This window comes from Athene noctua, chromosome 2 (genome assembly GCF_965140245.1).
Source record: "Athene noctua chromosome 2, bAthNoc1.hap1.1, whole genome shotgun sequence".
Classification (NCBI taxonomy): Eukaryota; Metazoa; Chordata; class Aves; order Strigiformes; family Strigidae; genus Athene; species Athene noctua.
The window spans coordinates 137,170,755-137,314,933 of NC_134038.1; the positions used below are offsets into that span (position 1 = coordinate 137,170,755).

The 144,179-nt window shown below is 39.7% G+C and overlaps 2 protein-coding genes across 8 annotated transcripts; both read left to right on the forward strand.

The window, feature by feature from the left end:
* The first annotated feature begins 5,230 nt into the window (after positions 1-5,230).
* ITGB8 (integrin subunit beta 8) lies at positions 5,231-55,389 on the forward strand. Of its 6 annotated transcripts, none has more exons than XM_074900395.1 (15): positions 5,898-5,946; positions 20,800-20,885; positions 22,762-22,936; positions 25,644-25,890; positions 27,655-27,820; positions 30,528-30,686; positions 35,702-35,797; positions 35,893-35,982; positions 38,574-38,708; positions 41,674-42,079; positions 44,323-44,548; positions 46,175-46,278; positions 47,386-47,549; positions 54,928-55,053; positions 55,294-55,389. In XM_074900395.1, the coding sequence occupies exons 3-15, from the start codon at positions 22,768-22,770 to the stop codon at positions 55,345-55,347; spliced, it is 2,142 nt and encodes a 713-aa protein (XP_074756496.1). In that variant the 5' UTR covers positions 5,898-5,946; positions 20,800-20,885; positions 22,762-22,767; the 3' UTR covers positions 55,348-55,389. The 6 variants fall into 6 exon arrangements, with proteins under 6 accessions (XP_074756495.1, XP_074756496.1, XP_074756491.1 ...); XM_074900390.1 differs by lacking the exon at positions 5,898-5,946 and adding an exon at positions 6,340-6,524; XM_074900394.1 differs by lacking the exon at positions 5,898-5,946 and adding an exon at positions 5,231-5,249 and having other exon boundaries at positions 54,928-55,348.
* Positions 55,390-101,565: 46,176 nt separating this feature from the next.
* On the forward strand, positions 101,566-136,323 carry ABCB5 (ATP binding cassette subfamily B member 5). Of its 2 annotated transcripts, none has more exons than XM_074898050.1 (28): positions 101,566-101,614; positions 102,651-102,738; positions 102,860-102,908; positions 103,949-104,102; positions 104,554-104,620; positions 104,847-105,038; positions 106,242-106,413; positions 107,442-107,566; positions 109,601-109,775; positions 110,737-110,850; positions 111,698-111,808; positions 114,184-114,309; positions 115,573-115,776; positions 117,016-117,186; positions 119,733-119,894; positions 120,371-120,610; positions 122,618-122,764; positions 123,187-123,291; positions 124,060-124,137; positions 125,242-125,325; positions 127,270-127,473; positions 128,320-128,420; positions 129,738-129,878; positions 130,361-130,517; positions 132,811-133,008; positions 133,922-134,128; positions 135,076-135,222; positions 135,729-136,323. In XM_074898050.1, the coding sequence occupies exons 1-28, from the start codon at positions 101,566-101,568 to the stop codon at positions 135,924-135,926; spliced, it is 3,966 nt and encodes a 1,321-aa protein (XP_074754151.1). In that variant the 3' UTR covers positions 135,927-136,323. The 2 variants fall into 2 exon arrangements, with proteins under 2 accessions (XP_074754151.1, XP_074754153.1); XM_074898052.1 differs by having other exon boundaries at positions 104,563-104,620.
* Positions 136,324-144,179: the final 7,856 nt, after the last annotated feature.

Here is a 144,179-nt window from a genome sequence, read left to right on the forward strand (position 1 = left end):
ATACCTTTTTCAAGTACCAGAGAGGAAGGTAGGAGACCGACAACAAGAACAAAAGGAAATAGGTGGAGGAAAAAGAAAGAAAATCACATGGAGTGCCAGTGTATTGTGGATAGTTTCAGCTTGCAATAATACAAAAATTGCCTGATAAAAGTGTGTGACTGTTGCTGAACTTCACAGTAGCTATTGCCCCTCTATAGAAATGAAAATGCTATTTGTTTGTCACAAACCGTCCTCTGAAATGTGTTTTTTTCAGAGGAGTTCAACAGCCTTAGTGTCTGTGGGTCTATAGCTACATCTATCAAGAGGAAAACGGCCTTCACCCATCCTCTGTGGAGCTGGAAAACCATACAATCAGCATCAAAATTGTAATGACTGTTTTGGGGTGGGCTTCAGTCCTTTGTGAATATAAAACTAAGTAAAACAATATGCTCTTCATTCTCTCTTAGTGAAGGAAAGCAGGAAAATGGCACAAAGATTAGTAACATGGGGTCTGGTCTTCAGGCAAAAGTCCCACTGAAATAAGGTTAATGCAGTAACTTAACTGGTTTACTGTCCCTCTGTCCTATTCCTCCCTGAAATCAAGACACACTGCCTGTAAATCTATGATGTAATATCTGGAAAATATTAATGACAGCATTTAGAACCCCAGGTAAATATTATACTTTAAAGACAGGCCACAAGGGAGCTCTTCTGTCTGAAGTCAGAAAGGCTCTCAAAGCACACCCACATGTTTGTTTGACAAAGGGAAGAAAACACTTCTATCTGAAATACCAGTTCCGTCACATAAAAAAGCATAGTGGAAGTACTGAAAAATCTTAGTGTAACAGTGTTCTTTAAAACTCTGCATGTGACAACAATTAAAATGTTCTTCTTTCAGAATACATCTGTTCAACTGAATGTACTGCTGGGGTTTTTTCAGTAAATACTTCCAGAAAGAGATTATTAGAGCATTTCAATAAACAACCCTAAGATTTGACTACTTGTTACAATACATGGTTTGATGCTTTTGAGCATTATAGTTGGACTATATTGATAATCTCTTCTGCTTGCTCATTTCTAGAAAAATCATCCCACTCTTTCTTAAACAGAGGTTGAGGGCATCTTCACTGCGGCCCCCCTCAATGCTAATTTACAAGTCAGCTGTCTGTACTACAGATGTCCTAGGACAGGAGTGTCTGTACAGAGTTTAAAGCACTGGTTTTGACCTAGTAACCCCTAAACACACTGATACCTTCTCACCCAAGAAGCCAGCTGCTGTCTCCATCTCAAACAGTGTAAGATGAGGATCACAACTGCTGGATGACCATTTTGGTTGAGAATCCATCTGAATCACTTTTTTCTCACAATGGTATGAAATATCTCGGGCTTATTGTCTTATAATGCAAAGTTCTTCAGTGGGCTTCTGGCAAGCACTGAAGCACACAAGGTCAAGATCTGGGATTTCTAGAGGACTGCCTACTCTATTTTTAATATACAAATTTTAGAATTCAATTGGTTATGTAAGAAAGGAAGAGAAGTGTACCACTGGAGTTTTGCAAGTAATTATCTACAGAAAAGCAGAAAGGAGGGAATATTGCTGGCACTTAGACCACAAAAAAAAAAAAAAAAAATCACCTTATAGTTAAACCCATACAAATAAATGATGAATAAGAGCAACAGTTAAGACATAGTGCACAAGTCATCAAGCTGAATGTATTGAAAATAGAGGTGTTATTCCACCTGTCTCTGCATAACATCGATCAAACTGTTAGGATCAAGAAGATAATGCAAAAAGATAATGCTTCAGATGTTGCCAGATTGTTTCATGCAGGCCTGCTGAAGCAACTGAAGTTGCAAACCCAACCAAGTTTTGTAAACCAGCATGAAATGCCCATGTGCAATCAATGGAAGCCTTCATGAAAAATGAATAGAGTATCAGTAACTTTGGATTATTGCTTTTCCTTAAAATGCACCATTTTCTCTTTGTTCCACACACATCACAAAGTTCAGTAGCATGGACGGGTAATTAAGGTAGGCATTAATGAAAAAAATAATGAGAAATATCATTTTAGAGAGTAAATACTCTATTTTAAAAAGTTGACATGAGAAGCAATGTGCATTGTTTTAATATATGATATGGAAATGCATCACAACTTTGTCAAAATGACAAAATTACATTTTGTTAAAAATTCTGTGTATTGCACGGGGCAGTTGAATTTTATATAGAACTTTATTGGATATAAAAAACAGCATAGGTGGATTGTTCGTAGTCTGCACTGCTGAGGGAAAGGCCTGTGATTCCTTGGCAATCTGCTTCTTGGGAACAGCTATTGAATTTGAACTGTTCCATCATTTTAAATTGATGGGTTATGAAAGATTTGCAAAATACACTGACTCCTTTATATGAAACAGATGCAGTTTAGATTCAAATGTTGTGTAAAAAAAAGAACCCAAGCTATACCAAATGCAACTGTATCTGATAGACAAGCATGTGATCCTTTCATTTAGTTACACAGCAAAGAAATACAATTTGCATGTCAGTGGGACCAAGTGAACCCACCAAATCCAAAACAACTACTGTACTCCAGCAAGATTTTTAAATTATTAAAATGGGCAAGTTGGAGGAACTGAAATTAATTTAAGTATACCAAAATGCTTTCTATGGGGATTTTAATCGTGTCTAAGATGCCATGATAATGTAAGAAATCACATGACAGGCTAATGAACACATAATGCATTTATCATTTTTAAAAAGTTTTGATATTAGAAGTTGTAAAACACCATCACTCTTCCCTCTGCAATCTTGGTTTGGACTCTCCCCCATGAAATGGCACATCAAAGATGGTTGGAAATAATTCAACCAAAAAAGGAACGTGGGTTTTGTAAGAAATGCTTTGGGTTTTTTGACCAGCTCTAGTGAACATTTTTAAAACTGTTTCCTGAAAAGAGAGGGTATTTGCCAGCTCTGTGATAGACAATTATATTTTGTTTTCAATAAAGCAAATGTAAATGTTGGAAAGAAAGTACAGTTGTAACACATCAAGGAACTGGGTATACATGTAATAGAAGAACACACTTTCCACCATAAAAATACGTAGAACAACTTAGGTTGGAAAAAGTCCCCGGAGGCCCAACTAGCCCTCTGCTCAGAACAGGTCCAATTGGATGTGGCTGCTCAGGGACTTGTTCAGCTGAGTTTCAAATATCTCCAAGGACAGAGATCCCACAACTACACGACTTCAAGCATTCATGGCCCTGTAGCTAGTACAACAGATTGACAAATTCAGTTCCAGTGGTTTTAAACTCCTTGTTAAAAAGTCTCTTATGTGACCGTAGATTATTCAGTTTCTTAATTTGTGAAACTAGAATTATTATTCAGATCTTCTGCATAATGTTCTTTGAGATATGGCTTACTGCATTGTAAACACTGTCTAAACAACAATATATTCAAAGACGCCATCTCTGAAAAGTAAGTATCTTTAAGTCTTTGGCTGTCACCATAGGAGGAATGAAGCTAAATAGGGAGAAGCTGCATGTTACATAAACCAGCAGAATACTTTGAACAGTTACAGCGGCCTCAACTGATGAGTCCTCAACTATTGGCACCTTCAGCTCTTGGCTTCTTTGTTACTGCTGATACCAGTGACTTTTACTATTCAGAGTGCATAGTTCTCACCCAATATTGAAATACTTTTCCTCAGTGTTTAAAATAATAAATAGAGTATGTTCATTTTGGTTACCTTATTCTTAGATTTTATATTCAAAATTATCAATTTTTTGTTCCATGTTAGACTGTGCGTATTGTCTTTCTGCCCAGAATGCCAAATCCTTGGATGTCATTCTTATCATGAGTAGTGCACGTAAGGACTCTGTTTCCTATTTGTATGGTGAACAGCCTATGCTTCGAAATTCACAAGATAAATCATGCTGTTGAGGACAAAGCCGTTTTCTTTACCATGCTTACGAGAATTTAAGTTTTGATCTGATAAAGAGATTCATACAGAATACATGCATATGGTATTAGCTGTATTGTTCCTCCCATCAGCACTACTTAAGACTATGCAGGTGACAATCCCAAAGTAGAGAGAACTCACTTTCAGTGACTTTTGCTTCTGCTGGGATTTTTTTTAAAGATGTTTGCTTGAAATTCTTTATGCCTCACCCTGGACCCCTTTTTCCAGATACATTTGGATCTCCCTGAATTTGCAGCATCATGCCCCAGGGGTTAGACATTGTAGTGTCGAATAGGACTAAACTGAGTTCACCTGTCACAAGTGCATCTCATTTCGAAGAACAGCACCAACTGAGCTCTCATGGGACATACGCCTCAACACCTACATAGTTTGAAATTGTGACCTCTGAAATCACAGAGCTTTTAGGTCAAGAATGTCACAATATGTGAAGTCACGTAGATGCTAACCCTTTATGTTACCATCACTGCATATGGCTTTCTCACATCCCATATCCCCATTTGGGCCATGCTGCTTGAGGAATGACACTCAATGTCTGAAACTGGGGATTTCTCCAAAGATGAAGCAGAAAGCTGATACGGCGTTTAAAAACACCCAAGACGGCTCCATCCCCGTCTCTTCCTCAGCGACCTTGAACAAACCCAAGTGTGCGTTCAATTTCTGACCTTTGACGTGCAGATGATAAACCATCCTTATCTCAGCTTCGGGAGGCTTAGCACAGGATCGGAACATGCTTCGGCAGCCTTTTCATTTGCCAAGACTGTGAAACAGCACAGTATTTACACTGCTTGCATTTGCATGATTTATTAACGTTGTACCCTGCACAGGCAGACTTGGACGCCGCGTCGAGATACTACTTCGGGATCGTGCACGCACTGACATCTGTTCGGTAGGAACAGAAATGAGGCGATGACACACAGCGATGGCCATGGCTGGCGCAGTGTTCAGCCCAGAGGCCCCCAGGCCGGCGGCCGGCTCCCCTACCCCCGCGGCGGGGCCCGGGACCCGGCGGTGCCACCCACCGCCTCCGCCGGGAGCGGGGCCCTCGCCGGGAAGGCTGGAAGATGAGCGCCGGGAGAGCCGGGGCGCGGGGCTGGGCCGGGCGGGGCGGGCGGGCCGGAGGGCGCACCTAGGCCCGGCGGGGCTTTCCGAGCCCGCACGGCGAGGTACTTTCCGCCCGGCCCAGGGCACGGTTAACCTTTGCGTTTACTCCCACTTCGCCCGAAGGGGTGGAAACTCCGAGCAGAAATTACTCGGGGAGGGCGATAGGAGCGATAAAAGGAGGGGAGGTACTTTGAGGTAACGTGCAGTTACCGGCGGAGGGGGGGCGGGGAAGCGGTTTGCTGGCCCGTACGAGGGCCCGGGCGCGCTCCTGGCTGGGGGCGGAGGGACGCCCCGGGAGGGGAAGGGGGCACGACACCGGAGGCGCTTCTGAGGTCCGGGCGCAGCGACGGGGGCTGCGGACGCGGGGGTGAGGGTCGCCCGAGCGCCCGGTTGCGGCGGCCGGCTTCGCGGGGCGAGAGGCCCGAAGCGGCGCGGGGCGAGGGGCGGGCGGCGCAGTTCAGCGCCGGGCCGGGCCGGGCCGTGCCCGCGGCCTTCGCCCGCCTCCCCGCGGCGGCCGTTGGCGCGGCCGGGGCGCAGTGGCGGAGGGAACAATGGGCGCCGGCAGCCGCCGCCGAACAAAGAGGCGCGGGCGGGCGCAAGTGACTTCACCGCCGAGCCCGGCCCCGCCCCCGCCGGCGCAACCGGCCTCGCTGCCGTCTCCTAGCAACCGCGGGGACCCGCCGGCCCGGCGCGCACGGACCGCGGCGGGGCCCGACGGCTCCGCGGGAGGCCCGGGCGGCGGCGGCGGCGGCGCAGCGCCGCGCTCCCCTGCCCGCCCCCCCCCCCCCCCCGCCAAACCGTGGCCCCGCGGCGCGGAGAAGCGGCCCCGGCGGCGGCTCGGGACAGCGGCGGGCAGCGCCCACCTGGCAGCGGCGGCGGCGCCCCGGCGGGGGTGCGCGGCGGGGGCGGCGGGCGGAGGGGGCGGGGACAGCCGCCGGGCGGTCGTTTCCCTGAGGGAGGTGCGGGGCCGCCGCCGCTCCCCGCGCGGTGCGAAGTGCTTCCCCGCGGCCGGGCGCCCCTCGCGCGCCGGGCTGGAGGCGGATGGAGGGAGCCGCTCCTCGCGCTCAGCCGGGGCCGCGCCGCCGCCGCTGCCGGGGGGCCGCCCCTCGCGGGGCGCGGGGGCGCGGCGGGCGCTGCCCCTGAGATGCGGCGGCCCCCGCCCGCCCCGCCGCCGCCGCGTGCCCTACCTGTGCCGGGCCCGCCGCCGCCCCTCCCCCGCCGCCGCCGCCGCCGCCGCCCCCGCGGGGGCCGGGACTGAGCGCGCCGCGGCGCCGAGACGCGGCCCCGAGGAGAGGGCGAGGGAGCGGGAGCGGGAGCGGGAGCGGTGCCGGCCGCGGCGCATGATGTGGGTGCCGCTGCTGGCGTGCCTCACCGCGGGGATCGTCTCCGTGCCCAAGTGCCAGCGCGGCCCCGGCCCCCTCCTGGGGGCGGCCCGGCTGCTGGCGGCCGTGCCGGGACTCTGCCAGCGCCGTAAGTTGCCGAGACCCTCGGGCTGCTCGCCGCGCCCTTGCCGGGCCGGGGCCGGGGTCGGGGTCGGGGGTTTTGGCGCGGGGGCCGGGCGGCGGCGGCGGGGGGCCGGCCCGGGATCGGCGGCTGCCCGCGGGGCACAGCCCTGGCAGCTGGGGCCGCCCGGCGCCGCGGGCACACGGGCGGGGGATACCCGCGGGGGGTGGCGGGCTGGGGCGCCTGGCCCCTGCCCCCGCTTCACCCCGCCGGAGAGCGGCCCGCGGTTTCATCGCCCGTCCCGGGGGCGCCCAGCCTTTTGGGAGCCGTGGCAGCTCCCCGGCAGCGTGGGGAGCCGGCGGGCAGCGGCGCGCCCCGGCGGGCAGCTGGTCCTGCTTTGCCCCGGCGCCCTCCGCAAGCCTCCGGGGAGCGGCACACAGACCCCCCGGGGCTCACGGAGCGCGGACGGACAGTTCTCGGGAGTGGAAACACTCGTTTTCTCATCGTTTACATGGCATTCGGTGGCAGGGTTTAAAACGGATAGTTACGGGCAGACCGCCTTCTCTTTGCCTTGGGGGGAGCGGGTATGCTGACAGTTCCCCGGGAGCTACGGTCCCGGCGGTGGCAGAGGCTCTGGTAAATGTGGGTAACCCCTCGTATTGTGGAAGGGCTTCCCGAAACCCCGGGACAAATCGGTTTTGAGGCATGCAGGCTGAGAGGAGCTTGTGAAGATCTACCTTAGATCATATAGCCGTTGATCAGACAGAGCTATCAGGTTAGTCAGGTATTTCATAAAGGATCTAACTTGGTGGTCAGAAAAGCAGATCGAGTTGTCAGTCACCTCTCCTGATTTTATTTTTTTTTTTCCCCTTGTGGAATAATTGCATATTCCAAGTTAAGGCCTGGAGTTAATTTAAAACTTGAACAAATTTAAAACTAAAAATAAGATTTACAATGGGTTTCTTAAAAATAAGTAACAATGTATTAGTCTTAGGTTCTTTATTGCATATGTGACAAATTCATGCCTAATTCAGTGGGATTTGCCCAGTGCTATTAAAAACAATGGAATAATTTGTTAACTTTCATAGGATAATTTATTTTGCTTTTTTGGCTTCATATTTTGAATTCAAACCCAAACTAAATGTCAATAGGAAAAATAAAATATAATATTATTAAATCTCTTATGAAACATGACATCTTGTGTTTAGTATCCCAGATTCTTTTTTATGCAGTGTAACTGAGTTGAAAGGCTAATTGAAACTTTATGGAGAGGATAGTTCTGTGCCTGAGTGCAGTGCTGTGCTTGCTCATGAGTGCAGCTCCTGGGTACACGCTAGTGCAAATAATCTTTTGGAACAGAATGCCATAGGGGAGGATCGTGCACAGGGCTTTTGCACCAAAGGGCACTTGCTCTCTTTGTTGTGCTTGATAGTGAAAATATACATGGGTGATACGTCATGGGTTACGTGCTTATTGTGACAACAGCTCCCAGACTGGGCAGACTGTAACTCAGATAGACCTTGTTTTTTCCTCTTCATTTGAAACCTCTGCTAATACATGAAAGCTGAAAGTCACACTGAATTCTTTCCTTCATACATAATCACTTTACAGGCTAGAGCCGCAGTTGAAGCTAGAAGAGTGTTTTGGTTTGTTTCTCTGTGAATGAACACATTAATTTTTTTCATTATGATTATTATTGTTATTGTGTGCCTCTTGCTTTTGGTTGATAGCGCTGTCAGCCAGTGCGGCACCACCTGGATTCTTTGAACTTCTGCAGTCTGCTCTGAGAGAGACTGGGCAGCAGCTCCGCGTACAGCTATTTGGCAGCACAGCTTTATTGAAGCAGCCACTCCTCTTTGCTTCTTCCTTGACAGGGCTGGGCATGGAGAAGAGCATTGTGCCAATCCTGTGCCATAAGCAAGTTCAGTTTATTTATGTACAGAGTTGGCAGAAACTGCATATCTGTTGCATAGAACCTCCATTTCTAAAAGAGAATTAATATGAAATGTACGTGGAACTCAAGTTTATTCATTCTTGTTGGAGCATTTGTGGCTCTTCTAGTTGAAAAATGGATGGTTTGACGCTACCTGAGGTATTTGTTCTGCAGACTGCAGTTTGAGATGCAAGTTACCACTTGGGGATAAGTAGAAGGTAGAATTTGGCCCTGGGTTTGGAGTTGCAAGGAGCGCGAAAGGAAGTCTCGCAATGCTGTAAAGTTTCAAGTCCCAAATTAAAGGTTCTGTGAGCTCAGATAAAAAGGTTAGTGTTGCTGCCTTCTACAAAGGGTCCCTTGTTCATTAAGTCTCACCAAAGGAACTTTGCAGTTCACAAAGCCAACTAAAACAAATACCTGACATAAGAATGAAGCTAGTTGCATAGTGGTTTCTACAGATCCCAAGGTTATATTTGAACACTAAAATCTGACAGACTCCTGCAGTTGTAAACCAGTAAACTGAATAAAAGCTGAATTCTGCAGCGAGAGCATGTGTATGCATTGTGTTAACCAGTTGTGTAAGTGCTCCCTTCAGTGGAGACAGTCCCCTTTCCTTGTTCAGAAACCCTTTGGTTTTTATCTGCTGTATAAGCATATGGAATTTGTACATTTAAATACTGAGGAATGACTGATTGGTCAAGGTTAACAGAGGACATTGGTTCAAATCTCAGCAGTGTCTCAAAACCAGTTTTTACATATATTAAAATTTGAAACTAAGGTGTTTGGTGCTCTTAGAAATATCTAGGTAGTCATTCCTTTATGAAGCTGAAGTAAACATGATGCACAGGAATGGGATGGCATGAAAATCTTTATCCCTGATTTAGGAGTTGGAGAACAGTCACACAATTCTGTTACGTAGTCATGGTTGACAAATCTCCTGACCCTTTAAAAGTTGGTATTTTAAGTCTTCTTTAGTGTGTCATTTGGAAAGATGTTAGGGGGGTTGGGAAAGTAGAAGATCTGTGATCATGGCAGGGACAACTGTTAATTGATTTATCCCAATAGCATAACTTCTCATGCCAAACAGATTCAGTAGTGTTCCCTCATCTGGGTCTTTGATGTTTTGCCAGTCTTGTCATGTCAGATTCTCATGTGTGTTCCCTCTAGTTAGAAAGTTTCATAAGTCATTACTGGTTTACTTCTCAAAGGAATAGGAAGAGTCATTCAAACCACCCATGGAAGAACTGTTTTTGAAGAGAGGTGGTCAGGAAATGTCCCTGCACACAAAAAAAGGTCTGAAATAAATGAAACATCATGATAGTTTTAACTGGTGTTTGTCTGTTGATTTCTCTTCTGTGCTGGCCCCGTTTGGGACTCAGTGGAAGAAGCTGTGTTGTATGAGATACTCAGCACTGAGACAACTCTGCTTTTCCTAAGGCTTAAAACAATCCAAGAAGAAGAGAAAACCCATTTTTAATTTCCTGAGTCTGCGTGGGTGATCTGCTCCCTAGGGGTATTGGACCATCTTTGTGAAAGCCAACCTGGGTGTCTGAGAGGGCTCTAAATTGCAGTTCCGAGGAATAGCGAGGGGGAGGTTTGCTTGTCTGCACATTGCCCAAGGAGCATATTATGCCAATGGTATGCATAAATTTGCTTTGCAGATGGTACACTTCTCATAATCTGTTGCAATTTCATGTCTCTTCAGGGGTTTTATGTGGTGGGATTTTTTATTTTATGGGGTTTGCAAGTTGAATGATACTGGTGGTAGCATTTATAGTTATTCACACTGTTTCCATGCTACAGATATTTGGGATGGGGTGAGACTGGGAAACGAGGAGATGGGCAGTTTGCCAACAAGAAGAGCAATAACCATACTCCTGGTGCTCTGGGAAGGTTGTCTCTTTGTCATTTAGGACATGCTGCTCCTGAAGGAAACCATGAAGTCAGCCTGAAGATTGCACGAAGCAGGAATACTCTGCATAGCAGTTTGAAGAGGCAGTAGCTTCTTTTCTGGTCCTTAAACTTTCAGGGGTTGAAACTGCAACAACTGAGCGAACAGGAATTATACCCCATTAGTCAAGAGACCTGAATAAATAAACTTGATTTTGCATTAAAGTACAATCTGAGCATCAGAAAGATGTCAGATTGTGAGCTTTATAGAAGCTTAAGAAAATCTTCATCAAATAAGACCTCATCTGGTTATATATTCAACAACAGGACATTAAAACATCAGATTATAATCTCCCTTATACTCCACAAAATGCATAAATGCTGGTAATATTTTTCAAGTCCCTAGAAGAAACTCCTGATGACATGTCCATGTTAATTGTGTCTTGAACTTGGGACAATTTGTATTAGTTATCTACAGTAGGAGGTATGAGAAGAGAACCATAAGATAGTATATTTACAGATTGTGTAAATTGACTATGGGCTGCTGGTAATTTATCCAGGCTGTTTGAGAAAGTCAGATTCCTCATTATTTTTGGGAGGAAGTCCTTAGAAGCTAGGGATCTCACTTCTTTAGAATAGGCCTGATGTAAGAAACATTAGCCGTATTGTACAAATAAAATCTATACTATATACATGTATTATTTGATTTCTCATCAATGTACATTTTTAAAACTGCATATAGCAATACCATACTTTTTTGGTATTGGTATAGGTGTATCTTGGGCAGTGACTGGGATTTAATGAGTTCTGTCAGAGGTAAGAGAGACAAGCAGAATGTTTTCATGTCCTGAGGTTTAAAGTGTGCTCGGTGTTCTTAAAATACATTAATGACACTAAAATCATATGTTATATTTTCAAGAATCATATATGCGAACTATCCTGTGCTTTTACTGCAATCAGTAGTACAGACATCTTGATATAAATCTGGCTTCTCAAGTTGAATGTACTGAAAACAAAATTCTGGAGAAGAATATTGATTCCTCTCTGTTAATAAAGGTTTTGGGGTTTTTAAATTAAATTCTTCAAGCCTCAGTGTTTCTGTTTCTACTTATGTCCCCATTTCCAGCAAAATCTGTCTTCAGAGCTCCTGTATGTGTCCATTACTAATTGCTGACTTCTGTCTAACCAGAGGAAAGATGTAATACTTCTTTCTGATCAGCTTAAATAGGCGTAATTTATGGTGGACCAAGTAGGATATGGTCTGTTATTCTTCTCTAAGCACTTGAATTTTATTAAAAGATTCGTTTTTTGTTTTTATTTTGGCAGTTTACATAAATGGACTTGGGCTATTTAGTTTAGCTTTTGGGAAGGAAGTGGGGCTCTAATGAATTAGTTCACTGTCCACTGTAATGGAACCTTTCTTCAAGAAGAAAAGAAAACTTCTTGCCAGCCATTCAGGATTCCCCCTTGTTCTGGTGGCAGAACAAGAATAACCCCTTGAGCAAAATGTAAGTGTTTCAGGATGATTGGAATTTACAGCATTAGAAAGCTGCCAAAAAGGCAACTTCTAGCTGAGGCTATATTTGCGTAAATTCAGAAGTTTGCAAAGCTCATAATTGACTTTTTTCTTCATATGTTTCTGTGCTTCCCATGACTTCATTGCCATATGCCTGCAGCGATTTCTGCCTGCTATTACCCATGGTGACAGTAATGAGTCTGAAGTATTTATAATTAGCAAAAGATACTAAGACAGAGATTTTAACTGCAATTATTGGAGGAGGAAAATTCTGTAGCTTCAGACAGGCGGACTGATGTTCCTGGATATTGGATTTTTATTTTTCCTTCAGGCCCCTTCTCTGCCGACTGACATGGGAGTTAACAAGCAAGTTGTTATCAGCAATATTTCCTTGGGTTCAATTCTTGAAAACTCAAGTATTTTTGGTATTTTGCTGTTGTTGTAGCAGTGTTATGAATACAGCTGCATGATGTGTGGTGGCATCACTAAAGTAGTCCAAGTCTGATTAAACCAGCAACTGTCCTTTCCAAAATAAATTCTGTTCCTTCTTGGTGTTCAGGGGAATTAGGCTAAGTGAATTCCGCTTGTTCTACTGTACTTAAGAGGACAATTTATTTCCATTTCATGTCTGCAGGGTGACAGGGGTTAGTACTGTCCTGAGGACAACTTACTTCTCTGAGATGAGAGCTTCTTGCTGGAAAGCTGAACTGAGGTCCCATCTTCTTGCACAAACAAGACTCCCAAGGAATAAGGAAACTTGAGACAAATTATACTCTGGCATAAATGATGCAAAATTACCTAAATAAAACTGATGACATCACCAAGCATGTTCTTCCAACCTAAGCAAAACTGTTGGACTGCATTTTGCTGTCAAAAATGTGGCATTACTTCAGAACATTAAATAAACCACTACCTGTTTAAAATCTAGAATTTGCGTGTTTGAAGGCTGTCCCTTACAGAGCATTTAAACTGCAGCTGCAAACCATACGCATATGTAGATACTTGCAGAAGCACAAGCAGGAGCTTGTATTTAAACAGTGTATATGCACCAATAGTTACAGTTCGTATGCAAGTCTGCATATTTTATAGCCTGTAGTCATATTTTGTGTAGTCTTTGCCTCCAGATTATAAAAACCTAACAGGCTTATATAAACTTAAAAAGGACGTTGGCCAGTGACAGGTGGGATTGGGTTTTGGGGTTGGGTTTTTTTTAGAATGTTTGTGAACAATGCATGTATCTCCTTTTTGAGGAAACTAATTTCTCACTATTCCCTTAGGAGATCTTTGCGTTCATCCATTTTTGATGAAAGCACTGTAGTTTAACTCACCTTTGAAGAACTTGTAATTCAGCTGTTAATCATCAAGTGGGATCTTAAGAGTTTTCTGTGCTGTTATCACACAGTTAATTAAAATATGACATCTAACTGTTTCTGCGTTCGAAGAGCATAAAAGTAACCAAAACAATTTAGAAGAAACTTCCAGACAGTTTTTACCATATTCCATTTATCTTGGGGCCAGTAACCATGTTTGAAGATTGAAGACTTAATTTAAAAGAAAAGTACTGAAAATAACAAACACAGACACTTTGTAGTCCAGAACGCAATAGCATTTCAAAAATAGCCCTGATTAATAAATGCTTCTCCCAAACTTGTGGACTACATACTACAAGTCCTTAAGGGGACTGGTGGTTGTCCTCTCTGATACCAGTCTTAGCTTCTATTTCATTTTTTTGAGGTTTCCTCATTGTGAGTGTAAACTAAGTATTATGCGTTCAGTGTCTTGCTTTAACCCTGACATGTCATCCTAATATACACAGGTGCACAGTGTTTGGTTTGGGGCTTTTGGTTTGTTTCAGGAAAAACTTCTGTAGAAGCACAACTTGGTTACCATTTTGTGTTCAGAATTGAGAGACGGGTTCCATTAGGTTTTCAGCTTTGAGAGTTACAGTCTGGAATGTAGAGTAAGTTTGTTCCAACTCACAGTGTATGCAGATAAAAGTGAAGTGAGCTGTTTGCATTGCTGTGGACTAAGAACCCATGGATCGGGTAGTCTGTGGTGACACTCCTTGGGAAGAAATAGCTCTGAGCTGTTGCCCATCCTCTGCACTGTGTCTGGGCTTGTGAATGAAAGCACAGTGCCAGGAAGAAGTAGTTCTTTTATGGGGCAGAAAGCAGCAATCTGAAGACTAGATATACAATAGAAAGGTAGATTAGGGAGGCGATTGGAGGTTGAGGGTCTGGTTTAAGGAGGTTGAGCTATAGAAAATGGTGGGAGATGCAGCTTGGGCTCATCTTTTATTCAAGGTCGAAACAGCCAAAAAATAGTCATTTGTGTCTATGTTTATATTCATCATGACCTCATATTTAGGTAAAGACTTTGTAGTATACACAGGAATATACTGACCATTCTAGGTTCTTGATGTGCTACTTGCTAACAGTGCTTACTAATACACAATAAATTAAATTAGCAATGAAATATGGCAGTAGCCGTTCCAGGCTTCACTCGAACAGCATGACTGTGTCCAAGCTGGCCAACTCCAAGGGAGATTTAGCAGCTGAAATGACTAGCGTGTAATGATTCCTATGCACATGTTCTGTCCTAGGAAACAGGGGAATTAACACAGCTCCACACATCCTGAAGTTCCCTTTAAATCGATGGATTTAATAAAAAAATATTTAAGCTCTCTGATTCCATATGCTTTCATTTTTATTGGTGCAAAGCTGTGCAAACAGGACAATCAAACCTCTGCCATAAAAGCAAATGGCTGTGGGAAATTAGTCTCTTCTAATTATATAATCAGAGTAAATTGTCCTCTGTGTTTATTTGCAAGAGACAGAATAGGTTGATTTCAGAAGCCAAATAGTGTTTGACTCATTGTTTGCAGGCATAGATTGCATCAACAAAATTTAACCATCTCCCGTAAAAGCAGGAAGTTCCATGGAAAGGAGAGGCTACAAACAAAGTTGGCCAAGATACAAAAATTGTGTGTTGTGAAAAATTTCAAGGTTACATTGCTTGTTTTCATTCTGTATTGTGGCTTGGGAACTAAGTCTGGAGTAGTCAGTAGCTCTGTCTCCCACAGTCAAGGTCATGTTTGAGGCAGTGGTTTGAATGTTGTGTTTGTGAGTCCTATGTGTAACCAGTAGCTATTTTGGGTAGTACCTTTTCCAAAATGCTGCTGTATTCATCTTTCGGACAAAATAAAAAAATCCTCTAAACCGATGTGCATACATGAAAAACTTGAGTTTATATGCATCTGTGTGAGGCTTCTGTTCTCCAAGTTCTCCTCTTGAATGATGTGCAACATTTATATGTAATTAAACTTTTCCGAGAGGTGAGGCTAACACGTGTAGGCTCAGAGAGGTATCAGGAGTACCTCCTTGAAGCCTAATGTCTATATTATACTCTAATTATTGAAGTCCGTGCACTGCTTGGGAACTCCATCTCCATGTGCCATTACACAGCAGACTTCTGATACATTTGCTGTCCTCCAGCATCAGCTACGACTGTCCTTTTCTGCCAGAGCTTTTCTAATGCTGTGTTGGCAGAGTTCTCCCCCTTTTCCTCCTCCCCCTTTGCCTTTGCCTTGTTCAGCTGATATCCAGCATGAGTTCTCTTGAGTGACATCACTCAGATCTTGCACAATCTGCAAAAAGGGAAGATCTTGGTTATTTTACTGCATAGCTTGCAAAGACATGATGAACTCTTGTACGATGAGGCATACTACTGCGTTACTTTGCATTTTGATGGCACTTTATTTGTGTCATTCATGTTGCTCTCAGTAATGCCGCTCATGTTCATAGGGTACTGTGTTCATATGGCAATGCAGATTAATTGGGGAATCCCCAAAGTATCAGGGAGGTATTGGCAGAGTTAGGAATGGGAGCCTGTATCAGTCAACAGGACTTGTCCACTAGTGACAGTTTTCACTGCATTTATCCAGATGTATACTTCTATATACTACCAGGTATACTTCTTATTTATGTCTCATTTATATCTCTTCTCTATAACCACATTACGGTTTATCTCTTCCAGTATACTCCAGTTTGTCTTTTTAGGAACACCATAACACTTGATTTATTTTTTTTTTTTTAATGACTAGTAGAAAAACAAAGTCTAGGGTGTTTTTTGGTTTGTTTTTTTTTGTTTGCTTTAATGCAAAGGTGGCTTTACTCACTTGACATGTTTACAGAAGTATTTTTGCTTTTACTCACTTGCCAGATTTACAGAAGTATTTTTCCAGAGTTTAGGATTTAACAGTGCCAGTCATGTTTTGCACCATTCCTTTACACATCTTATTTTCTTAGCAAGCACACTTGTCTCTTACAAGTTTTAGTTTAATGCTGCTTCTCTTGCTGGTAAAGGATATTTTCAAATCAGTGTGCAGTTTAGGTCCTGTCTGAATAGTGAAACTAAAGTGGACAACCATTAATAGAGAAGTGAAACCAATTAACAAATCCAGTATATAGTAGAAGAAAGGGAGAGGGAAGAAAAGTTTTCTGGTGTTTTTGCTCAGGTAATCTTGGGAATTTTTTATAAAGCATAATAGATATACAGTTTTCAAGTTGAAATCTTTTCTGGGCAAGGGTGAGGACCTCTTAAAGCTGATTTTGAGGCGTACCTTCTAACCCTCTTGGTGGTGACAAAGCATGTTCTTAAAGCATTGGCATTGTGCATGAAGGGTAGAGAGGATTATTGCTTGTTTGGAAAAGGGGGGTAAAAAACCCCAATTCCAGGATTAGGTTTTAGGATCGGCAGTTAAAGCATAGGCACTCATTTTTTCCTTGTAATCTGAGCAAGTGTCAGACACAATAATAATGGAAAAAATCTCCCCCCCCCCATCACTTTTACAATGCTTTTCATTGTATCTGCACATTCAGCCATAGTGAATTGAGAAGCTGTGTGTTGGCTGGGACAGTTACTGCCTGTTCCCTTTGCAGGAGTCATGTTTAGCTCCTGAAGAAAGACAAAAAGGTGAAGATAACTGCAGTATACTGCATAAAAGCTACATTTTTTCTCCAAAGTGATGCTACATTATTGAAGGCCACATTGTCAGTGGAGAGGCCGATTGCTGCCCTAGAACAAGACTGGATGCAGAATTTAAGGAAAAAAAGCTCTATAGAGGCTAAATAATTCCGTATCTTCTTTGCCTTAACTAGTGTTCAACAGTCTGTGAACCACTATCCGGGAGTATAAACTGATAGTTATATTTTGGCGTTCTCTTTTAAGAAAGCAAATGGTACACCCTCTGAAAACAGCACAAACGTGTACCAACAGTGAAGTTGATATCAATCCGAATTCTTGGCTGTACTTGAACAAAGTGCTCTCTGTTTGAAAACCTGTTTAACATCCCCTCTCAAACACCAGTGTGCATTATTTCATCTCTGAGATAAATACCCTGATCATGATAAAGTTATTTTCATAATAGGGAGGCAGGATATGATTAGAACATATATGATATTTGTCTTGCCTTGATCCTTCTTGTTGCTGAGAGTTTAGGCTTGCCACACCTGTGATCACTGTAAATAGCTGCAGTCGGAGACTGGAAAAGTGCAGTTTAACCTGCTGCACTCACTTTTTATTATATGCATATGCCTATGTTCCCAGCACAAAATTTGGCCCTTGTTGAAAATACCTTTTGGCATACATTAGTTATAACCAAGCCAGTAGAAACTTGCCCATAGCTTTGGCTAAACTGTAACTCAGTCTTGTCTGGACTCTGTTTTTGGTGAAGTGGCAGGAAAAATCTGTTCTTTTTTGAGCCAACTCATAAAAAAAAAAAAAAATTTCTTGCTTTAGCATATGACTTTTAAAAGAAACTGAGAAGTTTATACTAAATCAGTTATGGTTTTAGAGTAGGCTTATAACTGAATAATAAATATTTGATGAATGAAAGCATGTCCATAAATGTTACAGCTATAAGGGACTATGTACTTGGGAACTATGGTAGTGATGTAGCCAGCATGTCTCTTGGGCATTAATAAACCTTTTTCAAGTTTCTCTTTATTCCAAAAAAATCAACTTTTTGAGCCAATTGTACCAAGCTTGTCAGTTGCCAATCTGTGACTTCATGTTGCGAAAATGGAGCTCTTGAGTGTGGAGAATTATCAGCAAAGAGATTTGCATCCAGCAATACTGTGTATCTCATTTGTTAAAGGATTTCATCTGCCATGATCACATTGAGAACACAAACTGGGGTTTATGATCTTTTTTTCTGCCTTAGCAGTTTAGAAGGACACTCCCCCCTATATTTTATGAGGCAGACTGTATTAATAAACCAAGCTTCAATAGATTCAGTAAATTAACCATACAGAAAAAAAAAAAAAAAAATTGGGAGAATTATTTTTCAGTCACTTTTCCAGTGCATCTGGAAATATGGTACAGTTGTTCCAGCCATAGACACATACTATTTTATTTTAGCAAGTGCATATTACAATAAGATAGTAATATTTTGTTACATCGTCAATGGTATTTAATTTTGGAAAATGTGTGTTATGCAGATATACCTATATGTTTTAAGAAAGGAGTCTCAGACATTACTGTGGGAAATTAATTGGGCCAGACTCATTATTTGGTTTACTTCGGTTTACTGATTACGATGACCAGGAATTAATTTGCCTTATTCCTTATCTGTATAGCTAGAAACACAGGTCTCTCATTTCTTCCTGTCAACTATTTATTCTTATCAGAACAGCTCTATCTCTTACAGTGGATGTTAACTTGATTTCATGTCATCTCCTCCCTATTTTGCCCCATGGTGGTCTTTAGCCACTCTTATGTTGCAGATTAGCAATTCATATCTTTCCTTGTCCTTTGACACTTTTACTGAATCCATCACTTTACTCTCTTTTTCTTGCAATGCCTTTCATCTCTGTTGTTTCTGGTAACCAGTTGAAGATGGGAGTGATGTTTCTGTGCCAAGAACAACTGCATTCTTTTTACTCCTTCAACTTTTCATCCTGTGTCTTTGCGCTTTACCAATACTGTCTAGAAGGGAAACTGTGGCAAGTTCTACAACTCTGTGCATGTCGGTACCTACCTGGAATCCTCATCCTCATTCTCCTCTCCTGCAGTTTGTGGTAACCTTTTCTGTGACCTCCAGGTCTGCTCTTTTGGACGGCAGAATATGAAGTGCTGTTGCCATCTTCTTATAAATGCAAAGAAGTTTTATTGTGCCAGTGCAGAATGTGCTTGCTCTCATTGCACATCCAAGTCAAACTTGCTGTGTTTGTTTTTTATAACAAACAAACAAAAACCTTTTGGATTTTGTCTTGTTCTTTTCTCTCTCCTTAGCAACTCCTCCTTTGCTTATTCCTGTCCACCTCTCCCACCCTTTAGTCAGTTTTCTGTCTGTTCCAGCATCTTCCTGGGCTGCTTTTCAGCTTATTGTTTCTATCATATCTGTAAGAGTTTCTCTCCCTTTCATACACATTTCTTTTCTCACATTGCCTGCATGGCAAAAATTGTCAACAGCCGTTTATACAAAATAGAAATATAGGTCTCAGTTTTGAAATTAATTAAATTGCCACTAACCTGTATGTCATCAGTATAATGCTGCAGTTGTGCTGTACTAGGCTTTTCTATCTTGTTAGAACTGATAATGGTATATGTGTTGTTGATGCTAATAATTCGCAAGCTGTGATTAGTTCCTTGGATCATCAGTTATTCAGAGTGACCCACTGAGGACTAGAGTTCATATGATACAGGATCTCATCTTTGAATCCATAGCTGAAAACAGTTAAATAAAGATTAAAAAGATATTTTAGTACATGTTTTCCTAATACAGCTTTTCACTGTAATAAATTACTCGCATTACTCTAAAAAGAGTGATGGTTTGCATTATTGCAGATTGGGAAGAAATAATCTGAGAGACAGTCCATGTAGCCAAAACTTTGGATGAAAAGCAAACCTTTCTCCAAACTGTTTTGATATGATAATATGCACATTATCATGAGGGACCAATTAACAGATGTAGCCTTTCCAGTATGCCGTAATTAACTTTATTTTGTTTCCAGTGATTTTTACAACATGCCATGCTGGATATGCCACAAAGCAGTGTTGTTAAACAGCACTGCTACTGTGCTGTGCACCGAAGAGTCGTATTATGTGCCTTCCTCATAGCTCTTGGCAGGCAAATTCTGTCTCATGTAGAGGCACACTGGTCTGCAAGGGAGTTGTGCTGAACGTGCTGAAAGGATATTCTAGTGCTGACATTCAAGTTAAGCTGACCAAGTTCCTTGAAAATGCTATCTCTTCTCAATTCTGACTGCCAAAGTTTTGTAGCAAAGAGTAGTAACTTAAGTAATGACCTATAAAACAAAGCTGTGGAAAGGGTATAAAGGGCTTGCTGATAGACCCGTTATTAGGCACAATTTTTGCAGTTGTTAGTACAGAATGTGTCTTCAATCTGTCTCACACGTAATGTTGGATAAATTTGTATTCACTTCTGAAAAAAAAAAAAAAAAAAATCTGCATCTTCTGGGAAACTATTCATTCCAGAAAATGCAGAGAGGGAATATTTATAGAAGGTGAGAAAATATTTTGGGTTCCATGCAAAGAGAATAATGAATAACTCAATCAAGTGTAAATGACTTAGAAGGAAAATGTCTATTAAGAGAAAAGCTACCTAGTAAATTTTTTCACTTACGCAGTAAATCAACAGGGTATATGCCGAAGACAAACTTTCACTTCAAAATTATTCTAAATCAGGATCTTAAAAATTTGGCCTTGGGAATGGATTTTATTCAATCTGTACATACAGTTCTAAACTGTAGATCAAAAAAAAAATACAGCAAGATTCCCTCGCTGAGGTGCCTTTGTTCTGTTTTACTTCTGTTTGGATACGTTGTCAGCACTCTTAATCCGGTGAAGTAATTTTGGAAATCTTGGTTTAAAATTAGGTATTTTACAATTCCCACATATCATCATAAATCATGAATGTTTGGTTTTATATTTCATTGTAGCGGAAAACAGATGTGCCACTTCAAATGCAGGAACATGCACAAAGTGTCTTGCGTTGGGTCCGGAGTGTGGATGGTGTGCTCAAGAGGTATGGCATTTTGCTTATTTACTTTTTCCTTTATATTTTAGCTGCTTCTGATCTTTATAAAGATAAAAGACTTTGAAACCATGAACATTATAGTGAGAAATAGCAGGAAAATCTTTAAATGACCTCTGGAGACAGAACCTGAGAAATCATGTGAAATATATTTTGTTTCCAAAGGATAAAATACAATCTTTTATTTGGAAAATTGCGGTAATTTTAAATAAAGTGAGAACTTTTTAATGCGTTCCATCTGCTTTGTAGACAGCTTTGGCAGACTTGTAGTAACTTTGAGAGTTCAACATTTTTTGGCTTCAAAAGCAAAATTACTTATCAGTAATTTATATTAAGTCCTCATTATATATCAGAGCAAGTCTATACATATATGCCTATTTCATTTAACAAAAGGTTTTACTAGCAGTGGAGTTAACTTTGACATCACCATATATTACGACCCTGTCACAAATGGAAAAAATTATACTCTTCTTATTTCGACACTTGAAGCTATCAGTTCTCAGACTTACCACAGAAGATAGATCTTAGGTAGCAAGAATTGTTCTGAAATTGTTACTGATTTGTGAACTGTAAGAATATGGAATTTCTGGTTTTGTTTGGCAGAAAAACCAGTTAATTACATGATTTCGAGTAAGCGGCTTCAGAAAATGCTACACATCTATCAGTCGTTAGTGATAACAATGAGAGTAGCAAAGTTCTTTATAGTTCAAAGTCTACCTGTTTGAAATGTATATACATCAAAAAGGGTATATAAATAGAAGTAACTTTAAAAAGTTATCTCAGTTGTCTACATTGAAGAAGGATATGGAAAAAATATATCAGACTACAAAAATGAGTTGGAACTTGGAAAACGAGTTAAATGACTGTTGAGTCTCGTTCTTCAGGGGCTTTCTCTGTTTTGTTCAGGGTCTGGATGACTACTCTTTAATACACATCTGGCTGTATGCACTTTTTGATTGTTTATTTTCCCCATCCGCCTCTGAAATATCAGAGATTGTCCATTGTTTGGTCTCCAGCTGTGGCTAGGATGGACCAATGCTCTGAAAGAATACAAAGGATCTTGTCTTTTTTCTTTGCATGATCAAGATCCTGTTAATCATCAGTTTTGTGGTCAGGAAGGAATTTTGCAGTGGATCACATTAGCACAATTTTGGCGACTTTGCCCTTTCACTGCAACAAAGGAAGTGCTGCTTCTGAGATCATCCTACTACTAATCACTTTCCTGTTGTCATAGTGGCCTTTTTTTTTGGTGGTGGCATCTTAAGCTGTCCAGCCTTGCACTATGTAGTCTCCTCCTTCTGGGGATTGAAGTGATATAGTCCAGCTGGTCTTTAGATTTGGTGTAGGGTGTGGGGTAAAACTTAAACATCTGTGATAGACAAATTCAGGTTAGATAAATCTAAAGCTGGCTTCTGCTGCTACTTTTAAATATTAGCCTAAGTAACATTACCAGTGGATTCCTCTGGAAACTAACCTGTTTCAATGTCATGTGAATGACACTTTCTTGGTATAACTAACTCATAGCAGGGCAGAGCTTTTTTTAGTGACATAGTGACAGTACATAGTTTCCTTTTTCTCCAAAGTAATTTTTTTCTGATTGTGCAAGATCCTCTTTCTCATACAAAAGTTTTGTTTTGTAGAAGAAAGTCATTGTAGCAATTATGTTTAACTTCTAATTTAAATATTCTGTCATTGCCCTTATTAAAAACATCTGACTTCCATGAACTCATTCTACAGTTTATGCAATTATAGTAGCACATTTTGTGGCTTCAAAGACTATTATTTTGTTTTTCTCTTTCCTTTGAAGATATTACAGTTGTTTTTTTCAGCTCAGATTGTTTTGTACTTTTTGTCTCTTATAAAACAGAATTTCATGGCCGACGCAACACAGAAGGGACGCTGTGACACTGTTTTCAACTTAATGAAAAGAGGCTGCCAATCAGATTTTGTAGAAAATCCCACAGTTCATGTCACAATACCCAGTGACCATGAAACAAATACACAAGTGACACCAGGAAAAGTTTCGGTCCAACTGCGTCCAGGTTGGGTTGTCTCTTAACACATTGATATTATAATCAATTTAAACTAAATACAATACTACTAGGTACAGATATTTTGTGAAGAAGCGTCTGGGATAATTATTTTGAAGAATGATGGCATAACATTATATTGCAGGACTATGATGGTGTTGCTCCCATATTCAACTGCCGTCTTCAGCAAGAAGTGTTTCTGTCAAACACAGCTGAAGGTTAGAATAATACCAGTAATAAGTGGAAAAGGGATTTTAGGTAGTCTTCTGTTTTCTGTTATGGTTTCTTGATTCTTTAGCTACTTACACTAGAATAGTTTTCCCTTACATGAATATAAACTGTACTCCTTATTGAAAGTAAATTGGGCTAGAATTCCTAAATTCATCATTCACCATTTGATAAGCTTCTTGATAATTTGGTTACTTTTAAGTCCATTGACTAGACAACTGTGAAGACACCAAAGCCAGTATATAAGAAAGGGCTGGATTCCTGCTAAAGGAGACTTAGATATTCACTGCCTAACATTTCATTTATAAAATGTGATATGCCTGCCCCTAATAAAATCTACAAGCTCTTTTATGGATATGAGATTTTTCTGGTATACCTTTATTTGCCATGTTCTCTAAAATAGCTGTAGCCAACAGCAGAAGTGGAAGGTGATGTAAAGGGATGCAGGGTATGTTTCATATGATAAAATTTAATTTATTTCTTTCTTTTGTAAACTATATTTGGGGAAAGAAATATGTCATTTAAGAGGGATCAGTCTTTGGTAGAAAAAGATTACATGAATAGGAAAGGTATCTTGCTGATCTTCACTGTATAAAAAGATAATTTTCTGTCAGTCACAAGGGAAAAAGGAAGGACCTGCATGAGCGTAAAGCACAAAGCAACTCTGGTTTTCCATCTTTATAATAACAAACTGAAAAAGTAACATCAGCACTTCCTCTCTTTTCCCCGCTCTCCTTCCAGAGAAATGATGGATACTCTGCTTTGTACTGGAAACGAGCTAGCTCTAGAAGTGTCTGTAATTACATTTACTTCCAAAGGCATACTGGATTCATAGAAAAAATTTAGCTTTCTAAACTTTGGTTTAATGAAACTTTTTTGCCAGTAAATAGTGTAATTAAGTTTGGGGTTCTGTATGCTTTGTGGAAGTTCTTGCATCAGAGAGGCAGAAGGCTGAAATTCTGAGTGCTCTAGAAGAGTAACTTTTGATATATAGACATCTTGCCTGTATTTTATTCCCCAGGGAAATACACATATACATCTATAGTTGTGCCTCAAAACAGAAATTTGATACAGTATAATCATGCAGACAAAGATGGTTTTGTTTTGATACTGGGTTTTTTGGTCATTGTTTACATATACCCAACTGTCAGGATTTACATGGGAAAAAATAAAAGCTGCACTCAACAGCTTGCTCTATGCAAACTGGAGACCTGCAAAGTTCACTTACAAAAAGTAGTTTGATTTACAGTGGCAAAGAGGAAACAGTTAAGTTCCGGCACATTAAAATTCTGTTTTCTTCATGCAAGATCTGATACAGAAAAATCATGGTATTTCCAGGTTTTTATGTTCAAAGACCATTGGAAGAAAGTTTAACTCTCCTGGTTGAGATCTTTGTTACATGTACCTTAATTATGCTATCTGTCATATGTGCTAGTACATGTCATGAACAGATAAGTCATATTTCAGGTGGGGTTTTTTAGTGAGTTTTTTTCTAAATGTGTTCAGATAGCTTTTATTGAAAACCTGCATAATTCTTCCATAATGTCTCCCTTCCTCCTGTCCTTTGCTGTATCTTCATTGTGTAATGCTGAATTGCATTCTGCACTCATCACAAGAATATCCTACTCCCTCATTTCTTCTGTGAGCTCACACTTTTGGTGACAAAATAATGAACCATTTGAAGTCAGGCATTAGTGTACCTGTGCTGCCCATACTCCAGTCACTTTGCTGACAATACAGAATATTAGGCAAGCAAAAATGTGTTAACTATTTCTAGTGGCTTCCCAAACATTAACAGTTTTATTACATGCAAGAACGTGATGTGGTTCTGCAGGAGAGGCAGACATTTGTCATCCTGAAATAAGAGTTCTGTTTGTATACACCAAAAGATGGATTTTTTTTCATAGTAAAACCTCTTTTTTAAAGTATTTTGATCTTACTGAGTTTTCTTATAGAATCTTTGGAAGTAGATTGGTATAAACTTGAAACATAATTTGAGTTTTTCAGCCTGTGCTGTGTTTATGGTACACATATTGGTTTAGATTCATATGACAAACTATTTGCAGGATACACTTACATACTTAGAAGTGTCAACCTTGAAGTGACTGACCACAATTTATATGCAGATCTGTGTCCTGTGTGAGTCATAACTGCTTTTTGATATAAAGCCAAAGGGATTGCATAACCAGGAGTTTAAAAGAAAATGGGGAGAGGTCTGATTTTTACAATAAATTGCACAGTGCTCCTACAAATTAAAAAAACAAAAAAACAAAAAAAACCCCAGAAAATCCCAAAATGTCTACAAAAAGCCCCTTTATGGCTTATTTTTGAACGATGCTTCAAGGTTTCATTTGAGAGGTTTTCTTGTTTGTTTGTTTTTCTGTTTGCTGACACAAACAACTTTGTGCTGAGGTTGCTGCAAAAATAAATGTATTTTTAAGAGTCTCCATTCAAAAATAGTAAATAAACTTATTTGTTTCCTTTGAATCAGGAAGTGAAGCAAACTTTATGTTAAAAGTTCATCCTCTAGAGAAATACCCTGTGGATCTTTATTATTTAGTTGATGTCTCAGCCTCTATGCACAACAATATAGAAAAACTAAATTCCGTTGGATTTGCTTTATCTAAAAAGATGGCAAATATTTCTCTTGATTTTCGACTTGGATTTGGATCCTATGTGGATAAAACTGTGTCACCCTATATTAGCATTCATCCAGGTAGAATCCATAACCAATGCAGGTATGTAGTCTTTATATATTTACTGTACCACTGAGAAATTACTTAATTACACAAATATGCGTTATGCATATTTATTTTTAAAGCTCTTCAGAATCTGTCTTTGTTTCATTTATATCTTGGTTCTCCAGCAAAGTTCCTAAGAAAATGCTGTAATTCTTATACAGTGATTACTTATGAAATATCTGGTGAATGATTTCGGAAAAAATGTGCTGTATTTTCTTTAGCAAAACAAGCCAAACAACATGCTGCTTTGGTATATTTGAATATGTTTTGTATTTAACTTTATAGTCAGCTCTTGTGTTCTTAGTTATTTTGGATATATGTTGCCTACATTCATCACAAAGTTTTGTACTTTCCGACCTAAGATTTCTCTTCTCGTGTATGGTCATGTATTCATTAACTCTTTTCTTAAAACTCTACTTTTGTCAATGTGATGCAGCTTCTTTCAGCTCATTTAATGAACATGGCTGTAATATGAATGAACTCCCATTTTAAATAAGAAAGGTGTTGTGGCTTGCATTTCTTTTTCATGCCATGTCTTTTATACCTTGCTTTCAACAGTTTATATAAAGTGAGGGATCACTTCCAAAATGCTCTGGAGAACAAGATTATTCACAACAAATTCAAATCTGTATAAACCATAATTTTGGAAAAGTGAATATTAACTGTTCATAACTTCTTGCTCATTATTGTCTTTCCTGGGAAGGCAGTCCAAATTTCTGTGAAGTCCATAAGTATCTTTTTTTTTTATTTCAGTGGTTTTTGAATTGGGCACTAGCAGTGGAATTCATTAGATAGATACAAATGTCTATGTATAAAGCAGTTATCTAGACTGTCTATGTAGTGAGTGGAATCAATTAGCACTTCTAGGACATGATTCATTTTGCTAAAAGTAGACTTTTGCAGATGTATTAATACTTAACAGTGCCAGTTTCTCTTCAGTGACTGTAAATTGAGTTGGGAGTGAGCAGGTTATAGTCTGGATGCCTACACTGTATGCAACAGAAGTTAAGTGAGTTGAAACCTGCTCAGCATCTCTGAATCAGATGAGCACTTCAGCTTGTGCCATAAATTCCACTGCCGTAAATAGGTTGCAGACCAATGACCTGTGTAAGTGCTGTGGCATTAGCTTACTTATGTCAAACTTCATACTTTCTCCCTTATACATAATTTCAAAAATTATAATTTACAACTGTTACTGAAAATGGAATTTCCCATCCCTTTAATGAGGTAACTGTCACTAATCTCAACATTAATTTTATGTACATTTGCTTACTACTAGTGGATGTAGGAACTTAGATTTTATTTTAGTTTTGATCCAGTGGCCTGCGTATCAAGCTATTAAAGGATCTTAATGTTGCAATGTGATAGTCTTTTCTCAGGATAATGAAAAGCAAAGCTGTATCACTCCACAGACGTTCCAAAAGGGATCATACACTCTCTGAGATCACACCATTGCTCACATTGTGTTTCTTTTTGTTCTCTGCAGAAACATTACATATGTACTGTTACCATATTAACTAAGTTATATGATATACATTTCCATAAAATAAAAAAAAAACAAAAAACGTTTTTCATTGTAAGGTAGAAATGATTCTCACTCAATATCACGTTGAGTTATTTTTCTTTCTTTAGGTGTTTCTTCTACTGTGCCAAAATCTTCATTAGTAACAGGATTTTATGAGTTAATGGGGATGCAGTATTTACATATTCTTCAAATGGAAAATACAGAATGTGTTAGACTTTTGTTTTGTTTTTCTACAGTGATTATAATTTAGATTGTATGCCTCCTCATGGTTATATTCATGTGCTGTCGCTGACTGACAATATAGCAGAATTCAGAAATGCAGTGAATAAACAAAAAATTTCTGGGAATATTGATACACCTGAAGGGGGTTTTGATGCGATGCTCCAAGCAGCTGTGTGCCAGGTAAGGAGATTATTAACAAAAGACTAAATGGTAGTTCAAACATGGAGAGATATATATGCCATTACAACAGTGTTCAGTGTTCCTGAATTCAAAATGTCAGTTCTAGGCCTGATAATAGTAAGATTTCTTCCTCCTTTTCCATTATTTTTCCCTTAGCTATACATTTCTCTTTGTTGTTGAAACTGAAAAAGGAGGACATAAGGAAATATTTTTCAGTACTGATTAATGATGTTCTTCAAATTCTGGCTTTAACAAGCCTAACCAGTATAGGATGGATGATGGAAGCAACTGCTTCTTACTTGAATAGGCACATGTATTAATTTCAGTCAATTACAAAATTAGTTTCAAAAATCATTAAAGCCCTCCTTGTGTTCTTAAGTGAAAACATACTGTTTGACATTTCTTCTACTTAAGAATGAATGTATTTGAAAACTGAAGGATAAGTTACATATCTGCTTTTGTGGGTAAGGAAAACAAGTTCACTTCAGTGTTACCTTGGTTTTTAAAGAATTTATATTTAAAAACAACGCAAATCAACTAAAAATTAACTTTTGTATATTGATAAAATTTCGTATCTGCATCAGTAGTTCCCAAGCTAGAAGCATATTAAATAATAAGAATTTGTTTGCTCTAAAGGGCCATTTTGCATGTTGTTTTTCTTCTTTTCATAATACTGCAATAGAAATTTTGAAAATTGGCTGATTCATGGGTTTGCTAATGCTCTGTAAGATACTTTTTCTAGTCCTCTTAAAGAAAATTATTTGGCTTCTGTCCAAATCAAAGACCTGGTGGGTTATCTCTTGGGATGATGTCAGGACAATTCTTTTATCTCATCCATCTTCGCATTCTTTTTGAAGCAGTAGAATGAGCCAAGGACAGAAAGTAATCCAAACTATGCTAAAAATTAATAGTTTGGCCCCTTTTATTTTCAGATTTTGATGAACTTTAAAACAGGTCAACAAAAGCCACTTTTCGTAGACATTGTGATCATAGCTGTCATAAAAAATTATTCAGGAGCTTTGGAAAAATTCCTTAAAATTCAGTGTTTCTCACTGGACACATTCCACACTTACGACATGAGCTCTAGAAGAATATGCACTTCCAAAAACAATAGAATGGAAACATTCATGAGAATGGGGCGGCTTTCCTGCTAACTGAATTATGATATGAACCAAAGTGGATGAGAACAATATGCAGTTCATAATGACCATCATGAACTATAATTTATATTAATGTGCACTCGTTTTGCCTACAGTAGAACTTTATAACTTGCTCCATCTTGCTTTAACCAATACATTCCTGTTGCAAGCAGTAGCAGGTTAGAACATGAAGCTACTTTAAAATTTTGGTTGCTGTGACGTATGTAGGTATAAGAGCCTTGAGGTGACAAAGTGAAATGATGGAGTCTTGGGAGCAACAAGTTTCTACAGGGTGGGATGAGAATTTGGGATTATTTAAAATATAACCTGTTTATACATAAAACTTAAAATACCCCTTCTTTAGGGGAATGCTGTTTAGGACTGACTGAGGGAGGCTGATGCTTAACATGTAAGCTGGAAAAGGCATCACATCCTTGTGTACTTATTAACCGTACTGTTACAAGATACTTAATACCCATTCAGAGCTAGCAGGGAATGAAACTGAGAAGGGAGATAAATCCCTCTCTGCAAAGCAAAGACGGGAAGGTGGAGAATAAGTCATGAAGCGTGGCTGAGTGCATGGACTGTATTGCAGATGCACGTTTCACTTGAGATGCAGGATATCTGGCAGTGTTAAGAGAAATGGCAGAGATGAAACGGTGTGGTAGGAAGGAGGAGCAGAAGAAGGAAAAAGGAGGAAATGTGAAATTAGTGAAGAAGAAGATGGAATAGTTGGGAGGGGAAATAATGAAAAAGAATATGAGGTGATTCATGTGTGCCTGTAAAGTTTGATTTAAGGCAGCTGTTTATTCCTTGTAGGGAAATAAATGTTGTGAAAACACAAATTGGCACCCAACCCAGTCTAGATATAAGTTTGTCCTTCTACTTCCTTCACATCACTAAATTCCTAAAACACATTAAATTCACCCTTGCGGATGCCAGTTTGCTATTGGTTACTTAAGATGGTGGATAGATGTAATATTTTGCTCCATAATGAGAAGTTTCTCAGTTTGCAGGTGCATGAAGACACTCATACTTTAGTTTATTGATTTGTTGGTCATATGCTAATATCCTTTCTGGAAAGCTGTGTAGGAAAAGGAAATTACAGAATTATGAGAATATAAGTAAATATAAAGCAAAAATAGAAGAGAGTACCAAATACTAATATGAATTAATGCATATTTATTGCTTGTAATGCTTTTTGGATCTCAGAGAACTTTACAAATGCTGTGCATTTGCATTTGTATGTAATAGCGACACACACGATGTGGCAGCTGTTACCCAAACCTACTATATAATGCATAGCTTCTATATATTTTGAGAGGTCTTTCTTTAAAAAGCTAATAAAGTGGTAAGTGGATCTCTGATTCACAGTGTTAGTTTTCAGACATAGGACATGATATATATTTCCACATGAAATGCTTTAAATAGCTTTGTATAACTCAGTATTGCTAAGCAATGTGATATCTGAAAGTAGATTTTTACATTCATTTTTTCATTTTTTTATTTATTATTTTAGAAAATAGGTAGTTACTGCTTTCTTATGCTTAATTTTGTTTTCATTTTAGAGCCATATTGGATGGCGTAAAGAAGCAAAGCGACTGCTTCTTGTGATGACAGATCAAACTTCCCATCTGGCCCTTGATAGTAAATTAGCAGGGATTGTAATTCCCCATGATGGAAACTGTCATTTGAAAGATAATGTGTACATCAAAGCTACGAGTATGGTAAGGTATATGTCATAAATTCTGCATTCAGAGAAGCAGTTTAAAACTGTGTTAAAGAGGTTTTTAAATTGTTGTCAGAGCATTGCTTTTATTTCAGTTATTAGACTAGTATTTTTCCAGTTAGGCCAGTTATGAAATGAAGAACCAATCACCTGGAAATACCGACATTGTTTGTGTCTGGGATAAAGTACTTTGGAGCCTGAGACAACAGTACACAACAGAGGAGGATATGTTACTGGTTTGGGCGTGGTTTTTAATTACCACCTCATAAAAATCACACACATTTTGTATAAAATATAAGTAGGAAGCGTCTGGTGTGATATTTTGCACAAGAAGCAGCTGGTAATACGTAAGAATTGCATAATCCTGCTAATAAGATGAAGGTAGTAGTCATGGTTTATGGTCAGAAGACACATAGTTGCACTGATTGAAGTGGCTTGGTAAGAATAAAGCAGAAGATGTGCAACAGCAGTGAGCTAATTCAACCATGATGGACTAGAAAATATTCTTGGGCCACAGAGCTTTGCTGTAGTAATGTAGCATTTGAATCTCACAGTATAAAGCCAATGTGTGGTAATACCTACCTGTGCAAAAAGTGCATCAGATCCACAATAGCAAAATAATACACCTTCAGCAGATATTTTTAGCTTTCAAAATAATTTCAGGAGTGTATAACTTAGTCATGAGTGACTGAAGAAAGGAATTTTTTTTCTACGATTTTTAGTTTCTAATTGCTTTGGCTATTTTCTTAAATAAATATGAATCATTTATTTAAGAAGCATGAATCACTACTTAATTACCATGTAATCACCAGAAAGCAGAAATCTGAACTGTGATATCATTGGAGCACATTACAGCTTTATTCTCAGTGCTAGCTGCACTTAGTTAAAGTATATAAACTGTGTTCAGCCCAAACCAGCAATGTGTAGTGAAGTCAGTCAGGGCTACATGTAAGTTTGGCCAAACCTGAATTTAATCTCAGCAACTAGTGTTTACAAGGATGGTGAGGCAGCAGGAAGAGGCCACCATATGGTGTGTGATCATGAAATACGGGAGGTTTCTGGGAATCAGTGGGTGTTCGGGACCTTGCTGAGCGGAGGAGGGAGCTGAGAGTGTGCTAACAGGAAGGTTGTTTGGATTTCTGATTATCTGATGTTCTTGCATTCATATACTTACTCCCTCTGTCACCTCTTGGATATTCCCTCACAGATGTCAGGATTATTTATTTCCCTCTAGCTAGTCTGTTCAGTTTCAGTATTTCTACAGTGTCCCTTGGATAAAAACAACCTCTTCCTTTATTCTACTTAAAGCAAATAATCTCGAAACTCTCCTTTCCCAAAGCAGAGCATACTTACAGGTTATGGTGTCCCTATCTCTATTTTAGTTTTTCTTTTTTTTTTTTCCCCCCCTAGTTGCAGTGCTATAAGTGAGGGGAATTTTGCTCAGTTTATTAAACAATTCCTGAAGGTACAATTTTTTTTTCTGGTGTTCAGTGTTCCTTTGTTAATAAAGATATTGTCTGTTTCACAAAAAAACCCCAAACAACCTATATTTATTTTCTGTCCAACTTGAGAAATTAACTTCTGTTGCAGTTGGAAAATCTCACCAATATAAAATACAGAAATTAATGAATCTCTAAGCAACTATGATAGATTGACAGCTGACTGAAGAAAGTGTTTTATTAACTGATACTCCAGATTCTGGTCTGAAAGATCATGTTTTTACTGTCCCATGTAGAATAAAAAATCTCCATCGATATTGTTATTGATGCCTTTCATGAAATGAGGTAGTCTTTTTATCCATCCAAATGAAATGACCTTGAAAGATGCTTAGATCTGTGGAGGCACACTTTGGCCCCCATATTTTTTTTCAGCCAGGACTAATTCTTGCATGCCCACATGTAACAACAGTAGGCATACTCTTAGGAATAGAAAAGGGGTAGATGGGAAATCTTTCTCAGTATTAGATATTTTCTGGAGTAGATTTGACATGATAACACAATAGTGTCTGTAAGGGTAGGTGTACTGGTTTCCTGCTTTTTCTTCTTCTCAGTGGTATATATCATTACTTCAGTCATGGAGATCCATAAAGAAGCTTCAGATGAACAAGAAAAATCAGGGAGGAAAAAAAGACTTTTTGATATTTAAATGAAATGTCATGAAAGGCTGTCAGCTTTTTAAAAAATACATCATATGAAACATATTTTTCCTCTTTTTTTCCTATCAATGCAGTTTTGTTGTGCTATGCTAAATTAAAGAGCCATCTGTAATCACATTGTTTTCCTACTTTGATTCTTAGCTTCTGGTAGTCTTGAGAAGCTTTCATTTTAGCATATTTTTATTTCCTCCTTGTGCCAGTTAAGAGGACTTTGCTTTATTTATTTGCATAAGCTTAGCCTTTACATCAGAAATGTTTCCAGTTAATCACTTTTCTGCCTATTTCTTTCTAACTTTTGCTAAGCAGTCACACAGAGGTCATCAAAAAAGTGTAAGACAGGAAAGAAATCTAAGTCCATTTTAATTAGATCTGTGCCTGGTTGACTCCCTTTGTGAAATACTTAACATCTGTATTAGTTATCTTCTCAGTTTAACAGAGTAGGTTAAAATAATAAAATGAGTGATGTAATTGGAACAAGAAAGATGATCTAAAATGAAAGTATATTTGCCGGAGCAGTAGTGGGAAGAGATAAGATAAAATACCTAAGTACAGCAAGGTTTTCATGGCAAGCAACATGAAGCTGCATGAGTGACCAACAGTTCCTTACATCATCTCTTTGCATGTTTAGAATGAAAGAGACAGTGTGGGTCTGTTAGTGCTTTTTTTTTTTTTTTTAACTCTTCTAAGAAAAGGAAAAAATTTCTTTCTAATCTGAAGCGAGACCTTAATGTACTACTAACCAAGCTCTAGTGAATTAGAGCTGACAAGTAGATGAAAGTTCAGCTTTACTTGTAAGCAGGCTAGGTAGGTGGTTCGGGGATCCAGTCCCTGTAACCCTTGCACATCTATGCATGTCATCTCTTGTCTTCAGTAAGCTCCATCTGAATAAGTTTTTATTTCATGAGGGCTTGGGAAACCCATTTCTGATACCACTGATCCCAGTGCTATTAGTTGCAGAGGTGTTGAGGGGACACTGCTGTAATTTGGCCATGTCTAGTGTCAACGTGTTAAGCAGGAAGACTGACTTATTTGACCACCATCTCATGATCCCTCAATACCGCCCCTGTCGTTCACACATTTAGAGTGCAGGAAGTATTTGCAGAACATCTGGCTTCACTTGCCCTGGGACCACTTGCTGTGTCTGTGATCTGCCAAATAGTTGCATGTGGCCTGTAGGGTTGTACAGCACAATGGAGGCCCCACCGCTGTGCTCTGTGGTCATGGAGGAGGAAGGAGGGTTTAGTACAGTGTTGTAGGTTACTGAAAATGGCAACAAAGCCACTGCTGCTGCAGTTCACCCACAACTGTTGTGTAGTGGCAATGCATGCTCATGGACCCTTGGGTATGGCACACTCCCCAGCTGGAGCTGTAAGAAAGCCTGTTTATTGCTCTGTTACGTATCTTTCATCACCTATCTTAAGGTATATAATTTCTTACTGAAGGGCAGAAAAGTTCGGAGAGGTGTGGACCCTGGCTAAGATCAAACTGCAAGCAAGAAACTCCTTTTGTTCTTTCTATACAAGGCTCTTTATAATGGTGCAATATGATAGAAAACGGATTTTGCCCCCTTGCATAACTTTGTCTCAGCTGTCTTGGGATTCAGATTACTGTTAGGAGAGCAACTGACTTGCAGGGTTTCTTGAGTAACAAGTGGCACTCTGAGAAGAAATGAATTGTGCAGAGAAACAGAGCGTGTGTGCAAGAGAGAGACAATATGGTGCAGATAGTAAAAAATACCAGGAAGAGGAAGGCAGCAGAAGTATCTGGGGGAAAGAGGTTGAAGGACCTGACGTAAGTGGGGGTGACCAGGTGAAATCTCTGTAAGGGGAAACACAGGCCAAGGTCTCAGTCACTTCTCTATGTTTAGGCATGAATTTTAAAGGTTGAATTTACTTCTTGAGAAGTATTCACAGATACATAGTAAATAAGCAGTATCTTTCAGATACAGTTTGGTTTAGAGTACTGGAGCTGGAGGGATCTCACATAGCCCAGATGTACAAAGCCCACTGGCACCACACAGACACTTGTGCTTCCACAGATCTTGGATAAAGGATTAGCAACTCACCTCTTGCTCTCGAATCCATGTCAGATTTCTCAGTGAGAAGTGTAGAAGGTCAGGTCACTGGCACAGGACCTGTCTTAGGTACTTCACCAAATAAAGCAATGTCATACTGGGGAGAGATGTGAAACTCATGCTACCTTCTTCACACACAAGCGTGGTTAAGAAAATGTAGCAGGTCGTCGTAGTGAGGACTAGAGGCATCATTCCTAAGACAGGTCTTGGACATATAGAGAAGAAGAAAGCTGTCAGCCGTAAGTAGGATATGTACAGAATGTTGACATTGCAAGAATGTCACAGTGGCTGCATTTAGCTGATGTGTCTGATCCCGGATGCCAAAATACATTTCTGAGAAACAAACTTTTTAACTACTCACCTTGCTGTTCTCAAAAGCACACCTCATCTCAGTGCCTTCATGTTGTACTTTTTCTCCCTGACTTGTCATTCTCAGGAATCTTGTTATTCTTCAAGATGGACCATGGACAACATCATACCCATATTTCTTAAACATCAGACTCAGACTAACAAAATAGTACTGTATGAGTTAGTCCTCCCACTGTGCAGCACCTCTGCTGCAACAGATAAGCCTGTCATAGTCTGGCTCATGCCCTGATGATTTTTTTTTGTCATGATCTGTTTATTTGGTTGGTGCCACCTTCTTTTGGATGTAGGCATAGCATTTCTCTGTACATTTAGAAATAAGGATTAGAGTGGTTTTGGAATCCTGTATTGTGTCCTATGTGAAATATAAGGCTTTTCCTTACTAATCTGCAGTCTTCTTTTCTGTTGTATTTTGCAGGAGCATCCATCTCTTGGGCAGCTTTCTGAAAAATTGATTGACAATAACATCAACGTTATTTTTGCAGTTCAAGGAAGCCAGTTCCATTGGTATAAAGTAGGTTAGAAACCTGATTTCTTTTGCCAATTTTGAAAGCACAATATTTCCCTTAAAAATTAAAAATGTGCATAAATAATTGTGTTTTTCTGTAGGATCTGTTACCTCTGTTGCCTGGTACTGTTGCAAGACAGATAGAATCACAAGCAGCAAATCTCAATGATTTGGTGGTAGAAGCGTATCAGGTATGATGAGAGTGACAATGTTGTATGCTGTATTTGTACTGGGATTTTTTACCTTTCATAGCCTAAAGCTGGAATTTCCAGGATCCTGGCTTCTATCTGAATTCCACAAGGATAAGTTCTGTACTTTTCTGAATGTCCGGGTTGGTGGGTGACACTATCCCACAATAGCTTTCATATTCCCAGGCTGTCGGGGTCTTAAAGCCAAGAGCTAGCACTTTTCCTTTCTAAGGATGCTTCTAAATATGCTGTTTGTTTCTCTGCACCTGTTACCATCTAACTTCAAAAGAAATGTCTGACATTTGAATTTTGGCCTCTAAGATCTTTAGTTGCAGACCAGACACCACTGTCTAGGTACCATATAAATTCAGAGCAAAAAGAATAGTGCAATATCTAGAGAGTTTTCCAGCATAATGCTTAGAAAATAAACAACAGATGAGAATTTACAAGGAGTTAGTTTGGCAGCAGTGGATATTGTGGAAAGCAGGATTTACACTGTACAAAACAGGGTAAAGATTCAGAGTTTTGAGGCATGGCAGTGAGGAAGAGTTTTGATAGGAGAGAACTGTTTTTGTGAACTCTTGTCTGGAGTTCTCAACTGAAAGTAGTAGTATGGGAAAGAGATAGTATGGGAAAGAGCATAAAGTTGTTTTCCACAAATGACTGAGAGGGAATGGCAGGTTGAAAGTGGAAATTGGCATCTTGATAGTGAATGAAAGATAGCCTGGTAAGAGGGGGCATAAATGGCTTTGAAAATGAAACCATGTATATACATTTGATATACTGGAGCACAGGGAGCCCATAGAGCAGTATCAGAATGAACGTGATGAGTTTGATGGTTGAATGCTGCTAAAGTCTGCAAGTTACACAAACACTCAAGTTCCGAAAGTTGAAAAATAAGTTGCAAAGCTGTATGCAAGGTATCAACATGTATGACATTATTTTTAATCAGTTGGACATGGGAGGCTGAAATTATCCATTGTACTAGGTTAACCATCTAAATCAGGCTATTTGCTTTCAGCAAATTGGCTATAATGAAGAGCCAAGACCCATGTCTGTTCCTGGTCAATAGAGTTGGTTTGTGCACATTTTTCTCACTGGCATGTTGAAAACATTGTGCAGAATGCAAAGACATTCAAAAGCAGAGGAGGTTAGGTGTAATCAAGTTGCCGAGTTCTCACTGATATTGTACTTTCTTTTATCAAGATACGGATTTTGGATATAGAGTTTTGCAGGAAATTGCTGGCAAAAAGTGCAAAGATTGTAGTCCTTTTGTATGACACTTTTACACTGTCCATCCTAAATTGTATCCTTATTTTTAGAGCACAGTGCAGGGCAAACATTCAAGGAAAGGAAACGAAAATTTACTAAATAGTGATTTAGTTCAAGACTCTGTGGGACTTTCCTGCTCCAGCCACCCCCAGTTTGCTCTTGCCCTGTTTTCATTTTTCAGACAGTATCTTCCTTCCCATCCTAAACTTCATTAGATTTGATACTTTGAGATTTTTATCATAGTTTTAGGGGCTTGTAATATACAAACACACGGTGAACAGGGCATGAATGTTTTGCTTTCTTAAAAGCAAAAGTACTCAGATAAGAAAATAAATTCAGTGTTGATGTTCGATGACAGTGGGCCTCTTGCACTCTTGTTCTAGGCAGGGAAACCTTAGGCTTACTTGTGGAAAACCCTAGCTGAAAATCCCTGGCTAAAAAACCAAAGATGAGTCACTAATTTTCAAAAAGTTACTAAGATAAACATGTGTTCAGATTCATGTAACTACATTTCCATTTGTAGCAGTAAAAATATCCCACTAAACTAATTTTTTATATAGTAATATGCCAGGAATTTTAGTAATCTCTTTGTGCAATTTTCAGCTCATAGGTTCGTGCAGAGATTTAATAAATTTTTTAAAAGTCAAGAAGCAATATTCCTTCTTGGAAGAAAGTAGGATTTTAGAGCATGCAGTAAATACAAATTTCAAAATAGCTAGCTTTTTCATTATTTTGTATTCCAAAAAGCCCTAATGGGAATCAACCAGTTGTTGACATATATAGTCCTAGCTGACCCGATAAATCAGTAAGAATAATCCCAATAGCCTTTAGGTCTCCCTAAAGTTTGTTCAGAGAAAACTTTTCCAAGACAGATGCAAAGTATCAGAAGTTTATAAAGTGTCAAGTCAATTAGGAACCTTTTCTGCTGGATCACAATAGTTGTATGTATGTTTACTGTTTTATTTTAAATGTGTGGCTAAAAGGCTGTGTAGTCTCTCAAACAGTAAGCAGGTTTTGTTGTGCACAGTTGTTAGATTTTCAAATTGTGAAAAATACAGTCTCAAAACCATTTTAGAAAAGCTGAAAACGTTTTTATCAGGAAAACGTAATCCTCTTTATCAGAATTACCAGTTCACTCCTTGTGTATATTTGGAATGTAATCGGGTCTTTATATGGGAAACAACGCTTTAATTCATTCCTTTATTCACACAGACAAGCTTTCTTCATTTTTAGTCAGACATAGTAGCCGTACTTGGTGTTAGCCACTAACGGACATTATATGTTGAGATACAATGCAACTAAAACTTGTGTTCTGGTTACAGAAACTAATCTCTGAAGTGAAAATTCAAGTGGATAACCAGATCCAAGGTCTTCATTTCAATATCACTGCAATCTGTCCTGATGGAAGTAAAAAAACTGGCATGGAAGGATGTAAAAATGTGGGATATAATGAAGAAGTATGTTGATAGTTCTTGTTCCTCAAGGAACTGGAATACTTAATTTTCTTTTTGGTTGTGTTTCAATGATGTGAAATCTTCTAAGGGTTTATGTTAATTGAAAACTGATTTTATGTGATTAGTGGTCACAGACTCTTTATTATTCTCTGGTTTTATTTTGCCTGAATCTTATTTTAATTCTCACTAATCTCATGGAACTAAGGCTCAAAGCTTTTCCTGAAAGCTAATGTCCATTTACCTCTCCTCCTTTGTCCTCCACTGGACACAATGGCCATGTTCATTGTGATGAAATCTGTATGAAAAGAGGTTGAAAGGTGATCACCCGGTGGAAAAAAAATCACTGGAATTAGTGTTCCTTGGGTCTGTGCTGGATGCCATCTTTCCTTCTCCTTGCTCTGGTAGTCTTCATGCACAATCAAGATTGTGGATAATGAGTTTATTTTATAAAACAAATTAATAAAATTATTTATCCCCATTTGGATCTGTGCTACCTACTGAATGAAACGGATTGTAAAACTGGAGCATCATGCACAATGAAAATGCAGGGGAAGGTGTCTGGCTAATATAAAGAACATGCTTTTCTTCCCAGAACAACTTCTCTGTGCCTTGATATATTTATTTAATCGCTTGGACTAGTAGAGTAATTCATTTAGCTTGCCAGGAAGAGGTCTGTGTTTCTGGAGAGCAGGGTCAAGGAGTTCTTTCCTTCTTGACATGTACATACATCTCAGCTGGTGTGATTTTACTTGTGTCTGTGTGTAGAAATAGCAAAACAAATGTAGATTAAATGTGTGAATTTTAAATACATTCATTTAGATGTATTTTATGCTCTTCTGAATTTTGTCTGCATGACTTGCTGCTGATTAGCTTCTACGTTTTAAGGAAGATTTGCTGTGTTTTTCTTCTTAACTCATCTTTTCTCCAGTGTTGTTCCCTGTGCATGTCATAAGAAATAGGGCTGGAATTTGTTCTGTTTAATGAAAAGAAAAATATTTATATCTGTTTCTTTTTAATAAAAAACCAAGCCAGTTGATTGTAAAAGATTGCATGTGGTCCTAAACCTCTACTGCTGTTGAAAATGAGCCATCCTCAAGAGATTAATTTATTTTAACCATAAATCCTCCTTTCAGCATTTGTTTACAAGCAAAATGCTTTCCCTTAATTCTCACATTCCTTTCATTGTCTAATGCTTCTTCCTTCCTTTTCTTAACAAAACACAAAATGTATTATATTCTGTAAGAATCCTACGACCTCTTCAGAGTGCAAAACTAACTTTGGCTGTTAGCAAGTGTCAGTGTTCGTGGTGTTGTAATTATTTAGGCGCAATATGTTTAATCTTTCTGCTGCTGTGTTCAGACCCATCAAATTTCATGACTCATATGCAAGACATGATTTGCCCTTCTCTCCTATATCCCTGCCATTTCTCCAGTACTGTGTTGTACATTGTTTTTTCTAGCAGAACTCTCTATTGAATAAAAGCACAGTCTCTAGCTGCAGCCTGTCGTCCCTGCATGATACACACCTGTCATATGAATTAATTACTGCATAGCCACGCTTTTACCGCATAACTGAAGGGAAGAAGTCTCATACACGGATGGAGAGTGTAGGCAACTGAAGGGTTATGTGGGTAGTGGCGCATTTGAGAAACAAGAAGAAGAAAAGCAAAGGGCAAGACAAAGCCTGTGCGCGCTCTCGATATGACATTAAGCGCATGCTTCTGCACAACATTCTTCTCCTGTTGTCCGTGTAGGCAGCTACAGCCCCGCTTGCCACAAAGCCACCATTGTCCCCAAGGGCTCGTCTGTTCTTGTGTGGGGGCGCAGTGGGAGGGGGAGACAGTGATGAGAAATGAATGGCCTTAGTCTTTGCGGGTAGTTTCAACCTCATATGTAATCAGTTTCTTAGGTTTTGTCTTTTTTTTATTTGGAAATCTTTGTTCTTTGGTGGTAAAGAGTAAAGGTGTTTGCTTCTCTTGGGTTCTTTTCTCACCTTTTCCTTTTGGTTATATTTTCTCAGTGAGGAGGTGAGGGAGAGTTGTTTTCTGTCAGCAGGCTAAATAGAGAATACCCTGTCAGAAGCCTACTGGTCAAAAAAAAACCCCAAACCAATAATGAAATACAAGATTGCTGTCCAGTTCACAGTTGTCAGGGCTATCAAAGAGTTTTTGTAATGATCCATGCAAACTCTGTGGCAGTCACCTAATCACCAAAATGATCCAGGGTCCTGTGCCAGGACTCTGGAAAGCCACGGGGGCTACTGCTGCAGTGGGCACTACTGTGGTGAGGACCTGGGTTGTGGTGGTGATGGCCATGACATGGCCAGGAGCTAGGCACTGGCTCCACTCTGAAGCAGCACTTGGTCTGCCCAGGACCATGGTAACAGCAGCAAGACTCTCTTGCTCCATCCCCATTGTAGGAATTGGGAAAAATAAGCTGCTACTAAGGTGTGAGCCATTTCTGTATTTTAGTAGGAATAGACAGGGCCATCCAAAAAACCTGTGTGTTTCTATTTGCACAGACCATTTCTGCAGCAAGAACATTCTTTATAGGTTCTTTTTATGAAGAGTATCTCTGTTCCTGATTGTGTATTGTCCTGCTCAATCTAGTCCCAATTCTCATCTGAGTATTTATATAATACAACAGAATGTGTATATTAAATAACAGAAGGATTTTGATGGTAATTCTATTACTATTTAACTTGTATTAAACTTGTATTTTGCAACTATGCTTTCTTAACATGAAAAGTAGACTGCTGACAATCTTCTATTGTTAGGATTTTAACTGTATTTGTGATGCCTGTCATTATCAGTATATCATATTTGACAAATGGCTACTGTTTATTTTCTTACTGTTAGCTAGTGCACATTCATGTACAGTGTAAGAATCTGCTTTATTTATGTGTTAAAAATTGTAAGCAATTTATAGGAAATAATAGTGACATAAAATCTGTCTTTTTTTCTTCTTAGGTACTTTTCAATGTATCAGTTACAATGAAGGGATGTGATACAACTGGAGGAAGAAAATATGCAATACTTAAGCCTATTGGTTTCAATGAAACCGTCATTGTTAACGTGCGGAAAAGCTGTGCCTGTCAGTATGGAGACAGTGCAAGGCACAAAAGAGTATGGGCTGATGAAACTTTTTCTGATGGCAAACAGTCCCATTGCAGTGACAATAATTGTAGCTCTAACAGAGATACGTTTTCTTCTGAGAGGTGCAGACGACACCGGGACCAGCCCATCTGCAGTGGTCAAGGAAATTGCATAGATGGAAAATGTTTCTGCTACAAAAACAAGCTAGGCACGGTGTATGGGAAGTACTGTGAAATGGATGATTTTTCCTGCCCATATCACCAGGGCAACTTATGTTCTGGTAAGCTGCAGAGTTTATGTCTGTATTTTGGTTTTTGTTTTGTTTTCTGAAGCTGATATAAATGGTGCAGCTGAAAACAATTCTATAAGGCTGTCAAGTACAAGAATTCCACGTGCAGAATTAGTCTCTGAAATGTCCTGAACAGCCTGGTAGGAATTCATGCTCCTGGCCTTTCTTCAACACAAAGGTATACATTGTCTTCTGAACTTCTTCAGTGCCTTTTAGGGCTTCTATTGTGTTTTTCTAAGTTCAGCTATTTTAAGATTTAAATCTCAAACTTTTTCAGAAGGAATGATACTATAATATCTCAGATAAAACAGTAACATTATTCCAGAAAGTAAGTCGACACATTTCAGTCTAATAGGATTATGAAATACTAAGAGAACAGGAGGAATTATATCTTCCAGATGAGGTTCTGGCTTTCTAACACCCTGAGTCAGCCTTGTGAGAGATACAGTGACATTGATTTCAAATAGTGATATATATGTACTAATGCTGTTTGGAACACCTGCTCCAAAAACAAGAGTGTATTTGAAATGTAAACAGGGAGAGTTGTTAGAAATGCTTACTCTTTTTGTGGCCTACTTTATGTTTTTTAAAGAAAGCATGCAAATGAAAATTGCATATGAAAAAAATACAAAACATGTACTTTTAACTTAGTGTTATTAAGGAAAAATGGGACTGAATCAGTATTATTACTGTATCTCTACCAGAATTTTTCTTTTCCCCTCAGAAGTAATTAAATAATTTAAAATTCATACTACCATCCTGCATCCTTCCATTGCACTGTATACTGACCAATGAGTGAATTGAGGACTGATTTTTTTTACCTCAGTTGGATAAATTAAGAATAATACTATGGATTTAGTAAAGTTATTTTAGTTTTGCTCTGCTGGTGACTGTGAACTTTACCTAAAATGAAGATAACTAATGTTACCTAATCCTTTAAATACATTTCAACACAAAGAATTATGGTTCATCTTCTCACTCTTCTTCCCAACCCACTTTGAAAATTTACTATTTCTTAACCATAAGCAGACCTTTCAAACTTAAAGGCTCCTAAAGCCGGAGATGTGGTGTCCTTGTCGGCAGCGGAGACAGGTCTTTGTCTAAGAGGTGTTAGAGACTGTCGCTGTGATGGAGTCCTGCCCTGGGGTACCACAAGGGGAACCTGCCATCCAGGGCCGTGGCTGAGCAATGTGCCTCTTTGTGGGGTGTTTTCCAGTGCAGAGCCTTGCTCTGATATGTCCTGTGATCTTCTTCCCTCCTCCCTCCATTTTGCCCAGCCCAGGCAAAAAATCGGGCAGCCTGTACCTTGGCATCACACCCATTTAGGGGATCCCATCTGTCACATGGGACTGTCTCCCTGCAGCTGCTCTGTGGATCCAAGGAGCACAAGAAGGGCCACTGCGGTTTGTGTGAAACTTAGGCACTGCCAAGTCAGAGTTGAGGGTACCTCATGAGATTTGCTACACCTGCCTGTGCTTTATGCACTTTCTCTTTCTGTATTGTCTACAGGTGCTCTCCTCACATGCTGTAAAAATGTGACTAAACATTATCAGCATACCAGCTGTACACCTGCTACATGTGCTACAACATGGAAAACATACGGATTTTGCCCTAAAGCTCCCACTGCTTTGCCTGGCAAACTGTAAAGGCCACCAGAGCCTTTGAATCCTTGAGCCCTGTGCATTTTAAGTTTTTACTGAACAGCCTTCATACACACAGCGTACCGACCTGTCTAGCTCAGTCATCTGTCCTTTAGAAAGGCAGAAAAGTAATGCTATCATGTGTTTCTGAAAGGAAAAGGAAAAAAACAACGCAGCATGTGCACATGAACTTGATACTCCTTCCTCAACTGAATCTTGCTGTTTATTTGAATGGAATGTTTTCTTGCTAAAGAGAAGTTTGTTTAGTTTGCCTGAAGACTGTTTTCTCAATTGTTGTGTAATTTTTAATCCCCACTGCTTTGATCAAAGGCAACAGGGAAAAATTCTAGTAAAAGGTTTTAGGATGACATCAAGGTAGAACCTTTTGAACTTAATAACAAACAGCAGCCATAAATACGCACCATGCTGGTAATTTCAGTAATTAAATTGTTAACTTAAAAACTAATTAGCAAGCCAAGGTCTAAACTACCTCTGTTTAATGTAAAGCACCAGCAGTGCAAAGCCTATGCATATAAAAATTGACTTTCTATGTTTTTATAAAAGCATATGACTCAAGGCTATCTGATGTTGTAGGTAATGGTGAATGTGAAGCTGGTAAATGCAAATGTTTTGCTGGCTGGGAAGGTGACCGTTGCCAGTGCTCATTACAATCAGCAAAGCACTGCCTGAATTCAAAGGGCCAGATTTGCAGTGGAAGAGGAAAATGTGTATGTGGAAAGTGTGAGTGCACAGATCCAAGAAGCTTTGGCCGGTTGTGTGAATACTGCCCTACCTGTAACAAAGCCTGTGAAGAAAACTGGTATGTTTCTTGTGCTAGACTCGACTTTTTAACTCTGTACTACTGAAACCAGGAGAAATATTTCTGCTTGGCTAGATGTGTGCTATATTTCTTAAATATTTAGACTGTAGGATATTGAAACAGTTACACTTGAGACTTTTCTCTATATAGCTGAGGGTTCACACTGGCAACTACGAGAATTGCATGTCCGTGTCTGTGTCCATCTTTCAGCTTTCTGAAGTCAAAGAAAGTGTGCCCTATGAGTAACTTTTTTTTTAATGTATTTGTTAAAAGATTGTTCTTCATATTAAATCTTCTAGTTAGGAAATAAAGCTCATAATTTTGGAGTTTTAAAAATGAACGGTAGATCCTACTCTTGAATGCCACCAAGTCCAATAATATTCTTCAAATTTGTTTCTGCACACTCGATGTGTTTCTCAGCTGAAAGGAGGTGTGGAACAAGAGCAGTACCTGCACATTATCACTGCCGTTGGTCCGTAGAGCAGAGCTGGTCTTATCCAGAGAACAACATTCTCCATTACTCAGTTTTAAACCACTTAGTCTTTGCAATATTAGTTTTAAGACATGTCATTTTTCCTTGCCCATGTAAAGGAAGAAACAGTATGCAGGCTGAAATGAGCAGACCAAGGAGGAGGAAAGCTAGACCAAGCTCTCAGTATCACACTGAATGGTGCTGCCTTAGAGTCAGTGAAGCCCTGTCCTTGGGCATGGCTCTCTGTGCCCTCCTGTCAGCACATGTCATATTTTGCATCCCACTGTGGCCGAGAGGGTGAGAGATTAGCCTTTCGTTGGAAAGGGAACTGTGATCAAAACAGAACTGTTGTTCTTTTTTATTCATTTGAACTATAGCTGTTCTGGTGAATATGCTGGAGAGCCAAGCTGGGCCATGTCTGAAAAGGTGACTGCTAAGACTTTACTAGGTAAAACACAGCTAACCTTGCTGGGTTACACTTGTTCAAAGGCTCTGTGAAATGCGTGTCTTTAGTAGGTTCAGAAGATGGCATAACTTCATTAAAAATTCTGTCAGGGCTTTTTCAGGATCACTTGTGATGTCCATCTTCTGCAAGGCTATACAGTGAAGATGGTAAGATTGACAGCTCTGCCTCCCAGTGTGCTGCTGACCCGCTGAACTGCCCAGCAGTGGGAACTTGTGTGGCCGTCTCTTAACACAGCATCCAAAAAATTGATAACAAATTATTAGCAAAGCTGTGTTTCCTACACCTATGTCTATCCTTCAGTTCCAGCATGCATCCCAGTGAGACTAATAGAAAAGGAAAGGATAGAACTGAGCTGGAGACTGATAGCTGAAGAAAGGGTGCTGGGCCCTTAGCTACAGCCCCTGAAAAACTCACATCACAAAATGCAGAGCAGGGGCCGGATGAAGGTGGCTCAAAGCCAAAGACATGTTTTACTTTATGACTTCTGACTAGTTGGTTCTGAAAAGCATCACAGGGATAAAATGCTGAGAGAGGCATCACATTTCAGGAAAAAAAAATAAATGTCTCATTGTTTTTAATAACAACAGGAAAGCATTGTGTGCAAGCAGTATGTCAGCCTGTTGATACAATCTCTTTAAGGGGAGTGCAGAGAAAGACATGGGTTTTTAATTACATTTTTATTTTACAGGAATTGTGTTCAGTGCCATCATTCTAACAATGCATCTCAAGCAAAACTTGACCAGTGCACAACCTCATGCTCTTACCTGCTGCATTACATTGACCAAACTTCAGGTATGTGACATTTTCTAAGTAATTTTAATAAGAGGTGAAAATCTGTTGGATTCAATAATTGAATTCATCACTATTACAATGTCTTTCAAAAGTGTGTCATATTATTACAATAACAAAGAACGAAAGCAGGGAGAAAAATCACTCATAGCTTCAGGGAAAGTAAAAGATAAATAATAACAGGAAATGTGATTGTCAAGCATTGCTAAATCAGATTTCCCAGCTCCTTGAGAAGTCACATTAATAATAATGGATCCTGCTGAGCAATGCTTAAAGAAATATTTATAAAAATCTGTTATGGCATCTGTATGTTTTATTACTTTGGATATGCTTACATTATTTAACATTACCAGAAACAAGGAAGAGTGAAGTAGAATGCTTACCTCACGTTCAGTAACATAACTCCTTTCACGTATAAAAAACTGCACAGTTATGAGGACTGTGGAAGAATAAAACTTTTTCAATAAAATCTCATAAAGCTTAATTAGTCCACGCTGCAACAGAAAAGCAGGTAAATGGTTACCTTTTGTCACTTCACATTTTTGTACATTTTCTTATAGTTGTTCAGAAATGAGAAAAGTAACTGTGAATACTTTTCTCATAACTTTAATATTAATTAAAAGAAAGCTTGCTGTGTGAGAGACATTTACCAGTGAGGAGACAAAGATTCAAGAAACCACATTTTCTTTCCTATTTTACCAGTGATCTGCACTGTAATCTTGTGAAGATTAAACTGTCTTGACCCCATACATCTCTAACTATTCATCCTCTATGTTTCAGCTATAAACTCACCCTCCAGCTTACAGAGAATATATGGTGGCCAACACAATGAAGGTTGAGTCTTAGTTCTGTAGATTGAAGGAATAATATTTTCACCATTTTTCTACAGTGGATCTTAATCAGAATTGCCTTTTGCAATATTCCCCACTTTAAAAGCTTGCATATGGCACCCTTTCCTTTAAACTTGCCTTGTTATTTTCCCTTAACTCTTACAGACTCGTGTTACATTTATGTGACATTACTGTGCAGTGGTAGATAATATAACTGTGTTTGAGGGATGTGCCTATTCCATACATTAGGCTTTACACTTGTGTTTTCCTTTTGTTGCAGAATGTTTCTCTGGACGAAGCTACTTTAGAGTCTTTTCCATAATCTTTATAGTTACCTTTCTGATCGGGTTGCTTGTTGTCCTTATCATCAGGCAGATAATTCTGCAAGGGAGTAGCAATAAAGTTAAATCTTCAGCTGATTACAGAGTATCTGCAACAAAGAAGGTAATTGACTTCAGAGCCATCATATTCAGTAATCTTTTTCTTCCATATAAAAGTTAGCTAATTGTTGATAAAAATTGTATCTTCTCCTTCAAGGATAAGATGTTTTTGCCTACTGTTTGTACAAGAACAGTAACATACAGACGTGACAAGCCAGAGGAAATAAATATCGACATCAGCAAGTTGCGATTAAACGAAACTTTCAAGTGTGAATTCTGAAGACAGTGTGTTTTCTGCAAATGTCTATTTCCATCACGCTCAACTTTTTGAAAGTTATGTTTTGTACTCTGTTGGAGTCTTGACTGTTGCCATCTGATTTTGTGTTGTGCATTTTGTTGAATACTGTAACAGAGTGACATGTAAGCATATTCACATACTGTGACTATGTTTGAAACTATAGCTGCTGTATTTTTTTTTTTTTTTGAAAGAGAAATGTGCGTTACTACTGTTCAGGAACATTAGTGTTGATGTAGCACTTTAGCATATTCTAATTTATTTAGTTATGGCCTAGAATGTAGGTATGAACCGATCTGACAAAGCACTGATCTCACTCTACGTGTAGCTAGTACTGATGTGCTCTGTGGGAATGGACAAAAACTGTGACTGAAATATTAACATTGCTGTATATTATAGCAATAGATTAAACTATTCAGATGCTCTTAAATAGAGTCAGTGGTACTTTTCTAGTTCTCTCAATTGACGAATGCCACTGATTTGTCTGCTTTAGTCTCTTAGCTTTTCCTCATTACTTAAAAAAAAGACTGGATTAAATGAGTGCTTAGTTACTGGTGTGAGTGTATAGTAGTGTGTGTATACACACACATGCATGCATGCACACACACACAGGTAAATTATATGTATAGTTTTTTATATGTATGATGTCACTTAAAGATAATTTATATCTCATAAAGAGTAATTTTCAGCTTTTTTTACTTGTTTCAACATAAAAACTTTTATGCAAATTTTAAGGTATTTGGAAACTGAGTGGCTACAGAAAACAAGAGAGTTCCTCTGTCCAACAGCATAGTCTGCATGATGATCACTGCCGGCTGACTTCACCTTTGGAGTCAGCAGCATCAACTCCATTGCAAGTAGATAAATTACACCAGAGCTGTGTTTGGCTTGCTAGCTACATGTCAGTGTTTTGCCAAATAAGGGCTTTGTTCTTTTTGTATGATGTCAGACATGTCAGATTTTACACACGTGCTCTTTTTTCTATGTAAATTAGTTGACAGGATTAGATTCTGTGAATTCATATGTAACCACTTCAATTTTTGTGACCATGCATTGAGAACTGTGTCCATTGTGATGTAAAAAAGAACCTGCAGTTTGAAAGAAGGTGAGGAAAACAGGAATCTTTTTCTCAAAAGAACACATTAATTGACTTCATAAATGTGAGATCAAATTCTGCCTTCAGAAGTGGGCAAAACGCTTCTAAACATAGTGGGACCAATATAAATTTATCTGAGTGTATAATTTGAGCTACAAGGTCAAGCACAAGCATTTTCTTACCCTTGAAACCAGCTATAGTGGTAGAAGACATGTTATTGTTAATGTTAGTTGGAAGAGTCAGCTAACAGTCCGATTTGCTAGCCTTATGCTGCCGAAACCTTACAAAAATTTGATCAACCTGTAATGCACTAAAATCTTGCTGACAAAAAGAAAAATCATCTCAGAAGACTGTATGCAGTGTATTATTTTAGGAATGTTAATTACTGATACTAAATATTGGTCTGTACTAGTCATAGATAAGAGTTACAGAAACAAAGCAGGACCTCTTTATATGCAGTTTTTAGAAATTATTATATGTTCATATTTCCTATTCTGTATTTCTTCTGTAAATTCACATTGAAATCCGAGGAGTATACATGTGAAAGGAAGGCAGGATGCAGAACAAAATGATGTGTTATGTGGGTGTTCACAGTTTATTAGGTCATGGATCAAGTGAGACTGAGAAACATAATATAGTGACAATGGGCCTTCCATTAAATTGTCAAAAAAAGCTTTAGATTTTAGGGATTGTTTTAAAAAACAATGTAAACTGGACTATTAAATGTTTCTAAAGCAGTCTTAAAAGTAGTCCCTGAGCTTTCTGCTATACAGGTAGAAGTGTCTCATTTAAATAAAAAGGAGTTTCCTTACGCTGACCCTGATTTTAGTGATATTTCTTAAATATTAAGAAATATCTTAATTACAGATTAATTCTGTAATCTATCAAGTATACCTTAAGCTTTAATTTTCTTTTAAAACATGTAGATCCATTTTCCTCCTGTGTAAATTGACAGATTCTAAACAATTGGTTTTAGTGGGATAAAGAGAAAAGATTGGTAAAGATTTGCCTGCTATCACCCTTGTCACAGTTCATACGTATTTTTAAGTGAGTAGGAAACAAAGTCTCTGGTTATCTGTTTCACTTAACCAAAAAAAATTAGAAGCTCAGCAGAGAATATCTGAGTATATAACAAAATATGTGATTATGTTCTTTGAACAGTGTGATAATTTTTTTTAACAAAAAGATTCCTCAGATTTCCCATAATTGCCTTTAAAGCATTTACTGAAGTGATAGCTAGTATTTTTTTCTTTAGAAATTACTTTTCACTGTTAGAGGGAGTTAAATTATGTGGGTAGGGGACAGTAGAGCTGGGTTCTTTGTGGAAGAGAGATTTGAGCTGTAACACCCATCTTCCAGGCACATCACACAGGTACTAGTTTTCTTCTCTAGCACTTAGTTGGCATTGCAGTGCTGCCTGTGAAGGGGCACGGCCAGTATTTCCTTATCAGACACCTGCCTGAATGTTTAAAATGCTCTGGTCAAATAGAGCGGGCTCACAGGACAAATTGCACTATAAGCTGCTTGCAGTCCTGAGGTTAAAAAAAGTATATTAAAAAAATAGTTTTTTTTTTTTTTAAAAAAAAAAAAAAGCAAAAAAAAAGCTTTTCTTGCATCTCCCTCATGGCTTTGCTGTATTGTGGAGGAGGCTAGTGAAAAAGAATAAGCTGCTGCTAATGTGACAGGTCAAGGCTTTTAGAAGGCCCATGGGGAGCTTATGCAGAGCAGGATCCTTGGGAGGAGGCTTTGTTTCTAGGGATGGAATCTATCCATGAGAAACTCTGGCTTTGCTTGGTACTTGTTTCCCTCTGCCTTTGACCATGTTTTTCAGAAGAGCTGCTGCAGGAGATGAATAGCCCAACAAAAGCCTCACTATTTAGGGAGCTGTGTTCCCTCAGCACATGACCTTAAATGAGAAAGCAGCCTGTAATTCACAAGGAATTTCCTCAGTGATTGCAGAAGGACTCTGCTTCCTATAGTGCTTAATATGGGAGATATTAAAGACAATTTAGTTCATGTTAGTTTTCAATGTATTGTGCATCAGAAATGCTTATAAAAATAGGGAAAAAATTATCTAGCCTCAGAACAGAACATTCCAAACTTGTTAAATAAAACTTCTTATACTGCACTTCTTCAAAAAATGAAAAAAAAGTCAAATAATTTGACTGCATGCCTATACGCAAAAATATAACGGTAGATACTGTTGCATCTCATCATTGGCTTTGGGAGTTGTTTTTAGATTTGCTCTCGCAAACAGAGCATGTGCATGACTTATCACAGCACATTTGTTAATGTTAAAATCCATATGTATAACGTTGAAGTTCTAATCCCACTTTTTTTACCTTTAACTGGCTATTTGTCTAACATTTCAGAAATGACATGTTTATGCAATTAAAAAGCATGCATTTTACTCCAAATTTTTAAAAAAAACCTCTAAAATGAAGAAATACTATGAATTGATTATTTCCAAGAGTCATGGGTACATTAATAACATTGCTACAGAAGTGTGTGGGAAAATAGCTGTTTCATCCTGAAAACGTGCACGAGGTATGCGAGGAATTTTCATTGTGACCAACTGAAATTCCCTTACGTTCACAAGGAATGTTGAAAGTGAACCTTAAAAAGGAAGGACATTTGTATAGGCATAGTTTACATTTTATCTATTATTTTCAACTGGATTTATTTTTTCCTCTCTATGGTGTCATGATAACCTGCTAAGTAAAGTATTCTTCAGACTGCAGTGAAAAAAATTGTTTTCTCAGTCTGATCATATATAATATTTGTTTCCTGCTTAGTGTGCATACCTAAATGTATCTGTGTTGCAAACCGTGGGAGTGAACATGTGAAGCAGCTTCAAGCAACACTTAGTCCTGAAGTGGCCATAAGGCCTAGTGACGCCCAGGGCACAGAGATGCAGAGGCACTGCTGCCTGTGCTGGGGCTTGAAAAGGGACAGCATCCTCAGCAGGCGCAATGTGTCCTATAATTCCTCACAGCATCCCTACAGAGATGGTGCTCTGAGACCATTTGTCAGGGCGGGAAGCCTTTTCAGAGAAGGTGGCTTGGCAGAGGTGGTACAGTTTGTGTCCTAGGCGCCTGGCCCCAGCTCTCAGTGATGCAGGCTTTTTCCATCTTTACTCATCAAAAAATGCTTGCCTGTATCCTAGCGAGGGTCTGCCTGTGCTGGTATGTACTGTAAACCCAGATGCTGCAGACCTCTGCTAACTGCCCATTGACTTCCCACCAGCCCAGCAGCCCCAGGATCTCCCACCAGCCAGCCTTAAGGACTGTAAGCTGTCAATGGGAAAGGGCACTTCTCACAGAGGTATTTGTGCTGAGTCAGTGCTGAGTTTTTACTCTGCTCTGACCGTGAGTGAAGTATAGTGTGCCAGTGTTCTGGCAGTTCGTTTGCAAGAGACGGGAAAGATTTATTTGCTAAGCAGAAATGGAGCAGTAGTTAAGAAGAACACTACTTTTTAACGATGATCTTGACGGTGCTCCAAAGCACGGACATCTCATGGATCTTACAGGGAATTGAAATTCATGGAGAGGGAAAAAAGGTTAAACTTAGCCAGCGTGAATACAATTCCATAGCCAGCCAAATCAGTGGGGTGTCACTGAGTGCAAGTCGGCTCAGAATGACTGGCCTTTTGGTGGGAAGTGGGGGTGCAGAGGGAAGAAAAATTAAAAACCTAAAATCAGTAGATTCTTAAGCTTTAGAAATGCTGCTCTGGATTACATGTCCGCTTTGTTTCCTTTTCTGCACACACCCTTAGAAAAGAAGGTACCTACTTATTAAAAAAAAAAAAAAAAAGTCTAGCATTTATTAAAAATAATGGCTTTCACCTAAATTCTAATATTTTGTCCCGATACCTATATTGGGCTGTTTCGGTTACATTTTAAGGGGAGAAAGATTCTTTTGGGAAGGCATTAGTGTTGGATGAACTCACTGTGCTAACATCTTCTTCACTTTTACCTACTACTGCTTCAAAAAATAAAGCTACTTTAAAGTGTCTTATTTAGCAATGGTGTGACAGCTATTAATAATACTACAGTTTTTAACTTTCTATTTAACATATACTACCTTTTGTAAAAAAAAGTATATACAGATAAATAATGTTTCTCTAGATTTTATGCATAGAGAATGTTAGTAAGGGAAAGGGTTTTAAATAAATTTATAACTTCTTACTGTTCATTTTACATTTTAAATGATACTTTTAAATCACTACTTTTGTTTGTCTGAAAATATACTGAATATTTTATTATTTAAAATAGTATACTTTTATAGCTGTTTAATAATTAATAATTTCAGTTGACTACTAACTTCTATTTTGATATTTATTAATGAGTTGACACTGTAGTATATTGAGATGTTTATTTTTCTATCATCAGAGCTGTAACAACTATGACATAGCATTATTTTAATGCAACATCATTGTACTTGCTCTCTAAAAAATAAAATCGATATTTAATCCATATGGATTTTTCATATTTTTAATGCTTAATATGTCTGTGGTAAGTTAAGGAAGAGATGCTTACCTATTTTTAAAAATATAAAGCACTTACATTAAAGTGCACAAATGTCTGCAAAGGGAAGCATATGTTTACAGTTGTTTTTAAATGGAATAATACTGTGTCAGGAGAGATAAAATACCATGATTATCAGATGTAGGCAAACAGTTGAATGCACATTCAGGATGAACTTCGGGAAAGTAGGAAGGAACACAATAGGAGTTAGCAGTTTGGAGGTGCAGGTAGTTTACCTTGCCCAAAGCAACTGCAACATGAATGCATCAGGAGGTGTTAGCATTTTGTAGGGGACAAGAAGATAATTCTTGTAGAAATATAATCTGTAGATTGATAGGTGCTTACAATGGCCGTTCTTCAGTTTTGCTCTGATGGGTTTGTCCTAACTTAACCCTATCCTAGCTGAACCAGGACAGGGTGGTAGAGGAGCTGGTTTTCTGGGTATGGGTAAATCTCTCCACAGATGCCTCATCTATGCCACTCACTGCAGGCTTAGGTTGCTTTATGAGTACTGGTGAAAACACATCACATTGGGAAGGTGACACACGTTCTGTTCTTGAGCAGAATCAGTAATAGCATTTGCTTTGCACAATGCCACAAAATTTCTCATAAAAAGGACTTCAGACATGCTGTGTGTAAGGATACTCAAAATCTGTGCTCTAAGACGATGACGCCTCAGTAAAAGACAGCTGTGGCGCTCACATCACTGGTAAAACTAAGCTGTTCGTGATTCTAGTATGATCCAGTTTTTGCTCTGGGCTGAGAGAGCTAGAATCAAGTGACAACTGATACATGCTCAGGCCGTAGGTCAATTAGAGTCCAGGACTTTACAATGGAAAAACCTGGGAAAAGGTGTACAGCAAAACTAGAAAGAACAAGTAAATATCATGAGGACAATCTATTAATCTTTTTTGCTTCCTCTCTCAAAGCAAGGAACGTAATCCCAATATATGTCTAATGAGATTGAGGCTGAGAAATGTCCTTTCACGGAGGCAGGAGTCATCAGCTTTCACTGACAGAGCAAGCACATGCAACCAGTCCTACAAGCAGAAATACACATTTTTCTTGAAGGCTGTCTATTGAGGCAACATCAAAATGTTGTCACCAATTCAGAGTAAAAATAAACCTAGATCTGAATTTCAGATATAAAAGTTTAAGCCTATAATTTGATCTACAGACACAGGGCTTCATTTTGCCATTTGGTAGTAATCTTGAAACTAAGGTTAGTGTTAACGCTGAAGTCTCCTATAAACAGTGATGCTGGCACCAAGCTGTCTTCCATACCCTGTATGTTGTGGAATGATGGTAAGTGACTGTGATGAAGTGTCCTTCTTGCTATGTTCTGAAACCCAGCAATTAAGTCATGCCTACATACCTTAAAATGTCCAGATAATGATGAACAGGGTTTCTGACACTAGTGGCATTGTATTGAGCCAATTTTTATTCACATTCATGAAGTTGTCAGTGAGGGCACAATGGTGCCCTAGTTTGACTCTACTGTAACACAACTGCTATTTTGTTGCAGATACCATTGACAAGAAAAAGGCTTGCAGCTCAATCTCTCCAAAGAGGAAAGAAACCTAAGTTACAGCCTCTAAAGCCGGAGGAGGAAAGAAATCCTGATTTCAGCCACTTTTTTGACACCAGTCATGTAGGTGCACGCTATTACAGAATTTCTCTCCCTGCATGGTTCCCCTTGTGGTAGGTGTAGAATTTGATCCAGTATACAGAGAGGATGACATTAGGGACAATTGGTTTGAGTGAAGATCTGCATATGCATGATGACAGCCAAAAGACAATGATTAGAATTAAGAATGAAAACTTTGTTAACAGACTGATTTTAACTAGTAAGGAGTTAGTCTGAAAACTGGGTGATTTCTTCTGCTTTCAGGTCTACAACAAAGACAAGAACCTTGGAAATACATTCCTGCTACCCTGGGTTTAAAACCAAACAGTTTAAATGTATTGTATGAATTAAATAAAGAAATCTAGTTTTACAGAAACCCAAATGGTCTGAAGCTGTGTTTAGAGCACAAGTACTGTTAGGGTGGTGCAGGGGCTTCTGGCTGCTCATCTTCTGCTTGAGAGTCTGGGAGTGATCCAAATTGGGCTGAGCTACAGAACTCATATTACCTAGACAGAGCCTCTCAATGATTTATTAGCAATAAAGAAGCCCCAACATTATCATCTCCTAGCCCCTCATTCTAGGGAAACTGTGGTGGGTGACAGAAAGCAGTGTCTTCCTCATTGCAAACAATTCTTTCATCTACTCAGCCGAGACCATAATATGGCCTCTGATTATTTTCTTGGCCTTGAACTGCATGATTCATCAAGGACAGTTACTGTTTAATGAAGATGATGTGTGTCCAAGCTGATAAAATTAAATGATTAACCACAAAAGCATAATAGTGCCAAGTTGTGTCACATAAGCTAATTGAAGTCAGTGCATGTGATGTATGTATTTCAGCTTTGCAGCTTGCCAAGTCCCCGCTTTGGGGCCCTACACTACAACCTAAGCTTCTTGTTTATGGCTCAGCAATCTGGAGAGCCCAGGATCTGCTCCTGAGTAGGGTTCCTCAGCTCTCAAAACTTTACACATCCATTCAGAAAGCATCATCGAGAGTCTAAAATACGTGGCTGAACTGCTGAGGAGACAGGGAACATGTCAGTGAATGGGTTTTCCACACAATTTTTAGACACACCTTCACTTCGCTCTGGACAAAACAGGAGTTTCAAAGACTTCTACAACTTAAAACATGGTAGTCTCTAGATTATCCTTGTCTTCAGAAGTGTTTAACGTTGATGTCTGTCCTTGAATCATTATGCAGCTGCACCCAGGCTCCTGGGCAAATCAAAAAAGGTAGCTAAAATAAATACTACCCATCTTTCTCAGCTTTTTGTGCATCTCTCCATATCTAAATTGGGCTGTCGGAGAAATTTTTCTTCACCGTGCCTTCTTTGAAAATTGAAGACCCTGAATCAGAGGGCTTCATCAGTGAACAGGTGATGAGGAGACATCTGGGGGGGAGGGGGGCAGGGAGCACAGACAAGAACAAGTTAAAGTCCATAGTGCTCCAGAGCATCTCTGAACCTGGTTGGATGCAGCCACATTCCTCTGCTCTTTTCCAGTGTTAAGAAGTCAGCTAGCTTCTCTGCAGACACCCACAGGGATTCTCCTGCTGTAAGCTTAAATCTGATACTCTTACAGCTTCCACAAGGTGTATGCGACATACAAAACCCAGAGACACATTTCCCTTCCAGTACCACCATTTTTATGGAAATTTTATGATTTGTAAATATTTCTTCATGTATACTTTTGTGTCTGTGTGTGTCTGCATGTTCCATCCAAATTAACATTTCCTCCTCAGCATCAGGAAGTTCATCTCTGCTAAACAGCCTGGCAGACCAAATTATATGAATACATGTACCTATATATATACAGATATAGTCTCACATACCTTTTTTGTATATATGTAAAATGGGATTCCTCCCCTAATTTCTCATGCATAGCATGATCTTTGTTTAAAAATTCCTATACATATCCCAGTTTCTGTTAATGGCAAGGCTACTATCATGTTAAAACCATGACTTGAAGTGTTCCTGTGTTCACCTCCTTGAGTCTTTGCACTTTTATCTTTTTTGACTGCACATTTGGCCTTGCACATTAAACCTAAAGCATGGAAGACAGGCGGCACCTTACAGATTCTTGGTTCACAAATGGGTTCTAATCACGCTGTTAAAAGCAATAATATTTCTTTAGCCAATTTATTCTTCATGCCTTTGAAAGTGAGGTCTTGCTTTTTAAAAAGGAAAGAATAATTAGGTCAAAAGAAAGAAAAGAATGTGTCAGAATGATTATTTTGCAAACCAAAAAAAAAGTGATATTCTCAGAAGGAAGATTTATTATCATATGACAGACTGAGAGTGTTACATGCTGCCTAAAATGAAAAACAAGTAGATTAATTTCCATGAGAAAAAAAAAAAAAAAAAAAAGAAACAAAACCAAAAAAACCCAACAATTTTGGTTTCAACAATTTTGTCCAAGGTTCAATTCTGTGAAATTGCTGGGCCCTTGTGATTCAGCTGAAGACTATGCTAACCATGAACATTCTGATCATCTCTGAATATCAAGTCCATAAGGCCCCCTTTGAGATCAGATCTATAGCAGATTAAGAATATTAATGTAACATGTTATATTCCTTCTTTAAAAAAGGGCTGACTTTGTCTTGTTGAGGCACCTGCTTGAAAGGATCCCTTGGGAGATGATCCTGAAGGGGTCCAGGAAGGCTGGGCGCTCTTTAAGAAGGGAGTGTTTATGGCTCAGGAGCAGGCAGTCCCCAGGTGCTGTAAGAGAAGCCAGCGACAGAGAAGACCATCCTGGCGAAACAGGGAGCTTTGGCTGAAACTCAGTGTGAAAAAGAGAGTTTACAGCCTTTGGAAGAAGGGGCTAGTGACTCACAATGATTACTAAGAGATGCTGTGAAGCTATGCAGGGTGGAAATCAGGAGGTCTAAAGCCCAGCTGGAAAATAATCTGGCTTCAGCAATCAAGAACAACAAGAAATGTTTCTATGTCAGTAGCAAAAGAAAGACCAGGGAGAGTCTCCATCCCCTGCTAGATGCAGGAGGAAACATGGTAACAAGTGATGAGAAGGCTGAGGTCCTTAATGCCTTCTTTGCCTCAGTCTTTAATAGCAAGACTAGTTGTACTGAGGGAATCCAGCCTTCTCAGCCAGAAGACAGAGACGGGGAGAACGACCCCCCCGTATTCCAGGAGACAGTCAGTGACCTGCTGCATCACACAGACACAGACAAGTCTGTGGGGCCGGACGGGATACACCCGAGGGTGCTGAAGGAGCTGGCTGGGGTGCTCACCAAGCCGCTTTCCATCATTTACCAGCAGTCCTGGCTGACCGGGGAGGTCCCGACAGATTGGAAATTGGCCAATGTGACACCCATATATAAGAAGGATTGGAAGGATGATCCGGGAAATTACAGGCCTGTCAGGTGTCTTCAATGCTTGGGAAGCTGATGGAGCAGCTCATCCTGAGTGCCATCACACAACTCATGCGGGACAAACAGATGCTCAGGCCCAGTCAGCATGGGTTTATGAAAGGCAGGTCCTGCCTGACAAACCTGATCTCCTTCTACGACAGGGTGACCTGCTTATTGGATGAGGAAAAGGCTGTGGATGTTGTTTACCTTGATTTTAGTAAGGTCTTTGACACCATTTCCCACAGCATTCTCCTGGCGAAACTGGCTGCTCACGGCTTGGATGGGCACACGCTTTGCTGGGTAAAAAACTGTCTGGATGGCCAGGCACAGGGAGTTGTGGGGAACGGAGTTAAATCCAGTTGGCGGCAGGTCACAAGTGGTGTCCCCCAGGGCTCGGTGTTGGGGCCACTCCTGTTTAACATCTTTATTGACGATCTAGATGAGGGGATCAAGTGCACCCTCAGTGAGTTTGCAGATGACCCCAAGTTGGGAGGGAGTGTTGATCTGCTCGAGGGTAGGGAGGCTCTGCAGAGAGACCTGGACAGGCTGGAGCCATGGGCTGAGGCCAACTGGAGGAGTTTCCATAAGGCCAAATGCCGGGGGCTGCCCTTGGGCCACAACAACCCCCAGCAGCGCTACAGGCTTGGGGAGGAGTGGCTGGAGAGCTGCCAGTCAGAGAGGGACCTGGGGGGGTTGATTGACAGCCGGCTGAACAGGAGCCAGCAGTGTGCCCAGGTGGCCAAGAAGGCCAATGGCATCCTGGCTTGTGTCAGCAATAGCGTCGCCAGCAGGGACAGGGAAGGGATCTGACCCCTGTACTCGGCACTGGGGAGGCTGCACCTCGATTCCTGTGTTCAGTTTTGGGCCCCTCACTACAAAAAGGACATTGAATGACTCGAGCGTGTCCAGAGAAGGGCAACGAAGCTGGTGCAGGGTGCGGCTGAGGAAACTGGGGGTGTTTAGTCTGGAGAAGAGGAGGCTGAGGAGAGACCTCATCGCCCTCTACAGCTCCCTGAAAGGAGGGTGCAGAGAGCTGGGGATGAGCCTCTTTAACCAAGTAATAAGTGATAGGACAGGAGGGAATGGCCTTAAGTTGCCCCAGGGAAGGTTTAGACTGGATATTAGGAAGCATTTCTTTCCAGAACGGGTTGTTAGGCGTTGGAATGGGCTGCCCAGGGAGGTGGTGGAGTCCCCATCCCTGGGGGTGTTTAAGAGTCGGGTTGACATAGCGCTGAGGGATATGGTGTAGTTGGGAACTGTCAGTGTTAGGCTAACAGTTGGACTGGATGATCTTCAAGGTCTTTTCCAACCTAGATGATTCTGTGATTCTATGAAAAAAACCAGTCTTACAGAGCCTGTTTGGCAAGCCAAAACATAAGCTTTATTTATTGTCTCAGCTGATGCTCCCTCTTGGATCACAAAGAATTTATGCAAGCAAATATTGTAGAATATTCTTACATTTCCTATTTATCCCCTTTCCACTCACTGAAAAAAGTAGTTTGGATTTGAACTGCCTGAAAATAATGCAATGTATAATTCACTGTAAATTTCTGGACAACCCAGGGAAACAAATGGCTGTCAACATCACTTGAACTGTCTTGAAGGAAAGTGGGTTACTGCTATCATTTAAGCTATTTGATACATTTGGTGACCTACTTCATATGGAATTCAAGTGCTTTTACCTTGCCAAATTTTACTCCCTACTTGGTCAGTGCCCAGTTACTACTGCTTCTCTGGTCCAATGCAAGTGCTTGCCAACAAAGTGAAGTCTGCAACGTCCTTTGAACCAGAGAGATAAGGGAATTGTTACTCTTGAGCAAGCTTTGACGAAGAAGACAATATTATAATTTTGCTATGATTACACCACCTGGATTATTGCTGTTTTATTGGAAATAAAATTTATAGTTACGTTTATACACAGCTACTCCTGAAGTCATCAGTATAACACACCCAAAATCTTTCTAGTTACAAGGGTTATTGTACCCTATTTACATAAGGACATACTGATGTGAATATTTTCCTATTCCTTTTATAATACTTTCTAACATTTGTATGACTTCATTTGATACAGAATTTTCATGTCTTTCTCCTTAAGAGAGATCTTATACTGAATTAGCTTTCTACCATGTTTAGCTCTGAAATTAAGGAAAGCTGATCACTCACTGCTATCTTGAATGCAGATGCTAGCAGTTTGTTCCCCTTTGATTCAAGCAGAATCTCTTTTCTAGCTTCTGCTTAGTCTGCAAGTAGCCCCATTCCTAGTGAAGCAGAAATCTCCTCCAGATATCACCCTCCTAGCATTACAATTCTGCCTTTCTACTTCTCTTTCCAGACCTGCACAGGGTACATTGAATGTTTCAGAGAAAGTTCCCACCAAAGTCCCAATCTCCAGATATTTTTCAGAGCAAAAAGGTTTTTCCCTCCAGAATTTCCTACCTTTTCTTTATGTGGTTGATGCTCACCTGAATACTGCCAGTGTAGCCCACCACCTCTTCAGTTTACCAGCTTTGCACTAAGTAGGCAAATTGTATGTTTGTCTGTACGTCTGAATGTCTGAACCCCCATACATCTGTTCGCTCAATGGGAGCTGAATCCTCCCTCTCTTCCTGCTGGACATCCTAATTCCAGAAGGGCACACGCATTAAGAGAGGGAACACATATATATAATCCATATGAGAGAAAACTGTTACTGTAGCCATGTTTCTTTCACTTGCTGGTATGACATTCCTGGATATCTCCTCTGTCAGCCTAGCTCTCAGCAGAAGTAAATTGCTTTTTTGAAGACTAAACTGTTCAGCAACATCAGTGTGTCCTCAATAAACATCTCTACTGGCCCACTTTCCTCTAGGTCAGCTATCCTACCCTGATATCCACACACACACCTGCTGGCTTCCCCACAGGGGAGGCACTCCTCTAAGTTTCCCTTTCTCCCTGAAGGAAAACTACTTCTAGTGTTCTTCCTTCCTTTCACCTTTCCAAGTAGGTGCAAGAGCAATTCCTAAAGCAGTCTCTTTTGCCAGCTGCTCCTTCTTCCATTAACCTCCCATAGCACAAAACCCAGAGAACCACCAAACTTTTCTGCTCCTCTCTACAAGGGCAAAAAATCTCATCTAGCCACTTACTTCTAGACTCCTACTCACTTCATGCTAGAGCTGGGCTTAAGAGAGGAAGGCATCCTCACCTTGCCTCTGACTTCATACATGCGTCTGTCTGGCCTCCTCCCTCTCACTCCCCTTCAGACTCTTCCCAGACTGTCCTGCTGTTCTTGAATGCCCTTGGTTGTCTACTTGATTGGCTAATTAGCACCTTGCTCCATACAGAGGGTTCTTGAAAGGGAAAATTTCTTAAATATTATATTGAATTAGTCCTACAACTTGCAGACTTGGATGTGGAAATAAATTTTATTTAAGGAGATGATAAGATTTACAGCTGAAAGGATTGCAATACTTTTCCTGCAACAGAACTAAGTTCTTTAACTCCTGGCTCAGCCTATTACTCCTTTTAAGTTTTCTACCTACTAGCCAGCCCGCAACTTCCTACAATAGAGAAGGTACCTATAACATCACAACAATTACCCAGCAAATCTGCTACCTCCTGGCTAAATTTCTCTGTCCATTTGCCATGCTTCATAGCACAGCTCCTTTAGTGTCTAAGCCTGGTTTCCTCTGCATTGACTCTGCATCCTTTGGGATCTATCCCTTCCTATCTTCAGAATTTCTGCAAAACTATTTTTGGGGGGGGTGGGGGGGTGGGGTGTGACTTTAATCTGTGGTAGGGTAACAGTTTCAAGCTCAGTAGATCTTAGAGAAAGGGCCTAAAATCTGATGAGGTTTCAAGGTTTGGGGGCCAGAGTTAAGGGATTATGCTAGAGCCACATAGAAGATTAAGTTTTTATATGTGGCCATTAAACTGTCCTGCTGTAAATGATATCAAGTGATAACCAGATCATTTGGTAAGTGAGGTTCCCTGAATTATAAACTGAATTTTTAATTAGACACAACCATGACAATGGGAAGGATTGTTTCTAATACAAAAATTTAAATGAGACAGAAACAAGGGTGCATCTGAAAACAGTTAACACAAGGATTATCATGTCCTCTACTGTAGTGACTATCACCTTAAAAAATGGTCTTTTGGAACTGGGAATTCATTATTTCACTCCTAGGCTTTGTTCAGAGTCTAAAGTTCTGAACTTAAAAATTTTGGCAGAGATTCCTCCAGCTTCTGGCACAGCACAGCCCCAAATGCACTCCTACGTTTGTTGAATCCCAAGAAGTGGAAAATTAAAAAACAAGAAAAGACTACTGGGATAACTCTGAAAGTAAGCATCAGCATGGCAGAAATCTATTAAGGTATTTTCCACAGTATAAATCTTTTTCCCATGGTGTGAGTATTTGGATTACTGTAGACATCTTGACAGGCTGGAGGAATGGGCTGACAGGAGACTCATGATATTCAACAAGGGCAAATGCCAAGTCCTGCACCTGGGGCAGACTAACCCCTTGCACTGATCCAGGCCAGGGTCTACCTGGCTGGGGAGCAGTTCTGCTGGAAAGGACCTGGGCGTTCCGGTGGACACAAGCTGAATGTGAGACAGCAGGGAGCCCTGGCACCAAAGCAAGCCAACAGCATCCTGCTCTGTATTAACAGGTGTGTAGTGAGTGGAATGATGGAAGCAATTGTCCTCCTTTGCTTAGCACTCATTAGACTACATCTAGATATTGCATCCACTTCTGGGGCCTCAGTACAAGAAAGACATTGTAAACCTTGAGAAAATTCAGCTGAGGGCCATCAAGATGGTTGGAGTTGCAACACTTGCCCAGTGAGAAGAGGCCAAGGGAAGAAGGGTTGTTCAGCCTAGGAAGAGGTGGCTTCAGGGGACCAAAAAACAGCCTACCAGGGTCCATGAGGAGGTTATCAAGAAGATGAAGTCAGCCTCTTTACCAACGTCCATGGTGAGATAACGGACATACATTGAATCAGGAGATTGAGACTGCATATAAGGAAAACTGTTAATTCTGAGGGGAATTAAGCATGGAAAGATGTTGCTCAGAGATGCCATGGGGTCTCTGTCCTTCAGTGTTTTCAAAACCCAGCTGGACAAAATCCTGAGCAAAGCAGTCTGATGCAGTGTTGGCTTTCCTTTGAGGAGGACGTTGGACAAGAGACCTCACAAAGTCCCTTTCAACCTGAACAGGGCTGTGAGTCTGTGATCAATATGGAGCCTGGTTAACTCCTAAGAAGACATTGTTGTTCCCTTCTGTGTTACCTGCACTTACTTCAGGAGGCTTGCTATATGCAAGTAGTAAGTGGTACTGCTCTCAACAGTTTACTAAGAATCTGCTGGGAAACAAAAACTGCAATTTTCAAAGTCCTTTACGAAGCAGACAGATCTTCTTCACTGAAGAAATAGCTATATAAGGAAACTCAATACAGTGAAATGTATAGCGTGTGTTGATTTTTGAATGTGTATTTCTTATCTGGCCTTGGAAGAATTTTGCCATCTAAAGCAAAGGACCATATTCTGCTCTGAGGAATACACAAATCCCCTTAGCTTCAATGGGAATAGCATATACATAGCTGAGGGCATGGTTTGGCCTATGGTCAGTAGTCTCCTAAAAGCTTTTTTCCCTACATTTTTTTTTCTTGCAGTATTCATCTTTTTCCTTTCCAAAGGTTCTGATGTCATTCCTGTTGCCACAGTTATGGAGTTCAGTTTAGTGGGAACATCTTTGAAGTCTAATTAGATTTCTTCAGAAAGACCATGGGTAATCTGAAATACAAATTCACAAGTTTGCTTCAGGCCAAAAGTGTCACACAGAAATATTAGACCAAATATTACGCAATTGTTCTGTAATTCTCTTCCCACTTAGAGCTGTGTTTGAAAAGCTTGTGGAATATATATGACATATCAGAGAAGTGCCAAATGTTCCTCATATAGTCCACTCTCACATTTCCTATGGAAAATGTCCCTTCTCACAATCTTCCCCTTCCTACATTAGGCTGAAGTTTGTCCATTACACGAGGGTAACATCATCCATGTACATGAAGTTGCAAAACATAACTTGGTTCATTGCAATTTAGAAATACTGTGAAGGGTAGTGTTAATTTATAGGGAATTTAAAGGCGATATATTGCATGTGTACGAGAAACTTCACAGCAGACTGACATCCACCATATGTCAGCAAAGCATGGACTACCAACATAGAAAATTTTCTCTACAGTGTCAACAGTGGCTACAAGTGGAGACTGCCACAAAGCATAAGAAAAGAACAACACAGGACAAAATGCACTTAGGCCTTATCTCACTGGGGCCAGCTCTGTGGACAGGATAGCTCCTGTGACTTTCCCAAGGAAAGCCTCATATCTACACGAGATCTGTTCCAACTGCAGCATCCATCACCAGGTACAGACTGCATCTGTAGAGCTAGCAAGATACAATATTATTAAATAAATACAGCTGGCATCTCTGCCCTTTTTCTAGACATAAGAGATTATGCAGAATTATTTACATATGACTATAAAAACTTGAAAATGGAACCTTACAGCCATTCTGAACCAGTCCTGGCCTTATCTATATGCCAGTGGGTGTGAAATCATGTCTGATTTGCCTTTGGAGGCAGGGCTAGAGGGCAGAGAGAGGAGGAGTTAAGATTACACACACACAGGCCCATGCTTTACTCAGGTGGGCCCTCACAAAGTGCAGTTGGAAGTGCTGGGGGGTGGGGAGAGATGCTGTATCCCATCTTCTAGCATCTCATCACTTCCCTCGTGCCCAACAAGTAAGTGCTACTGCTTTGCAGTGTGGAAGGCAATGCAGCTCGGACTGCTTTTACACTGCAGCAACTTCTTGTTTGCAATTGCAACATTTTCAGCCCAGAAGATCCTGAAATGTATTTACAAACTCTACGTTAAAATTTACCCTAACTTACTGTTAAGCCATATTCTGTCTTCAGTGGAATAATGACAGCAAAGCTTGTGTCAGGCTTGTCCCAAGACATGACTGTCTCCATGGGCTGAGCTCAGCCATGTTCATCTTGAAACACCACAGTCGCCTCACGCAGCTTGACACTGCTGTGCATGAGGAGGGGAAGCTATAAAGAAAGGCTCTCCTGGCTGAATTGCTGCAAGAATTTAACTAGAGAGGTTGTAATGCCACAAGGTGAAATATCAGTAACACACCAGCTTTAACAATCTGACAGCTGTGCAAAGGGCAAGGCACCTTGGTGCTGGTGGCAAGTGCTTGGTTCATGTCTCCTCAGCACTGTCCCCACTACTCTGCCAGAGATGGGGACCCCAGGGCCACCTCCTCCCAAACCCTCACTTTTCTTGAGGTTTCTCACTAGTCAAGCAGGAATGAGCCTATTAAGATATGAGGAGATTGTAGCCCAGGGTTGTATGGCCACAAGTCATTACTAACATGCACTGAACAGACTAGGAAAAACCAATTGAGTTTTTCATGTAAAAACCTTGAACTGATAGAATAGAAACCATAAAATGGTTATGGGGTATGCATGTTGCTCAAGGTCATGTCAGAAACAGAAATGTTTCTACTTTGTATGTTTGGTTTTCCCCCTCTGGACATCTATAATATTGCCTAAACTATTGGGATGCAGCAGTAACATTTTTCTTATTAAATTGGGATCCTAAGGGGAAAACTCTTCTCATAAATTTCTGAGGCGAAAACAACTGCAGGGATCGCTATAACTGAGGGAGAGACTTAAGCCCTTAACTGCTGACTGATAGTTTATAAAAAAAATAAAGTTTATCAGGGAAAAGTATGATGAGGAGAAAGCTTAATCCACTGTCAAATATTTTATTGCATTTCAGAATCAAATTGCAGGCTCCAGGCTATTTTAAATATTAAACAGAAGAATAAAACAGAGAGATTCTATAAACAAGGCAAAATGTAATGCCACTCACGATAACTTTAGGAAGCACTCTGATACTACAGCAGTGAAGGTAGATTGATTTCACAGGGAAGAAAAAGGAAAGGACACTAGATATATGTACATTTTTATTAATGGTTTTCATGTCAAAAAATGAACTGATTGACAGTCTAAAGTGAAACTGCAGTAATGTTGATATTTCAAAGAAAAAATAAATAAGATTCCTCAATCTGGTGTTAATTTCCCATTTTATATAATAAAAATGTCAAGAATGAGGCTAACGAAAAGTAGTACTGAATTTAACTTCTGCATCTGTGCCTTTTCTGATGTTTTGAGATTGCTTTTTAGCTTGTTTAACAAACAAAAAGAAAGGTAGAAGTCCTAGATTAAGACACCAACTGAACATTTTCCAAACATATGCATTGTTAGCTTGATTTGTAAAGGCTGTATTTCTAAAGCTCTAATAAAATATTCTTTAAAATAAATTTGAAACCAATGCATTTTCATTTAATCTTCATTAAAATTCAAGATATAATACAGTATTTACCTGTAGAAATTGGAATTAACAAAAAATAGAGTTGCAATTAACTTTGCAATGTTTAAAGTTAAAATAAACCGGACCTACTTTCAGTTACTTTATGGGCTATATATTTATAGAAACACATCATCAGCTTACTGTCTTATATTTTCCCACATTTTCAAGCATGAATGCAACAGCTACATCTGACAAAAGTTGGTCTCTTTGCAAGTACTCCCAGCTAATGGGTCAATGAATACTTCCTTGGACAGGGTCTACAAGGGTGACACTTAGAGAGGTGACCAATGACCACATCTTTATGAGCAGGTCATGATGATGGCAAACCACATGGTTGCAGTCCGTATTTCCTTTCTTTAGTGAATATGAGGAAGTCTAAGATCCCAGAAGATACCTGGAGGTGAGATGGTATTTCTTAAAAAAAAAAAAAACAAAAAAAAAAAACACAAAACCAAAACCAAACACTGTTAACTTTTTTTCCTTACAACTTACAACTTAACCTGCAATAGCTTATGTACTAAGAGAACAATGGACAGCAGCCACTCCTGAAACCAATATTCTCCATATTGGCAAGGTGCAGGTTCTGATTTTGAGTTGTTCACTTTGCATTAGGATAGTAAAAGGGAAGGTCAAAATCTGGCAGGACTTAAATCAATAGCAGATCTCTCACGTCAAAAACACTGTGCTTTCATAAGGTTTATGAGAAACTCAGTGTTGCAACTCAGGAAGGTAGCCACTTAAGGACATCTCATACTGGTCTCCTCTACACTATTTTGTTGCCAGTGTCAGAGGAGCCCTTTGTACCTCCAGCCAGGATGTCATTTTAGCATTGCAGGAAAGGCAACAGCAGTGTGCCACGAGTAAGGCTGTCTCCCCTCCTGGAGTGCCACTTGGCTTGTTTCAGGCAGACATGTGCCATTTGGGTGACCAGGAGAACATGGGTTCAGAGCAAAATATGATAGACACCAGCTTGCCCGTACAGATGCACCAAAAAAATTCCTGTGGATGCCCTGTTTACATCCCACAAAGCTATCACAGATTTAAGTCTTCACATGACAGATTAGCACACCACAAAAAATACTATCACAAATATATTGCCCAACACTTCTGTTTTATAACATATTCCAATTCTTATTCAATCACAGTCCTTTTCTTAGGCAGCTGTAGGAGACCTGTGGTGCATTTCTTCTAGTAGACTCATGGCCATGAAAGTTATATTCAACTATTACTTTTTCAACAGATAATAACTGTGATAGTTAAGGAAAAACAAACTATTAAAACACTAAAAAGTCAGATTCATTCAAGCATCATTCTAATGTTACTCTAAATGCCATTTACCAAACATGAGTTATGCCATAATGAATCAGGCCTCAAAGCTGTGCACTGTAAACAGATGGTTGTAACCAAATATAAGCTTTAATTCACACAAAGGGATCTGTTGTTGTATGTGGGTTGCTCTGAGAATAAATTAGTGGCCTACAGTATATTTGTTCTATGGGGGTCTATTCCTGACAATTGCTTTAAAATCTTTGTGAGAAATAAGGACTGAAAGTACAGAATGGAAGGCTTTTATCCACAAAGCTTTAATTTCAGAGACACCAAAATACTGCTGATTTTGCCTGTGGTTGCAGTAGGTCCAAATAACTCCATGTGTACCTTTAACCCTGTTCAAAGTGAGGTTATTAGTTATACTGCAGGAGCAGCCAAGATCCTGGTTACTCACCTGCTGTGCCGTGAGCAACACAAGCCATAAACAGAAAGACAGTCCCCGCCCTGGTTGTCCCTCAAAGTCAGGATGATCCATTTGGGATGCTGTGGACAGGAGGAGCATTGGTTTGGGGGCATTTGGTGGGCACCCCAGAGTGGCAGAGTGGGAACCTGCTCTCCATCATTTGGGTAGTGCCACACAGATGGACACAGATGTGCACGAAGCAGCGGGGGAGCAGGAGGGTAGAGAGCTCTGTAGGACCCACACAGCCAAAAACCCCCCAGTTGAACCTCTCTGACCTATCATGCTTTCCTCCCCACTTTCTATGGCAGAAGTTTTATAAACCAGGAGGGGTATGTGAGCAGCATAGCAGTGCTGGGGGGCTGGGGCCAGAGAGGGCCAGCTCAGGAGGAGTCCTGTGGAGGAATCCAAGCCCCAGCTCAGGATTTGGGAGCTGCAACCAGCGCCCCATCATCGTGGCCCCTCTGCTCAGCAGCAGCAGTGACCACACAAGTCAGTCACTGCCCTCTCTATCATACTCCTCTTTACCTCTTTTTCTGCATTTTAAATGCTCTGAGGAGAAAGAATTAGGATCCCTAACTCATATGCCTTCTATAGGAGAACCGACTGCACTAGAGACTGGTGGTACACAAGGACTTCTCCTTTCAGAGAAGTGAGCTCTTCCTTCATGCTCATGCCTCAGGTTTGTGTAGGAGTCTTTGGTAATATTAAGTACAGACTTTTCTTCAGTTTCATCCAGTGGTTTTAGGTCTCAGGAGTACTACTCCTTTTCCCTGTCAAGGGGATCCCTCCTCCACACATGAACTGGTCAGCTATTAACATAGAAACTGTTTATTCTTCTGTTTTTAAATTGTGCCTGCTAAAGAATTTGCTTAGCTGCGAGAGTAGCGTCCCTGGGATTTGGAACTGGCCACGTGCCACCATTTCCACATGCAAACCCTTGGAGCTACTCTCAGCTTTTCCATTGTGGCTTTGTGCTTTTACAGCCTTCATGGGTATCGCTACTTATTTATTTACTCTTTTTTTGATGTGCATCTGAAACTAGGCATCTGATTGTGCCTTTCAGACTTTAAAACAAGTAAAAAAAGACATGAATTGTGGATCGATTAAGTCTGGTTGCTCTCCATCCACCAGAAGCCTCCCCATCTTTCCCTGATAACCCCAGAACCCTCTCTCATGTCCCTGTTTATTTGGATGGCAGACGAGAGGTTGAAGCGATGCATTTGCCAATCGCCAAGCTGGTGTGCTAACAAGCCAACAACAGCCAGCTTTCAGAAAGGGTCAAAGGGCACGGCCATTTCCGTGTCTTGTGTCCCCAGGTAATTTTATTCCACCCCAAACTGTGAAAAAAATCTATATTTAAGAACTGTAGGCTTCTGTCATCTTTCAAAAGTTATTAAAGGCAAGTGGCCAACTGAAAAACTATGTAACCATGCAAAGCTCTCTTTCTTGTGCTTTTTTTATTATTTTTTAGAAAACCACAATAAAATTAAATCAGCAGTTCTTAAGCTTTTTTCCTGTGGTTAATTTGGGCAAACAATGGTGCCCACACACTTTGCAGTTGTCACTAGGTTTATATCTTGTCATGAAAAAACAGTCAAAATCACAGCTGAAAATGGAGTTGGGGAGGAAAGGTCCCATATGTGCAACAGGCTGCCAGTAAAGAAGGACACTGCTGTTGTGTATTAATATTGTACTACCAAGGTTGAATATCAGCCTTCTATGACCTTTTTTTTTGAAATACCACTTGGGTAACTAGTAAGCTATCTCACTGGAGGCAAACACAATGCATAGCATTCCGTGCTGACTTATACAAATCTTCCCCACATTTCCTCAAGGGAGGAAAAAAGGTGTGTATACAAAGAATGTTAGCAAGAAAAGAAGTCAAGTAATTACACTACACTCGACAGTGTGAAACAGAAGCCTGGAAACAAAATATGCAATGAGGTTCCAAAAACTCGACTAGGAAATTAGGGACACTTCCCTAATTTCAATGTTTAGGCCTATTAATTGTAATTTATTTTTAAAAGAATAAGCATTTGATCAGGAAGCCTAATTTCATTTTGTTAGACCCTTATACTTCTACATTTTCAGCCATTTTACTTTTTTCTTTTTTTCATGAACTTGAAGACAGCAGAGCTCCATAAACAGGAGGGAAAGCAAAGTTCAGTGTCGTGACAGTTGCTCAAACGGTTGTTTTGGTTGATCTTTAAATAGTAGTGTTTGCAGGACATCATAAATTGCGCAATGACAAACTATACTTCCTACTTGGTGTATGACTTTGGTTTTCTAGTTTGTAAATAACTACCTTGCATCTGGGTTGATTTGTTTACTCACTTGCATCTGAAGAAAAAACACCCAGTTTTGCAATAGTTAAATAGAGCAATTGTGCCATCCAGTGGCTAGCTAGGTTAACTCATTTCTTCTCCTTCCACATGATCGTTTGGTATTTTTTGTTTCTTATTCAAAAAATATGTAATTATTGTCATGTACAATGTTCATCCCATTGCTTCATCCCATTAATATATGTAATAAAAACTTCAACTCTATTTGCACTTTTTTTTCTAATATCCTACTCAAACTCGAAGGCCCAAAACAGGAGAAAGATGTGTCACATATCCTTCTGCATCAGTTAGAGATAAGTTACAGGTTACTACACATCCTATCATCAAATACCATGGATCATTGACAACAGTGAGACAATAAAAACATAGCTCTTGACTCAGCTTGTCTACTGTACCTATGTACCACAGCAGAACCTTTGATAAGTGTTCCCAATATAACTTTTTGTAATAACAACCGTAACTGAGTTTTTTAAACTGGTTTGTGAAACAACTCTGTGACTGTTTGAAAGTGTCAGAGGAGACAGAAGATACGACAAAAAATTCCTGCACTATGATTACATTTTTATATGATCATTCTCACTCATTTCACCACCATAATTTCTAAAGAAATTCTCTGAAGCACAAGGTGAGATCTGGTCTTTATTGCCTGAGTCTGTGCTGAGTAGAATGGAAAATGTGGCCATGAGTCATGATTTAAGGTCTCCTTATTTCCAAACCAAAGTCTACTGTGATCACTTCTGAGGAAGAAGGACCTTCCTGATTGCAACATTTTGTTGGTAAACTACCTGCCTGCTCTGGGGGAAAGCCTCATTGCACAGATTAACTTTCTGGCATCCATGTGAAGTCTCCAGTTTGGACAAAAGTAACACATGGGAAAGAAAAAAGCAGAAGGTGCTCAGTGGAGGGGAAGTGCAAGGGAAGAGTCTGAGAAATGTATAATGCTACACAGTTGCTACAGCACTGAAGAAGGGAAATGGGTTTTGATGGACTATTCTGGCTCCTTTTCCTACTCCCATGTTTTGAGATCATCCATTACCCAAAAACAGTAACCTTATGCAGACAAAGTTGCACATCCCAGGGACTATCACCTGGGGAAAAAGAGCTTCGTTAAAATAGAGTGGGGGCCTCATGCTGTGGGTACAGTTTATGAAGGGAAATCTCACAGTCCCGTCATACAGTTACATCCCGGTTCTCATACAAGAATCCTGTGCTCTCGTGACCCTGGCAGCGAAGGAGAGGGGAATGCCCAGCTGCCTCTCTCCTAACAGATAGACTGCCCATTTATTTTCACTTGGGTTTAACTTCAGCTTTTCAGTTTCTTAGGCTCTGCATGCAGCCCAGCTGTGGAATCCTCCCAGGAGTTGCATAAACACTCATTGTGACCCCACAAAAAGCACCCTCCTCCAGGTACAGCAGCTGATCCAGTCCCCATTCTGGCATGTCCTCTCTGTCTCCTTTTTCCACTATATTTCCAACATAGGTGTGACTCACTTTATCTCAAAGTGATTCCTCAAGGATTATGTATTTCCCAGCATATTTTGTTGAACACAAGCAGCAACTTCCCCAATGCCAAGAAGAACTTCCAGGGAATCTCTGCGCAGTGCTGTCTTGCCTTTTGGCAACATGAATCACTGCACATTGGTGCCTTATGTGCTCCTCCAAGCTGTGATATGAGAGACTGGTTAACACGCTGATAATCCTTCTGCTACAGAGACACAGGAAGGCTCTCCCACAAGGAAACTGTTTGATCTAAACAAAATTGTATCTCTGCCTGAAGTTTAAAAGATAGCTACAGATTTAGAGAGTGTCTTGATTTCTATAGGGCCAATCTAAGAGGGACTTTTTGCCTGGCAAGAATCCAGCATTTTCAAGACTTCTTAAAAATGAGGCAGCAAAAACTGGTCACTTTTGAAAATATTGTTACAGATACTTTGTTCCTGGTGCACACAGATGACATTTACAAAACAGTGTTTGTTCACACTGTGCCTCCACACCTGGAAAGAACATTCATACTATGGCTTTTATTTTAGATCTCACCAGTTCTTCATAAATAAGAGAGAGATTATATATAATCTATTATATTATATATAGATTATTTGTATTATGTTATGCTATGTTATGTTGTATCATATATACTATATTGTATTATATAGTATATAGTATAGATACAAATCTGTTCTCAGAAAAGAGATTAATACCAGCTAAATGCAGAAGTTCTCTGCTAGTTGTTCTTTTTCTTTTATAAATTGTTAAAAAAAAGCCCAAATGCTTTTCAAAAAACCAAAACAAAACACAGAGTCCAGCATTAAGAGGTCAGGAAGGATGAAAAAGCAAGAGCTTCCCAAGCCAAATTTTTCTCACCTCCTGAGTTGTGAAACTCTAAAAAGACCAAATGACAATTTTGAATATTTGTGAAAAAAAAAAAAAAAAAAAAAGAAAAAAATCCTCCCCAGGATCAAGACCCAGCCTCCCAAAACAGATGAAGAATTCACTCTTCTGGAGCCCTTTGAAGAAGGAAAGTGCTGACAGTCGTCACTATTTCACACCCACTGAGCGTGTGTCTGCCAGGCAGACCTCTGCCCCTCCTGCATGGATCCCATTGATCAAATCCAACTGAAGTTGGGGCCAGGTGTGGATATAGATTTGTGGCTGAGATCAGCGTTGCTGCAATGATCATTGTTCATATCAAAGGAGAAAAAAATTCTGTCTGAGCCCTCTTGAAGAAGCATTATTGAATTTTTACTAAAGAATTTTTACTGAGTGGATGACCTAATGTGGTCTGGGAAAGCTTAACACTTTCTTACAGCCTAAATGAGTATTTTATGAGTTTATAGTAAACTGCAGTCCTCACATTTAGCACCAAGAGAAGAAAACACTCTTAGTGCTTTAACATGGCTAATACCCTAACCATGTAGTTAATAGTGAACCAGACGAAGAGAATTGCTGGTAGGGATATTTTTCCACTATATTGCTAGAAGTGTTGGCACAGCTTTTTGAGTCAAATCTGGGTAGGAAGGAGATAAGGCCATGATCATTAGCCGGAGCAAGTCTCCCTCAGAGAGGCTGTTACAGTAGCTTTCCAATTTGCATGAACTCCTGAGCATTAGACTTGGTGAGGGAGATTTTTTCAAAAGTATATAAGGCGGTTTCAAGTTTTCAAAACTTCCCCATGGTCTCTATTAACCAGAAGAAACTCAAAGCTGGGCCCACAGTGATACTTGGTGGTTTTCAAAACCTTACTCCTCCATCCTGGAGCAGCTCATTCATCTAAGTTAACTGTGGTGAAGCCCCAGGGATTTCAAAGCAGCTATAGTGAGACTTTTGCTATATTTCACAGGAACATGCCACCTGCACTCCAGAAACACAGCACTTTTCACCACATGACCCCAATATGTCCTGCCACACTGCAGCCTTTAAGGTTGCTTGAGCCACCTGCATCCACAGTAGCTGTCAGTTCAGATGAAAAACATGCATCCTCTCTGCTCCTGACAGTGCCTCAGCTTCCTAAGCTGAGAGAGCCCTCCACTTAAGGCTGGCACCAGTGTGAGTGTTAAGGGGTCGCTGCCGTTGAGGATGTGGGCTCTGAGCTGGGACTGAAGCCCTGAGCTGACATGGTCACTCGTGGCTGTGTGTCATTAGCAGATGGATCGTGTGCCTTGTGACAAGGAGGTGGGACAGGAAAGAGACATGCTAAATGCCCTCCACCTGGTAAACCTGCCCTGTTGGTGCAAAGTTAGAGCTAGGCTGGACATGCAAATGAGACGGTGGTCACTTAGTCATTGCTTTCAGCCCACAGGGGTGTGTGGCTTCAGTTATCCCACTGCATTCAGATTCCCATGTGCTGGGTTTTCATGGTTCCCTAATTAAGTCGCTCCACTCCTTTCCTGATTATTTTTGCCTTCCTAAGCCAGCTTGCCCATGTCCCTTCTCCTCAGGAAGCTCTTGGCTCTGCAGGCATAGACTCCTGTTGAAGTTAAAGCTAATCTCTGATAGTTTTGATATACCCTGGCCATCTTCCAGGGTTATCTTCATAAAAGCAGAAACACAATAATGACTCAGGCTCATGGTTTTTAGGACTGTATGTTTGTCCCATCTACAGTTTATGTATAGCAGAAGATAACAGCCAGGTCTGACGTCTTCTTAGGACACATTTATTAGCACAGTGTTACATAGTAGTTTTGATTTATTGTAAAAAGCAACTGCCATGATACCGAGTTTGTAAGAAGAACTTTGTCAAAAGCAATCAACAGAGAAGAGTGTCTGTCCTCTTACAGCTACAAACTCTTCTGCAGCAGTAGTATTTGTGAGCTACCCTGACACAAATTGCTCTAAATAATTAATTTCTCTCACAGCCTGAGTGGTCACCACCCAAGGGAGGATGACAAACCTCTTTTTATGCTGACTCATTAGTCACAAATACTGAGCATGTGTACAAACAGCAACTCTGATTCCTAAAACTTCAGACAGGGAGGCAGCATCAGGAATAAACTACCAGAACTCAGCAACAAGTTTACTTTTGGCTGCACTCTTTGGTGTTCACATCCAGATCTATGGCTACCTGGTAATCTATGTTCACTCGTCTTTTCTCACCATCTAAGGTTATGGTAAACACACTTTTTCCTCCTTTTTAGCACTCTTGTCCCACATACCATTTTCCTGCTGTTGTTTTCCAGTGGAAAATTTTCATGTCTAATATTATTTTGTCTTAGGAATTCATGTGCATTTTTAGAGAAATTATGGTTTTACTTTAAAAGTCTTCAGTAATATGTTGCATCAAAGACTCAGGACCCAGTCAGCAGTTACTGCCTGCTTTCAGTGCTGGTATACAGTCTCACAGATGCAACAGTTCTCCAACTTGTGTCTAACATTTCAGTTCTCCTAGAATTATTTCTGTTGCTGTGATTGCTGGTTTATTATGCAATATAATGGTGAAGAGAAGCAGATCACCTGCAGGATAGTCCATTTGTAAGAGGCCACCTGAACTTAAACTTTCATGAAGCTGCTTCCAGAACTTCACATTTACCCATTGTCTTCTTCCACGGCTGCAGCATTATTAACCTTTGGGGCAGAGGCAGAACAATCAAGTAGACAAGCTGTGGATTATTAAAACATTTATAGTGTTGAAAGGTACAGGCTTTTGCCCACCACATCTGTCATTGCCCTTCTTATGACATGGGAAGTGGTTTCCTCAAAACTATTCTTCTGCCCCTGACAACCTCTGGTGTGTAAGTGTTGGCTCAGGGTCTGTCTTTTGCATGTATGTAACTGTGATGGTCATAAATGTATGTTATCTGGTTACTGATTATAAGGTAACTGATTATAAATGGTTACAACAGGCATAAATTCTAATTGGAAGAGATTATCCTCAGACAGTGTTAATAACAACAGCAGGTGGTGTAATTTACAGATTAAAGTAGCTCCAGCACTGCTGTAGCTTTCATGGTTTCTAGCAAAACTTCTCCAGTTGAAAGCTCCCATACTTCATTTCTGACAGATTGTGGTTGATTTGATGAATAACTTTTTATTTTGGTGGGTTTGATTTTTCTTTTGTTCTTAGGAAGTTTGCTACAACTTCATACAGCTTTTATGGGAGAGCTTTATGGAAATACCTTTGTTCCGTTTATGGATGGCACTCCGTAAGGTCCCATGCTGCAATGAGCAAAGTGCAAGCAGGGCTTCTGGGGTCATCCAGGAAGAGCCCAGCTTCAGGACAGATGTGCACTGGCACACATCACCACATGTGGAGTCAGGTGGCAGCTGTGCGAGCTGGATCACCAGTGGGAAAGGGAGGCCCCACATCCCACGGAGACTGTCATACCACATACAGAAACATCACAGGGCTAAGGCTGTGTCAGGTCAGGGGCACAGTGATGTGGAAACCAGGCCTTTTTCTGTAGGTACACTTTAAGTCACCAAAGTGCTTTAATTTGGGTTAGTCCAAAATACTGGAGTACCAGCATGAAGAAAATTCACCACCATGAATGATACAACATAAAGATGAAGGGCAAAAAGATTAAGTTTTTCTAAGATGAGGTCAGCAGAGTAAAAAGAGAAACAAGACACAAAAGATCAAGGTTAATACAAATTTTAGCTCACCTTACTGTAGAAATTCTTAGGTGAATTCATTTTTCCTAAGTGAATCAAAAGTAAATTAAGATAAAAGCAATTAAGTATAGAATAAGCATAAACATCTCTTTCAATTACACAGCTATGCAGTCCTTTCTCTTGCAATTCCCTTCCAAATCATTGGGAACTCCTCTGCCCAGATAGACATTTCACTCTGATCCTGTAAATTAAAGTTGTTCACAGGCCATTTGCTAGACCTGACCATCAGGCCAGCGTTGGGATGGAAGAGCAAAGCTGAAGGGCACAGTAGCATTATGGTCTTAGTTTGCCTGTGATCTCTTGGAGCCATTGTCATGTCACTGGCACAAAATGCATGTGCAGAAACAGGCTGAACAAAATTCGGCTGAAAGTTTGCTCCCTGCAAAAACTGACTGTGCAAGTTCTAAGGGAGTTTTTAATTCCAAATTCCTTTTATAAAATACAATGGGTACAGAACCATTGCCAGCTTTTTCTGAGATAAAATCACAGACTTAGGATCGTGTGGTGATTTAATTCGTTATTCATTTACTTTTTTTATTATTTTTTTAACAGGCTGCCTTAATTTCTTTTTAAAAACTAGAACAAAGGCTTTTGATGATTGTTTGCTGGCAGGATCTGGGAATTGGCGGCACCAGATCAAATGCTGCTGTTTAGCAATCCAGTTGCCTTTTCCTGGGGACAATGGAATTGTGTTACTCTATTTTCTTTACTTCTGTTAAAGTGGCACCAAAATGCCTCCAGCCTTTTCATGTCAGATGCAATACATGGAGCTGTATGTCTTAAATAAAACTGTTACCACCGGGTAGGATAAGGAAGTGCTTAATTTTAGGGAGAGAAAATAAGGAAATTAGGGCAAGGCAGCAATGAAGTTGTGACAGGGAATACTCAAGAACAAGTACTCATCTAGGGTCAGCTGCAGGGATGTGGCTTTCCTGGCAATGAGTAGATACGCGCCGGCCTGTCTCAAGGTGGATTAAATGCTGAGTGCAGGCAGATGCAGAGCTTATTCCCACAGCATTGCCACTTCTTATTGCAGATACTTCCAGAGCTGAAGGTAATTTGTACTGGACAGTAGCCTGCAGTTCCTGTACAAAATGTGTTTGCAGGTACTAGTGACAATGTTGACAAATATGTCTGCTCCCAAGTATAAGTTGATGTTTTCATATGTTCACCACCCAGAAGCTATGAGTCAGTGGGCACTTGAAAAATAAAACTGTTTTCATGAAGATTTCTTTTTCCTCACCTAGTGCCTTATTCAACAATGAATTGACTCCCAGACTTGCTCTCCACAATTAGTAAATAAGTTGTTAATCAGTTATTTTGGAAAGAATCCTAATGATGGAATTATTTTCCTTCTTTCCATTTGGATAAAGTATAATAACAGGTTTGGGGAAATAATTGGGGTTTGGGGCCAAAAGAAATTTATGTTCTCTTATCAAAACAACCGAGAAGATGAAAAAATATTTTTCTGGGCGAGAAGAAATGTTTGGACTTTTTTTCCCAGAATAAACTGTTAGAGTGCTATATTTGAGGACAAAAAAAAAGAAAGGACAAATCTGTTTCTAAAAAGTCAGAGGAAAAAATGTAAGCCATAATTCAAAACTGAAGAAAATCAAAATATCCTACTTTTGAAGTGCCAGTTTTGATTTTTTCCCTTTTTATTTTTTTTTTTTTTTCCAGAAGTACATGTAGGATTTGGTAAAAGCTTACAAACTGTTTTGACCAGCAGGCAGCTGCATTTTTCTATGTAAAAGAAGGGTTGTTTCAATATGGATCCACTCTCAGTTGCAGGAGCTGAGGAACTTGTGAACTACACTTCTCTCTAGTACTGGTTTCTCTAGGTGTACCCTCAGGCTATCAGTACAGGAAGGCAGAGCCCTAGAGACTATCCTTTGCTTTTAGCTTCTGCATTTGTATTTTAAATTCAATTAGCAGATGAAGAGCCCGAAGCAGTGATGGGCCTCCAGGACCACAATGAGACCCAGCAAGGGTCCAAACCTCAGAGAGACAGTGGAAGGCTCGGTACTCTCACTGCCAGGCTGCGCGATTTGCTTTCTAACCAACTTCAGTCAAAGAGAATGAGTCCTGTCCTGGTTTGGAGGCAGTAAAAGACTTTGGGAAAACTCTAGGCTTCAAAGGCCACGGATACTTCGTCAGTACAAAAGTACAAATGACCAGAATGGGTGACCTTTTTTGTCAACATTTGATTTTGTATTGTTCCTTTCCAAATGTAGTCCCATTCATATTTTCAAGTCACAGTTTCTAGTTATTGCAGTAGGTTTATTCATATAGCACTAAAAATTCTGGCTGAAGATGTGTTTGTTTTCTAAATTTATCCCAATATGTGGGCTGGGCAATTTTCCCCTCTTAGAGCTTCCTTTTTTTCTTTTTCTATTATACTCTTTGAACAAAAGCGAGGCACACTGGCTATTTCTGCATATACTCTATATGCTTTTTTTGGTTAATTACTTCATCAATTTTTACAGCCCAAAATCCAGTCAATGAAAAACTAATTAAACTTGTTAATTCTGGTTTTCACATAATACTTAATCTGCATATCTGGAGATAACTCAACATGAAAAGATAAGCCTTCTATTATGGCAAACCTTTTTCCCTCTTTACTTCTGGGGATCCCTCAGAAGCCTTCCAGTTGGTACTAGACAAAATGATTTGACCAAATGATACCTTCTTTCTTTAAATTTGTCCATACTTTAATGACTAGTTCAAAGCAGCCTGTACTTTTTTCCTCATTAAGTACTGTATCAGATCAGATAACATGGCATAAATATTATCTCAGGTTGAGCAAGGTATGAAAGCCATCAGATCACAGCATTTTCTAAAATTTTCTGGTCAATTTAATGAGATTTCAGAAATGTAAGGAAAAAATCCATGCAGTGCACATTTGGAACAGCTCAGGCTACACCAACCAAGGTAAAGCATCCCAAGCATCCTCTGCTGGCAACGGTAAATGCATCACCTGACAAGACTACTTGTATCAAAAGGCAGCCCCAACACAACTGCTGCATCCGCCAGCAGCCACCACTCTTGAAGCTATGCAGCTCCCCTCTCTGCACACCATCAGCCTTTCTCTCCTCCTCCCTTCAGCTGTAATGCCCCCCACTTCCTGGTATTAGCTCCCTACATGCTTGTTGGATTATGTGGTCTCCCTTCAGAGAAAAAAAAAAAAAAAAAAGCAAAAAAAAATCATTTACAGAAGCATCAATTCAGATATGAAAAAGTACTTAAGAAATTTTCATATATGCTCATCATCTAACAGAATATTTTCCACAGTATTAATAACTCAGCCTTTTTCATTAATGACATAGAGCATACTATCCTTTAATACCCTACTGCTGTCAGCTGGACTGAGCTGCAGGTGCAAGTAGGTTCAACAATTTTTTCTCCAGTAAGGTAGGAAACATTGGTATTTGGCTGAAATGTACTATGCCATGGAATTTGTTGCAAGCAGTTTAAAAATTGCTTGTATGGTGATTTGGATGCAGTTGATTCTTCAGATGCAACTTCAGTGGCAGGATTGCTAGACTGAGCTACCCAGGTGCTTTTAGTGAAGTGATTCCCAGATCAGCCTTTTCAAGGCTGGCTTTCTCTTCCTCTCAGAAATACATAAGTAGGAGGCCAACTGTGACTATACAGGCTTGGATCATCTGAATTATGAAGGAAGTCTCTTTTTTTTTTTTTAAGTGTATTCTATATTTTTCTTTTACCCTTCAACTATTGTCAGCATAAAGAAAAATCTTTCCCAAATAATATAATTACAGAATTGTACCATGAACTGTGCTGCAAGCTGGAAAGCACTTTTAACTGGACATCTTCAGGTTGCAAATGGAGGCTATACTTTTCCAAAGCAATCTTTCTTTAGAGATTTAAGTGTGCTGTGTGATTTAGAAATACTATAAGCATAATTTTTTCCGACAGCATTTTGGCTTTTCTACTTGCAGTCCCAGCTGGGTCCTTCAATTTTGAGATTAGCAGATATGAAAAATAAACTTTGCTAAGAAGAGAGCCAACTTGAGCAAACCTCCAAAACTGCTGGATACTGAGTTTGGGACAAGCCCAAATAAATTCTTTTATGTCATCCAGTTCCATTATCTAACATTAGAATGGTGCATCAGAAACAAATCAGCATTTCAGTGAAGGTAACAGCAGTAAATAGTTAACTTTCAGGCAAAGCACTATCTACTTTAACATTTCTGGGCCACTGGTTTTGATTTGTTTGGGGTTGGGTTTTTTTTCCTCCCTTGGCTATGAAGGTTTTTTTATTAGTCTTCTGAAAGTATGCAGCATATCTACAAGTTCTCTGAATTGGCCATCTCCCCTTCACATGACTTACACAGTGGAGTCTGTGTTCCACAGTTTTTATCTTCTTTCAGGTATTGAACATATAATAAATACAAAGTTAGAAAGCCCTATGATTTTTGCAGTGCCAATGAGGTCTCATGTGATTAACCTGCTGAGTAGGCCGTGAAATGCTAAGAAGCAAATGTTCCATGAGACAGAAACTGCACACAGTAAATGGAGCAAACCATGTTTTAATGTTTTATATGGTTCAGCTTTGTTTTCCCAAGGGTAAATGAATATTTTATTATTTTTGGTTGATATACTGAAACTGATAAATATTCTGATAACAGCTTATGGACAAAAGTGAAGCAAACTACAGGTGTGGGAGAGAAAAAGACATAGAGTCCTGCTCTACTTGAAGTCAGAGTGACTACTGGGAGCATACAAGGACTATATGGAACTATATGAGGAAAGAGTGGCACTCCTCAAGGATTGGTGTTGGGACCAGCGCTGTTTAACATCTTTGTTGGTGCCATGGGCAGTGGGATTGAGTGCACCCTCAGCAAGTTTGCTGACAACACCAAGCTGTGTGGTGCAGTTGACACGCTGGAGGGAAGGGATGTGCCATCCAGAGGGACCTGGACAGGCTGGAGAGGTGGGACCGTGTGAACCTCATGAAGTTCAACAAGGCCAAGTGCAAGGTCCTGCACCTGGGTCGGAGCAATCCCAAGCACAAACACAGGCTGGGTGGTGAGTGGATTGGGAGCAGCCCTGCGGAGAAGGACTTGGGGGTATTAGTGGATGGAAAACTGACTATGAGCCAGCAATGTGCACTTGCAGCCCAGAAAGCCAACTGTATCCTGGGCTGAATCAAGAGAAGTGTGGCCAGCAGGTCGAGGGAGGGGATTGTGCTCTTCTACTCTGCTCTTGTGAGACCCCACCTGGAGTCTTGTGTTCAGCTCTGGGGCCCCCAACAGAAGGACATGGACCTGTTGGAGCAGGTCCAGAGGAGGGCCACAAATATGATCAGGGGGCTGGACAACTTCCCCTATGAAGATAGGCTGAGAGAGTTGGTGTTGTTCAGCCTGGAGAAGAGAACGCTCTGGGGAGACCTTCTAGTGGTCTTCCAGTACTTAAAGGAGGCTACAGGAAAGATGGGGAGTGTAGTGATATCAGGAAGTGTAGTGATAGGACAAAGGGTAATGTTTTTAAACTATGAGGGCAGATTTAGATTAGATATAAGGAAGAAATTATTTTCTGTGGGGGTGATGAGGCACGGGAACAGGTTGCCCAGAGAAGTTGTAGATGTCCCCTCCCCAGAAACGTTCAAAGCCAGGTTAGACGGGGCTTTGAGCAACTTGGTCTAGTGGAAGGTGTCCTGCCCATGGCAGGGGGGTTGGAACGAGATGATCTTTAAGGTCCCTTCCAATCCAAACCATTCTATGATTCTATGAAATACATGAGTTTCGAGCTTAGCTAAAAAGCCGGACTATTCTGTTTCATTTACATACCAAGGCCACCTCTATTAATCCAGTAAAATGAATCAGCAGGTGATTGAATTTCTAAGTAGCAATTGTGTTTAGATCTGTCACAGTGCCTCCAATAACTATAGCTACAAGTTATAACAAAAGCATAGTTATCCATAAGGATATTGCTTTGGAGCCTAAAGATCCACCTGGAAAAGGATCTTGAAGGATAAGAAAGTTTCTGACCAGCAGGAAAATATTCACCCAAACTTTGATTGATGTATAGACAACTTTAGATAAAGTCAACTTGAAATCCAGCCATGTATAGAACAGGATAATAGTTTTAGGGAACAGCTGCCTCCACAAAGCCAAACAGATCCTAGAAAATATTTTCACTTCACGTTAAACTTTTTGTCTTTGAATAAAAGCTTCATACTGACCCCCTTTGCTTGGACAGTTACCGCTCCACAATATGTGCAAATCTGCACCTGCTCCTGTTTGACTTGCATTTGTCCATGCAATGTGCAAATACATTAAGGAACGGCAGGTACTCTAGAATTAACACATCTTCCTCATGTAAGAAACCAGTGGACTTATCAAGACAAGCCATTTATTTTAGAAAGATCTCATTGTATTTTATTCTGCTTTCCCTTTGCCAAAGGATTTTCTTTATTCACAGTTCATGTAACCCCTGAGTCAATATTGGTTCTAACAAATCTTTGGCTGCAAGACCTGTGCAAACCCTGTCACAGCCTTCAGTGGTCTCCTCTTCTTTAGGCCTTTCATCATTACACATTCTATAAAAAGCAAATTTTAAAGGACTGACTCTTGCATGCCTCTGAAGAGAGAGCTGAAATAGATATAATGGGATAATTGAAATATATATAAAATGGAATAAAGGAGATCTTGGTCGCTCATAGAAGTTTTTTGAAAACATCTGAAGTCTGTCAGGTAAAAATAATAAATTTACCTCTGTTGATATTTGATTTTTCAGGAAGTGGCATACATTTCAAAAATCCTTTGTCTAGAAACCCTGTCATTTTAAAGTTGTTTTGACACTAAGGTCTACCTTACTGTCTTACAGGTAAGATCCTGCCAACCCAGATATTAGATATAACAAGGAAATTAGCCACTGGGATAATTTGAGAAAGGAATGAAAAAAATGTTAATGTCTTTTGGAAAACTCCAGCTGAAATGCTACACTGATAAGACAAATGTTTCAAGTGTTATACAGTAGATGTCAAATTTGACTGGAATCTGATTCAGTGAGGACAGTTCAGAAGAACAACTGGGCACCGATACTTTTATTAAGAAGGGGAAGACCCAACTTTGTGGATCTTTTCTAGGGAAACATGAAACAATTCCAGCTTTCCGAGGCATGGTTCTCCCACGTGTTGGAGGAAATTATAGAAAAATAATTTTTACTGTGTATTTCAGACTCCAATTTCTCAAGCACAGACATGTCAGGACATGCAGAAGATTTGATAATGAAGAAGTAAATAATAATCCTTATCCTTACAGTTATTAAATCATATGACAAAGACTTAACTTTTGTGGCGGGTCATTTTATCAGAAAGTTATTTATATTTTTTGCTACATTTCTACCCAACAAACATTCACACACTAAGTCTGGAAATGCTCCATATTGCATGGAAAATTAATTTTTTTGGTATGAAATAGGTAGCAACTTACCAATATTATGTATGACCTCCCTGAAAACAATATGATTTTGGTAAGAAGAAAAACATCATTTTTTAACTATTTAACTATGCAAATTTCCAAAATTTAAAACTGAAATTTTGATCTCCCCACCTCCCAAAGCATGTCCCTGTGCTTGTTTGAGGACAACAGCATGCTTGTGTCAGTTAAAACTGTAGCCTATGATGGACACAAATTTTTAACAGTTTCTAAAATTTCTTTTTAGAAAGAAAATAACTGAGGCAATAGAAAAACATATCTCTAAATTTTTGCATCCTTTTGTCACCTTTTACATCTTTACATCACCTTGTGATGTTAGAGACTCTGTTCTGCTTACAAGGCTGTAATCATTCTTCCTCTAGGCTGACTTACAATAGAGCAAAACCCAAGGCAATGTGAAGACAGTTCTTTGACTTTTCTGCCTGCTGTTTATACATCAATCGGATAAAATGCAAGATCTGCTGAGCTGTACCCAGTAATGATTTGCTTCTAAATATTGGTCTTGTGCAGCAGGGCAACTCTTATCTACTTCCCAGCTAAGCAGGTGTGCTGCTTGCCCAGCTCCTCCGCCAGTGATATTTGTTTGGGTTAACTAGATAACATTAGAAAGGGATGTGTCCTACGCATCACAATGTCTGTGCATGGCAAAAGGCAGATTTTCTATACTGAAAAATAAGCTGAAATAAACCCCACTCCCTGTTTCTGTCACCTTGTATGAATGTCAAGGGCAAGTTCCTGGTTCATAACCTCTTGAAAATATTAAACATAAATCACCCTGTCATAAGCAGTGATAGTGCATTTTGTAAGGGCGTTGCAAAACAGATAAGGCAGTTAAAAAAACTGGCATAGTTTTTTCTCTAGGTCAAGGGACGTTCCTGATCCATGCACACAAAATCAGTCTACAGGGGAGAGAACAACAGTAATCGAATGAAGGTCTGAGGGTACTAGGCCTCTTGCATAATAATTGCAAATTCTAAGTGATAAGAAGAAACAGGATTATTTTTTTTTTTTTCATCATTTTCTGACTCCTCCAACAAATCAGTAGTGCTTCCCTTATCTATTTGTGGACCCTCTGGTGGACAGAGGCACTTTCTCTCTCTCTCTGTTAGTGATTATATCATTACCTGCCTGCCACTATATCAATTTCTGATCTATTTGCTAGTAATTTGTTATCAAAAGTTTTAAGTGTAATTTGATTCTGTGAACTGTCACATTAAATGGAGATGAGATTTAGTAGCAAAGTTCAATCTAAACATTGATCAAACCAGTCACCAACTATATCTTATCTGCATATCCCACACTAGCCCATAACCCTCAAAGGCCTTGTGGTGAGAGGGACACCATCTCCCAAAATTTCACTTGCCTATTTCAAATCACATTTTTACCACAACTTTCCAGATTTTAATGCCTGATTTTGTAGCTGGAGCTCAATGCTAGCGCATGGCATATCTTGGCTAGGTCTGCTTTATTATCGTTGACTTAACTGATTGTCTGCTCAGATACTTGATATGAAATAAGGGAGGTAAAAGGTTTTGCTGCTTTACTAGGAAGCTGAAACCCAGTCAATAATGTAATGCTTGCAAAACATCTTTACTTTCAGATGACAGTCACTATCAAAACTCAAGATATTACTAATTTAGGGGTGTTAAGTAGTAACAGCTCCAAGAATAAAATTGTTCCCGCTGTGAGGGCATAATGGCCAAGCGTGATCAGAAAGGGAAGGGAACCGTCTGGATTTTTTTTTGATGCCGGAGTTTTTTCTGTTTGTTCTGCAAGTTCTTAAAGAGCCAAGATTGGGCCTCCAACTGCCTTTTCTTGCTGGTGGCACACAGAGCAGCAGCAAGAGCTCCTGTCCTTGGTGACCTTTGAGAGGCACGAGGCAGGGACAAGCACACCTGAGCCTTGCCAGTAGCTGCCCAAGAAGGCTGGTGCAGCCAGTGGCGGCAGAAAGGAGAAGTTATTTGAGGTTGAGGACAGAGGGGAGAAAGAATAGCCCCGGGAATCAGAGCAGAAGGTATCCTGGTTGCCACAGTGCCTTTCTATAGGGTTGTTTATTACTACAGAGAGTGCAACAGAGGGCATGCCTTTGATAGTGGGAGGTAAACAGGAATGACCTCAGCACAGTGTTTCAAGTTTTTTAATTGGATTGCCCTTCACATTTTTATCACATGTTTCAGCTAGAGCCCAGACTGCAAATGCTGGCTGCTGCAAAGTCAGGCTGAGCATGTTCGTACATGTGCGTGTCCCTGCATACTGATAATTCACCAACTCGTTCAGCTTTTTCTTACAGTGTTTCCACCGGTGTATCCTCCTTACTGGTTTACTGTTATGGCAGGGTTGTTACTGAGCTAAGAAACACTGCTGGCTTCAGCTACTGAGATCTTTTTCCTCTCTTTTAAATAAACCGTTCAACATAGGGGATACAACTTAAGGAAAGTTTTGCATGGTGTATCAGTTTAATTCCCCACATTCACTTCCTTGAACCAAGGTTGAATCAGCCACTTCAGTGTCTGATTTGCCTCTCCTGTGAACCCTCTAGCTTCTGGTGAAAGAACTTCTACTTAGTTTAATTCAGGATATGCACATAAGAGCACCTGCTGGTCATACAGTAACAGTCCTTAATATCCATGTTCGTATGCCCTGTGTACTCAAAGTTTCAAATACTATCTTCAGAAAGTTACTTTGAACCTTCAGTTTCCCATATTTTTAGAAAAGCTTGTAGTATTTTGAAGAGTATAATAACAATCTAGTTATCTGGAGAGTATTATTTAATAAAACTACATATGAAAAGCCATTGCCTTTTTGTAGCTATATGTTGGGATTCAAGAGGACTTTCTGCGAGAGAATGGCCATGTGAGCAATCCTGCATGAGAACAAGACTGATGAGAGCCTCAGCTGAGCAAGAATGCGATAAGGATGTGACCCTGAATGAGGGGGGAGAAACGACGAGACAAACAACCCCCGGAAGGGGCTGGGACGGAAGAGGAAGTTCCACAAGGCAGGAAGCCTGGCAAGGCTGATGTGGCACTTCAGTCATAAGAAGGTTTAAAGCGCGGACTAAGTTAACTGTCCAATCTTGAGGATTTGCACTGCATGTTACTCACGTGTGCGGGAGAACATTATAAAAAGGGCTTTCTTAGTTGTAATAAACAGGCATTGCTTGATCACCTTGGTCGTGTGCATGCTCAGCTCTCCCGCAGCTATATAAAAATTAATTTGCCCACAAAATAATTTTAAATACATTTTGAAAACTTCCCTGAATTGTGCGTTTAGTACAAGATATTCTTCCTGTTGAAATCAAAGAGAAGAGATTCCTTCTTCACAAGGCAACAACCATCAGGAAATAACCTGAACTCTATTCAATGTCATAGAAGTACTGAGGCTGTCATGACAGCAGTGTTTTAGAATACTTCATGATTTCTCACTCCTACTATTCATCTATATGGAATTTTTAAGTTATATGTTTTACACTGTCACTGTGATACTTAGAAAATAAAGCAAAGGAAAAGATATACCTCTCTCCTCGACTCTCTACTCAACTTGTAATTCTTTCTTGCCAGTTACAGGGGTAATATTATGCTACATTTGTGTAAATAAATTTAATTATTTTATTATCTTACTTTAAATCTACCTTAATGGGTAGGATAAGTCTTGCCCATGACGCTGCAGTCTTTCTTCTTCAGTGAAGACATTTTAATGAAGACATCAATAACAGCGAATTTTATCCAACACAGTAACATTCCTGGCTTTATATAAAATAGACCATCAAAGCAGGAGAAATTAATACATATCGTTTAAAAACTGTGGATTTTAGCTAGTCTCTTTTCATGTCTGTGACCATTGGTACAACAAGCCACATGACTTTTCTTTATGTAAATACTCAAATCACTAAATGCAAGTCCACAATATTTACCAAAGTCACCACTCTTCTTCAGTGTTGTTGGTTACTTTAAACTCATAATATTTTCAAAACACATGTTGGCATTTGAAATTAAAATCATCAGAAGGTAACAACCACAAGCACAGCTTTCTGTAATGCAAGGTTTAACCAAGTCAGATGCTGTTTTATGAAAAAGCCTTATGTACTGACTCTTAGCAAGGACAGTTATCCTAAACTCAACCTAATTTTTTGGTCTCCATGAGAATGTCAACTAAGACAACTGTGATTCCTCCAGTGCAACACTTCAAGAGGATGCTAGAGCTGCATGGATTATGGATTTGGTTTCTTTAAATAAATAGCATGTTTGCTGAAATTTTTGACCATCCTGAACCATTTTCTCTACAGGATTTCACTTGGGAAAAAAATGGGCTGACATTTGCAAAAATGCCACGATGTACCCCCTAATATTCAAGGTGGGATGCAGTTCCCACATTGAGACACATCGTTTTAGATGTCTGCTTGTAAAGAAGGTGTCCAGCTCCCATTACTCTCAGTGAAGATCTAGTCTATAGAGTGAGGTATGCAGAGTGCAGAAAACTGGTCAGTTCACCTTAAAGTAGATATCTACATTATTGACCAGACTCCAGTTGGCCATAATGGAAACTGGGACATACAGTTCACATGCAGGCATTGACATGCAGTCACATAAATGTAGATATCTGAATCTGTCAGCTGAATCCCATTCCTAGTGTACGCTGTAGAAGAGCCAAGTGCAGACCCATAATTTTCCAAAGAGAACTTTAATCCTCCCTTACTAGCAAGGAGAATTTGCTAATCACCAGGTGTCTAATCTGGCCTGTAAAACCATTTCATGCTGTGTATATAACTCGGCATTAATTGGACCAAAAGCAGGGCTCAAAGTGCCCCAACAGCTACTGGACTTCCCACCAGCACAACTGCATCTCCTCTCTCTTGCTGCAGCAGGGCTTGTGTCCTGGCACTGGGACACCATTTTCCTCTGGAAAACTCAGAGCCAGACCCACGACCCACATCCAGCAGAGAAGGAATTTAAATGTTGTGTGTCTCACAGTGTTCTGAGCTGCTGGTGGAGAAGGGCTTCTCACCCTCCCTCTTGTTCATTTTTAGCACTGTAGTAAATCTTGGCTTTGTCTCGTTCCACGGCTGGACTTTTATGTGCTTTTGGCGAGGGAGGGAGTGTTAGACTCCGGTTAAAGCTATCGTAAGCTCACACTGGGGTCTGGGGCTGAAAAAGAGACAGTAATAGCTTTCTTGATTAAAAAATAAATAAATCTCCAAGCTCTCAGGAGAAATAGCTGGATTCTGAGCCTAGATTAATTTTTACCAGATTTAAAGGTAGGGGAATGTTGCAGAATGTTGTATTCAACTGCATTACAATATGAATGGCTTGGAGTTGTAAAAGTGAATGATAAATGTTCCAGTTGTGTCTTCTTATTGGATATAGGATATCATCCAATATAAACAGAGTAAAAAAAGAATCCAATGAATTCACAGTGATACTGTCTGCAAGCTACTCCTGATTGCTGTCTTGAACATATGGTACGAATTTACTGGTAATTCATTAAAAGCTTTCTGAATTACATCAAAAAGGGAAACACACAGTGCATATTGACTTCAAGGGTATTTAGCAATGAGTAGTGCAGCTGGGATCTTCTAATTATTTCCATAAGTATCAGTTCATCAGAATAGTACAAATGGGTCTAGTAAATGACATAGACTGTTATAAGCAGGAACAGGAAGAAAAAATAGCGGATTTTTTTTTTCTTTTTCATTGAACTAAATGAATTTGTATCCATTAATAAATCAAAATAATATTTGAATAACAACCATTTTAAAACTGAATTTCTTTTTTTCTTTTAGTTTACTTTTGGTGAAACTGATCCCAAATAGTTACTTGTTGGAAAGTTTATTTTACTATCATTCTGCAATGCAGCTAAAGGTTCCTTAAAATGTAGTACTGCTTCTCTGAACCTATGGGCCAGTTAATTAACTGATGTGCTACCTGAATTTATTCCTAGTACTAAGTCATTCATTAGACAATTATGAGACCATTCAGGAGCTTCAAATAGATTTTGGTAATATAGCAGAGATAATTTGACATCTTTTTGAAAAGAATAAAGAAGAATTAAAAAATACACGGCAGCAGTTATAGTTATTTTTCAGTGTTCCTACGCTTTCTCTCATAATCACAGGTACATAAAGGAAGATCAATATACTTCAAAAGCTAGTCTCTGACAGTATCATCTTTTTTGGCAGGTTGTTGCTTACTAGAAAAGTCTAATGGTTTCCTGAATCTTTAAGAGCTATTCAGGCATGCTCTTGTGCAGACTTTGGAAGCACCAGCTCCTCCTTAAAAGGAAATATCCTTCATCAGACCTTTTTGATGCCCATGTTAATTTAGGTCCAACCAGAAGTTCATTGGAATTCTTGTAATCTGTTTAGAAAGTAGTACTGATGTCTCTAGGAATTTTTCTACTCTCCTCATTCTTAACTTGTAAATAGAATAATGACAGGGTCTGTTATTGATTTAAGACTGTTTCAGACAAAAAAAAAAAAAAAAGGAACCAGGAGATAAGGGAGTGTTACTCCAACTTTGCATGAACAATGGATGTCTTGCTAATGACTATACCTTTGGAGAGTAGCTAAAAGACTAATAAGAGGGGAACATCCTGCCCCAGAAGGCACGAAAGGCTGGAATATTGAGAAGCATGAAGTTGGCAAAAATCGGTGGTCACTAGGGAAAAGGTAAAGGCGGCAGGAGGAGATCATGACCACCGATTCAATTCAAGACCAAAAAGACTTGCCCCTCCACACCTGTAAGGTGCATGAGTGCTAATTTACATAGCAAGTGGGGCTAATTTAAATATAACTAACCGATGAGGGACAAAACGATAAGAAACTAACCAGTGGTTATTACAGTAATTGTGTATTCATGTAGTTTGAAGTGTATAAATACATGAAGTTCTTTTGTGAATTATCCTAACTTTGTGGAATTACCACCTAGCACCCCTCTTTGCGTAAACATGGATTAAATAAATACCTCTACTCTGTGTATATATTGGCGTATTGCACACTGGGTGAATAACCCCACTTGAGGGACAACAGTACAACAGAAGGAAAGTTTGGTGAAAGCCTAAGCATGACTGTGCAGTGATGCATAGAGAAATGTAAACTTACATAACTAGTTTAATACTGCAAACATGGTTAGAGCTAAAAGTTCAGCACTGCATGAAAACAGTACAGACAGTCCTGATCTAGAGTTTACATCAACAGGACAAAACCCAGGATTTGTATCTCACTAGCCTCCTTAGTTGCCTGAGCATTCCCTGGTCTATGTGAAGCGTTTCCTTCATTCTTGTGAGTGCAAATTGTTAAGGATTACACTAGACAAAACATGCTCCTAAACTCTGCTCCTGTCACCTGAAGGACTGGATCAGGAACTTATGGGAAAAAGAGGTAGTTTTAGATCCTGATCTGCCAGAGTATGAAGATAACTGTCACCTGAAGGACTGGATCAGGAACTTATGGGAAAAAGAGGTAGTTTTAGATCCTGATCTGCCAGAGTATGAAGATAACTAAGGTCAGTGAATACTGTTAGTTCTCAGGTGGAAGGATGAAGAAGTAGAAAAAGGAGATTGAGGTGCTAACAGAGTCTACCACATGGTACTCAAAAGAGGAGGCTTTTTATAAGATGCTAGCATCTTCCTTTTAAGCACTGGGGTTTGACTAAGTCAGCCTTGGGAAATGGAGTTCTTGCTCTGCCTGTCATCACAAGCTATCTGTGCAGCAGACAGGTGTAATACTTTGTTCCCCCCTTCAGCCCTGTCTGTCAGTCTTGCTCCCTCTGAACCAGAACTCAGTGCCATGGTAGCCAGCATCAGGACTAGCTGCCACAGACACAGAAGTCTGAAACACAGGAGCCTACTGGATTTGTCAGAAGTGCCAAAATATTTTTCTTCAGAAGAGAATATGGCCAATTACACGTGAATGGGCTGTCATGGAAAAACCCAGCCACCCCAAGGGAAAACAATATTGTGATCACATAGTGGAACTTCATAAACAGAAGTAACATCTTCTCCAACCCGAGAGATTTAAGACAGGTTTATAATTAGGACTATTTATTCTGGTGGTCAATTGTAGTTTGTGCACAAGTAGTAAAAGGCAACTGCCTTGAGAAATTTGCCTTATTTCCTCTGTTCCAAGATAACTCTTCATTAAACCTAGGATGTCTTTTCCCATTTGTACCCTCAGGGATTATGTATCTTGGAGGTGACTGCGAGGTGTAATGTTAGGAGATAGCTAGGATTTTTGACCCCAATGCATGGAAAAAGGATTTAGGAACTTCTAAACAAAGGAAAAATGTGGGTTTGGAGTGAGGGAAGTGGTGATACCAGCTGCACAGGTAGGTGCTGCAACTCTCAGAAAAGGGGACAACCCTGGTGTGGAGCTGGTGGGGGAGCAGGTGTTTTAGGAAAAACTCTGCTTCTGAACCACATGGCATCAGCTCCAGCTCGGTCCTGATACAGCCACCCTCGCCATCAGTCAGGACGTGTCCATATACGTTACTTAAATAGGAAGACCATTTTTATTTTTCTTAAGAGTTTTATTTTAGTTAGGGTTAAATGCTTTATGTGTGTCTTCAAACACTTATCTTCTGCCCCTGCTTTTTAAACTTTCCTTTTCCTGGATTAAATAGTATCAGTGGAAGATCACTGTCCACACACATCTTCACAAAAAAATCCAACTCCATTTTAACCATGGTCTGTCCTCCTAAGGGAAACACTCAGTGATGTGCTCCTAAGAGTCCTGAAGTGCATGCTTGGTGAGCCAGGATGTTTACACTGATCCCTTTAGATGAAAAGGACCATATTCACTGACCCTTGGAAGCATATAAACATTTAATCAGAATATCATTCAGTAGTAAACATATGCTACTTGTATGAATAACACCTGTTTGATTCAGTCATGTTATTTAAATTACATACATGTACAAAACGCTACATTATCGGAGGGAGAGATGCTAGAGCAAAAGAGAGAAGTCCTTGCCCTCAAGATTGTTGAAAAAATACAAATATTTAAAGGAAAGTAATTTGTAAATAAGGAAAGTAATTCCCCCCGAGAGTCTAGGACTAAAGAATAAATGAACTGAAATTCTCTGTGCTTCCCACACCCTGTCCCGCACTGCACAGCACAGACAAAATGTTCAGGTCAAAGAAAGGGGCTTGGCTGGTGCTACCCTTGTAATAGAGACATCTGATATTTTCTTCATATTTTCATATGTGAACTGTTGAAAATTCACCACCACCTAACTTTTTGATGTGAGATGGGACTGAGGCCTTGAATAAGATCTTTCAGAAATAAGAGTATGTGGTTTCTACTCACACAACTTCTTTCATCCCGGGGTTATGTTAGTAAAATGCTATGAAATCCTAACAGTGAACACACTGTACCAGTTAGTTATATCTACACTGCTAAAAATATCAAACTTCTGAAGAGATCCATGGCCTTCAAGGTTTCAACAGCTTTTATCCATTTTGCTCAGAAATAGCCCCTCTGGAGTGGACTGGATACATTTCTATGGCCTACCACTTATTCTAAGTTTCCTTTGCATTTCATGTGGTGCACCCAAAGCACTAAGACATACTGATTACCTCTTGTCTTTTAACAGTCCATAGTGCTGTGTATGAGTGCTGAGCTGTGTCACAGCGATGTTACACAGAAAGCAAAATCACAGAGAGATATTTTTATAGTCCAAAGGATATGCATTGCACGCTCCAGGATATATAACCGTGTACAGAAATGGGAGCACAAGGATCATGTTCCAGGTCTGCAGAAGATGGGAAGAACTAAAACTGCCCATAGAAATTAGTTCTTGGGAGCAAACTCAGGAATAAACTATTCTCAAAACAAAACTCCATTTTCTCTGAACATGAACTAGTTGATTCACTCCAAAAAGTATGAAAGTTAATACACGGGCCATATCAATGACCCACCCCAGGATATGGAATAAGTAGTGAAGTCACTCTGCCATTTGTCCAATTTCCTCTCTCTCACTAGCAGAAACCTTTGCAAAATTGTTGACAGCTGTTCCACACATTCAGTTTATACCTAACCTCAGGTCTTTAATCAAAATACTAGATGTACCACTTTTGTTCCATTTTGCCCTTCATTATGTTTACCAGCACAACAGAGAAAATAGAGCCAATGAGGATCTCAGAAGACAATTTCATCTTTCTGCAATCCTCAAGGCAAAATTAGCTATACCAAATTCGCCTTGTAGGCAATTGCTTGATTTAACCTGAAAAAAAATAATTTAAAAAAAAAAAAAAGAAAGAAAGAAAGAAAAAAACCCACAACAATCTGGATGCCAACAACTCCATCAGTAATCTGTCCCAGTGCTTAACCTTCCATAGAGTTAATGCCATTTTCCTAATATCTATTTTTCATCTTTCTTACTGTAATTCAGTGCCACAGTAGGTATGGAAGACACTCGATTAGATTTTGCAACAGTCTCTCATATTTTTCTAAAACAAATTGCATGTTTTCCAATGCACCAAACCCAATTCCATCTGCCTTTCCTCAGAGGTCTTGTCTTTTATACCCCTTCAATTTCGCTTTCTTCCATAATTCCTATCATCCACATCTTTCTTGAAATAACCAAAATTAAACACAGCACTCCAGCTGAGGACTTAACAGTGCTATGCAGAGAAAACACTACTCCATGTGTTTCACATATGACTCTTCTGTGCTTTTGTGAATTTTGCTTTTTTTCACAGCAGTTTGACATTGTTGGCTTCTATTCAGTTTTCCATCTAGTGTATCTCCTAGATGCTATTCTGCAGAAAAGCTGCCTACAAAGTCATTACCAGCCTCGACTTGTTGTTATTAGATTATTCCTACACATGGATCTTGTGCTTTTACATAAAAGAATGTCCTCTTGTGTTTCAAGTCCATAACAAGTTTGTCAACTCTTTTCATCCCCTTTGCCCTTAAGACTGCTTTTCCATGAATAACAATAATCCTATGCTCAAACTTCTTATCTCTTTTTTCTAAAGAATCATGAACTTCATCATTTCACCATCACTTCCATACAAATTTTCTTCCCTGATTGTATTCTACCTCTCAGATTGAAATGTAGAAAAGCCCATTTCCAGTTACTTCTCTTGTTTCTTGAAAGAAAATTTTGTTCCCAGCATTCTGCAAGAATTTAAAAGGCATTATTTCCTCTTGCCTGTGTTGACCAACAGATGTCCAGGTGTGTAATTGTCTCTTTAGATATTTCCTTTAGCTAGATTAATGAAATACCATCTTCCTAATACTTCTACTCTGATGGACCAAAACCCCTTGGATTGTCTTTTTCCTGATAAGGGGAAGGCCCTAGAATAAGTAACTTGCTTACATAAGGCAGTTTCTCCTCCCTTTCCCTTTCTTTCCTCCCTATCTTTCTGAAATAGGTGTATAACTTAATATTCAGTCCTGTGAGTTATCTCTATAGGTCTTTATTAGCTGTTCAATAATGTGTGAAGTTTTTCTCTGTAAGGTATACAAAGTGTTCAGCAGAATAACTACCTTCTGTGCTTCCCATGATCTTGCTCTATTATTTAGAAGAAAAAAAAAATATTTCTTTTATAGAAAGCAATGAACCATATCAATGACTTTTTTTTTTTTTAAAGGCAAGAAGAATTACAGTAATTACTTGAGAAATCTGCAAATTCTTCACATTTATCAGTTAAGTCTCTTCTAAAACAGATGTGCAAACTTCATAGGAGGGAATGAAATTAATTTACTTGGTTTTGTGCTTTGAGAAAATGTGTACTATGGAGAACTTATAAAACCATTACAGTCTCAATAAATTCTTGCAAGTTGTTCTGGTTAGAAACAATTATGATTAAATAGCTATCTCTGATGATTAGTTAAAATAATCAGATATGATCCCACTCCGCAATTTCCAGAAAACCACAAACAATTGTTTTGCTTAGTTACAGCATTATAACTTTTGGACAACATTAAGTCAGTCTTTCTCAGAAAGTTCAAGAAGTGTTGTGACATATTTCTTTACCTGATTTTTAAATCTTCCAATGCTCACATCTATCCAGACTTTCTCCACCCATTGCACCAAATCCCTGATAGCTCTGCAGTTGCAAATGCTATAGCAGTCTATATATAACTTGGGTTTAGTTTGAAGAATTACAACATTTTAGTTAGCTGCTCCCTATAAAGAAACTATAAAACTTCTTAAGTTCTACTTTGCAAATGTGATTAATATCCCCAAACTTTCTGACTAGCTTAACCAATAGTGTAATTAAGTTTACCTTAGTCAACAGAATACCCCACTCTCATTGCCTCAGGTGGTATTTTGAAACTATGGGCTTTCTATTTTGTACTACCCCAGCTAGATTAAGCATGGACCTCTGTGGCAGAGAATGGGGAAAAAAATACCTTCTCTGAAAAACACAGAAGCCCACAGCTACTCCACAAGAGAGTCCTTTTCATTCCGTGTGGGTACTCAGCACTGCCAGTTTGCATAGCCCAACTTGGATCTGTCAGGCAGAGATGGAGAAAACCCCACCTCTCCCCTGCCCCTCAGACATTAATTAAGCTCAGACAGAACCCTTCTATTCATTTTTATTTGACAAAAGTTAACTGTGTAGGATATATTCATAAGTCCCATATTCATAACCCAAATAGCCAACATCCATAACCTATGACTCAGTGAATTCAGTGAAGAACTTTGGATGATAATGAGCCACTCCTTTTCTGCCCATCAAAATATGACCCTTTCTCAGGGTAAGGCTGCAAGTACTGTGCCATGACTGCAGCTACTACCAGTGGCTATTAATAATATTATTGTTCAGCTTGTGTACAATACATACGTCCCTGTACTGCTGTAGGTCTGTGGGAGTTGATACAACTAATGGTGACCAGCCCACAAAGCCTACAAGACCTAGAGTATCAATATTCCATTTTGGTCTGATTTCTGACAAATAAATAAATAAATAAATAGGAGTTTTTAAATTTTATTTTTGAAGTGATTCTAGCAAGTTTTTTTCTGGTGCAAAAGTCACAAAGCAACTAACACCAAGGAGTAGTAAGTACAGATAACTACAACCCAGCAGCATGGAAAATAGGTAACCGGCTGCGATTAAGGTAATGAGTCAAATCCTGCCCTGACTTTCCACGTGTGGCTAGTGGGTGTAGGCTTGGTGTTTTGCTGGTGCTCTTCTAGTCTGTGGCAAAAGTCAAAAATCAGTAAGCAGCTATGACACTTGTAAAATACAATCCACCTTCTTTGTGTTTGACTCTTGTTGTGAGGAAATGTTTCAGTAAAGTTGTGTGTCTATGACTTTTGCATACCATACATTATATTCTTTTTAGTGTTAATGCTTTGCTGGAGAAATGAGTTTTCATTTCCAGCTTGTGTTGTGGGGTGTTTTTGTTTGTTTTTAATAATGTTGTGCTTATGGTTAATAGTTCTTTGAAGTAGATATCTCTTGTAGCTCACTCAGTTATGGCTAGTTTTAATTAAAGGTACTTGACTGTGTTTAATTTTGCCTTTCCTGTCACTGATTGCTTTTGGAGAGATGAACCAAACACATGGAGGCATGGGTGTATGTTGTCTCTTTGGAATAGAATACATTTTTCAGATGCAAATAGTATTTTCCTAAATTGGACAAATATTTTTGTATAAAAGAAGCATTGTGGCTTAATAGTATTTCCTCTCCAAATCACATTATAGTATTTTATCATAATGTGTATGTGTGTGTCCAAAAATTGCAAGGGCATTACTGTAAACTACCACTTCTTGTGTTGCTTCTCTACCTTCTTTTATTTATTGATGAGAGTCTTCTCTGCTTGACATGTGTGTGTTTTTGTCCAGAACTTCTGCTTCTGCAAAAATGTCAGGTTATGCTAATCCATTTCTTCTTTAAGTACAGAGTAGTTAGGTGAGTCCATGTTTCTCAGTAGGTTTAATCGGGATTTTTTTTTTCCAGGAGACTATTTCTTACTCCTCCTTTTGTTTATACTCTTTTTTAATCTGTTTATTTATGGTTTGGAGGTCCCCACCACCCCACCTCCGCCTTGAAGATGCTCATTAACCTGCATAGAATATAGTATCACTCTCAAAGGAAGAAATGGGGAGGAGGGGGAGAGAAGGAAACAACTTTCTTTTCAACACCCCATGCTTCTTTTTTCTGTACTACCAGTTGTTTGCCCTGCTCATCTTGCACATCATTTTTAGACTGGTTTATCTATGCAGGGGAACTCTGAGGCTTTTTGTTAGCAGGCATACAGTGTGTAGAGGAATGGATCTGGATTGCAGTTGACACTTTATTGATACTGTGTGTGAATAACTGATAATGAAGCTTTGAAAAGTGAACGTGTCTGTGTTTCAGAGGTACCAAATGCTCCCTAGCTGCCAGTAAAATCCCAGGTAAAATGTGTGGGTACTTAACAGCTCCGAAAACTGGTCCAAAAGGTTTTTGAGTTCATACTACCTCCATTCTTCTACTTTGCTATCTATGTGTTCTGTCAGCCCCACACCTATCATCAAATCCAGCATTTGCTTTCTAGGCGGGATGATCCTGTTTAAAATTTTTAATGTGATGATAGTTTCTTCTGAAACAACAGTTAATCACCTGTTTTAACAAAAACTGAGACATGGTGAGGAGTTGTTCTCGCTCCCCTTTTGATCAATAAGAAAAAAACCTGTTGCCTTTGGTGAAGGAAATACCACATAAGCTGTGAACCTTGGAGCTGGGACAGGGAAATATTTCAGCTTGCTGTTCTGTCTCTTCTAAAAAAGATTCTTCATGGCAGCAGAAGTCAAAGCCTTTTATTAATTTTTTGGAACAGAGAACACAGCCCTGGATGTGCGTTACGCAGGCTTAATGCTGAGTCAGTAATATAAACCCTGGATAATGCTAATGCGATCAGACAGTACTAAAAAAGTAATAGGTCTGACATGTAGGAGTTTGAATCTAATTGAACATATTGGGTCCCAGTGGGCAGGAGATGATGATGCCTAATAATGCCTTTTCTTCTGAGGTTCTTTAAGGGCATCATAACAAACATGTAAAATGTAATCTGAATTCTGTGGGGAAGAAAGAAAATGGAAGCTTAAACTGGGCTGAGTCCTGAACTTGTTACTTGATAATAACTTCAGCTTAGTAACTAGTTTAATTACCTGGGATTCAGCTTTGGGATAAGGGCATTTGAGTGGATGGACAACTAAGAGTTTATTTTTCATAAATGCTAAAGGCGTTGCTGGAAGTAAATGATACAGCTGAAGAACTGTTAATTTTAGAGTTGTGCAGAAAATCTGATTTTTTTACCTGATTTCTTTAGATGAAAAAAAAAACCCCTCAGAGCTAACCCAAAGAAGAAACAGTGTTCCTTTTGTCCTAACAAAAGCCTACCGAAATTGTGGGGAAGAGGTGGGAACTAAGTGAGCAAAATGTGGTGGTTAGCTTCTCTAAAACCAATGATTAATTTAGCTAGCTTTGATCTTCATGTCGTTTAGAACAGGAAATGAAAACACTTCTTTTTAACAATTCTTAGGTTCAAATTCACCAGCATGTCTTTAAGATGAAATTCAGGGAATGCAGTGAAGCCATTCCCCAAATTTGGTACGACTTTGCAGAGAGCTTTCGCAAGCCTGAATTTTTCCCTCTGTACAAGTGACTCTTCTCCAAATCCCCCCTCACCTCTGCTTATCAGCAGCGTTTTCTAAGAAGTTTTAGTAACGATGAGACTCAGGGACTGAGGCAGAACTCTGATACCGGGGCGGAGCCGAGGGCAGGAGCCCGCCGGCCGACATCTCCCCGCGGGCCCCTCTTCCTTGGCGTCTCCTGCGCGGCCGCGGCCCCGACCTTCACCTGAAACCCGAGCCGCGGGCGGGAGGGCGGTGCCCGCCGCTATAAAGCCGGTGGCCCGGGCGCCGCACCGCACCGCACCGCACCGCACCGCACCGCACCGCACCGCACCGCACCGCACCGCACCGCACCGCACCGCACCGCACGCTGTGAGGGGTCGCGGTCACCCGCACGTATGGGCCCAGCGTGGTGTAAAGGTAAACTGAAATAACGCGAGGGAAAAAAAGCAGACAGAAATCTATCAAAAAAGATTTTTTTTTTTAATGTCAGGTTGATTATGTGTTTTGTTATCATTATTCTTTTAGCTTCCATCAAATTCATGTCTGTTTTGGTTTTTTTTTTCTTTTTAATTTTTCTCTACGTCTGGATATGAGATACATCAAGAATAGCCTAGGGAAACTTGGAGCATCAGTCATTTACTGCATCTAAATCTTGCTTAATTTGTGTATGGCGTAATGCGTACATGTATCTTTAGTCTTTATTGTTATAAACATGACCATGTTACGTTTCTTATGACAGGCTGAGAGAGTTTGGGTTGTTCAGCTCAGAGAAGAGGAGGCTCTGGGGAGACCTTATAGCATCCTTCCAGTACTTAAAGGGGCTACAGGAAAGATGGGGAGGGACTCTGCATCAGGGAGGGTAGGGATAGAACGAGGGGTAATGGTTTTAAACTGAAAGAGGGCAGATTTAGATTAGATATGAGGAAGAAATCCTTTCCTGTGAGGGTGGTGAGACACTGGCACAGGTTGCCCAGAGGAGCTGTGGCTGCCCCCTCCCTGGCAGTGTTCAAGGCCAGGTTGGACGGGGCTTTGAGCAACCTGGGCTAGTGGAAGGTGTCCCTGCCCAGGGCAGGGGGGGTGGAACTGGATGGTCTTTAAGGTCCCTTCCAACCCAAACCATTCTGTGATTCTATGATGATTGTTCAGTAAGTTTTAATCAAACATAAGATATTGAGTCAAATCCTCTATTCTGTAATAGCTCATCCACAATAATTTGTATATGAATGATCTAGGGATTTAGCATAAAAGGCTACTAAAACAGTCTACTGAGTTAGGTTCCATGACAATAGTTTGCACTGTTCTTAATATCCCATTAAAAGTAGTTCTTTATCATGCTCTTACGTATTTTCTTTAGTCATAATATTTAAGTAGGACGATGTTGAGACCAAAATGTAATGAGTCATGGAAAAACCCACAAATATTTTAATGTAGACTCTTTAAATATCTACTATTTATAAATGTTTTGCTGCTTTTTAAATGCAGGTTTTGATTAATGTGACTTTATCTTATAAGAATACAACAAAGCAGAACAATGAAGGACTGTTATGAAAATCCCACAGAAAAACACCTCTCTGATGCTGGTAAGCCGCAGGTGTGAAAGCTATGTGTATGTTTGAGGAATGTATTCCACAGCTCCACATCTAATGGTGCATTGTAAGTTTTTCCTGATTGCCATAGTCGTTTTAGAGGAGATAATACAATGAGTTTCCAGTGAACTGAAGCCACTGCCTAGAAAGTGTTTATGCATGAATCATTCCCCCAGGTTCAACAGAATTTATTTACATAGGTAAAACTAGGTGGGTCCTAGCCTGTGCATGAAAATGTTCCTACGATAAGCTCAGTAAGGTGGAAGCCCATTATTGCCTTCAAATGGTTGTCTAAACCAGCCTTTGTAGACTGACTGACATTAAAAACAGTATGTGGAAAATTCTATTCATAGTGAGTCAGGTAAATGTAAATTGAGGGTGACTGGTGTGTGGAACTCTTTTCTCCTGATGTGATTCACAGCTGGCTCCCTACTGTGGTTGCTCATCAGTCTTTTTATGCATTTATTACATCTGATTTTATGCATTTAGAATTATAAGCTTTGTGGAGTAGGATTCCTCTTTTGCATAGCTTTCTAAAACCCCTAGCACAAAGGAAGGGGGACGTGTGGTAACTACTGCCATATAAAGAAATAATGGAGACAGTTATTACAGGCAAAGACATGATTCTTCAGTTAACTCGCATCTATTTCATGTTACCTACAGCAGTTATAACCTTCACTATAAGCAATTCCATTTATTTCTTGGGAGTAGGGTTTCTCCTTGTTTGCATTCAGTTGTGTAGGTGTTTGCAGAATTAATTAGTTTGTGTTTTTAGTCTTTGATAGCCTTTCTGTATAAATATATTTTAATTATAAAAATTAAGTTTGCTTCCATCTCAGAAATGGAGGTGGAAGCTTTTTTTCTGGAGTAGAGAGGAGATGAACTGAAAATAAGTTTCAAGAAAAATTCATGAAGCTGTTCCAAGAACATGAGAAAAAGTAGCTGTTAAGCTCTAAATGCAAAAGAATCAGCAGGGAAAGTTGCAAGAAACTAGTACAAAAGATGGGTAATTAATCTTTCTATTTCACAGAATTTGCAGCCAAGGGATATGACAATCCTTCTTTCCAACATGAAGAAAATCTTGAACAAAGTGACCAGTTAAAGCCCAAGAAAAAAAAGTAGGTGTTCTTTGAACTTAACATATTGGCCTCTGGTGTATTGGATGTATGGGGACGTGGAGTTTAATATGGCTTTGCTAGAAAAAACTCATCTTAATTAGTCTTTTGTATTTTTCTCTAGGAAGGAAAATGAGAAACCAGAAAAACAGATGGTTGGCATTTTTGAATTGGTTTGTATCCAGTTTGATGGTCTGCTTTGTATTTTCTTTTCTTTATTTGTCATTATGAGTTGTTTATGAATTGCAACTAATAAGCAATCAAAAACTGGAGAAGAAGCCTGAGACCTATTGATGCTAGACCTCTTTAAAATTTGGCCTGTTAGGTCAGATTCCCACCTCAGAGTATTGGTTGCACTGACAGCAGTGCAACCTTAGTGCTGTTGGAGGATGAAGCTCACCCCTGCTGAGGCTGATCTGGGCATATATACTGCACAGGCCCTTGCCTTGGCTCTATTTACAAAGTGTTTATCCTGTGTTTGCCATCTGAGGGATCTGCTCTGTGAGAGAACCAGTGGTATGGTTTTGGTCAGTTTTCCATACAACAGCTATTCCCAAATAACTCTTACACATGGACTTGCTTATTCTGGAACAAGAGAAGTTTTATTCTTCTCCAGTTTATTCCATGTCCATTTACACTTTGGAAGAGGGTTAGGACAGTCAGGAATAAAATGTTCTGATTTCAGATTAACCACATCCAGGAATAACTATGGCAGTTTAAATTCACATCCTTCTCTAAACCAAACAAATGTCCGAGGGTAGACAAGCCTTAAGATACAATCTCTGCTGCAGACATTTTCTACTGATAGATATAACCCAGGTGCTGGTCAATAACTCACTCTTGTTTACATTTCAAAGGCATTATCTTAGTAAATATGTAACTTACTGGAACACAAAATGCAATATATTTGTACAGAGAAGATCGTAGCTTAGAAACATGTAGGACATACACTTTGGTTTTTTTCCCTGCTGAATTAAGGAAGAACCATGTGTCCTGCCAATATTCTCTTAGCAGACTTACTGAGTACTGATTTAAAGATGTGTGGGACCTACTACAAAATTCTTATGTCCTCAGTTTACCCCCAGTTGAAGTGAATACTTAGAATAGGTAGGTAGAAATAAAGCATGTGTTGAGTCTGATATATTGTAACAAATATGTGAACTGTCAGGTATAACAATTTTTTTTTTCCTTTTTTTTTTTTATGCTCACATAGTTTCGTTATGCTGATTGGGTGGATGTCCTTTTGATGGTAGTTGGTTTGGTCTCAGCTGCTGCAAATGGTACTGGATTGCCGCTTATGATCATTGTGTTTGGAGAGATGACAAACAGCTTTGTGCTAAGCGGCCTGAATTCAAATGTGTCAGAAGGTATAAAGTTAAAACTAAACTTTTCTACATACCAGTTATGTTTTGATACAGGGGCTGAGATTTTTTTTTTCCCCAGACTAAGCAATGGTGCACATCTAAACAAGTATATGATGAGCAAAATTCATCCTGCTGCAAATGACCCACTTGTTTTAATCAATCTTTAATGGCTAGACCAGGACATAAGCAGTGCATTGTATGGGCTCTTTATGAATGAAAACTTTGGCGAGATAGTAAGGGGCATGACCACCTTCTGTATGTTCAGTTATCAGGCACTAGTTACTAGAAGTTCCTTAAAAATTAACGCGTGTTTGCCAAATGATTTTGTATTTTGCAAAACTTCACTTGCAAAATACAAAATATTCCTAAGCTGATGACCCTAGGTTGCCATGATTTATCTTCTACATATAATACTTCCACAAATATTAAGACTTTTTTTTTTCCTCCCCGACAGATGCTTCAGTAAATAGTTCCAGCTGTCCATCAATTCCAGGCATAGATATAGAAGGTGAAATGACAAAGTAAGAGTCTTTGTAGTTATTCTGTTAACAGAGTATTGGGGGGTTTTCTTCTACTGTGTTATCCCTTTGAGCAGAAGCCAAATGTTTGTCTTCTCAGAAAGGCTTCCTAATGTGTTCAGGCTTCAGGATTTATTTTGATACAGTAAATGAAGTCTAACTGTTGCTTTGTGTGTGAATGACTTTTCTCACAAGATAGGTCATATGGCCTTTTGTTCTCTTATCACAGGTTTGCTTACTATTATGTGGGAATTGGCTGTGCTGTGTTGATCCTGAGCACCATCCAAGTATGGACATTTCTGATTGCTGCTACAAGGCAGACGGCAAGGATCCGGCAGAAGTTCTTTTTTGCAGTGCTTCATCAGGAGATGGCTTGGTTTGATACTACCCAGATAGGAATGCTGAACACCAGACTGACAGAGTGAGGGTTCTGTTCATTTTTTTTATCCTCCTAAGTATGACATTCAAAGAAAACTGACATTTATCGTCTATGGAATAGCCTATAGAGATTTTTAAAAAAACAATTAAAAAAAAACAAAAAAAAACGAAAAAAACCCCACCAACCATCACCCCTACAAAATACACCCCCAGCACCCCCTCCAAAAAAAACCAAAGCAGAAACCCCAAACAAACCCACACCTAAAATGTGAAATATTGCAGCTCTGAGGGAGAAATTAATTATTCTTTTCAGCTTCATTTTTGCACTTTCTATGATATATGCACTGGAAGGGGTTTTGCTATGAAATGCTTGACATTGGCTTTTTGATGTCCATGAAGCACATGGCAGACAGTACTAAATAAACAGTTCTGCTGTCTCCAGCTAGTTTACAAACACTTAAAGCTCTGACACTTTATTGAATGGAAATGAGCTTGCATTTCCAGCCAGCCAGATCTCAGGCTGGACTCTATCCAGTAAAAAAAATCTTTGGAGCTTTTCCATAGACTTAAATAGACATAGGAGTGAGGACTGTATACCCCAAAATGTAATGGGACTATATGCATGAACACAGATTTTTTTTTTTTCTGGACTTTAAGGTAGGTTTGGACAGAGCTGTGTCCTGAAAGGTGTAAGAGAAGCTTAAATGAAACCACTCTCAGCTCTAATATCTGTATGTACTGGGAAGAGAAAATGGGGAAAGAAATTTTTATGAAAAACAGAGGTTCTTCCAAATCATGGTTGTTCTGATAGAATGGAGATAACCCTTGATCTGAGTTTGTAGCCAAAATGAACTTAAAAATGCATCAGAGAGCTGAGCAAAAGGAATCACTTGGAGATGGTCACAGGAGGTGAGGAGGCTGTTTGGCTCTTTCCTTGTATTGCTCCATTGGGATGCTGGATAAGGAAACTAGGTCATTTGTGACCTAGTGACATGGCATAGAAACAGCAGAGAATGTTGGAAAACACAGAAAACGAGTTCTAAAAAATAGGTTTCTGCTGTGTTTTGGCCACACAAGAGACTAATGGTACTGTTCAGTAGCTGTGGTTAGAAATTTCACTGTGCCAGTTAGGAAATGGCAAAGCTTCTGACAGTAGGCCACACAGCATGAAATGGAGGGGGAGGGACATAGAATGAAAGACATTGAAAGCTAACAAATCTTTTTTTATCATTATTATTATTTAAAGTGACATCAACACCATCCATGAAGGCATCGGAGACAAGATCTGTATATTTGTACAGTTTTTTGCCACATTTCTGGCAGGGATTATTATAGGATTCATCTACGGGTGGAAGCTGACACTGGTGATTTTGTCAGTCAGCCCTCTGCTTGCTGCATCAGCAGCAGTTTGGTCAACTGTAAGTGTGTGGGGATTAATAAACAAAGCAAACCAGAAAAGCATTATAACTCTTATGCAGAGGAAAAGGGGAGAGAATGGGAGAAACCTAGTGTGGTTTCTAAGTTGGGAGGTTGGCCCCATGCTTACTCTGATTTCTGCTCCTTCTGTAGCTTTTCTCTGAGGTCCCAAGCATGTACTTGTAGGTCATGTTCCTTCTGTCCACATACTCTGTCCTCATACCTTGTGACAGGAGGGTAATTTGCATCAGAGCATCTTCATCGCACAGTGATTTCCTCATGCAGAGCTCTGGGGAAGCCCAGACACACACCTGTGACCCTAGCCTTTCGCTCTTAACACAAATGCCTTTCAAACTCCTTCCATCTGCACATACACAATACCACATCCCTTGCAAATAACTTACCAAGTTTCATGCTGTGTACAGAGTAGACCCTAGGACATATATACAGCTGCTGCAGACTGCAGTGATATGAATTAGTGAAATATCTGGAGAGGTTTCCCTTTCAGATGAGAAAGCATTTTCCCCTTGTGATCCATTGTAGCTGCATTAATGGGTACAGCTTGTATTCATGAGTGGTTACTCATATATAATACTAGGGGGGGTTTTTTCTACCTGAAGCATTTCAAATAAGCTAGGAAGAACATTAGAAGCTGTAATGTGACTACCTTGCTTACTTTAATGTCTACTGGTGCTCTAGTTTCTTAACACCTCAGACACCCCCCAGGGCAGCTATGGCACACCTCCCTGGCCCTACACACATCATAGAGTAGTTCATAGGCTGTCCTGAGCTTGAGAGGAAAGTGGATCAGTCATGAAGCTCATCTAATGCTTGTGTAGTCTTTCACTGTAAGGAGGACACAATGAGAGAATTAGCTGGATTTTGGGGAAATTCAGGGCACAGAGAGGACTTGACCCCCTCTTTCCTAAAACCTCATATTGTGCCTTGAGCATTGATCATTCTTATTCACCAACACAGTGTGCATAGTCTTTCAGTAGGCTGCAAGAACATCTGTTTTTCAATTTTCCAGCTCCTGGCATCCCTTACTGCTAAAGAGCTGTCTGCTTACGCCAAAGCAGGAGCTGTGGCAGAAGAAATTTTGACAGCAATAAGGACTGTTGTGGCTTTCAATGGACAGCAGAAGGCATTAGCAAAGTAAGTTTTTAAAATAATACTTACATTTAAAATATGGAAAAGGAGTTTGGTTGTGGGCTGGGTTTGTGTTTGTGGGGGTATTTTTGGAGGGGCAGGGGAACGAGATTTACCTTAGTGTCATTTTATCCTTCTATAAGTGGACAGCTCACCTGAAAATAAAGCTGTGTAAATAGACCTAGTCAGTGAATACGGGCTACTTGGTGTTATCACTGCAGCATAGGCTCAAATTTCTCCTCTGATTGAGATCTGGAGTTTAATTTAAAGTGAAAGTGGTGGGAAGGTTATCTTTACCTAGTAGTGAAATGCAGCAAAGCATGTGATTAATTGCTTAACTTCTAGAACATGTTCACTGATGTTCTGATCTTTGATTAATGAGCTTATATTTAAGCTTCACTGGGTAACAGCCTCATGTAAAATCACATCACTGGCTTTTATTACTTTAATGATTTGCAAATAACACTTGTAGATGACCTAATTCAGTCTTAGCCCTAGTCACATGTAAAAGGTGAGGTAAATATGGCAGACTACAAATTTCTTCACGTATGTATTGCATAAACAATAACATTCAGTATACAAATACAGGACATCACCAATACCGTGCAGTTGGGAAAGGCAAACCAAAAAGCCTGATCCATATGATCCATGAATCTATTTTTCAAGGCTCATGTTTGCCCTGGTCTTGTGTGAAATTTCTCAGGTGACATTAGCCCTAGCTCAGGGTCCTACAGCCTGCTCCTGCATTTGTCTGCTTCCAAGGACTGAGCTCTATCTTCTAGCACTTTGTTCTGCTTACTGGGATTTGCCCTGAAGTTGCAACAGTACTAAGACCCTTTCTGTTTACACAGTAAAAAAAAAAAAAAAAAAAAAACCAAACTAAAATGGCCTAGATCTGTTATCCCCCTTCTCCCCATCTTCTTGGTCCCTGCAAAAAACAGTGTCTGAAAATCCAATAGTAGGAGCTGCTTCAAACTACGGTTGGTTGTTTTGGTTTTTTTTGAGGTCTAGAGATAAAATAACTGATACCTTGGTAACTCCATGCCAGTAAGGCCTTTCTTTCCTTTTCTCCATGGTTGATCAGTCAGCCTCTTCCAAGCTCCACCTCCATTTCATGTAAAAAACTCATGCAACTGATGGATTTCCTAGGAACAAATACAGCATTGGTAGCATGTGAGCAATTACGTAGACAAAATTAATGCAAAGTATTTTAAGATTCCTTCCCAGCTGACTGAATTTCATGTCTTCCTGTTATGGGGATGTTTTGTATAGAAAATATGTAGTCGGAAAAAAGTGCAAGCTGTTGAGCATGTCACTGACAAGTAAAAAGATGCACTATTCCTAGGCTATACTTTTCTTAATGAGCTTGAGTAAGTGAAAACTGTTAGCTGGAAGCTATAGATGAATAAATATGAACTATCCTTAAAAGAAGTAAGTCTCGCATTGAACTTGTCAGTCTTCATACTGGTCTTCTGTGTCCACTTGTTTTCTATACTGCCATATTGATCAGTAAACTAACCTAAGGGAAAGATTAATGACTCCCCAGAATGTCCAGTAAGAGAACAGCTTTGGCATCAGAGGGAGATATTGCTTCTATTTGTTTACCTGCCTTCACCCATAGTGCCTAGGGTTGTGGGTTTTTGTTTTGCCTTTTTTAAATGTGAAAGACAAAACCTTGCCTTTCATAGGTAATGTTGATAAAACCTTTTCAAAGTGTCCTTTCAGGACCAATAGAAACAAATGGCTCAAGAGTGGTATGGAGTATTCCATCATGATAATGAAGCCATGATACCAAATTGTTTTCTAAATATGTCTTCCATAGTGGTATGACAATGTTGTCAGCATGTGTCAGAGCAGATTTATTCAAAGGAATTATATCCCTGTCAGTCCTCTGTCAGAAAAACCTCCTGTATTCTCTTTGTGAGACTTCAAACACTTTTATAGCGGAAATCCTTTTAATTAAAAGAAGGGCACTGGGAAATATCAATCAGAATGGCATGTGGTACGTGTCAAATTAATGGTTTCCTTATCCACTTTCAGATATGATGCTAACTTAGAAATAGCTAAAAGTGTTGGAGTGAAAAAATCCATTACCACCAACACATCTCTAGGTGTTTCAGAATTTCTTATCTTTGGAACCTATGCACTTGCATTTTGGTATGGAACCAAGCTCACTGCTGAGGAAGAAAGTTATGACATTGGCCGTGTATTAATTGTAAGTACAGCCATTAAGCTTTGAAAAATGCTCTGTAACATCAAGAAGATAGTTATGTAAGTGGTCTATATAATTATCTCTACTTTCTGCCAAGTGCTTGCTAAATTAGCTGTTAGAGTCACTTGGCATAAAAAAAGTGAAAGGAAGGCATTCATTTTACCTAGCTTTTCATATAACAAGTTTGAACAGGACACCTTGAATTCCCACTCTGATCGACGTAGAGGCAAAAGTATCTGCGCTTTTCTCACTTGTCTTGGACCCTATTGTAGGGCAGAATGAACAACCTAGAGCTGGTGGTTAGGGAGCAAAGTAACCTGGACTGCCAACAAAATCCTAGCTAGATGCTAAGATAAATGAATCCCAATGGTGTGCTGAATGTGTACTGGGAAGCCCTCAATGTCTCATTTAGCTGCAAGGTCTTCTGTGCATTTTGTTGTTGTTTACTTGCAAGCGTTTACTGTACATTACCAGTATGTCTAAGCTGGTAATGGTTTGAAGATATTTAGCTATTTTCTTGCTGTCAAAAGTTTGGTTACATGCTTAACTTTCACACTTAAGTGACTTCTGATGAGTTCTCAGTATGGTTCCTCACAGCATGTCAAGTTAATTGTGTGTTGGTCCCACAGGTGGAATTTGAGTTAAGAAAATCTGGATTAAATTTTGCAAGCCTCTTAACTTTGAGAACATCTGGAAAGCAACAGAGAAAGATATTTGTTCTATTTGTGCATGATAGAAAATGCAAGAACATTAAAAAGAAAAGTCATTCAGGCCACAAAGGCATCTGTCAGTAGTTACCATTCACTCCAGGAAAACGGGGAGTCGACAGGAGCAACTGTGAAATGCACCTTTCACTTTCATATTTAATTTTCCTGGAAAGGGTGTTCTAGAAAGACTTGGGCATTTAACAGTCGGGCACTGGTGGCTCTGTAATCACTGTTAACTACACCTCCCTCTCCCACAGGTGTTCTTCTCTGTGTTCGTTGGAACCTTCTCCCTGGGCCAGGCAGCTCCCAACTTGGAGAGTGTAGCTAATGCACGTGGGGCTGCTTATGAAGTATATCGGATTATCAAGAAGGTAAGTAAGCAGAAAAGAATACTTTTAACTGCACTTAAATTCCACCCCACCCCCTCAATTTTTTCTTTCCTCCAGAGGTGTAACATAAACACTCAAAAGCCCCTCAATCATAATTTCTACAGATGCCTATCACTGAAACCCATAATATTTCCATTCATATCAAGAAAATTGCTGGGAAAATTGGCATGTGTATCTGAGTTTCGTGGATCAGATCTCTCTAATGTTAGACTTGCAACTCCAGAGGGAATGTAGTAAGGCACTATGCTAATTTTTTTAAAATTCAATGTACACACATCTGAGCTGGGTTTTTTTGCGGGGTGGGGGAGTTTGTGAGGAGTGCATTAATAGTGCTATTAAAAGCTATAATAATATAAAGTTGCACTGCTGATGTTGCTATGAAAAAGGGTTTCCACACTGTTATTATCTTGATCGTACTGTGTTATGCAGCAGTTGGATATCTGTGTATATAAAATAGTTTAAACAAGTAGGACTACAAAGTTCATTCAGAAACGGCTGCATCGTTCTTCTTGATGTGAGTATAAAATCATTCCATATGGATTACTGAGGGCCATGTTTTGGCTACAAGATAGTACAGTTGTGTTCTGCAGTTATGGATTTTCTGCTGTGGATTTTGCTGCATTTGAAAAATGTACTATATTTGTCAAAGTAGAATTCACAGTTAGATGTTCCTCTGCATTCATCATCCTTGCGAGTAAAACGCAGCAGCTCAGCGATGGCTTACTGCAGTGTAAACCAGCAGCTAAGAAAGTAGAGAGAACAATGTAGCCATCTGAAATAATGGTTCTAAAAGTGTACTAACCAGCAATATATAAAAACCTCTTTCCAGAAGCGGCTCATAGATAGCAGTTCTAACGAAGGCTACAAACCAGACAAACTCATAGGAGAAATTGAATTCAGAAACATCCATTTCAGTTACCCATCCAGACCTGATGTTAAAGTAAGTGTTCATTTTGGATTAATCTACTGTATGGAAATTCTGCAGCCTATGTCCATATTATTTGTCTAATCTTCTTGTTGTTCTTGAATGCAAAATGCATTCCTATCGTGGGAGATGGGACATTATTTTCTTCCCCCCTAGTAGTGTACAGACAAAGCTCTAGATCTGCTGCCACTGGCTACTTGCTCACCGTTCTCCTCTGCTGGACAAAGCTAAGAACACGTGTTGCTCCTAGTCTGAATTTCTGTGAATAAGAGCTCTGATAAACCAAATAAGATTTTTTTTTTCAAGATCTGTCATTAAAAATTCCAGACATTAGACAGTTAAACCAGGAATTTGCTCTTTCCAGTCCCTTGGTTATTCTGAATTGCTGTGATATCCCATGTGAAAAATGACCTGTGAGAGAGGCTTTACAACAGGATGCCATTAAACGGATTGAAACATATAATCCTAAATATACATTTGGAAGTCAAATGTTATTTTGGGCAGATGTTAAAACTGCTTCTCAACAAATTGATGTCCCTATTCTTTTCCAGTTAAACTTTTCTTAGTACCCTTATTGTGCAGTTCTATATACATCATGTCATGGTGATTATTTTTGTGGTGACACAGTTGGTTTGACCTCTCTATTATATTCAACAGTTTATAATCTTTTTAAGACCTTGATAAAGGTTAAAGGAAAAGGGATTTTGCTGCTGTTATTTGATGAAGAAAAAGGTAGAAAGAGGCTTCAAATGTCAACAATTAAAAGCTGGACATGCCAACTAAGTGGTGAGAATAGGAAAGTTCTTAGCATTGTGGCTATTTCTTCAGATGGCTTGTCCCACCTCAGTCATCTGAGGTCTGTTCCATTGTGCATCAAATCTGCTTCCAGGACACTGGGGCTGCTAAAAGGACAGATACAGAGCTAGGATTTCTGCCTAACTGAAGTCAGGGCAATGCATCTTCTTTCACTCTTGGCTCAGAAATCAGTGACAGCAGATGCTTCATCCTTCTTCCTAAAAATGCTATTTAAACTGATGAGCTATGTTATGGGTCTGAATGCCAAATGGAAGAGAAATAAGAAAATTTTTGTTGTTCTTCCCAAATCTACTGATTCAGCAGCTCTCCCTACTAAGAGTATCAATGTTATTTAATAGAGCCAAAAGGAATCGGCAAAGATGTGTAGAAGTTATCTACAATCTCTAAAGCGATTGATGCAACACAGTGTAATCTCCACTGTCCAGGCTAAACCAAATCAAAGAGATTGAAGGAGTCCAGTTATTGTCAGTTATAATCTTGACAACACCTTGACTGATAGAGGAGAGTTAGAAATAGTCTATTAGGTGGTTGTGACTATTTGCATCTGAAGAAATTATGGTATCTAGAATATAGCTCTTACTTGATAATGCAGGCACCAAGATACCAGCTTCTTGGAGATACAAACTCTGCTGGATGTAACACAGGGAGAAGAGAGCAATATTGCAACTATTTAAATCTCTCATTGCAAAAACACGTGTAGGCAAAATTATAAATCAGCCTTGTATAAACAAGAAGAGTTTCCATAGCAGCCAAATATTTTGGCAACTGCACAGCATTACTCATATATGACACGGACATCTTCTGAGGTAAAATGTTCCTAAATGTGAAAATGGCAACAAAGATATCATTAAGCTGCAACTACTCCCCAGGTTGCTGAGGCTGTTAACAATAAAGATTGGGATTTATTAACGGCTTTCCAGCAGTTACCTTATCAAAACAGCCATTTATATTCTAAAAATAGAAGAAAGCAGGCTTGTTTCTCAACAATAACAGGTCTAAGGTTTAGCACCTTAGAAGTATTTTTCTGTGAGATTCATAACTGTTATGCTATCGTCTAAGCATTGGAAAATGGAGGACAGCAGGAGAACATAAGACCCTGAGCCTTCTGTCAGATCACACAAATTGGAGAAAATGAGCTATCAAGTTTAGAGTACTGTGGCTGTGTCTATATTAGTTGATTTGAATGTGCTGGAGAATTTTCCCAGGCACTGGAATGCAATAGTCTATGCAAGGGAACTCTTAAAATGTTTCTTGGCATGAACTTGGCCTGTTCCAGTTATCAATTCTCAAATAATTCCCAGGCTTTGTTTGGTAGCCAGAAGGATCCAGGGACCGTTCCCAAAAAGCAGGTTGGTAGCCATACTGTTTTGAAGGCTTAATACACTTCACAAGCATAGATGCAGGCTCTTTCATACCAGTGCCCCAGAATATTCCCAGGTACGAGTGCCGTACCTTCAGACTGCACCCCTTACTTGATTATTACTACAGTTACCTTGACAGACTGTTCTCTAATCAAATTTGTCAAAGTAGGATATATTGTTTTGTTTTGTTTCATTTTGTTTTGTTTTTCCCAGATCCTCAAAGGTCTAAACTTGAAAGTTCAAACCGGGAAGACCATTGCTTTAGTTGGTGCCAGTGGCTGTGGAAAAAGCACTACTGTTCAGTTGCTGCAGAGATTCTATGATCCTGTCCAGGGAGAAGTGAGTGCCTGCAAGTGAACTGTAAAAACTGAGAGCTATTCGGATAAGCATAAGTTTGCCGTATTGACAGAACCTTGATTTTTATCTTTATTTTTTATTGAATTTGAGCATAACTCTGCATAGTTCAGCATTTCCACAATTTAAATTTCAAATTAGCTATGTTTTCCTGTTGGCTTGACTTCATTATTCTCTTTCTTGCACTGATGTGCCAGAAGTAGTAAATACCACAAATCCTTGAATAGATGCAAAATCTGAATTTAAAATTATTTTCATCAACAATTGTCTTCTAAGGTTCTGTAAACTTTTCTAAGCAAAAAGTTCTCTGCTGTATTTTGCTTCCTTTTCATTGAACATAAACTAAAACCTGAAGAGAGTTTTCCTATTTTAAATGGTTGTTTTCTTGGCTCATTTTTCTCTATCAGCTAACCCACAGCAAAAGTTTCCGTCATTATACATTGTATGTCTGCTCCACTACAGAGTACTAGATCTGGCCAGTAAATGGTAAATGCTTCTCATAAGAAACTTCCAAATGAAAAAAGGAGAAAAACAAACAATATGTTTAAGGAAAATGTTCTTTTTATACTTAATATTTGAAGAATGCTACTTAGTAGTTGTTACTGCTAGTTGGAACTAGGCAAGCATTTCAAATATTAAATGCTGAACTATCACTACATAATGTATCAAGGCAGAAATCTACTGTCAACACAGTTGTTTCTTAGTGTTTCTGTGGCTGTTCATTTCTGCTCCCATGCCTTAGTTTGCTGTTCCTCCCCTGTGCTAATGTCAGTGTTCATAGGACTACATTGCAAATGATGTAGGTTAAAAATAACTTTCCCCTTCCTTTTTAGTCAACTTGGATTATTCCTTTGATCTTGTGTAAAGCACAGCCACAGAGGCAAATGTGTAGCCAGCCACAACTGCGAGGGCAGCAAACTGGCACACGGGCATGAGAAAAGGGTAAAAAATATGCAGGGAAGCTGGAAAGCTCTTCAGCCAGCTTCAACAGCATGGTTATTGGAAGGAGGGAACCAACAAAAAACCCCTCCTGTCTTCTCTGTTTATGCTGCTCCTCATCATTTTATGGCTTGTGCAATGGAAGCTACAGTTATAACTTCTTCCCCAACACAGGCTTCTACTAAAGACAACAATTCTTTCCTTTTTTGTCCTTGTAGCTCATGCTTAACTCAAGTAATAGTAATTAATAGATTTATTATGAACACAGTGCATTTCCTCGACTTCTTTGACATACGTTTTTCCTCTCAGATTACTTTAGATGGTTGGGATATTCGAACACTTAATGTAAAGTGGCTACGAGAAAATATTGGTATTGTGAGCCAGGAGCCTGTTTTGTTTGCAACAACAATAGCTGAGAACATTCGCTACGGCCGAGAAGATATTTCTGATGCTGAAATTGAGCAAGCAGCCAAGGAAGCCAATGCTTTTGACTTTATATCTAGACTGCCTGATGTGAGTTCATGAACTTCTCTAGAGTGTAAGAATGAGAGGTCCATTTAGGCAGTGTCCTGTTTCTGAGAGGGAGAGCATGGGAATTCAAGTTGTACTATAACTTCTCAAAATACTCTTACAGCCTCTAGCAGCTTTCAGTTAAGGGACTTTCTGGACTAGATATTGTGCATTTGTTTGGTTGCCCTCAAAAGATTTGTGTCTAAGTCTGGAAAAAATGTCAATGTCTTAACTCAGGAGAAGGGAAGCTTCACAGCTGTATGACCATCCTTACCCATCTCACAACGCACAGGAAGAGCTGGGCTTTTAAAAAGAAGACCTAGAAATCCGAAACCCTTTGTTAGGAGCTGTCTGCATTCCATGGGAAATGGAGTAGAAGTAAATAAGTATGCCCTGAACCAAGGCCATTTTTAGCAGCTGAGAGCCTGATCTCTCTCTCTGCCTGAGATTCACAGCTTTGAGCCCTCTCTTAGCAGTAGGTGCCTTACTCCTTTCAGGGTGGGGGTGGGAAGTGAGTCATTCAAAACACATTCTCAGGAATGGATGATGACATGTCCATCCTATTGGTCCTGCAGTTAAAAAGATGTGGAAAAAGTGTCCACCTGGGATTTGATTTCAAATTCTTCTACTACCTCAGAGAGCTTGGCCCCTGTCTCTCAAGCATGTGCTGTTTCTAGCGTGTCAGTCTATTCCAAGGTTCCTTCTTCTCAGGAAGAGTTATCTCATCATATTTACTACTAAACAGCTATATAATAAAAGACTACTGTGGATTTTGAGACCTGCAACTTTGGAGTGAGTGACAGTGTCAGCAGGAACCAAGCCATGGCTCCAAGGTGGGAGTCTAAGGTTCAGAGGAGGCAACGTTATAGGTCCTGCTGGGTCCCTATGACCCTAACCCTGTTGGAAAGGTAGGCAGTCCTCAGTAAATACAGAGATGCTTTTTGCAGGCTTGTCTTGAGAAAAAACAGGGTTTGGAGCACTCTCTGGTCAAGCAGTAAATATCAAGTCTTTGAAGAACCATAAGTTCAAAGTTAGGCATGTAAAGTATGTAATGTGGGTAGGAGTGCTTCGCTAAGAGCTAGATGGATCGATGTAGTTGTTCTATAGTTTGCTCTGCCTATGCTCAAGTCAGATGGAAAAAGCTACATCTTGTCTAGAAGCTGAGTACTTATGATCACAAAGAGAAGGGAGGATTTCATTTGAGACATCCCATAGCTTTTGTTTTGTTTTCTCCTTTCTCAGAAATTTAACACCATGGTAGGGGAAAGAGGGGCTCAGCTGAGTGGAGGACAGAAGCAGCGAATTGCTATTGCCCGTGCCCTGGCAAGAAATCCCAAGATTCTTCTTCTGGATGAAGCTACATCCGCGCTAGATACTCAGAGTGAATCCATAGTGCAGGCAGCTCTCGATAAGGTAGGAGTCATGTTACTGAAGCTACCAGTTGCCATGAAAAGGTGCAACACCACTTAAAAAAAATTAACATACGATTTTGAGTGCAGATTTCCATTGGAATCGAGAACACTGGAAAATTAAATTGGAATGGATGTTTTGGTTTCACTGTTTTAACGGGGAGTTAAAATGATCAAAAATTTACAAAAATGTCTATTTGGTGGTTTTTAGTATTATTACTAATTACCAAGACACTGTCATGTGTAACTGTAACTTAGGGCTCCTGCACACCCTTCCTCAAATGACAATTGTTCATTTGCTGGTAAAATATGGATGGCATCTTATCAAGGCAAGGTATGAGGACTGAACAGCCTTTTTCAGGTAGTTTAATAGAAATGTATAGCCTAATATTCCTCCTATTCATTCTTCATTGAACAGTTGCTTCATACTTTTCAGAAAGTTCTTGGGATTTAGCCATTTTCTTTCTTTACAGAGACTGACTGCAAATCACAGAACAAAAGCTGAACCAGTTACAAATACTGAGTCTCTGCCCTCTTCGTGTTTATCAGCCCCACGACTCCAGGGTGGGTGCTACTGTGAAGCAGAGCTGTCAGAGCCTGTACCCATGCCTGTCCCACCAGTTTACAGTCCCTTCCTTGCAGCCTTCCTTTGTCAGCAGTTTCCACCAAGATGTAATGGAGCCTAAAGGCTTTGATTAAAAAAGAATTTCATGGTTGGACTGGAATGTTTTTTCATTCATCTAATATTTTTTTTTAATGTATTTTTAAAAGCTAAGTGAAAAATCCTGCCTTTCATTTCAGTAGTTATGCAGAGACAGATATGAGTTAGAAGTGTCCCTCAAGGGAAATACAGAATTCGCCACCTTCATTGCCAGTCACTTTAAATTTGAGGTAAAATGTAGATGTTGGTTATATTCGCATGACTATACTGATATTATTAGTATTGAGATAACATGTGGATGCAAAAATAATATTAATCTGATTTGTATATAAATTATATTATTGCTGCAAAGTTAAGGACCAAAATATTGTTGCTTCAGCGTTAATTTAGCTTTCTTCTGCCTGTTCTCTAATTCCATGATCAAATACTAACCTTTTCCAGAAGCTTATTGCTTCATTTAATGCCTAACTTAGAGGGAGATCACTCAGTTAAGGGAACTGTTCTATATACTCTTCCTCATCCTTCAGCATGTTCCCGGAGTACACCAAAATGAGCCCTGAATCATAACTTTCTCATCTTTCACAGCTTTTTGATGTCCATCAATGTAGTCCCCAAATGGGATTTACAAATTTCTTCTCAACATCCCTGAGTGGAAAAAGTGGTGCTAATATTGTTCATTATTTTTACAGCTGAGAAGCAGAGATATTAACCTCACAGATGCACACCATTTCTGAGCAGTCACATGTATGTGTCTGTACTCTGCTGTTTTGCAGTTAACTTTGCATCTTTTAAAACATTTTGCTTGCTCTGATCATAGCTCCAGTTGCAGTGGTGAAGGCTCCTCACCGCTGTATGTTGGGGCACAGCCATGAAATCTGCACTGAGGCAGACCTCCTGCGGCGGGCTTTGAGTGACTTGCAGCAGATCCGTGACTTAGTGACAGATGTAGGGGAAGAATCCAAATCTCAATGGAAGCATTCATCTACTGAAACTGTCCTCATTTTCTCCATGCCCCTATTCCTGTGCCAATATGATATACAGCTTCTGTAGCAAGTATCTTCCAGCAGGCTTCTTGACTGCAGAACATATTTGGTGTGTGAGGTCCCCTTGGATTTTTCCTCCTGCCCCCAAGTCACCATCTGCTCCAGGCGTCGGCGAGGAGGGAAGCCACTCTCCAGCAGCCACAAGCTGGCATGTGCTCATTTGCTGCATGAGAACCGTGCGCACCACTGGTCTGCATGTGGGACCTGGAGAGGGATGGGACATGTAACCTGCAGACTGAGGCTTTGATGGCTCTCCCTGCCAAGTCCCAGCAGGCCACTGATTTAAGATGTAGTTGATTTTTAAAAACTGAGAGAGAGTTTTAGGGAGTGGCTAACACCACAGATGTGCTCCACTCATCTATGCTTTCCTGTTAAGTTTTGTCAGAAGTCATGCTAATGTTATACTTCCTAAAATATGCACGGACATAAAATATCCTTTGTTTTTATGCTAGCTATCCTAGCTTTATTTTGAGAAAGATCTAACTATTCTCACTACATTTCCCTCCCATGTGTGCATACACATGGAAAGCTTTATGGGCAACTTTATCTCAAACAGTTCAAGTTCAATAAAAAGTCAAATAACCTTAATTGTAGCCTTTAATACCTGCATTGCCTGTCTAATAATATTAATGTGGTTTTCTCTGCCTGAATTAGGCAAGGGAAAGTATCCTTAGACTGTTAAACAAGAGACACAAAACCAAGAAAAAAAAATCTGCTTTTAGAAGAAAGAATTCTTTTTACAGTTTGGATTTATTTGATGTTATAAATGCCTAAAATAACTGTTTTATTTCTGTGATATTTTCTTGCATGTTTTAATGTAAATTGCTTTTGTTGTTTTTCCATAAGGCTCGGACTGGACGTACCACCATTGTGATTGCTCACAGACTGTCTACCATCAGAACTGCTGACACTATTGCTGGATTTGAAAAAGGCATTGTGGTTGAACAAGGGACACACAGTGAACTCATGTTGCAGAAGGGAGTCTACTATTCTCTTGTAATGCAGCAGGTAAGGGCAAATTTATTTATTTTCTTTCTCCATGTCACAAAGTTGTGAAATGCTGCTATGTGAAGCCGTTTTCTCTGTAGTTTCTGCATGTTGTCCAGTTGGCAGCTGCTCAGTCACTCCAGTCTGGGCATAGACACAGACTTGGAATTCTTGGGGCTTTTACCCATGAAAGTGTTTCAAATTTACACAATCTAATATGTCAAAAACATAAGTAAGATGAAGGCACAGACTACATAATTACAGTATAACCACAGAACTGTTAGATTCCAGGTGGATTCAATAGACTGCTTAAAGAAAAAAAGAGGAAAAAACCAATCAGGACCAAATAGCCTACTCTGCCATTACAGACTGAAATCTATGTGGCCTATAGGCAACAGTGATCACCTGACTGAAACAGCATTATTCATGAGAAATTTTTACTCTTCCTTCTCCCTGCTCAAAACACCTTATGATTGTGTATCCTGAATTCTCACTAGGGTTGTAGCAATAATGTTCAAGATGATGGGACATCAGAAGGAAGTGAAGATACAGGAGCTGAGGAATATGAGGAAAATGACAAAACTGATTTTGTGGAGAAGCTGACTCTTCAAAATCATTTTGAAGAATCGGTGATCTCTGGGAGAGGCAGCATTCGAAGAAGATCCAGTAGATATAAGAGCAAAAGGTGCTCTTCTAAGAAAAAGTCCTCTGGAAAAAAGAAAAAAAAAGAGCTGGAGGTTGGTATTAAAACTTTAGTTTAGAATTTTAGTGATAACATGTAAGCATAAACACAAAGCACATGATTTTAATTACTTTTAGATAGCTGGTTGCCATGCAACCTTCACTCTGGTGCTATTACTCAGCCTGGTGAGTACTGACTGTATTTATCCTAGGGATATGGGGACAGTCGTGTACATATTACCAAAAACTTCATTTTAACACTATTGACTTAGTGTGGAGCTGGAAAAAACTCATGCTGTTGATTTGTCATACTTCATAAAATTAAGTATATTATTTCAGTGTTACTCATGTTTTGATTCTATCTAATTAAAACGAGTTGTGAGATTTCATTTGCAGGATTCTTTATTTCCTGGTCACTGTTGCAAATACTGGTGGATAATGTGATCCCTGGGTGTGTGTACTGAGTTTTAAGGCACTTTGGGATATCATGCTGCATTTATGTCAAAGGAAAAAGACCATATCAGAACCCTAGCAATTTTGAAGTCTATTCTAAATGAAAGAACCATTGTTCTCTCTCTGTCTCTCTTTTTGAGTCTTAGTACATGCTTTAAAACATCCAGTTTGAAGGTTTTTATTCAGATAAAACACTTTAGTTGACAAATGTCTCATAGAAATAAAAGGCATATAGGAAGCTCAGGTTTTAGAAACAGAACTTTGTTTTGTCAAAGTTTAGTAAAACTTGCTCATGGCAATGAACAGGAGCAGATTTCTGGTGGACTCTGGATCAGACTTCAGGTAGGCAGCTCAACAAAAACTTGATTTTGTTTTTTTCTTATTTTGTACTGCTTAAGCTACAGAATTTTTTTATCATGAAATATATGGAAGAGTTGTTTGACATTTTGGGAGTATGGGTTTTGTTTTGGTTTGGGATTTTATCTGACTTCAGGACCCTTGAATTGAAGAAATAAAATATAAATTCTGAAGTAAAACCATGATCCTTTTAAATCTACAGAGGTTAGTATCTCATCTGTAATACAGCATCTGATTATTAAAAATAGTTATGGAAGCCTTAGTGTAATTTGTATCTATCAATATTCCTTCCCACTAAAATATAGCTTCCAGCTAATACATATTTGAAATAGTATGAAGGAGCTGGATCCATTCCTATTATGACCAAAAAAAGTTATGCAACTTCTAAAGATAATTTTTGTCTGTGTATTAATACTGCTTAAGACCTCAGAGGAAGTAGTGGGTGTTCATGCCTAAGACTTCAGTATTCATCACATTCACAAAAAATTAAGACATCACGCATCCAAGCAGTTGTAATTATTTCAGAAATCTCAGCCCACTTTTATGGTTGAGGCTTAGCCACGCTCATTCAACATCTGAAATATGGGATAAAATAACCAGGAAGCAAGAGCAACTTCTTCATAATCCTGCCTAATATTTTGTCTCGTTTCCAATGTTTTCATTTTTTGCTTTTCCAGCACTCCTCCTGTGGGGGCATAAGCACTTGAATAAATTAGTAAAGCAGAACAGGACATTTTTGTACTTTTAAAGGAGATGCAAGCTGACTGTTACATATGCCTCTTTCATGCTTTTGGTAATGATGCATAAGCTATAGTTTGCAAAAGAGAAAGATGACCTCTCTACCCAATTGTATTACTGCCAGCCCACTAGCATTTAGATGAACCAGAGGGATCTCTTCTGTGCTTTGAACAGTGACACTTTTAGTTCTTTATAAAGATACAAGTGTTAGTTGCCATTCATGGTGACCAGTCCTATCTGACTTTTAATGAACTGTTCTGGCCCTTCTCCCTCATGACTTAGCCTTTTGTTAAGTTTTTTGCCTCCAAACTTTTACAGTGCAGTTGAAGTTCTAGGATATGAAATGGCAAAGCTGCAGATAGCCATCATGTTTGCTCAGTCCAAGTGCACAGACAGGGCTTTCAGTAGTTTTCAAAGACAGTTTGCTATTCAAAGCCTAATGAACACCCACTGCCTGGGGAATTTCATGCTCTGTAACTTTCCAAGGAAAACCTGCATCTTTCCCTTTACTGTAGAAAGAAAATCTCCCTGATGTGCCTTACTCAAGAATCCTGGCTCTGAACAAACCTGAGTGGCTGTACATATTGCTGGGAGTGATTGCTGCTGCTGTCTCAGGTGGAGTCCATCCTGCATTCGCTGTTTTATTTGGAAAAATCATTGGGGTAAGTTTGGGGGTTTTTTGCAAATGGATGTTGCAGTCCTGAGCCTCCCCCAAGCTCAGCCAGTTTTCCCTATGTAAGGCTCTGGGTGGGATTCACTTGTATAAATGGATCCAATGAAAGAAGGATAAATGTTGGTGAAGTGACCTTCTAGAGGCAGAGCCCAGCGAAACTGCATCTGACTAGCAGAGGAAAGGAGTAAAAATAGTTGGATCTGGGGGAACAAATCAGTGAGATGTAGGTTAAATGGAAATCTGGGCTGTCTTTTGGCCTTCAACAGAAAGTGGACTCCAGACTGATTTCAGGTTCCAGAATACTTGCTAAGACAAATTGAAGCAGACAAGCTTCTTGAGATTAAGGCTGCTTTAAGTAACTGGTGTCGTCTCATCGTCTATGTACTCATTTTTGTGTTTTTTCTTGCATAGGCTTTTCAAGAAACAGATACAGAAAAGAGGAGTAAAAACACTTTGGTGCTTTCTTTAATGTTTCTTTTACTTGGAGTGATTACCTTAGCAACATACATAATCCAAGTAAGTGCCACTACACTGAAACGTTAGAAGAAGCGGGCTTCAGGTATAACTCATATCAATGCAGTCTGAGAAGCAAAACACCGATCAGAGCTTACAAAAACAGGCAGCAGTGCCAGGGTTCTTCCTGAGATATATATGTTTTATGGATGTGCTTACTTAGACGTATGTCCATATTTGCTGTTGGTTTAAATAAACCACTGAAGGCAGTGTGGATTCAGCATGATTGAAATCAAAGTTGAGGGTCTGACCTTAAAAGTCAAAGTTATTAAGACTGACGTTTCTCACTGACAGTCTATAGACTTTTGCCAAAGTAATTATAAAATGGACTCTTTTCATATCAGACTGTTTTTCATACCACCAAGCAAATTCCATCACTTGCTGTCCTCTTATGACTGCTCCACAGCTTTCAGGAAACAGCTACTGCACATTGATGTCCATATCATAAAATCCACTGGTATGACTTCTGTGAGTGAATGTCCCTGGTAGCAGTCAGAGCACAGAGGCTAATGACAAGATAGGCTCATTTATCTTCTAATGAATCTGGGGCATACAAATAAGGTGTTACAAAGCTCCTGCCGCCTTTGCCATGTTGCTCCCTTCCTGTGGGAAAACACTTTCAGGTTCCAGGAATGTTAATGGCACTTTTCCCAATACTTACATATGCACAAGGGGTTGTAGGACTTTTTGGTGTCATTGCTTTTGTTGTGCAGCTTTATAAACAGAGTTAAAGCATCAGATGAGAAAACGTGACTCTCTTTTCTCCCCCAGGGATTCATGTTTGGGAAGTCTGGGGAGATACTAACAATGAGACTGCGCTCTTTGTCCTTCAGAGCATTACTTCAGCAGGTATGAATTATGCAGCTAGGGTATCCCGAGAGCCAGATGTCTTTTGCAGACTGTTACAAGGTACACATTGGGTTTTAATTGTGTGGTGTGGAGAAAAAACAAAAACATGTCTCTTCTACCACTAGTTTAGGAAAAAGTACAACTTTTCTGAAAATCTTCTAATCCATGTGCAATTTGGCTCAGTGTTGCTACCGCAAATAATCTAAATTTGAAGGAGTGTCACTGCAAATGTGCATATTTCTGGCATGCTAATATGTGTATGCAAGGATGACCAGAAAGTTTAATCTCCCCCCTTGCTTGGGTGCTCATGATGCAAGTATGTAATACATAGTTTAAACCTAATCTATTTAATTATTTAGATTTAAATCTACATGCTGCAATCCACAGCAAATAGACAATCTGATAATTTTTTACTGCAAACATTTCATATTGCCCTATTGCATCAAGAATTACCCATGTGAAGAATAAAGTTACTTGTATTAAATCCTTCCTGTTGATTTGTGCAATTTCACGTTACTTGCATAGAAGTTTAAGAATGCATAACTTGGCACTCCATACACCCACTGGGGACACGAACCTGTGTGTTCATAGAAACTTCTCAAAGAGAGAGGGAAAATCAGTGACTAAAAAAACCCTGCCATAGCCTTTGGAGGTAAAAGGGCCTCATTTCCATTTTGTATGTACAAATATAGATGAGGAATTGTTCTTCTATAGTTAATGGAATAGGTAACTTGTAAGAAGACAAGGTCCAAGGAAGGCCTGAGGAAATGAGGTTTATAATAAAAGTTTCTAAATAGGCATGTTCAGAAGAACATCACAACTTATAATACTTTGATTATGAACAATTAGATGTTCACAACAGAATAATATTTTTTCCTTTTAGTTTACTTGGAAGGTGCTGACTACAGAGGAAGAATATTTCAGTTAGCCATAATGACTTCCATTTCTCTGTGTGCTACCTGAGCTGAAAATGTTTGTTCATTTAATTAGTAATCCTGATAAATATTGGAAATGTTTGTTCCTGTTATTAGTAATCCTGATAAATCTGAAATATGGTAAGAACATGTAATATTTTGAAACAAAAGTCAGTGTCTCTTCTTGCAGGAGGTTGGATGGTACGACGATCAGAAAAATGCTGTTGGTGTTCTGCTAACTCGGCTTGCTACAGATGCTTCCCAAGTTAAAGGGGTATGCTGATTCTTTTGTGTGTGTTTTTTAAATATTTTTTTCCTTACAAATATTAATTGCAGTTGACAAGGGACACTGAGAATATTATTTCAGAACAAAAGGTAGTAGATCTACCCCACAGACTGTCAGATGTGTTTATGTAGCATGCTGTTGACACCTTGGAAATGGCTTCCCAGCTGATAATTTATAAGAACTATCAAAAAATCCAGCAGATGTTCATGTACCTTTCATTTTCCTCACTGTAAGTCTTTAAGCTAAATCTATAATAACTTTAGACCACTTCACCATGCAAAGTGAAATCTGTATATGTGCTGGGGACCAGAATCAGTGGATCCCAGGTTTTTATACCCTATGATGGGTGTCACCCGAGTGGCATAAATAGGTTGCATCTGCAGATGATACAAACCCTTACTGACCTTAATAAAGATAATTTTTCTTCCCATCCCCACCAAATGTGCTTCACACAGAAGCAGACCAGAAAGTAAGAAATGGCCCACCGTTTATAAAGAACACCAGAGAGGGTGATGGCCAAGGGAGGGAGTGACTCAAGGCACTGGTATGGGAGAAGGGGACACCAGACACTGGCAGAAGAATATGGCAAATTCTGCACAATTCCTCCTACTGCTTACCTCATCAGCAGCCCCTGATAATCTGCCAAATGTCTTTCTGTTTCTTCCCTTCTCATTGGAAAAAGAAAAAAAAAAAATCATTGCAGGACTTGTGAGGGAAAAGTTTACTGGTTTGTTTTAAGATGTCTTTGTTTCTTTCAACTATGTACATCAAGAACCCTTTAATCCATATATTTTTCAGAGTTTTGTTTCTCTCTCCTATCCTCCTTCCTTATGGGCTTGTAGTAAGAAAATAGTCTTTGACAAAACTTAGTCATTTTCATTTTTTAAAGTTCCAGTTTGCTTCAGTGGCATTGAACTATATCATCCTGTCAGGGCAGTAGAAAGGAGGGGTCCACAGGGTCCTCTAAGTACAAAAGCCAGCTAAGGGCATGAATTGGTCTCCAAAGCTATTGTGTTCTCTGGAGCATTGCAGAGTTGTCAGTAAGTATGTACCGTGCCTCATGCTGCGCTGCCTGAAGTTTCCAAATCCATCTTTATGTGCAGCCTCTAGAACATATGGCAACAATTCACCTTGGCATTGGTTTAATTATTACTATTTTAAATTCTATTGAACGAGAAAAGTCTTCTCAGGGCAGGAAAGTCTTTGGCAAAAGAGAGAAGAATTTTTGCTTCCCGCCCAAGGATTTTTGTTTTTTCCATCAAGCCAAATTTTGGAAGATGAACTATTTCCACAGAGCTGTTTTCAGACCTTTTTTCTGCAGATCAGAGCCCACCCGGATTCTGGATGATAATCCTCTCTCATTTTAAAAGTTCTTCATGAAAAGGTTACATAGACTGTGAGGAGACAGGAGTTCTTCGGTATGAGTTCATCTTTCCCACTCGTTATCCCACTGAGATAAAGAAAAATTTCTGCAGAGTGGCCAAATCCAGACTTTTTTTATGAGTACCCAACCCCAGGTGCAGCAGTGTGAGAACCTGAGGATGAGTAGTTTCCACAATCATTAGTGGGACAGGTCAATGGATGGTTGTTGCTAGAATCAAGCCCCTCTTGCCTAATGCTGGGCACCTAACCACCAACCTGCCTTACTGTGACAGTGGCCACAGTCTTCTGTGCCTCAGGTAGTGCAGGAAATCCCAGATACCTATTTCATTAAACAGCTACCATGATCACTGTTTAGACTACTTTAAACTCACTTGAAGGCCTGAATGCTGGCAGGTATGAGGAACGTCTAGGAACAGCTACATAAGTAGGTGCATAACATCCACACTCATGACCACACATGGTTTTGTTTTCCAGCTGAACCGCTGGCCTCAACTATATAGTAATTTAAATCTAATTACTGATATTTGGGGGTTTCTGGGGTTTTCTTAGGCAACTGGAAGCCGACTGGGACTGATGACTATGACTGTCTTTACCCTTCTGACTGCCATCGTTATTGCTTTTGTGTACGGCTGGCAGTTAACTTTGCTTATCCTGGCCTGCATTCCTTTCGTTATTGCTACAAATGCTGCGAGAGTTAGCTCTGTGTCTGGTCATGCCGCAAAAGATCAAAAAGCCCTGGAAGAGGCTGGAAGAGTAAGTCCTCCAATTTTAACTACAGGGTTATGGTGTGAGATCACTTTTAAGGACATTATTGTAGCAATATTACAGCTGACTCAATTATCCAAGATAAATGAAGGGGGAGAGGAAAGGACAGGACAGGATGGGGGATGCAGGGAATGTTTATATATCCCCAAGTAAATCAAAACATAGATAACACAAAACATCCGTAAATTAGGCTATAAAAATGCATTTGAAAGCCTCCATAGCAGATCTCTGGGCAGGGACAGCTGTAGCAGCAGCAGCCCCAGCACTGGTGTGCCTTGTGCCTGGGGCAAGCACCGTGGCTCTGCACTGCTCTGTCCTGTGGCCAGAAGCATTGCAGGACTGAGCCACCAAGCCCTGACATTGATACTTTTTTATTCCATCATAAAATGCAAACCATGAACATGCTCAATGGTTTCAGGGTACTGCCTTCATTCACCAGATAGCGCTCTTCCAGGAGACAGAAGTAGTCCATGCAACAGTGCAAACGGTGTCCAGATGACAACGGTTGGTCCTGTTTTATTAAATAGGGTTTAATTCATCAGGATCACAATCCATGGGTTAAGTCGGAGGCTGCTGATGCTTCATGCATGCTAGCCCAAGATTCTGAACTCAAATGTGCTGTTGGCTTCAGCCCCTGCTTGTCTTGTGACCATGGGGTGAATAATCTCATTGCTCTGAGCTCTCTTTCACCTGGTAACAGACCTCAATCTCCTCTCTTAAGCAAGCACTTGCTGATCTAAAGTACTAAATGCTACAGAAGAGATCAAGTGTTTAGGAGATACGTTGTAGATATCAGTTGTAAGGGATTACCTCTTGCTTTATCTCCTAATTTAGATTTCAACAGAATCCGTTGAAAACATAAGAACTGTAGCTTCACTGACAAGGGAAGAAGCATTTTATGAAAGATATGTTACTAATTTGAGTGGTCCATATAGGTAGGATTTTTTTCTTTAATAATTCTTTCTTTGTACATTTTAGACTTTCAGATTTATTGTAAGTACATTTCTTGCAAGCTAATACCCAAAAGATCGGGAAGGATATCAAAAGCCATTTACATAGTTTTGAAATTTGTTCACTTGCTATATTTTAATATACATTCTTAAATGCAGAGGGGAAAAAAACATTAAAACATTTGCAGGATTTGCCTTTTCATTATGTAAACACTTTATAAACTGTATTCTCTGAGTATGTTACAGAATATCGGGTTTGTCTGTGTATGCCTAGAATCTAGGACATACGTTCACTCCATTTCAGAGTACTGCATTGATACTAGTTAACTCCCATACCACATCCCGTATAACATAAACCAGTCTTATTCCTCTCATATGACTGAAACCTTGAAATGAACTTCATGTTTCCCTTGTTTGACCCACTATGCCCCACTGACTTGTCTCCACTGAAACGCATTTTGAACCATCAGGGATGCCAGATTTTTCTAGCTCCTCTTTATTTAAACAAAATTGTTGTTTCTTTCCTCCTTCAAGGTAACTAATGTAAAAGAAGGAATTGAAAACAATGCATTGTATAGTCTGTCCTCAGCCAAAACAGTGTTAAAATTCAGTGTCTGGTAATACCCCAGATATGGGCAGGATGCTCTCCTGGACTGTCAAAGGTTTCTGATTTACAGCTTAGACTAGAAAGGAGATTTCCATTTCCTCAGAGAGCATCCTAAACCATGAAGGCAGAGAGTCCTGCAGACTATGATTCAGTGTGCAATCAATTAGCTACACAAAATGAAACTTCTCTAGAAGGACAGATTGAGAAATAGAGGCTTAGTCTGAATCCCTGAGGGGATACCCAGCAATACATCCCTGCTCTGAATCAGGATGAGAGGTGTCTGCTTGGATGGGAAGACCTGGCGGAAGCCCGCAGGCAGCAGTCTTAGGCTGGGCTGGAGCCTGCTTGTTTTCTTAATAAAATGGGTCATCTGTGGTAGTTATTAATTTTTTTTTTTTAACTGCTTTAGTGACCTACCTTGCTATAGAAAAGCAGAGATTCAAGACAGCATAACTGAGGATGAAGGATCTCATTGCTTTCTGTCCTAGGGACAGTTCCATGTCACGATGTGGGGTGCTTTTAGGGTCTAGCGGGGTTGTCTGTGAGTGTGCGTGTGTTCTGGTCTGATTTGGTGTGTTTTCAAAGGGTGAGCTGTATGGCTTGAAAACTTTAACCCAGAAATCTGGCTATCCCTCAGCCAGTGTCTGCTGTTTCTGTTTTACGAGATACTTATGGAAAGTCTCTTCCTTTATCAGAGATTCTCTGTCAAAAGCCCCTTTCTATGGATTTACCTATGGAGTAGCTCAATGTGCAAACTACTTTGTTAACGCAGCAGTCTTCAGATTCGGGGCGTGGCTCATTGCCCATTGTCTGAGCAACTTTGAAAATGTATTTATGTGAGTATACATTATAAAATGTAAAAAAACCAAAATATACATGGGATGGTGATTTCAATGCATGCAAATTATTTCATCAAATTACAGAGCTAAGGCATAGAGATTCAGGAATTCAGTCGGGTTGGGAGTGCAGTTTGGGCAGAAGGGCTGTTTTGGGAAAAGGTGTGTATTCAGACAGTGAAGCAGCAAGTGGGTGGCCCTGCTCAGCACACCTACTCTGGAGAAGTCTTTGATGTTTGACGTTTCTTCCAGGCAGAGGTATTACATAAAGAAGTGATATGAGACCACTGCTCATCTATAAAATAGTTATAGGAACAAATAGAACTTCCTAACACTGGATGACATTTTGGGGGGTGACAAGCTCCAGAAATGTCATAATCTAAAGGTGCTGCAAAAATTTATTCTGGGGGGTTGTTTTACACATGAGGAAAACAACACATTGTTCTACCTGAAACCAACGATGCTTTGTCTTTTGCTTTTAGAGTCTTCTCTTCCGTCATATTTGCAGCTATAAATGTTGGTCAGTCTGCTTCCCTGGCACCAGATTATGGCAAAGCTAGAATGTCAGCCCAAAGAATCTTTCAACTTCTGGACAGAAAACCTCTAATTGATAGTTACAGTGAAGAAGGTGAAAAATTGGTAAGGGTTTTGGTTTGAGGTTTGGTTTTGTTTTTTTTTTTGGGGGGGGGTGTGTCAGAAAAATCTTGAAACAAACTACATTAGTAATGTTTTATTGCCTGCAGCTGTGTGCATAGCTTCATAATTTTTTAGGGTGTCACAAAAGACAGACATTATATAAAATAGTGGTACTGACTCAATTTTTTTTAATGACCATATTATTCCTCTCTTTCGGTCAAAAGTGTTAAATATATTTTTGATCTGAGTTAAAAAAAAATACTTGTCCTTCTACTGACACACATCTTAAATGATTTGAGGAAAATACTAACAATGTCAGTTCCACTAACAGTAGTGTTGTCTTTGTAAAGGTTTACAGGAGAATTAAAATACAAGTGCATTTTTCTACTCTTCTTCTAGATGAGAGACTAGTTCCTTCAGAGACAGAACAGTTTTGCCAAAAGCCATCCTCTTAAAACTGTGGAAACTCTTAAAAGTAAAAATGTGCTCTTGCGAAGTCAAAACTAACTTAACAGATAATCTGTTTTGCTCTAAAGTGTGTGTGTGTGGTGGTGGTAGATGACAAGGAAAAAAACAACAAGAGAAAAAAAAAAAAAAAACCACACTCAAAAATTCAAAAAAACTCAACCTCTGAACCAAAATTGTCAGTAAGGAAACTGACCTCAGCACTTCTCAGATTTCTGCATGAAATGCTTTCAGTTTATGTGATCTGGAAGGATTACATTTGCACATCCATCTAAGTTTAAAATTAACTTCCCATGTAGGTTTTAGGTGGTAGTCCCTACTCAGGAAACCATAACCCAGTTTCTATAACTTTAAGATTATACAAAAGATTTTCAGCTTTTAAAGTTCTGAGCACACTTACATATCTTCTTGAATCGGCATTCTCCAGCACAGACATTGAAGGATTTGGCAGAAGGTCCCTGGTAAAATAAAACTTAAATGAAAATATTTCTAGTATAAACTGGACTCGAATACCAGTGATGCCCGTGACTTCAGCAAAGCAAAGCTTTAAGCTCATTAAGGACTTGGGGGTATTAGTGGATGGAAAACTGACTATGAGCCAGCAATGTGCACTTGCAGCCCAGAAAGCCAACTGTATCCTGGGCTGCATCAAGAGAAGTGTGGCCAGCAGGTCAAGGGAGGGGATTCTGCCCCTCTACTCTGCTCTTGTGAGACCCCACCTGGAGTCCTGTGTCCAGCTCTGGGGTCATCAACATAAGAAGGACATGGACCTGTTTGAAGGGTCAGAGGAGGCCACGAAGATGATCAGGGGGCTGGAGAACCTCCCCTGTGAGGACAGGCTGAGAGAGTTGGGGTTGTTCAGCCTGGAGAAGAGAAGGCTCCGGGGAGACTTTATAGCATCCTTCCAGTACTTAAAGGGGGCTACAGGAGAGATGGGGAGGGACTCTGTATCAGGGAGTATAGGGATAGGACAAAGGGTAATGGTTTTAAACTGAAAGAGGGCAGATTTAGGTTAGATATAAGGAAGAAATTATTTCCTGTGAGGGTGGTGAGACACTGGAACAGGTTGCCCAGAGAAGCTGTGGCTGCCCCCTCCCTGGCAGTGTTCAAGGCCAGGTTGGACGGGGCTTTGAGCAACCTGGGCTAGTGGAAGGTGTCCCTGCCCAGGGCAGGGGGGTTGGAACTAGATGAACTTTAAGGTCCCTTCCAATCCGAACTGTTCTATGATGTGCGAGCATACAGTGCTGTGAGAGCACTGTACTAGCACTGCTGGTAGTATGTATATAGGACTGGCTCCTACCCCAGACAATAAAGAGAGTCTTATTAAGGCTACTTAACAACTACCATTACTTTTTAAAACACAGCTTGTCCTACACGCCTGTAAATTACCTACCAAAGAATTTAGCTCTGCTATCTTAATAGCTGATCTTGACCTTGTGTTACATTCCTTAAATTATCCTGCCTGCAGTGTGAGATCAGGAAAGCAAATGCTATACATTATATAAAAAGTGCCTCAACTACACTTTATACTAACATTGTATATTTGTCTAAAGAGATTCTCTTCAAAGGAGAAAAGCAGAAGAGATACAAGAGGTGTAGAAAACTCCTTCTCCAGAAGGATCTAGCGACTTACATCTGCAGATCATCCCATAAGTAATGATACTACACTCAATCCACTGTGTAATTTAAAAGAATTTCAAAAACAGTTTTGAAAACACCCTCCCAAACTTTGTCAGTTCTCTCACTTAAACTACCAAGTCTTACAAGTGTTATTATAGTTAAAGCTAATAAATGCTTATATGAACATGTGAACTCTTCTATTACTTTTCAGAGCAATTTTGAAGGTAGCGTTGAATTCAGAAACATCCATTTCGTATATCCAACAAGGCCAGAAGTTCAAGTTTTGCAAGGACTCAACCTGAAGGTTAACAAAGGACAGACTCTGGCATTAGTAGGAAGCAGTGGCTGTGGCAAAAGCACATCCATTCAGCTCTTGGAGAGATTTTATGACCCTGTGGAAGGACAAGTGGTAAAAATAGACTTGTGTGGCTATTAATAACAATTAAATCTACAGCACTCTTTATCGTTCACCGTTTCCGGTGCTTTAAACAATCCTGGCAATATCTCTGGCAAGATGCCTTTTTTAGAGGTGTGGGTTACTGAGACTGTGGCTCCAGTAGAGCTGTAGACAACCTCAAGACCCTTGTCACTGCCTGCCCTGTGGATTCACCACATGTAGAAACACTGGCACCTGTGTTGGTACAGTGTGCTGGCTCAGGGTGCAGGTCTCACCGGGGAAGAGAATGACCACGTCAGACTGCATTGCCTCCCCAAAGATTATCACAACTGGGTAACACAGGGGCATAATGTTCATGTCACTTTCTTGTCAGTGTGTAAGTCATCTCGCCCATACGAATTCACACATTAGGGACATAGATACATGCTTCAGATAATACAAATGTAATCCCACATGGATGCTACTGTGACACTGTCAGAAGGCTGCAATGGGCTTTTTGATGCAATCCCTGTTAATGGGTATAGAAACTGCCTTGGATGTTTTAAGATTGAGTTAAAGGCCTACAGCTGAGCATATTTGTTGTTGCATTCAGCTTCTTAGGGATGGGCTTTCCCGTGAAGTTCCCAGTGCTGTTTGTGGTCAGTAGGGCTGAAAGGACTGCAGCAAGAGCCTGTAATCTGCGCTCTCTTTCTGTCTGCTGGGAAACGGAAGCAAAAACACACACACAATTAAAAACTAATGGAAGGAAATATTTCAGCTATACTGCTGGTACTTTTCCATTTTGCATGCAAAATTTACTTGATTTCAGCTGGGAATCTAACACGTAACAGGCTTCCTCTTACAATTCATGTTTCCTGTTTACAGTATGTATCTGTGGATGAGCTCTGTAGTCAACTTGGCATCATTCTTTTGTTGCTTTTTCTAGTTAGCAGATGGATTTGATACCAGATCTTTGAATTTGCAATGGCTGAGGTCCAGACTGGGCCTGGTGTCACAGGAGCCCATTTTGTTTGACTGCAGCATTGCTGAAAATATTCAATATGGAGACAACAGTAGGGTGGTTAGTCAGGAGGAAATTGAAGCAGCAGCTAAAGCAGCAAATATTCATGCCTTCATTGAAAATCTGCCAGAGGTAAGAGATAGTGATCTTTTCTTCATGGTGAGATTAGTTACAATAACCATTTTTTTTTTTCTCTCAGTAGGAAAAAGTATAGAATTTGTTTTAAAATGTCAGTGTGTTTCAAGCTTAAAATCCTTCTTAGTTTGTTCAAAAAAGCGCCAATATTTCAATTAATACTGGGCAGACAAAGCAGAATATGAGGGGGGTAAAATAAGAGGACAGTCTAAGTACAAATAAGTCCTCATAATTTTTTTCAATTTTTTTCCTTTGACAGCTGAAATTTCTCACATTACTCTGAGAGGGACTTTTTTTTTCCTACAATAATTCAGTAAAACTAAATTCTTTATTTCTAATTGGATGGGCATTCACAGGGAGTGTTTCTTAACAAATATGAAGAGGCAATAAATCAAAAGTGAATGATATAGCATTTAACCTTCATGCCTGCCAAGAATTTGGTTCTAACAAGGAAAAATGCTTTCATAGTTTGTTTTCACTGTTATTCCGTGTAACTTGAAAATGATGTAATGATGCTGAAAAATATTTCATCTTCATTACTACTAATGAAGTTTGGGATTCTTTATTCGTAAGTAATGCAGGATCAAGTTCTTCATATATATGTCAGCATTAAATCTCTAGTTATTCTTATGATCATATGCTCATGGGCAGATGTGTGTGGACACCTTACAGCTGTATCACTGGTGGTACCATTCAAGACCTATTCCAGTCTTTGTGAGAGTAAATTTTCAGACCAGGTATAACTCTGTGTGGCTATATATATAACTGTTTATACTAAAGATGCTTGTAAAAACCTTAGCTTTATTAAAATCACTTGCGCTATTCTTTTCTTTCAAGATGGAAATACCTAATCATTGTTATAGCCTTGCATAAAACTTTACTTTTCTAATCTTCCTTCTCTAAGAGTATTCACAGGCCTTCTTTTTTTAATTTTTAACATCCAGAAATATAATACCCGGGTGGGTGAGAAAGGAACACAACTTTCTGGAGGTCAAAAACAAAGAATAGCCATTGCCCGTGCTCTGCTTCGTAATCCTGCCATTCTGCTTCTGGATGAAGCTACCTCTGCTCTTGACACAGAAAGTGAAAAGGTGAGTAATGATTATTATGTGAAACATGTATGTCTATCTGTATGGCTAGTTGCTTTCTGTAGGATAAAATCAAAGTTACAAATGCTCAGCTGTGAAACAACAGGGCAGGTGTATCACAATAGCTTTTCCAGCTGCAAGCTGTGAATTGATCAACACAGGGAAGCTGTGCATATCTACTTAAACCCAAAAAATTCAAGTAGAAAACACCATGGGGAGCTAATACTCTTCTGCTCTCTTCCTATTATCTGCATTTGATGGTAAATACTGAATTTGTGTTCTGACCCAAACTGGATGCCCAAGAACCCACTTCCCAAAGTCTCATGCTCATTTGATCAGCCTCACTGACCACAGTGAGAAACCCTGTTGAGTAAAGGTTTCGTGTATGCACTGACATATATCTATGGGTGATATATTCAGGTAATAGCAAAGAGTAAGAAATCAAATGTGGTTCCTGTGAAAAGTGAAGGCTGTCCAGGTGCTAACAGCATTTTCACATCTTTGTGCAGATTGTCCAGAAAGCTCTGGATAACGCCCGGCAAGGTCGAACCTGCATCATCATTGCTCACCGCCTGACGACTGTACAGACTGCAGACATCATTGCAGTGATCCATAATGGCAGAGTGGTTGAACAGGGCACCCACAGCCAGTTACTGGCAAAGGAAGGACACTACTATGCCCTTGTAAATGCACAAGTCTCTAATTAATACTGTTTGCAGATTTTTATTTTTTTTTTTTCCGGAAAGACATGAAAAAAATACAGAGAATTAACATTGGCTGTGTCTGTGCTGATGAAGCAGGGACTGTGTGTTGCAGTCTGGTTGCTGTATCCAGTGAAGCCCTTGTCCCACACACCCATGGGGCAAAGAAGGTGCATGGGGAAGTCTCAGGGGCTGAATCTCCTGGGCAGTTGTGAGTATCGTGTGATTTGGACAAACCCAGAGCTGGAGTAGTCTCATCTACACCATGGTGTAGGTGGGACACCCTGCTCTCTCTGTCCCCCCAAATCCTGGGCCATACCAGGTACCATAGACCAAGGCAGTACCAGAGCACAACAGTGGTTAAGCATCATGGATAAGCAGTGAGCTCTTACTTCTGATTGTTCCTTGGGTTTCTACACCAGCCAGATGCAGACAAAAAGTCTTATTAATTAAAGATGACTGTCAATTCTTACTGACTGCTGAGATTCCAAATAAAGGTATTTATATTAAATATAGAGAGAAGGATTGGATATGTGGGTTTGTTGAATTTTTTTCCCCACTTTATGCCACATTTCTAATATTGCTGAGCTTCACACATTTCTTGGAGATTCAATATTCTATTTCAGACAATAATTGTAATAGTTACAAGATTTCCATACAGAGATAAACTGACATAAAAGATATCATTGTTTTGTTTAGTATTTTTTAATTGCTGACCTAACAGTTTAATCATTGTTTGCATCCATCAGGGTAATTTTGAAAGTCTTGCAGGGAAGCTAGGATGGCTTCTTTTGGAGTTGACTCATGTCAGCCATGTAAATACCTTTTCCTTAAAAAAAAAAAAAGAAAAAGAAAAAAAAGGTGGTTTTCAATATGAGATTCTTCATTTTGAATAGATGTGGTGCTTAGGGACGTGGTTTAGTGGTGGACTAGGTAGTGTTAGGTTAACAGTTGGACTTGATGATCTTAAGGGTCTTTTCCAACCTAAATGATTCTGTGAATAATTTTAAAGATTGTTTGAAGTGTTGGAAAAACTTGTTTACACATGTGCTTAAATAATTGGTTATTCCTCTGATATATTCCTCAGGGTGCTGCAATTCATCCTTCAACAGTTGAAGAATATGTGCTCTCTAGTCCGAGTGACTCAGCAGCTGGGTTTTTTTGGCTGGTTAAACTCAATTGCAGCATTTTAATTTTCCAAGGCTTTGCACGTGGCTTTGGGTTAGGATTTATGGCCTGGAGCAACCTGCAGTACTTTATAATTTCCAGATAACTCTGCTCAATTGTAGCAGAAAAACTTACAGTAATTACTATCTCCTTTGCTCATTTCAATTGTTTTCCGGCATTAGGATCCACAAGGGGAATAAAACACACAAAAGAAAACAAATTCTGGTCTCAGCTTTGCCAAAATAAATATAGTCGCTCTCCCTCACACAGTTTTTCTCAGGATTTATCAGGCACCCCTCTTGTGTGACCTCTTCACTTTCTCATGATAGGCAGATACTACAGGAGCTGCTGCCCTTATTACATTCCAAATTATCTAATGTGGGCTCCAGTTAATTCCCTCTTCCCTGTTTTGCTTCTGTACTGGTGTTAAAAATACAAGCAGTAGAGTTTGAGTCTCAGTTTTGAAAATAAAATATCTTCCTCCTTAATCCAGAAATCTATTGGGGAAAGAGTTATTTTATACTTCTGGGTTAGATGTATATGTGTTTTTCATTACAATTGTGATTAATTAATAAATTTTTGTAATATTACAATTCATTGCAATCTATTGCAGTAACAAGTGAGTTAGATGAAGTAAAAATGGGAAATTCACTTAAATATATAAATAGAGGAGATAATAGTAAGCTAAGGGTCTGCAACATAAAGAGTCATCTAACATCTGGGGCTAGTTAAGGGAACATCTTTGTAGAAAATACTGCATTCACATTCATGCAGATAATGAAGAAGAATCCAAAATGTGCTTCCTTCCCAGCAGCTTGGAATTATTTACTAGCCCAAGGGCAAGAGGAGTGAGGAAATATGCACTATTTGACCTGGAAGGTGTTGAAAGAGCTGCAGTGTGGTCAGCCTAGAAAAATAAGTTCTGTGACTTGTGTTTCCCCTTATTTGCTCTTTCAGAGGTCAACGTTCCTTACTATGGGAAAAAAAGTGACTTCATTTGCATTCCTTTTGCCATGTTCCTCACCCTTGTTTACATAAAGCATTCTCATGCTGTAATAGCTGGACAGACTTGGTACCAGACATGTAGATTAAGGATGGTTCCTTATGGAAGGGTAGGCATGGAGCCAGAAGGAGCAGGCACTGATGCCACAGTGGAGGGAGCGGGTGTGCAGTGCACTGGGCTGTGACAACCAAGTGGGGAAAGGGCAGTGGCTGACAGCTGTGCCTCCAGAGGAACATCCTCTGCTCATGCATGATTAAAAAGGGGAAATAGAAAACACAAAGTAAATAGTGTGGATTTACTTAAGTTCACAAGTGAGATGTTAGGTAAAGTACAAACATATTTTACTGATTTATCTCAATACACACGTACTAAAAGCCACTCATATCACAGCCCTTTTTAAAAGATCAGTTGCAGACCTAAGAAAAACACCAGACAAAAGCAAGTGGTCCCCAACACAAAAGAGAGGGTGAGCGTGGAAACAGCAAAATCCCACACATCTGCAAGAAGGACAGAAGAGCACACTACATGCCTCCTAAAAGACAGACTGAGCTGAATGACTTTGCTGACACTTTGAGATATAAATAAATTAATATGCTTAACTTGTAGGCACTTGTAACAAACTCTGTGCTCTGATGGTTTATTTCAGACCTTCAAAGTCATCTTCCATGCTGGTTATGCCCATAGAGCTTGCAGGCTGGTGGTGCTCCAATTAAAAGCAGACCTAAATTCAGAGACAAATGTATGCTAAAATCACCTTTTCAGCACCAAACCCTAGACTGCTATAGAGATCAAAATAATTAGCCCTGTCAGAAAAGAAAAGACTATAAGAACAGGTGTTAAGAGCACAGGATTTGTTGGCCCCACCACTCTGTCCTGTGCTGCTATCTACCCCAGCTGCCAGAGTTTAAAAAAGACTTCCCTATCCCAGCCCAAGTAGGGCCTAGCATTCTCCAAACATGCCCATAATATGGTAAGTCATTACTGGTGTCACTGGGGACCTCACCCCTAAAATGACTGCTGTGAGGATTAGTGATGAAGGAAACAAATCAACCCATGCTTGTCAAGGAACACCAAAGGCCTGGTTCATGACTAGACAAGAAGCACTTAGCTTGCTTTATGCCAGCACTGATCTAAGCCTCCTACGGAATTATTAAGGTACCATGTCCCAATAAAGAAGAGTGAAGACTTCAGAGAAGGCATTCATAAGGGATTCTGGAGAAAGAATTGAATGTTTCTTAACCACTTGATTCCATTGTAGTATCATATATAGCTGTTAAATTTGTTTAAAACTTTGCAATTGTTACTCAAGTTACAGTGTTAATCACTAATGCAGACTGAAGCTCCAGAGATGGGATAAGTAGTTGACAGAAGCATGAGAACTAGAGGGCACGGGACCCGATTATTTTTATGGCCTCAGAGAGTTAATGGTCCTCTTGTTTGTATGAGTATTGGAGTGCACCAGCCCCGGTGGGTGTGGATGTTTCCCATTCCTGGATGTACTGTTTTCAGTTTGAAATACCTGTTGTCAATTCAGGAATAATGCAGTTTGCAAAATAGTAAATTAATATAGTGTTTATCATCATTTCCCAAATGTCTACTTCCCTCTGCAGCCTATAAAATTTCAGTGTCTATTCTTCTAACACCTGTAAAGTACACATCCTCATAAAGAAGTTATTTAATAATGCTGATTGTATGGCAAGAAGGAAAGCTTTCATTAAAACTGCAATTCACAGCCCTTGTACTTTTGGAAACTATTTTCTTTTTTGAGAAGTGTGAAGAAAAGAACAGCTGGAGGGCTTTTAAAAATCAACTGAAATACGAGTACATCAATGTATACCTGGACTAGAATTATAAATTTAATTAAAAATGGAAGAGTCTGCAAAATTCCACTAACCAATCTGTGGCAGGCAATACCTAACCTGTCCTTTCCTGGCTACCATCAACACACGTTGTGCCGCTGACTTTTTACTTATGTGTTTGCAAGTGGGAATGTGTCGGGCTGGCCCACAGGGCTCTTGTCCTATTGAACTGTAGGAAAATTCCTGTCACACTTGGGAGCGGGCCTATTTAAATGTTAATGGTCGGTGATTTCACCTAATTAGTAAAGGAAATGTTAAGAAACTATGCGGGATCGTTAAGGTCTGCTCACCTGACATTGCTGGAGGGTTGGAAGTGAAACTGCTCTCCTGGACTGTGTCTGCTCTAGGAAAATAGCTGCCCTTCTAAAACCGGTTGAATACAAAAAAATTAAAAAAAAAAAAAAAGCCCAGATCTTGATCTGTCTTGATCTGTTAGATACTACCATATAGATAGATATCTGTAGGACTGTAGGAGAGCTGGTAACCTCGTGCCGATGGAGTTTGGATTTCAAGGGTTAAATCTCTTGCCGGGATGAGGCTTGGGCCTCCCCTTCCATGAAGAAGCGGAGAAGCGGGTTTGTTACAGCAATGCTCCAGCTCTGCCTCCATTTAGGGCTCACCCGGTGCCCACTGCCACAGGCACTCTACCCAGGGAACTCATTTTTTCTGAGGAAAAACACCCAAAAGCAGAAGAGCTCATAAAGTTTATCTGGACTGGTGGTTGTGTCTTGAGAAGGAAATTAAGTGACAGCTTTTCTAAAGTATTTCCAAGCTCTTCTGTTTGCAAATGGATTTGAATTATACTGGAGACATGGCAGTCACTACAGCTATATCCAAACTGTGCATGAACTGGTCAAGCCAGTGGATGAAAGTCAGTATATCACCTGACCTCTTTCCATGTATCCATACTGCTATACGTAGGACGAACATGACTTCTGTAAAACGTATCTTCTCCACGTCTGAGACATTAAGGTATTCCTTCTCAGATCTTCAACATAGGCAAGAAGATAAATAGCTAGGCAACTAGGCCACAGACAGCATATATGTAGTTTCTTCTTGTAAAATACACTTGAAGGCCTTATTTTGTTAAGTCCTGATCCTTAGGTACTTGTAAAGGACTGATAGTTTTCCATGCAAAGGCAGAAAAATCCAGTTGTCTTGCTATTCTTTATCAACCTCTGGCTGCCCTATATATAAGTCTTACCACAGATTGCCCATCACCCTGATGTTTTCTAGGGATATAACTCTCCCTGGTTATTCTCTTCCAGTTGCTTGGGTGGCTGCTCTTCCTCCTCAAGCACCTTCCCTAGCACACACAGCAGATGCTGCACCATGTGATCCAATGCAAAAGGGCAGACAGAGATGAGAAGGGAAGTGCCAAAAGCAATAGCGATGTAAAAAGATTATATTCTAAAATTAACAAAAATTTCTCAGCAGAAGACTGGTCATTGCTCTCAGTAAGTGAATCATTTACACTGGAATGCTTCCATCTGCCTCTGTGCTGTGTTTGTCATCTAGACTGCAGACAGCTTTTATCTACCTGAGATCCTAGCAGTCGTCTTCTCATTTTAGCATTTATTGCCTACCTGGCTCATCAGCAGTCATGTCCAGAAACTATTTTCTGAAGCATGTCTTTCCATCTGGAACTAATAATTAGCTGTGCCCTTAGGGAAGCTCACACATCCGCTGGAGTTATCCCCAGCCTGTCCAACGACATCAGTATCACATGCTCCAAAGCAAACTCGCTAAGCCTTCCTGTAATTCTCCTGAAGAAGCCAATCTTTATTTTACTGAATTCTTTCACAAAAAGATATTTTAAAGTCATGTTAGCTCAATAAATAGATTTTGTGAACTTGTTTGAATTGACCACTATAGATTTTCTTACTCTGATGTTTCCATAGGTGTAAGAGCCTCATTTCTTTCCCATCATTACGAACATCACCTGTGACTACTGTCTCTCTGGTGTTGTCCAAAACTAAATCACCTTGCAGTTAATCAGCACCAGAATAGTTCCTTTTGTTATGGTCCTTGAGGTTTGAAAGAATGACCAGAATATGGCTATTTTTGTGAAAATAATTGTTCAAGTTCACCACTGGTCGCAAAAGGATAGCCTCAGTATTTGATCCACCACAGGCATCATTCCCAGAGAATGCACATGATATTCTATCAAGAGGGAAACAAGGGGGAAAGTCCCATGCCATGGGACACTTACCACTCAACTGCAGACATTTAGGGCTGAAGCAATCAATCAGAATTGCCTTTAAAGCACTCTAGGATATGACTCATCTGTTTCCAAATGTCTGTCTGAGCATATAGTGAACTACACCAGGGACGTGCCTGTTTCTTACCATAAATCTAAATAAGGAGTCTTAGTTTTTGTTCAGATTATACATTTACATTAGGTGAAGGGAATTCCTCTCTGAATGTTTGATCTTTCCTAAAGAGATTACTAGGTTAGCTTATCAGTCCTGAAAATAATTTTTGGAGGTCCTGACCAGAAAGGCACCGGGGAGCACACTCTTGCAGACAAGTAGTGCTTCAAGGAAGAGGAAGGGCCTCTGCAGCACAGCAGAATGAATTTTCTTCATCTAGGTATTAGCAGTGCAAGAAGGTTGGAGTGAAGGACAAACACTCAGGAAACAGGAGTTATTTATTCTGAATGTGTAAAATGGAAAAGAAATTTACAGATTGCAGAAGCATCCAAAATGGTTTATAATAATGAGTGAATTAGCAGAATCTGGATTTTTTTCCCTCTTGGATGGCATGAGGGGAATTTTAAACAAGGTGTTACCATTTTAAGAATCAAAATAAATGATGTCCCTGACAATCCCATACATTGCCTGTTTTTTGTGAAACCACACAAAAAATGGTAAGTGGAGTTCCCATTTTCACATCTGCTATTCATATGAACATGCACCTGGCAATGTAGTATCTGTATTGCTTCAGAGGAAACTCAATCAAACAACTATCACTTTATACAGCACTAATAGTCTTGGTTATAAACCCAGTACATGTGTTTTATTTACTGTAAATGAAATGTATATCAGCAACACTGATTATGAAAATGAAATTTTAATAGGTCACTTTTACGATGCTAGAGCAATGTGAAGAGACATCTGTAACGTGATTTAGTTTTTAATATTCAGTAATGCAGTTTTGGTTGGAATAAATAGGATTCCCAATAAAGACTCACATGACTATTTTCTTCACTTTCTTATTTCACACGTACTTTGAGACCTGGAGCAACTTTTTCCATGAATTAATGCCAATCCTTTTGGGACTCTTCCAGTGTTATGTTTTAATGTTTTCTTTCTCTCCCTTTTTTTTTTTTTTTTTTTTGGGAGGGAGGGGGGGGCTGTAATATCTTAGTACCTTACTATAACTATTTTACACTTATACATTTAGTTGCACAATGTGATAATTATATGGATTCTGATAAATTTATCTGCATCCACCACCATTAAATAATCTTTGCATCTGGCACTTCTTAATTGCTTCTCACAAATAAACACAGTTATGGATGTGTATTTTCTGAGAGAAAATGTCTAATCTGCCCCATTTATGAAAGAGAGGAAAGTATGCACTTTGCAATATGTATCAGTATACTTGAATGGATACATAGTTTTATATTTATAAAATATATATTTGTATACATTTAAATACATTAGAGAGACTGCTTCATGATGAGAAGTTTGGGAAAAATCCAAGCAAAAATTCAAATGAATCATGGGAAAATTCCATTTGCTTTCAACATTTTAGTTCAATCTTGCAGAGTCAAACGTAGCTTTTTTTTTTCTGACAGTCATCAAGTTTTGATGATGCAATTTCTCTTTTCAGCTTATTCAGACACTTAAGCCATCACTCTTGACTCACACAGTGCACTTGCCCACATGATGTTAGTTACACATATTTATTCCATTTTTCAGTAGATAAACCTTTGCTAGCTTTTATGTGTAGGCCTTTTAGCCATACCTCCTGGCAAAACAATTAAACTCCTTGCACTTGAAAAGCCCAGATAGCTCACCTATGACGCAGCAGCAGGTTTGTCTGGACCCCAGAAGCTGCCCCCTGGCTTCCATGAGAGACGGTACTATGAAAAGCTACACAACACAAACCAGCTCTTCTGTAAACACTTCTTACCGCAAATTTAAACCTCTCCTCGTCTCCCTGCTTTGCCAGAGGCTTACTTTCCTGTGAAGGCTTCGTATTTTCATTCTTCCACCAGCCACC

Excerpts from the sequence above, each read along its gene's own strand:
- ITGB8 (XM_074900390.1), top strand. The coding sequence starts at position 6,395 with ATGATGTGGGTGCCGCTGCTGGCGTGCCTCACCGCGGGGATCGTCTCC. Across the intron at positions 6,525-20,799 it reads GCCGGGACTCTGCCAGCGCC|CGGAAAACAGATGTGCCACT; the intron begins GTAAGTTGCCGA and ends ATTTCATTGTAG. Across the intron at positions 20,886-22,761 it reads GTGGATGGTGTGCTCAAGAG|AATTTCATGGCCGACGCAAC; the intron begins GTATGGCATTTT and ends CTTATAAAACAG.
- ABCB5 (XM_074898050.1), top strand. The coding sequence starts at position 101,566 with ATGAAGGACTGTTATGAAAATCCCACAGAAAAACACCTCTCTGATGCT. Across the intron at positions 101,615-102,650 it reads AAAACACCTCTCTGATGCTG|AATTTGCAGCCAAGGGATAT; the intron begins GTAAGCCGCAGG and ends TCTATTTCACAG. Across the intron at positions 133,009-133,921 it reads ACCCTGTGGAAGGACAAGTG|TTAGCAGATGGATTTGATAC; the intron begins GTAAAAATAGAC and ends TGCTTTTTCTAG.